This window comes from Microtus pennsylvanicus, chromosome 14 (assembly GCF_037038515.1).
Source record: "Microtus pennsylvanicus isolate mMicPen1 chromosome 14, mMicPen1.hap1, whole genome shotgun sequence".
Lineage (NCBI taxonomy): Eukaryota > Metazoa > Chordata > Mammalia > Rodentia > Cricetidae > Microtus > Microtus pennsylvanicus.
In genome coordinates this window covers 30,730,473-30,836,107 of record NC_134592.1, presented here as the reverse complement: position 1 = coordinate 30,836,107, position 105,635 = coordinate 30,730,473, and the positions used below count along the sequence as shown (strand labels likewise).

Here is a 105,635-nt window from a genome sequence, read left to right as displayed (position 1 = left end):
GGGTCTTCTTTCCAGCCCACCTGCATCTTTTTATGAGTGAGATGCTCCAGGGGGTGTTCACATAATTTGATTTACTTAGTGTCTTAGTAAGTGTTCTGTTGCTGTGAAGAGACACCATGCCTACAGCAGCTTTTATTTTTCTTTCTTTTTTGGGGGGGGGGGGCGTTCAGGACAGGGTTTCTCTGTGTAGCAGCTCTGGCTGTCCTGGATTTGTAGTCCAGATTGGCCTCAAACTCACTGAGATCTGCCTGCCTCTCCCAAGTGCTGGGATTAAAGGTATGCGCCACCATGCCCAGCGACAACTCTTATAAGGGAAAATATTTCATTGCAGCTGGTTTATGGCTTCAGAGGTTTAGTACATTATTACCACGGAAGCATGGCAGGGTGCAGGCAGATGCGGTACTGAAGAAGTAGCTGAGAGTTCTACATCCAGATCAGCAGGCAGCAGGAAGAGAATGAGACTCACTGGGCCTGCCTTGAGTATCTGAAGCCTCAGATCCCACCCCCAGTGGCATACTTCCTCTGACAAGGCCCCACCTCATAATACTGCTACTGCCTGTGGACCTAAGAGGGACATTTTATTCAAACTTAGCAAACCTTTAAATACAGTTTTAGAGAAAATATTGTTAGAGTAACAATATTAAGCAAGTTGAAGACAAGTTTTGTTTTAAAAACGAAAAAAGAAGCCTGCTGTGGTGAGTGTTACGGTTTAAGTAAAATGCTGCAGATCCCCAAGGGGCGCAGTGGCAGAAATGCTGCAGGTCCCTGAGTGGTGGCAGTGGGCAACGGGCCATGAGACCACGCCGCAGGTCCCCAAGCAGCAGCAGGCCATGGGTACTGTGACCACAGCAGTCCCAGGCAGGGAGCCTCCCAGTGGCAGGTGGATCTCTTTGAGATCGACGACAAATCGAGTTCCAGGACAGCTAGGACTGTTACACAGAGAAACCCTGTCTCAGAAAGAAAGAAAAAAAAAGACCTTGTGTTAGGAATTTTTATAACACAAGCTCTTTGCCGCTGCAAAAATCCCAATCAAGCCAAATTAAAGAATATCCAGGTTTAATGGGATTTCTGCGCTCTTGGGTGGCCCCGAGGGGGAACCGGGAAGCCACAAACGACAGGGGTGGAGGTGAGGGCATGGAGACTTTCCAGGTAGTAATTTAAATAGACTGGGGGAGTGATCAAGGTTGGCAGGCACAGGGGCTGGGCCTCCAAAGATGGAGGCCTGAGACCAGGATTTATACCCTGGTTAAAAGGAACCAGATAACCTCTGTTTTGTTTTGTTTTGTTTTGTTTTGTTTTGTTTTGTTTTGGTTTTGGTTTTTCGAGACAGGGTTTCTCTGTGGCTTTGGAGCCTGTCCTGGAACTAGCTCTGTAGACCAGGCTGGTCTCGAACTCACACAGATCCGCCTGCCTCTGCCTCTGCCTCCCGAGTGCTGGGATTAAAGGCGTGCGCCACCATCGCCCGGCGACAACCTCTGTTTTACTGATCAAGAATTTACATTTGGAACCAGTAGGTCGGTGGTAGCGCACTCCTTTAATCCCAGCACTCAGGAGGCAGAGGCAGGCGGATCTCTGTGAGTTCGAGGCCAGCCTGATCTACAAGAGCTAGTTCCAGGACAGGCGCCAAAGCTACAGAGAAACCCCTGGTGTGGGACAAAAAAAAAAAAAATAAACAAAAACAACAAAAAAAGAATTTACATTTAGCATTGTCTCTTTGAAAGCTTAATTAAGATGTTTGCGGATATGGAAATCAACTTGCTAAGGTGTAAGCTGCAAAAGGCTAAAATCATCCTTGTGCCTCTGTACTTCTTCCATGGGCTTTTGTGAACACCCACACCCTTTATACGTCTGTCTGCCTTGTGGAGTGATTTCTGCCACCAAGTCATTCGGAGTAACATCTTTTTTTTCTTTAATTACTTCTTCAATTGAGCCTTCCACATTCAATTAATTTAATTCTCTAACTGTTTGGGACAATCTTTTCCCTCCAGTTTTTGTTTACTTTTGGTTAATTGCAGCTTCCATCTGCATGCCCTTTGTTCCTCTTGGTAAACACCTTCTGCCTGCCTGCATTTAAACCAAAAGTACCTCAGGCACCTCAGCTTCCAGAAAGCTAGAACCCGCATTCTCACAGTAGGATCTGGCCACCCTGCTTATAATCAGTGTTCAGTTTTGGTTTTCTCCCATTTTTGTCTTCTTCGCAGGATCTCATTACATTACACAGGCTAGGCTGGAGAATGCTTTGTAGGCCACATTCAGATTGGATTCTTCTGCCTCAGCCTACAGAATGCTGTGATTATAGGTGATTATAAGCATATGCTGCGAAGTCCAACTATTCCATTTTCATTACTGTTCTTTCTGAAGCAGGGTCTCATGCAGCTCACGGAACTCTTATGTAGTGAAGAATGACCTTGGATTTCTGATCCTCCAGCTTCCACTTCCAGACTTCTGGGGAGAATTTCCGTTGTGAGCCACGACACCCAGTCTTTTTTTTCCCTTCAAGACAGGGTTTTTCTGTAGCTTTGGAGCCTGTCCTGGAACTCACTCTGTAGACCAGGCAGGCCTCAAACTCATAGAGATCTGCTTTCCTCTGCCTCCCAAGTGCTGGGATTAAAGGCATGCCCCACCACTGCATGGCTAACACCCAGTCTTATGTGATGCTGAGGAACTGAACCCAGAATTTCATGTATGGTAGACAAGGAATCTATCAAGTGAGCTGCATGACAAGCTTTTGGGCAGACATTTCCTCCCAGACCCAAACACTTCATCACTCAGGAAGCTCCTTCAGACAGAAAGTTAACAACACAAAAATAGCCTCAGGAAGTCCCTGAAACTGATCAGATTAATTAGGCTCCTCCTTCCCAAGAGTAAACACTAAAAACTTTTGAGAGTCACTCTCAGACAACATAAGCAGCTTGAAAGAAGCCAATACCAGCTAAGCAGTCTGAAAGAGGTACAGAACCAACTGTTGGAGGCTGATACTCTCCAACTTGTTGAGCGGCTTGTAGGCTGTGCAGTATGCTTCAGCGTTTCCAACTTTGGTGAGCTGCTGCCCCATGTGCCTTGGTGATGCAGCTGTTTCCAAGTCATTTGTGCTCCTGAATCTCCTCTCCCATATTTCTTTAAGTAAACCAACTGAACTCATCGTTTTATTGAACTTTGGTGTTAAACACCCTTCGGTCTGGGTCCGCAGTGGGCTTCCTCTCCTAGCTGAGCAGACCTTGTCATATCTCCCCAGGAATAGTCAAACACACAGCTATTTCTTGAGCTGGGATAAATGTGACTGGGTTGCGAAAATTCATGGTGGTTTATACTCATGCCATGCAACCTTATGTATTCACATATATATATAATATATATTATATATATATATAATGTATACAACATTCTGCCTCCATGTATGCCTGCAGGCCAGAAGAGGGCACCAGACCTCATTACAGATGGTTGTGAGCCACCATGTGGTTGCTGGGAATTGAACTCAGGACCTTTGGAAGAGTAGGCAATGCTCTTAACCGCTGAGCCATCTCTCCAGCCCCAACCTTATGTATTTCTATGCTACTTCAACAAAAAAAAGAAAGAAACTGAATCCCTAGCCCCATACCTACCACACACAACAACCTGAGACAGATAAAAATCTGGTTACTAGAAAGAAAGCAAGGTCACGCATTCAAGGGTACACAATTGACATGCTGATACATTTATTAGTCATAAAATTAGGTGTAGTTTTCTTTTCCTTAGTCAGAATTCACTGTACCACCTCTAATTTTCAGCAATCACCCAAACCAAAGGAATACTTTAATATCTTATTGCTAGTGTTTAGAAGATTAGCTTTTAAGTTACCTTTCCTTGGCTTTGCATTAGGTTTGAGGAATCTCCAACAAGAAATTTTTACCTGTTAAAAGATTCAATATAGCCGGGCGGTGGTGGTGCATGCCTTTAATCCTAGCACTCGGGAGGCAGAGGTAGGTGAATCTCTGTGAGTTCGAGGCCAGCCTGGTCTACAAGAGCTAGTTCCAGGACAACCTCTAAAGCTACAGAGAAACTCTGCCTCGAAAAACAAAAAACAAAAACAAAAAAAGAAAAGATTCAATATAAGGGGAAGGTGAAAGGAATGGGAAGAGGGGAGGGAGTGTGAACTGGAATTGGTATGTAAAATGAAAAAAGATTGTTTTTCTAAAAAAATAAAATAAATGCATAGCAAAAAAATTCAATCTAAGCCATGTGTGGTGTCATAGGCCTTTTATCTCAGCACACAGGAGGCAGAGGCAGGAAGATTGCTGCGAGTTTGAGGCCAGTCTGGTCCACCAGGGCTGTTACACACAAAAATCTTGCCTTGAAACACCAATAATAAAATAATAATTAAAAAAACTAAAAGTTAATTTAAAAATTAAAAAAGAGTCAGTCTAATTTCATTTCTTTCTTCTCACTGTCTCTGTAGATATTACCTGAAGCAAAGAATTAGTGTTGTTTTCACACTTTTTCCTCCCGAAACCATTTATATTCTTCACACCATTGTTCCTGTTAGGTCCAAGTCCGTGGGTCCCCACAAAAGCCAACAAAGGAGACTGAGTCCCATATGTAAAAGCAAAGAGCCTTTATTTTAATCAAGTTTGCAAACTCAGTCTCTCCCCATGTCCAACGTATTGGGCTCAATTCGGATTGGGTTTTTGTAGTAGTAAAGTTGAGGACCCCTGATTGGCTGACATTTGTCTAAGGGTGTCCTGGTGAAGCGCTGGCAGGTGTTTCTATTTACAGTGCTTGGAATGTCAGAAATTTTCTTTGGATGATCTGCTCTTGGGCATTGTCTCAGGGTAAACTATTGAGACTCCAGACTCCATTTAAATTTATTGATGGCCACAGTCCCAGGTGATAATGGTAGGAAGTAAAGAAACTTCCTTTGGATGACCTGCCCAGACTTAGCTTATCGTGGCTGGCCCTCACATTCCCAGTCGGACTTTGGGTTGACTGAGTTAAATCAATTTATTTAACTTAAAAGAAGCGTCACTTTTACAAAAATTCCCTCTTTTCTACTAAGGATTACTGTAAGCCTCTCCATTATTTCAAGTTTAATCTTATACTCAGGTATGATTCTGCAGTTTTCTTCATATAACTTCTACATTTTTCTGACTAGAAGTTATTCCTTCTTGTTATACGTTCCTGCTTCTAAAGCGAATGGTTATCTTCCCCTTTCCCCCTCATTGAAAACTGCACCCGTAGAGCGATGGGATCGCTATCACTTCTTTCGGCTGTGAGACTCTATGGTTTCTCGGTTCCATGACAACGTCTATTCCCGCCTACACTTTCCGAACCTGAAGGAAGGCGGCAACAGCGAGTCGCCGCGTCCAGGTCCCCTCTATCTGGCCTTTGTTCTCCTCTCGGTGCTACTGCGCAGGCGTAGTCGCCTCAGTGCGGTCCCCGCCTTTCCGACCGCGGGCCTAGCACGGTAGCGCCGGCGCACTAGAGCGCCTCGTTCACACGCTCCGCGGCCTGTAGGCGCCGCGAGTTCCGGCTGTCCCCGTCACCGCCGCTGCTCCTGGAGGTCGGTTGCGACGAGTAACGGCGCCGGGACGAGCTCCGCGCCTTCGTTTCCGATATGTACCCGAACTGGGGCCGGTATGGCGGGAGCAACCACTATCCGCCGCCGCCGGTCCCGCTGCCGCCGCCGCCGGTGGCGCTTCCTGAGGCCTCGCCGGGGCCCGGGTACTCCGGTTCGACGGCCCCCGCGGCGGCCCCTTCCTCTTCGGGCTTCATGAGCTTCCGAGAGCAGCACTTGGCGCAGCTCCAGCAGCTGCAGCAGATGCACCAGGAACAAATGCAGTGCGTGCTCCAGCCCCACCACCTTCCTCCGCCCCCGCTGCCACCCCCGCCGGTGATGCCGGGGGGCGGCTATGGAGACTGGCAGCAGCCACCTCCACCGATGCCCCCTCCACCCGGGCCAGCCCTCAGCTATCAGAAGCAGCAGCAGTACAAACACCAGATACTCCACCACCGAGATGGGCCTCCTGGTTTGGTTCCAATGGAGCTGGAGTCCCCTCCTGAATCCCCCTCTGTACCTCCAGGAGCCTACATGCCCCCGTCTCAGTCGTACATGCCTCCACCTCAGCCACCACCATCGTACTTCCCTCCTTCCTCCGCTCAACCCTACCTGCCTCCCGCTCAGCCGTCCCCTTCCCAGTCCCCACCTTCCCAACCCTACCTGGCGCCCACCCCTTCTTACTCTTCCTCCTCTTCCTCCTCGCAATCTTATTTGAGCCATTCGCAGCCCTACTTACCCCCATCTCAGGCATCTCCTTCCCGCTCCTCCCTGGGCCATTCTAAACCCCAACTACTGCCACCACCGTCCGTCCCTTCTGGGAATAAGACCACTGTCCAGCAAGAGCCTTTGGAGAGTGGGGCCAAGAACAAGAATGCTGAACAGAAAGCTGCTTCTGAGCCAGATCCCTCTACAATGACTCCACAGGTAAGAACTCACCTGCTGGAGTTGAATCTTCCACTTAGGAGGCCTTGCTTGAGCAGGCCTTGGGGCTTTGACCAGCTAGCACCTACCCTAATTCCAACACACAACGACTAGCTCATTCATACCCCAAAAGAGCCCTAAGAGTCAGGCCTGAAAGCCAGATTTTTTAATATACTGTGTATTAGTAAAAGAACAGTCAAGGTAAGACTAGACTCTTGAAGAGTGGTGGGTTGGCCTTTAATTTATCTCTCAGATATATGCCTTGGTTTTCTTTGACCAGCATTCTAGATTCCAAAGAGCTTTGCTTTAAAATTGCCTTTTAAACTAAGATTTTCATGAGAGAGGCAGTATAAAAAGGAACATTCTCAAAACTGGTGTTTAAATGCATATAAATTATGACCAGTTAATTTTTTAAAAATGGTTTATTTTTATTTCATTTGCTTTGGTGTTTTGCCTGGATGTATGTCTGTGTGAGGGTGTCAGATCTTGGAGTTATAGACAGTTATTAGCTGCCATGTGGGTTCTGGGAGTTGATCCCCAGCCCTCTGGAAGAGCAGTCAGTGCTCTTAACCACTAAGCCGTCTCTCTAGTCCCAGTTAATTTCCTAGACCAAACAAAACATGTAAGGGTCCAAAGAGAGCTGCCATCAGTTTCCAGAAGTGAGTTCTCAGCACATAAAAGATGCATGAGCGCCCCAGTTGATGGTGCAAGTTCACGTGGACTCCATAGGTCTCTAGATACTTGATCCTTTGAGGATCTGTTGGTACATTTTAGGAGTTGATTCATACATCACCAACTCTTTTTTTTTAAAAAAAAAAAAACTTATTTATTATATCTGCGTGTATGCCTGAAGGCCAAAAGAGGGCACCAGACCTCATTACAGATGGTTGTGAGCCACCATGTGGTTGCTGGGAATTGAACTCAGGACCTTTGGAAGAGCAGGCAACGCTCTTAATCGCTGAGCCATCTCTCCAGCCAGCCACATCACCAACTCTTGTTTTGTTTGTTTGGGTTTGGGTTTTTTGAGACAGGGTTTCTCTGTAGCTTTGGAGCCTGTCCTGAAGCTCACTTTGTAGACCAGGCTGGCCTTGAACTTACAGAGATTGTCCTGTCTCTTCCTCCAGAGTGCTGGGATTAAAGGTGGGAGCCACACTGCCCGATGATAAGTGTACATTATTTTAATTTTACAGTGGTTTGGTATTTAAGAGATACAAGTTCTGCCCAGGAGGCACTGATGGAACAGTAGGACGAGTGGTTTTACTGTCTTACACCAAGTTTGTACCGGCTCATCAGGGTTATTGCCTCCACATTGCCCCTCATACTATAGAATTTCCACTTTGTTGCTAGATGCATTGGCACATATCTGTAATCTTAGTACTTGGGATATTGAGGCAGGAGGATTGCAAGTTTGAGGTCATCTGTGCTATATAATGAATTCTAGGCCAGTCTGAGCTACATGGCTTCTCTTTTTTCATCTATCCTGAGTTTTCCAAGGTTTTGTAGCCAAGCCCAGTTAATGCAAGCCAAACTATGACCTCAGTCTGATTTTTTTTCTGGCTATGTAGAGAAACAAACGAGTTGTATATTCGGCTTGTTGTCATTATTGTGCCTTGGGTATGCTGATCAAGTGCTCTATTCAGCTACACCTCCAGTTGTGGCGTTTTAAAAGAAAGGGTGTGCATATCAGAGTACCCTTAATGTGAGTACTTACTGTGAACACTGCTTTTGGTTCTCTGCCTTAATCTGAAATGAACTTCTTTCAATGATTTGAACATTCAGCACTTCTGATTCTTGCTGAGAGACGAAAGTAATGGAAGGGTGAAGTTTCAGGTCTGACTGTAGACCAGGTAAAGAAGGGTCTTACCTGTGACTGGGATAGAACTCATTTGAGTGCTTGCTTAGCCTTCCTGAAGCCCTGGATTATATTCCTATCATTGTATAAACTGGGCATAGTAATACAAACCTGAAATCCTAGCACTCAGGAAGTAAAGGCAAGAGGATCAGATGTTCAGGGCTTTTCAGGCTACATAGTAAGTTCAAAGCCACCCTGGGAAGTCGTTGGTTTTCTGTGGAATTTATCCCAGTGTCCTTCATTTCTTGCTTTCCTTTAAATGAATACTTTCAAGGCACATTTCAAAATTCAGTCTCTATAAGCCACGTTCTTTGGTTCAGTGTTTCAAATTGTAAGGCCTTTGCTGTGCTCATCTTAGTTCTCTGCGTCAGTGCCGTGCATCCTGTAGACCCACTGTAAAGATTGTTGAGTAAGTGTCAAGAGTTATCATTCTTTATGTAAGATTCTTGGTTCATGCTGGCTGGTGGTGGTGCACACCTTTAATCCCAGCACTCTGGAGGCAGAGGCGGGCAGATCTCTTGGGTTTAAGACCAGCCTGGTTTACACAGTGAGTTCTAGGACAGCCAAGGCTACACAGAAAAACTCTGTCTCAAAAAGCCAAAAAGGGGAGGGGGTGGAGAAAGAGAGTGAGATACTTGGTTTATTGGGTTTATCAGGAGATGAGAGGAGTTTTGGGGAGTTAGTTGGAGTTCAAGGGATTTTTATTTAGGTCATTAGGGTTGCTTGTTGTGTGCTTTTACCTGCTGTCCCTAATTTTTTTTGAGGGGGGGGTTGAGACAAGGTTGCTCTGGTGCCTGTCCTGGAACTAGCTCTTGTAGACCAGGCTGGCCTCACAGAGATGCCCCGGCTTCTGCCTCCCTAGTGCTGGGATTAAAGGCGTGCACCACCGCCATCTGGCTTTAAATTTTTTTTTTATGGTGAAAGATTTAAACATTATGTAGAGAAAATATCACAAATGCCCATCATTTTAAAAGGTGTTACAATTTTGATGTAGTCTTTAAAACATTTTTTTTTTTTGGATTTTTCGAGACAGGGTTTCTCCGTAGCTTTTGGTTCCTGTCCTGGAACTAGCTCTTGTAGACCAGGCTGGCCTCGAACTCACAGAGATCTGCCTGCCTCTGCCTCCCGAGTGCTGGAATTAAAGCTTTAAAACATTTTAAAGCAAATCTTAGATTGCCATTTAATGGTCATTTTTTTCCTTTTTTTCCATACTGTGATCAAGCCCTTAGTGCCTTGAGCATGCTAATTGAGTATTGTACTACAAAGCTACATCCTTATCTCCAGTGTTTCCATATTTTTTGTTTGGTTGTTTTTTTTGTTTGTTTGTTTTTGGTTTGTTTGTGTTTGTTTGAGACAGGGTTTCTCTTTGTAACAGCCCTGACTGTCCTGGGAATCTGCTTTGTAGACCACATTGAACTCATAGAGATCCAACTGCCTCTGCCTCTCAAGTCTGGGATTAAAGGCATGTGCCACCACTACCCTGCAAAAACGTTTTTTTTTCTATTGCATTTTATTTATTGTGTGTGTGGCAGGAGTGGAGGGGTGCAAGTGTGCTGCTGTGTCCATGTGGAGAGCAGAGGACCACCTGTGGGGTCTGGCTCTCTGAAAGGTCCTTCCCTGCCGAACCATCTTTCAGGCCTCAGGTGCCTAGCTTTAAACAGAAAGAAAAAAGGGGGTGGAGGCAACCTTTCATTTCTTAAAAAATAAAACAGAGCCTCACTGTGTAGCCTTGACAGGCCTAGAACTAACTATGTAGAGTAGACTAGGCTGATCTCTGACTTAAAGAAATCTGTCTGCCTCTGTTTACCTTAAAGACATGCACCATCAGGCTGAACCAAGATCTTTTTTAGGTTAAGCACATTATAAAAGTGTAAGTCTTTTTTATATCGTCTAACACTTAATCCCTTTAGATTTCCCTCTTGTCTCATTCTAGCAGAATTCAAAGGAATTCCTTATTAAAATTTTCCTGTTTCAGTTATATTTTGTTGATTTGTTTAAATTAAGATCCAAGGATAAATAGAAGATTCTTACTGTGTAGATTAGGGTTTCTCAGACTCAAAACTATAAACATTTGGGACCTTTTTGTTAAGGGATGTTTGTCCTGTTCATTGCAGACTGGTTACTAATATCTCTAACAATGGCCCACTTGCTAGATACATCACAATCATTTCTGGAGGGAAGAGCCACCCTTCTTTGAGGACCCTTGATCCAGATCAAAGTTTCCTATTTTATTTATTTTTTTACTGTATACCCCTGAATTTGATGAGAAATCTGTTGTCCTCTAGATCATCCTACATTCTGAGTCTTCTATTTTCTTTTTATAAATTAGATGTTAGCTCCAAAACACTACGCTGAAGTTCAAGTTGTTATTTGCCAAGTATAGTGCGTAAGTGTCGCGTGGTCTGTATTTGTGCCCGACATGAGAGTGCTTAGTTGTCCCACTCTTCTGATGATGAGCTTGGTCAGTGGATTTGCGCGGGGGCAGTCTGGTCCAGCACTGTTGAACTTCTGTCAGTCTTGCATTTGGTGACTCACACATTGATGGTCTCTGCATAAGTAAATTATTTCATTGGCATTTTCAGCAATGTGATTTTAAATTCCTTCTGCAATTTCTTCCTAACTTAGTATATGAAATTATGTGAAGAAAACTTGTATTTGTGAGCTAGAGCTATTTATTAGAAATACAGTTAGTATAGGGACCAATACTTGGCTGTTTTCCCATGTGTTTTATAGATACTGGAGTAAAGCATTGATGTTTTCATGATCTGTTCGTTTTGAAGAATTAGCTTTTCTGTTTTTAATGGGTTGACTAATTAAAGTGTATGGTAGTCTTTTTCATGAGTTGTGGCTTTATTTCTTTTGTTCTCCAAATAACTCGTGTGAAGTGCTGACATTGAGTGTAGTTTATAGAGGTGGCATCTAGTGTGAAATCCTGTCTTGGTGCTAGAGATAAAATGGTGACGTGGAGTACCAAGTAGAGGTACTTGGTATCGGTGTGTTTTGTTTTAATAATTAAGGATGCCATGGGATTAGAACGTGTAAAATAATTAGCCTTTCTATAAGAAACTAGAAAAGGTGAGGTTGGTGGACCGCCTTTAATCCTAGCATTTGGGAGGCAGAGGTGGGTATATTTCTAAATTCAAGTCTTATCTGGTCTAAAAAGTGAGTTCTAGGACAGCTAGGGCTACTTAGAGACACTGTGTCTTAAACCGCCCCCCCCCCAAAGTTTTTAATTATTGTTATTTTGATTTTTTGAGGCAGTATCTCCTTTTTTTTAAGATTTATTTATTTATTATGTATACAACATTCCTTCCATGTATGCTTGCATGCCAGAAGGGGGCACCAGGTCTCATTATAGATGGCTGTGAGCCACCATGTGGTTGCTGGGAATTGAACTCAGGACCTCTGGAAGAGCAGTCAGTGCTCTTAACCTCTGAGCCATCCTCTCCAGCCCTGAGGCAGTATCTCTTGTAGCCCAAGTTGGTCTTGGTACATGGCCAAGAATGATCCTGAACTCTAGTGATCCTGAACTCTAGATCCTTCTGTCTTCTTGAGAGTTGGGATTACAGACTTGTACTAACACTCATACATGCTGCTGTATCCACAGTGATTTGTATACATTGAACGTGAAGAATGGGTATCTTTTAAATGAGTGGCCGTAGCTGTGGCTGGAAGCTCTAGCCTAGTTAAAGTGGCTACCTTTATAAAGTGATAATTACTTGGGCCTAATGGCATACCCCATTCTCCTAGTAATCAGGATCATCAGAGTTTAAGGCTAGTTTTTACAACAAGACAGCATGAGACCCTGTCTCAAAAAAAAAAAAAAAAAATATATATATATATATATATATATATGAATGAATGAAACCTAAAAGGTAGGTAGGAATTATCCAAAAAAAATGTTCAGTAAGGGTCTCTGACGGCACAGGTTAAAGATAATAGGCATGTAATAGGGGGAAGCTCTTTGAAGATTTTATTTCTTTCTTTTCTTTTTTTTTTTTTTTTTTTGTATTTTCGAGACAGGATTTCTCTGTGGTTTTGGAGTCTGTCCTGGAACTAGCTCTTGTAGACCAGGCTGATCTTGAACTCACAGAGATCCGCCTGCCTCTGCTTCCCCCACGCCACACCGCCCAGCTGAAGATTTTTTTTTAATATTTATTTATTATGTATACAATATTCTGTCTGTATGTCTGAAGGCCAGAAGAGGGCGCCAGACCTCTTTACAGATGGTTGTGAGCCACCATGTGGTTGCTGGGAATTGAACTCAGGACCTTTGGAAGAGCAGGCAATGCTCTTAACCTCTGAGCCATCTCTCCAGCCCCCCCAGCTGAAGATTTTTAAAAAATATTTATTTATTTATTATGTATACAATATTCTGTCTGTATGTCTGAAGGCCAGAAGAGGGCGCCAGACCTCTTTACAGATGGTTGTGAGCCACCATGTGGTTGCTGGGAATTGAACTCAGGACCTTTGGAAGAGCAGGCAATGCTCTTAACCACTGAGCCATCTCTCCAGCCCCCTGAAGATTTTATTTCAAAGGCGGTATTTAACCACTGAGGGATTTTATATAGGCAAGACTGATACAATGATTATGATTATTTTATTTTAGTGGTGCACAAACACACTAGACAATCACTGTGCCACTGAACTGTACCTCCCATCCTCGTTTGGCATTTAGAACTTTTTAAAATTATTTTTATTTTATGTGTGTGGGTGTTTTGCGTGTGTATGTATATCTGTGCATCACCTGTATGCCTGGCATCTGTGGAGCTAGAAGAGGGGATTAGATCTCCTATAGCTGGAGTTACAGATGGTTGTGATCCACCATGTGGGTGATGGGAGCCGAACCTGGTTTTACTGCAAGAGCAGCCAGTGCTCTTAACCACAGAGTATCACTCTAGTCCTGAAATTTTAAAAACAGATTTATTTATTTTTGTTTTATGTGTATAAACGTTTTTGCCCGCATTCCTACATACATGCCTTGCCTGCAAAGGACCAGAAATGGATGTTGAATTCTTTGAAACTGGAGTTACCCACAGTTGTTACCATCATGTGGGTGCTGAAAAACCAAATCCACGTCCTCTGAAGGTGCAACAAGTGCTTTTAACTTCTGAGCCGTCATTCCAAGCCGTGGCTTGGTGATTTTGAAAGTGTGCTCTGTTTTCAGTGTGGAGAGGAAAACTGAAAAGCAAAAGAATGATTTAGGGTAAATAGTTGTTATGTAATCTAGGAATTATTATTATTAGTAGTAGTTTGGATATGAATGGTTTTAGTGGAAATGAAAAGAACAGAAAGATTAAGACATGTTTAGCTGCTAGAATCCATCCAGTTGGAAATTACTCGAGTAGTCATAGCAAGGAGGAGACATCAAGGATTTGTGGGTTTAGGGGTGGACCGCTGAGTGGTTAATAGTACCTCTAGGAAAGCCTAGAGGAGAATGGAGGAAAGGCTTAGGGATGATGAAGAAAATATGAGTTAAGTTTTATGCATATTTAGTTTGAGGTCCTTGAGCATAAATTCCAAATGGAGATATTCATGTGAAAGTTAAATTCAGACATAGAGTTCAGAAGCAAATCTGGTGAATTAATCGTATAAAAATGGTATTCTAAGATATATTATAGATAAGCTCCTCAGGGGGAGTGTGTGTGCAGAGTAAGAATGGGGACTAGAGAACGTTGTGGCTAGCCTCAGAATCACAATCCAAATAACCAGTGGAGAAAGGTCAAATTGACCTTTAGTGCTTTAGATTGTGAAGGAAACACACTTTCTGGAGCAGAGAGTGGCCAGATGTGTCCAGTACTGCCAAGAGGTCAAGCAAGATGAAGATTTCTGGTTATCTTTACCCTACTGACATGTAGATTATTATTATTGACCTTGGCAGGAGCAGTTTCATAGTGACTGAAGCCATATTGCATTGATTTGAGGAGTGATGGAAAGTGAGGATGGGATGGTGAGTAGACACTCTTTCAAGACACTTGTAACCGGAGGGGAGCAAGAGAGAGTGAGGGCAGGACCTAGAGAAAGTCATGAAGTAAAGGCACATTCTTTTCTAAACTTTACCTGGTGACCTTAGTTCCTAAGGGAGAATATGAATGTCATGATTTTAAAAATAGTTATTTTCAATCAATTTCAAAAGTAGATGTCTGATTGAATATGCAAGTTTTTTCCCCATCATCTTAAGATCTGCACAGAGAATAGTCATTACTTCGGGTGTTGGTAATAACCTAGACAGGGATAGTAACTTTACAATATTATTCTGCATGCACACACAGACACAGACCCTCCTTGCAAAACCATTTTCCTTGGTTTTATTGTTCTGCCAGTAGCAGGTAGTCAGTAAGTGCTACCTGAATAAATCAATGTCTTTATTAGTAACAATATTTGTGGCAAATAGTTCATTATGTCTCAGATCCCTTCCTTCAGTCTCTGTTTTGGATGGTGGTGATGGTAGTGTGTGTCTGCTTGTATTCATGTGCTGTGGAAGCTAGCAGTTGATGTTGTGTGTCTTCTTCAGGTTTCTACCACATATATAGAGGCAGAATCTCTTATTGAACCCAGAACTCTCTGGTTTGGCTAGTCTAGCTAGCTAGCTTGTTTGTTTTTCAAGTGCTGGGATTATAAGTGAGTTATGCTCATCTGCATTTACATGGGTGCTGTAAATCCAAATGCAGGCCCTTGTATTTCCACAATAAATGCTTAACTTGCTGAATTTTCTCCAATTCCCATTCAGTCTGTAAAAGTAATCATATATGCTGTGATGTTCCTCCATCTGTAAACCAAGACATGAAATTATCTTATATTCTGGACATTCAGAAGAAGTGGCTCCTCGTCTATTATTAGCAAGGCCAGACATGACATTTTCCTTTTCTTTTTCTTTTTTTCTTTCTTTTTGGTTTTTTTGAGACAGGGTTTCTCTGTAGCTTTGGAGACTATCCTGGAACTAGCTCTTGTATACCAGGCTAGCCTTACAAAGATCCGCCTGACTCTGCCTCCCAAGTGCTAGAATTAAAGGCGTGCTCCACCACAGCCCAGCACTTCCTTTCTAAAAGAGAGATAATCACTCTTCTCCTGAGGTCACTGAGGACATTTCTGAGTGTTGTCATTCTCATTCATTGTAGAACTTGAGAAACATGCTGAAACCTAATGGTAAGACTGATTAGTTTTGTTTCTTGCTTATAGATTTTATAATAAATAGAAAATGACCAACAAAGCATACCATCAGTGAATCAACAAATACTTAAACCCTAACAGGGCTTACATACTGGATTGGATCTAAGATGACGATGGGAGGCATAAGCAAAGGTTGGGTTCTTTATTAAAGAATCTGTACCTGTTTCATGGGCAGACCTTCTTCCAGTACTCATGTAAAAGCCAGTGTGGTAGATACCAGTCATCCCAGCAGATACGGAGGAGGCAAAAATAGGAAGATCCTAGGTTTGCTAGCCAGCCAGCCAGCCAGAGCTTAGAATTGGCTTGCTCCAGGTTCAATGAGAGACCCTGTTTCAAAAAATAAAGTGGAGAAAGTCAGGTATTTGACATTAACTTCTGGCTAACACTCACTCACCCACGGGGCAGGGAGTACAGGGATTATATCTATAGATCTTCCTGTTTGTAGCTACAACTTTTAACTTGTGAAAGAGTTGGCATCTTTGTATCCTTTAAGCACCTGAAACAGCCAGCACATATGGTAGCCCAGGCTCCATTGCTAGTATCAGAAGACAGGCAAGAGTTTGAGGCCAATTTCTCTCAAATAAAAATGAAGAGTGTTCTTAGTTTCAGTTGCTTTGCTTTTTCATATCTTTGTCCTTTTTAAAAAATATTATTTTGCTGGGCAGTGGTGGCACACATCTTTAATCCCAGCATTTGGGAGGCAGGGGCAGGTGGATCTCAGTGAGTTTGAGGCCAACCTGGTCTACAGAGTGAGTTCTAGTACAGCCATAACTGTTACACAGAGAAACCCTGTTTCAAAAAAAAAAAGAAAGAAAGAAAGAAAAAAAAAGTATTTTATGTATATGGGTGTTTTGGGTACATAAATATCTGTGAACCATGTGGATGCCAGGTGTTCATAGAAGCCAGAAGATAGTATCAGAACCTTTGGAACTGGAGTTATAGATGAATATGGTCCACCACATGTGTACTGAAAATCCAGGGTTTTTTTTGAAAAGTAACTAGTACTCTTAACTAGTTACACTGTCTCTAACTAGTTAACTAGTACACTGTCTCTAGCTCTGCATTCCCTATTTGAGACTGATTCTCCATGTAGACCTGTCTAATCTTACTGTAGCTCGAATTCTAATTGGTCTTAATAATAAAAACTCAGAGTCAAATATAGGGGTTAATGCTGAAGATCAGAAAAGTGGAGCAGTCAGCTACCAGAGAATTCTTGCCTCTACCAATGCTCAGACTGAAGAGGCGATCCTGTCTCCAGGAATCCTCAGACTGCGTCTGAGCTCCTGTCTCCTCCCACCTTATATTCTTCTCTCTACCCAGCCATTTGACTCCTGTCTCTACCTCCCTAGTGCTGGGATTAAAGGTGTGAGCTCTTTGAGACTGGATCAATCTAGTGTAGCCCAGGTAGCTTTAAACTCAACATAGATCCAGCTGCCTGGCCTCTATGGCTAACTAGTAGCTTAGCTCTGCACTCTGATCTTTATGCAAACTTCGTTAGATAACAAACAAAATATTAATATATTGAGCTGCTATTAAGCTTGAACATAATGACCTTGAACTTCTAACCTTTTAAGAAATCCAGTGCAGGTGCACGCGTGCGTGCGTGCGTGCGTGCGTGCGTGTGTGTGTGTGTGTGTGTGTGTGTGTGTAGGAGGGAGGCCGCTTAGCCCCGAAATAATCACACAGAAATCATATTAATTAAATCACTGCTTGGCCCATTAGCTCTAGCTTCTTATTGGCTAACTCTTTTTTTTTTTTTTTTTTTTTTGGTTTTTCGAGACAGGGTTTCTCTGTGGCTTTGGAGCCTGTCCTGGAACTAGCTCTGTAGACCAGGCTGGTCTCGAACTCACAGAGATCCGCCTGCCTCTGCCTCCCGAGTGCTGGGATTAAAGGCGTGCGCCACCATCGCCCGGCTTATTGGCTAACTCTTATATATTAATTTAACCAATCTCCATTAATCTGTGTATTGCCATGTGGCTGTGGCTTACCGGGTAAAGTTCCTGGTAAAGTTTCCAGCGTCTGTCTCTAGTGGCTCCATGATTTCTCTCTGACTCCGCCTTCCTCCTCCCATGCTATAGGCCAAGCCAGTTTCTTTATTCATTAACCAATAACAGCAACACATAGACAGAAGTACCTCCTACACACCATGTGTCTGTCTGGATATGGGCACATGTACTGTGGTGCATGTGAAAGTTGAAAGACAATTTAGTAGAGCCAGTTCTCTTCTGTTACATGCAGATTCCTGGGATCAAACTTAAGTAACTAGGCTTTTATCCTATTTGCTGTTTCATAACCTTCTTATCCTTCTGCCTCCACTTCCTGAGTGCCAAGATAATAGACATATGCTACCCTCTTGGTTTTATTCCGTGCTGGGAATAGAACTCAGGATTTAAGTGCATGCTTGGCAGGCAAATACTCTGTCAACTGATAACTGCATTATCAGACCCTGAGTCTGTTTTTTAAGGTGAATGATGAACCTGTTGTGTTTTTTTTTTTTTTTAATGGTATCTGGAAAGACAGCCATGGGTGCTGAGAACCGAACTCTTATATTTTTGGTTGTGAGCCCAGCCCTTAATGGCTGAGCCATGTCTCCACCCCGTTTTTGCGTTTTTTTGTTTTGTTTTGTTTTTTCCAGACAAGGTTTCTCTGTAGCTTTGGAGCCTGTCCTGGAACTCGCTCTGTAGACCAGACTGCCCTCAGACTCACAGAGATCCTCCTGCTTCTGCTTCCCAAGTACTAGGATTAAAGGCACGTACCACCACCACCCAGCTCTTCCCTTCTTTTCAAGATAGGGTCTTAACTATGTAGTTCTGGCTAGCCCCAAACTTGCACACATGAACCTGACAAAACCCTTCAGTTCCTGGAATTTAAGGTGTATGTCAGTACACCCAGCCTCAGAAGAATTAGTTTTTTATTTTTGGCTTTTTGTTTAGTTTAGTTTTTTGCTTTGTTTTGTTTTAGGTTTATTTATTTTATTTGATATTTATCAGTGATTTGCCTGGGTGTACCGTGTGTGTTTGGTGCCAAGGGAGGTCAGACTAGGGCATCACATCCCCTGGAACTGGAGTCGTATGGTTCTGAGAACTGAACCTAGTCCTTGTAATTGCTCAAGCCTCCAGAAGCATGTTTTTCTTGTTGTTGTTAAGTGTGTGCTAGCTGGGTGCAGTAGCAGGCCTGTAATCCCAGCTTCTCAGGAGTCTGTGGCTGGGGTAGGCTGAGATGGGAATATGCTGCAGAGCTCCTTCTGCTCTTTCAGCCAATAGTCTTTAAGATACCAGCCCACTTGGGCATGCGTGGTCTCTTTTGCTTTAAAAAGCTGTGGTAGTCCTATGCGCGCATGTACGCGCGTGGGTGCACGCTTTCTCTGTCTTGCTTCTGCCTCTGCTTCCAGCTACTAGACTCTATTCCTGGATGCGCAGAGGGCTGTTGTCTAGGACAGTGATTTGTAAGTTTTTCCCTTAAATAAATAATCCTCTTATTAATCATAATTCCAAACTGGTGTGGGATTGTTTTGTGACTTACGTCTACAGGAATATCATGAGTTCTAGACCTGTTGGGGCTACAGACCAAGTACAGAACCAATCTGGACAATTTACTGGGAGTCTGTCTAAAAGAGTAAGAGATCTGGTTCTGTAGCTTAGTGGTAGAACACTTGCCTGCCCTATATGAAACCCTAGGCTCAGTACCTTCCATTCGAGGGAAAAAGACCAGAAGCATGTTCAACTATGATGTATGGTTTAATTGATAAATTAAATTTATAAATTTTGGGGAAGAACTTAAAGTTTTCTCCATCTATTTAACTTTCCTTTTTCAGTCCAGCTTTGTTTTCCTATTAGATATATGAACACATATAAATGTAGCTCTGTCAACACCACATGCAGAGATCTGTGATTATTAATTACCATTCTTTAAAATGAGCCAGAGAGGGATGACTCAACAGGGAAGGTGCTTGTTGCCAAGCTTGATGACCTCAGTTAGATCCCCTAGGACCCACATGGCAGGAGAGAACCATCTCCTGAAAGTTGTCCTCTGATTTCCACACACTGTGGCAAGCTTGTGCCCACACACAAATACACAAACATGGAATAAATAAAATAAAATTCTTACATATGGCTTGTATTGTAGGAACAGCAGCAATATTGGTATCGACAGCATCTACTTAGTTTGCAACAGAGGACAAAAGTGCATTTTCCAGGACACAAAAAGGGTCCTGTCACAGCAAAGGATGTACCAGAAACCATAAAAGAAGATGTTCCAGTGCCTGCTACCAGTCAAATGTCAGAGCCTCTTTCAGCTGAAGAGCCCCCATTACCACCTCCAAATGAAGAAGCACCACCTCCGCTCCCACCTGAGGAAACCCAGGTGATTATGTAGTGTTTATTCAGTCATCTAAGTTTTGTTTGATTTGTTTATGAACACTTTTGTCATAAGTGGACATATATGTTATGTGTTTAGGTACCTATAAAATTCCTCTTCTAAAGTAATCAGATGTCAGCTAGCTAATAAGGTTTAGCAGAAGGATTTTGGGGAGTTGACTGAAAGTGAAGAATTAGATACTCTTTTGAATGGAGTGTCTCAACACAAAAGAAAGATGCCCAGATGTATTTATAATTATAGTATAGGGCAGTAGTTTAGATCTGTAGCTTTTGGGGTAAACTCCCCAACACTGCCACTTACAGTGGTGACCCTGACAGGTAAACTAATCACTGCCGTTTAATGGTGGTGACTCTGGACAGGTTAGCTAATCATTCTGTACTAATTTACTCATTTCCAGAATGCATATATTCAGGTAGTAGTAACTGTCTTAAAGTCATTAACAGTGACCATCTTGGACTGGAGAGATGGCTCAGTGGTTAAGAGCATTGCCTGCTCTTCCAAAGGTCCTGAGTTCAATTCCCAGCAACCACATGGTGGCTCACAACCATCTGAAATGAGATCTGGTGCCCTCTTCTGGCCTGCAGGCAGATACACAACAGAATATTGTTTTTTGTTTTTTTTTTTTTAAATTTTTTTTAGGTTTATTTAGCTTTATTTTATGTGCATTGGTGTGAAGGTGTCAGATCCCCTGGAACTGGATTTTCAGACAGTTGTGAGCTGCCATGTGGGCACTGGGATTTGAACCCGGTTCCTCGGGAAGAGCAGTCCGTGCTCTTAACCGCTGAGCCATCTCTCCAGCCCACAACAGAATATTGTATACATAATAAATAAATAAATATTTTAAAAAAAACAGTGACCATCTTTATCACATAAAGCATAGTGACTGTGGTGTGGAGAGTTCCCATGTTAAGTCAAATACTGTTCTCCCAACTTATTGAGCTACATTTAACTTTCACTTTTCTGGTGAAATGTGATAGGAATAAAGAAAGGGAGAAAGGGAAGGAAGAAGGGTTTTCTCATAGGTTGAAAGATGCTATATAATTGTAGATTCACTCCCTGTTGGGGAAATGGTTGTCCTGTTTATAAAGAATAAAATTATTATTTTAGTAAAGATTGTGGCATAGGGCTTTGTATTTTGTCTAAATATATTTTTGCAGTCAGCCTGAGTTGTAGAGATTCTAGACTTGATTTGGTTGCTATTTTATGACTTAGAAAAATTTGTGTTTTCTCTTACCTTTAGTCTGAAGATCCAGAAGAGGATGCTAGGTTAAAGCAGTTGCAGGCTGCAGCAGCACACTGGCAACAGCACCAGCAGCATCGAGTTGGCTTTCAGTATCAGGGAATAATGCAGAAACATACTCAGTTACAGCAGATCCTACAGCAGTACCAGCAAGTCATCCAGCATTCACCACATATACAGGTAAGTGTTTCTAAAATGAGCAGGCAGGAAACATCCCAAGAATGAGGAAAGGATTTGTTACGCCCAAAAGAGATTTGAGTATGAAAAACTGAAGATAAATTAGTATTGACAAATAGATGCTTCATATTGTTGAGGGTGTGGGAAAGGGTGGTTGTGATGCAATCTCTTGAGGAGGAAGGGTTTGATAGAATGTATCTCTTAGAGTACTGTTGCTAAGACATTTAAGACTTGTTTTTATATAACTGCGAGCTAATTTGATATGTCTAAAAAATGGAGAAGCATATAACTCACCAAAAGGCCCTAGGCAGTCATCTCCCTCCCTCCCTCTCTCCCTCCCTCCTCCCTCCTTCTTTCTCTCTCTCCTACACGCATGCACGCACACACGCACCCTAAGCAGTATACCATAAGTGATAAAGTGACTTAGGTATTTGTCTTGCACATTTGAGGTATAATCTTGTGTCTATGTTATAGTAATGGATTTTTGGCTTCTTTTTTTTCTTTCAAATTCTTAAAACGATCCTTAGTAACAGTAAAATCTTGAAAAATACTCATTGCTGAGATAGTGATTTGCCTTAGGGTTCAGTTGGGTTTTCTAGTTGTGAGATATTGTTTAAATAGCTCAAGGGAAGAAGAATGGTCATTACTGAAGGAGCTAGCAATTTTTATCTTCCCCTGGGAAATATTTTTATTTTAATTTCCTAAAGTTTTGTGTACTCTTGATTCATTAATGTTGTAAGCTAGGACTGATTCTTACATGGCTATCTTGAAAGAATTTTTGTCCTTTATTGTAGACCATGTCTCTAGATGTGCAGTTGCGACATTATGAGATGCAGCAGCAACAGTTTCAACATCTCTACCAAGAGTGGGAGCGAGAGTTTCAGCTGTGGGAGGAACAGCTCCATTCCTATCCTCATAAAGATCAGCTTCAGGAGTATGAGAAGCAGTGGAAAACATGGCAAGGACATATGAAAGCCACTCAGACTTACCTCCAGGAGAAAGTCAATTCATTCCAGAATATGAAGAACCAGTATCTGGGGAACATGTCAATGCCACCTCCGTTTGTCCCATATTCTCAGATGCCTCCACCTCTACCAACAATGCCCCCTCCAGTATTACCTCCATCCTTGCCACCACCAGTGATGCCCCCTGCTCTACCTACTACCTTACCACCACCTGGCATGCCCCCACCTGTAATGCCACCTTCTCTACCAACCTCTGTGCCCCCACCTGGGATGCCTCCACCTCTTTCTTCAACGGGGCCACCACCAGTCCTCCCCCCACCTTCCCTCTCTTCTGCAGGGCCACCACCAGTCCTCCCCCCACCTTCCCTCTCTTCTGGGGCACCTCCACCTGTTCTGCCCCTCCCACCGTTATCTTCAGCGACACCTCCTCCAGGAATGCCTCCCCCTGGAGTTCCTCAAGGGATGCCTCCTCAGTTAACAGCAGCCCCAGTTCCACCAGCCTCCGCTTCCCAAAGCTCGCAGGTCTCAGAGAATCCTCAACAAGCACTGCTTTCCACACCTATGTCTTTTGGTTCAAAGCCACCTTCAACTTATCACCCTCCATCTCAGTCAGAACAAGTGAATTCCAAACCTCTGAACAAGGCATTCGGTTCCTTTTCATCAGAGCAAGGACTTGGCGAACCTCCAGCTGCTCCATCTCAATCTGTTTCTACTGCTAAGGACATGCCCGTGAGGTCAGGCGGACCACTTCCAGATTCTCCTAGAAGCGGTTTCTTGGAAGGTCCAAAAGGTCCCAGGTAAGTCAGCTTTCTTATTTTACCTAATGTTATATAAACTGTAATGGAATCAAAAGACTAATCTGTACAATTTTTGTGTTTCCTTTATACTTTTATATACACAGCATATTTACAGTAAAAATGTTAGTATTTGCTAATTCAGCGTGATATAATTTAGAAAAGATTTTATGTCCCTGATTCTTTGATGTGTAACTACTTTTATCTTAGCTGTGGCTAGAACAGTCAAGAATGACTATATTTTGAGCATAATGCTGATCACTTCTTACTGACTTTCAGCCTTGGAAATATATTGTAAGCTAGGTATAGTGGTGTACTCTAATCCCACCAGCACTTGGGAAGTAGGGGCAGGAGAATTAGGAGTTCAGGGCTATCCTGAACTATATAATAAGTCAAGCCCAGGCCCAGGCCCTCTATGACACACTGCCTCATAAAACAGAAAGAAAAAGACAGAGAGATAAAGAATGAGTTTTGCTTTTTGTCTACTTGACAAATAATTGAATTAGTAGATACCATTTGCTAGATTAGTGTAAGGGTAAATAGGACTTCTTAGAAAACCATTTGTTCTGCAAATGCCAAGTTCCTGATTTTTTATTTTTAAAATTTAAACTTATTTATTTTCGACATAGAGTTTCTCTGTGTAGTCCTGGCTGTCCTAGAGTTTACTCTGTAGAGCAGGCTGGCTTTGAACTCAAGAGCTCACCTGCCTCTGCGTCCTCAGTGCTGGGATAAGGGCTTGTGTTGCCTGTCTACTTCCTGCTTTGTACTCACAGCAATTAACAGAACAAAAGTTACAAAATCCCTGCTACCCCTCTCTTGTTCCCCAAATATAGAACCTTACATCCTTTATATTTTCTTAATTTGGGAGATGTCTGTCTTTTCTTTAGACCACATACATAGTTAGACAAGAAAAAAAAATGGTTGCTGTTTTGTTTTTCTTAAAAAGCATTAACCTCAGCAGGGCATGGTCTTCAAGAGCTAAGCTGTGAGCTTGTTAAAGGTTCCTCCTGCTGCTAGGTCTGATGACCTGAGTTCTAGCCCTAAGGTCCACATAGTGGACAGAGAGAACTGACTGCTGCAGAATTGTTCTCTGACCTCCATATGGACAGAGGTATTTGAACACCACATATATACAGAGCGTAACTTTAAAAAAAAGAGGTAGCTGGGGTAGGGTCATATGCCTGGGCCACATAGTGAGGCAAGCTTGGTCTACATTTCAAGTCTCTCTCAAAACAGACATGTTAAATCTATGCTTCCAAACTTAGGAGAATCTAGTTTTTTTCCAAGGTAACATGTATGACAAGATTTCTATGGAAATTTTTTTTGAGGCAAGGTCTTGCTTCGTAATCCTGACTGGCCTGAAACTTCTTATATTGAACAGTCTGACTTTGAACTCAAGAGATCCACTTGCCTCTCTTTCCCAAGTTCTGGGATTAAAGGTGTGTTCCACCACATCCATCTGGAAAAATATTTTAATCTGTTTTTTTTTCCCCAGACAGAAGTTATAGTAGAAATGCATACCATACTCGTTATACCAAATTTATAATATAGAAAAATGTGTATAATTTAATTCAATTACTGAGAGATTTTAAAATATCATAAATATAAGATTATACTGAATATTTTATAATTTGCCCTTTTTTTTCTTTTTTCTTTTTTTTTTTTAATATTTATTTATTATGTATACAGTATTCTGTCTATGTGTATCCCTGCAGGCCAGAAGAGGGCACCAGAGCCCATTACAGATGGTTGTGAGCCACCATGTGGTTGCTGGGAATTGAACTCAGGACCTTTGGAAGAGCAGGCAGTGCTCTTAACCTCTGAGCCATCTCTCCAGCCCTTTTTTTTTTTCTTTTTGGTTTTTCTCTGTAGCTTTGGAGCCTGTCCTGGAACTCACTCTGTTGACTAGGTTGGCCTCCAACTTACAGAGTTATGCTTATCTTCGCCCATCTCTGCCTCCCAAGTGCTGGGATTAAAGGCGTTTGCAGCTATAATTTGCTTTTTGCTACTTACATGTATATTACTTAGTTTTTGGTTTTGGTGTCAATAGATTAAGGCCATCTTAAATTAAAGCCTTACTTTAATATTTAAAAAAAAAAACAAGTGTGGTCTGGGTATGTAGCTCAGTTGGCGGAATGCTTACCTCGCCTTTTTAAAGCCCTAGCTTTGTTTCCCCAGCAGCATATTGACTCTGAGTATGGTGGTACATACTTGCTGTCCCAGCCTTTGAGAGGTGGAGGTGGGAGGATTAAGACAGTAGAGCTAGTCCTTGGCTATAGAGTAAGTTTGAAGACAGCCTGGGCTACATGAGACCTTGTCTCAAAAGAAAACAAAACATGAGTTTTTTTAGTTTGTTCCTCAATTTAAAATTCTGAAACTAACATGAACAAAATTTCATCCAAAATTGAAACTAAGAAAAAGTAACATATAATTAACATGAATTCCTCTATGTGCTATGAAGCCATGTTAGAAACTTTATATCCATTTTTATCTTAGGGACTCTTCTAAATAACCTGTGAAGCTAGGGGAGTTATTTCACATCATCCTTTACAGCCTGGAGCTGCGAAGGTTGTGAGAAGCTAAGTGAGAATTGCATGACTGGAAGAATGGAGCCAAGCACTATTGAGTGTTGCCATTCAGACTCATACTGTTCATGACTGTTTATTTGCAGTATAACTCATCTTGTTGATTTGAACTCATGTCTGTCTCCTGGGTTGAGCGTTCCTTTTAGCAGACAGAAAAGTGTACTCTAGCACCTCATGTGTTTCAAGCTCCCATGATTCCTCTCATGTTTTCTTTCTTGCCTACCAAATAGGACCTATTTTAATTTTTCATACTTCAGAGATATAATCAATAATCTTAGTGTTAGAAATTTAGGAATTATCTATTGTAGTTCTGGCTGGCAAATTATGTTCATGTTGTAAGTTAGCTTGTTGTGATAGGTCTTGTACACATCACCTCTATCATATAAATCATCTCTCAGTGATTTCATGACTTTAAGTAAGTGGAAAATGCTGAGATTTGGGGTCATTATAAGTGAATTACCAGGATCAGTGAGAAGATGTTCAGTGGTAAATGTGCAGTGTGGTTACCACCAAATGTTGATGACAGAGTTTAATCCCCAGAACCTACATAGTATAAGAAAGAGCTGATTCCGCAGGTTGGTCTTGACCTCCACATGCATGCTGTGACTGCATGTGACTGCACAGGTATACACAGCACAAATAAATGATAAGATCTATGAAAATATTTAAAGAGTAAATAAATTGTCCCAGAGCATTACTCTATTGAGATGAGATTAGAATCCACAGCCTTCTGATCCACTTTTAAGTCCAGTGTATTTTCTTTATGGCAAGAAGTTGATGGACTGTAAATGAATATTGGCATGCTAATAACGGGACATTGATATATAAAACTTTGAGAGTGTTTTAGAAAGGTTTTTAGCCATTTAATTTAAATATGTTTCCATAATGTCTACCTGCTGGTTCTAGATCTGCCTCTGTGGAGCAACACAGAATGGAATATCTTACTCCTTTTCTATAGTGTATTTCTGCAGATACTGAAGACTTTCTTATCGTAACTGTTCTGCACTTGCAGACATATAAATTATTTGCACAATTATTGGTTTTGGTTTTAGCCTTTTCCTGATATTTTTTTAAGGGCCAGTGATAAGTTAGGCTCCTTCAGAATAAACACTTAGGGACTGAAGGATCGTGTGCCTATTTACAACCTAATTCTATATATTGTGTACATACATTTAAAAAATATTTATTTGTACTTAATGTATTTTATTTGTATTTATATGACTGTTACATGCATACAAGTACCCAAGGATGCCAGAAGAAGGCATTAGATCCCCTGAGGCTGGAGTTCTAAGTGGCTGTTAGCCCCCTGACAGGAGTGCTGAGAATCAGATTCTGTTCCTCTTACCAGAGCAGCAAGTGTACTTAACTATGAAGTTATCTCTTTAGCCCCTACTTACGTATTTTAATTGTTTTTTTGTGTTCGTTTGACTTGTTTTTGGTTACTCAGTTGTATTGACTTGCTTTGAACTAAACATCAGTTTTTCTTATCAGGTATTTACATTTGTATTAAGTCTGGTGTCTCATCGTGAATATGTGTAGTTTTGTTTTCCAAAGACTTTACACTTAACTCTTAGCATTTGATCTGTTTGGGTTTGAGCAACCATTTTAGTCTGCTGAAGTCTTGGTCAGTGCTGCTTGTGTTGCTCTACATATGTATAGTTTTATCAACTGCAACTTGATTTCTTTTTTTTTTAAATTATTTATTTATTATGTATACAATATTCTGCCTACACGTATGCCTGCGGGCCAGAGGAGGGCACCACACCTCATTACAGATGGTTGTGAGCCACCATGTGGTTGCTGGGAATTGAACTCAGGACCTTTGGAAGAACAGGCAATGCTCTTAACCACTGAGCCATCTCTCCAGCCCCAACTTGATTTCTTTTTTTGATTAGTTTAGTTTGATGTGGTTTCATCTCTTGAGACAGATTAGCTCAGGTTGATGTGGAATTCATTATGTAGCCCAGAGTAGTTACAAACTCTTGATTCTCCTGCATCAGTCTCCTGAGGGCTAAGGTCATAGGCATGTATCAACATGCTGAAACTCCCTTCTTCCTGTTTTCTTTTGGTTTTTCAAGACAGGGTTTCCATGTGGCTTTGGAGCCTGTCCTGAAACTAGCTCTTACAGACCAGGCTGGTCTCGAACTCACAAAGATCCTCCCGCCTCTGCCTCCTGGGCGCTGGGATTAAAGGTGTGTGTCACCACCGCCCGGCCAGTTTTTTCAATAATGACGCTTTCTATTGAAAGTGAATGTAGAAAAGTACCAGGTTATTATACACAGCTCTGTGAACGTTCACAAAGACATGTTCATGTCATTACTACTCAGATCAAGAAGTAAAAATGGCTAGTGTTTAAGTCGTCCTCCTCAGTGGTCTAAAGAGATAGTTCAGTAGTCAAGAGCCTTTGTTGTTCTTGAGGAGGACCTGGCTTTGAACTCATGGTGGTTCACAAACCTCTTAACTCTAATTCTAGGGGATCCACTTCTGACTTCTGTGGTCACAAAGCATGCACATAGCACACAACATACATACAGACAAAACACACATGAAAGGAATAAATCTAATTTTTAAAAAATCCTCCTCATCCCCCTTCTCAGTCATTTTCCCCTCAGCCCAAAGATGACCACTGTACTGTCTTTTAAACCACAGGCTGCCTATTTGAGCTTTATTGTTAATGGGATCATACTTTATGTACTCCTTTGACTATGGTGTCTTTCATTTGATATTCTGTTGTAAGATTGTGTCATGTGTAACATTCTCCTTTCTGGGGAATAGCCCATTAATATGATTTTACCATAATCTGTTTATTCTAATACAGTTATGATTAAAAATGCTGAAACCTGTCTTATTGCATTTATTAGTCTGTTTTTATTTGTGTATGAATGTGTACTTGCTGCAGCCAACTGTGAAAGTCAGAGGACAACCTGCGGGAGTTGGTTCTCCTTCCACTATAGGGGCCCCAGGGGTGGCACTCAGGTCTTGAGGTTTGGCAGCAGGTACCTTTACCCACTGAGCCATCTCACTGGCCTGCAATGTGTCTTTTGGCGTTGTATAAAATCTTGACATGTGCCTGAATGCATGCGTATGATTTTGTTTAGCTCTTTTTTATGTGTAGGTTGTAATCATGCTGTATGTACTTTTTGAGTTTGTCATTTTTACTTGACATGTTACTGTCAGACTCATCCACGTTGTTTGTGTTGAGGTAGTTTGTTTATTCTTGTTCCTACACAATTTTCCATTGTGTGGATATACTATAATTTACTTAAAGGATTGGAGTTGTTTGATCATAGGGTCTTCTGGTCTGAATATGCTCTACAGTGGTAGATAAGAGGTGGTTTCAGTTTCTTTTCACTAGTATTATTTCAGAGTTTGTTGTTTTGTTATTATTTTTTAACCTCCTTGTCAACTCTTAGTATTGTTAAACTTTCAAAATGTAAGTTGCATTGGTGGATGTTAATATTATTGTGGTAATAGTTGGAATTTTGCACTTCTTGATACCTGGTAGAGTTATACTGTTTTCCATTTGATTATTAGTGGGCTACATTTCCTCTTGTATGAGATGCTGATTCGAGGCTTTTTTCATTAGAATATGTACTTTATTTCTTACTGATTTATAGAAGTTTGTAATATATTCTAGAACCAGTTCATGTTCCACTATTGTAGGTTTCTCAGTCTACACTTTAACTACCCGTTATAGCAGAAAATGTGTCATTGTTGACCATCTAGGTTTAGTGAACCCTTTTTAGTTTAAATTTTAAGGTGATTTACAGAAAAATTGAAAAGGATGGTAAAAAACAGCTTTTACATTTTAATAAGCATTTTAAAAGAGTAAATTTACTCTGTATAAAATAGTTTGACACATAAAATCATAAAAGATAAATGTCATGTAACCTTTTAGCAAATCAAGATGGTCCAAATTCTTGCCACAGAGTATGTGTTAAAGGTCTTTCCTATTTAATGACTAACTGGTGGTGTACTGTATATCTTCTGTCCTTAAGAAGGTATTGTTGGGTCATGCGGTGGTGGTGCAGGCCTTTAATCCCAGCACTCAGGAGGCAGGGACAGGCAGATCTCTGTGAGTTTGAGGTCAGCCTGGGCTACACAACAAGTTCCAGGACAGGCTCCATACATAGCTACAGAGGTCCTGAGTTTAATTCCCTGCTCACTACCATCTGTAATGAGATCTGGTGCCCTCTTCTGGCCTGCAGGCAGAACAATGTATATATAATAAATGAATAAAATCTTTTTTTTTTTTTTTTTTTTTTTGGTTTTTCGAGACAGGGTTTCTCTGTGGTTTTGGAGCCTGTCCTGGAACTAGTTCTTTTTTGGTTTTTCGAGACAGGGTTTCTCTGTGGTTTTGGAGCCTGTCCTGGAACTAGCTCTGTAGACCAGGCTGGTCTCGAACTCACAGAGATCCGCCTACCTCTGCCTCCCGAGTGCTGGGATTAAAGGCGTGCGCCACCATCGCCCGGCTGGAACTAGTTCTTGTAGACTAGGCTGATCTCGAACTCACTGAGATTCGCCTGCCTCTGCCTCCCGAGTGCTGGGATTAAAGGCATGTGCCACCATTGCCCGGCAATAAAATCTTTTTTAAAATGTATTGTTGTTAAAGGGGGCTGGAGTTGGAGAGATGTTAGGTAGTTTAGAGCACTGACTGCTCTCCCAGAGGCTCTGGGTTTGATTCTCAGTACCCTCATGGCAGCTCACAGCTGTCTGTAACTCCAGTTCCAAGATCAGACACTCTCTTAGACATGCATGTAGGCAAAACACCCATACACAAAGATAGATAGATAGATAGATAGATAGATAGATAGATAGATAGATAGATAGATAGATAGAATTGTTTGCTTATCAGTTCTTGAGCTTAAGAAAATTCATCTACAATAGTGTCATCTGAAGACTTACAAATTCACTTACATAAGAAATTGAATACGTTTTAGAGCCTGGAATGCTGTTCTCTCTGTGCATATCTTTTGATTCTAATAATTAAAAAAATTATTCCAGTAATTTAAAAAACCATTTTATGTGTCTGAGTGTTTTATCTATAGTGTGTCTCTGTGAACCATGTACACACTTGGTGTTGGTAGAGTCCAGAAGAGGGTGTTAGATCCGCTGGAACTGCAGTTACAGGTGCTTGTGAGCCACGTGGGTGCTGTGAATTTAACACAAGTTCTCTAGAAGAGTAGCCAGTGCTCTTAACCACTGAACTGTCTCTTTAGCTCCCCAGTTGTAATAATTTTGAAACAACGTTATGTGCTAGTTTTCTTCTCTTCATTACTATAATTGGAAAATGAAAATCTAAATTTTTATTTGGCTTAATGAAGCCCAAAAGCAGAGTATAATATTTTGGGCAGTTCTAAGGTGATAACATTTTGTTTTACCTTTGTTTCATTGTCTTAGACCATTCCTTTTGTTGTGGTTGTCTTCTTATTATGGTCTTTTTAAGCATAATTAAGAAATATTGACATTATGATGAGAATTCAAGTCAGTGATAAATTATGGAGTAGTTCAGGATATAGGGGAAAATCATCAAGATCTCAATTTTTATAAATTTAAGAAAGAATTCAATGAACCCAAATGATAGTTACAAGACAATATACACTTTTTTTAAACATTTATTTGTGGCTATGTGAGGGAGCGGAGATTAGAGGACTTGCTGAAATTAGGTCTTTCCTCCTATCAGTGAGTCCCAAAGATAGCACTCAGGCTTAGTGGCCAGCACATTGACCTGCTGAGCTTTCCCGCTGACCCTATTCTATATTTTAAAACTTAAAATTTCTGTTTGTTCATATGTAGAACTAGGAGGAAAGCTGTTATGAAATATGTTTTTATCTTTAGCTATGGCTATTTTTAAATTTTTTTAGCTAGTACAGAGTATACAAGCAGAGCATTAACGTTAATGATATCTTTGACTTTTGGGGGGGTGTTTCTTTTTTTTGTCTTGTATGTATGTATGTATGCTTTTCTGCATATATGTTTGCTGCATGGTGTCTGTTGCTTTTGAGGAGTGAGGTGAGGGGATGTTGAGACAAGGTCTGCCTGTGTAGCTTGGCAGTCCTGGAACTCTAATAGACCAGGCTGGCCTTGAACTCAGAGATCAACACGCTTCTGTCTCCTGAATACTGGGATTAAAGGCTTGTGTCACCAGACTCTATGCCTGGTGATCTTGGAGTTTAGAAGATGGTATCAGATCTGGAATTGGAATTATAGGTGGTCATGAGCCACCATATGGGTCTTGGGTACTGATCCTGGCTCCTTTTCAAGAGCAAGTCTTTTAACCACCAAGTCTAATCTCTAGCCAGTGGTTCTCAACCTTCGTAATTCCTCAACCCTTTACTACTGTTCTCATGTTGTGGTGACCTTTAGCTATAAAATTATTTGTTGCTTCTTTGTAACTGTAATTTTGCTACTGTTGTAAATCATAATGTAAATATCTGATTTGTGGGATATCTGATATGCAACCCCTGTAAAAGGGTCATTTGAACCATAGGTTTGAAAGACATCCCCCCACCCCCCAGGAACTCATGAGAGACCATCCTTGCTGCAATCACACGAGGTTTATTGACAGGGATCAGCGCTGGGGCCGAGATTCATATCTCACATGGGGAGGCATTGAACCCCGAGTAGCTGGGAGAAGGGGCATTTAAGGGAAGAAACCACAACCCAGTAATCCAAAGCGGGTAGGGATGGCATCATTGGAAAATTCTGAAAATACCAGTGATCATTGAAAATTCCGAAAATATCAGTGATCATCACAAGGGGGTAACTCCCTGTTTCTCAAGATTATTCTCAAGATTTTTTTTTTATTTTATTTTTTTATTCTCAAGATTATAATCTAACTTTATCTTCAGCTAGTTACTGAAACAGAGTCACTGAACCGGCTAACCTAGATTTTTGGCTCTATTTTTTCCTGCTAGAGGAGTCTGATTTATCCGGGTCTTTCATCTCCCTGCTTCGTCTAGTACCTAGTTCTAATCATAGAACTAGATTTCAGTCTCTTCTTGACCTCGTAAAGTGCTATATTGGTAGCATAACATCAAAATCTGAACAGCACTTATTCCTTCTCTAATGAAGGTAATTAGTTTATTTAATATACATGGACCTATAATCAGTAGCAGAAGCAAATTTAGGAGTGGTCCATAAGGGAAGATATCAGAGTAGTCATCCAAGGAGATCTATTAAACCAGCTCTCAAACCATCCCTGAAGTGTTTCTCTGTCTTTGTCTTTTGTCTAACCTTTCCCTAAACTTACTCATGGAGTCTTTAATTACTCCTGGATGGTCCACATAGAAACAACATTCTTCTCTGAGAGCAGCGCATAATCCTCTGTCTTTTAAGAATAACAAATCTCATCCCCTTCTATTCTGTAAGATCACTTCTGAAAGGGAAGTCAATGACTCTTCAAGTTTGAAAATAGATTGCTCTAGAGCCCTCAGATCTTCATCCATGGCTATTCTTAATTCATTGAAGTACTGAGGGACCTGTATTAGGGCAGTGGTACCTGTCCCAACACCAGCAGCTACCCCAAGGCCCAGGATTACTGCTAGTGTCAGAGAAATAGGTTCTCGTCGAAAGCAAGTTGGATGCTTGTCAAACTCATCTTCAAGCATGTTAGCTGGATGATAAAAGACCCTAGGTACCAATTGTACAAGCACACGGTAATCTTTGATGTTATTAAAAACCGATGTCAACATGCAAGGTATCAGGCCTGTAATACAAGCCCACCATTTACCTAAACCGGGAACCAAGTACCTGGTGTCAGGAGTCTTAGGGCTCTTAAGAGTCTCATTACATAAACGTTTGTAGGCAGCCAGTGGATTTCCCAGACATGTCCCTACACCTGTAACCTCAGTAAGAGTCAGCCTATGATTAGTCCCCCAAACATAAGCCTCCTGACTGGTGGTGTTGTTAAAAGCCCTGGATACTGCAATTCCTTCCTAATAAGGAGGTCCTGATGCTAAGCAAAGCCAGCAGGATTCTGTCATGTTGGGGTTCGTTTGATTCAGCATAAAGAATGCCCCTCATATGAGGTTAAGCAATCTCTGTCCTGTGGACGGAAGGGTCAGGGAAGTCATGTTTGCCCCAGGCGAGGGGCTGGGAGTTGTGGTCTTATTAGTGGATCCCTCCTGAGTTCTTGGGGGGTTTAGGGCTGGGGGACCCTGTTTAGTCAGTACCTGATTGGGCCCTATGGGCCGTCTTGTTAGACTCTCAATCTTCTGTCTGATCTTGAATATAATACCGTCATCTATCCTTTCTTTATAGAACCTAAGTCCCCAATAATATCCTGATATCCAACCCGTAGCCTTCTTCCCTGATTCAGTAAAATTTATCTGCAGGGGGTGGCACCAGCCTTGGCAGGCTCCCTGGCTCAGCTCCTTCCACTTGGAGAAATCTGAGTACGAATAGTTGGCCCCAACTGAGATGTAATCCCAGGAAGAGGAGGGTTTCCAATAGGATCTCCAGTGGTTTCACATCCCCAGGTTTTACAATAGAAATGATAACTCCCAGAGGCAGGCGGATCTCTGTGAGTTCGAGACCAGCCTGATCTACAAGAGCTAGTTCCAGGACAAGCTCCAAAACCACAGAGAAACCCTGTCTGGAAAAAACCAAAAAAAAAAAAAAAAAAAAAAAGAAATGATAACTCCCCCATAGGTAGGGTTCAGGCTCCGATCTCGATGGAGCCCAGGACAAACATAGAAGGATAGGGAGCTTAACATGGCTCTTCTGTCTGGACTACTACGTCCCCGCCATGGGTCTAGAACCCATCCTCCTGGAGGGGAAGCCTCTGTGGGTGGTCTAGAGGTATCAAAGTATCCTTCAAGGTCCCAGGGTTTGGGGACCCCTATAGTCAATTTACATAAGTCTGGGTAGAGAGTGGGCCACCATGTTCCTGGAGGAGCCTCCCTTGTGAGTTCCCATATGACATCCCCTCCCCGTTAGGACCTGCCAAGTGATTGAGTCGTTAGGACGCATGGGGGTTATTGTTCTTCACCTGAACTAGGTTTAGGTGCACAACGCAGATGCAGCTTAAAGGGTCCCTAGTTTTTTTCCAGTTTCCATTCATCTTTGGCCGGTGCAGGAGCTCGTCTCACATGGGAGGCGTGTATCCCGGCTGAGATGCATGCCTTCCACTTTCACTGCCATGGTAGTTGTCAGGAGCGCTAAGTAGGGTCCCTTCCAGCCAGGTTCTAGGTTCCCGACTCCATGTTGCCAAACTAGTACAGCTTCTTCCACTTGGACACGGTGCGCCACGCGTGGGTCCCCAGGCTCGTATGCCTCTTTCAGTTGTTTCCAGAGCTGGCGCCTTACTACTTCAAGGGCCTTCAGACCGGCAGATAATGGTCTAGGAAGAACAGCATCAGGATTATGTATCCCACCTGCCTCAGTAAGCAGTGGCGGCCCCCCACATAGGATCTCATAAGGGGTGAGTTTAAATTGCCCTGGGGTGTTTCGAACCTGGAACAGGGCAAAGGGAAGGAGGGCTGTCTAGTCATTTCCGCTGGTCTCTAGAGCCAATTTTGTCGGTGTCTCTTTTAGGGTTTTTATTCATCCTTTCTACCTGACCTGAGCTCTGGGGTCGGTAAGCACAATGTAATTTCCAATTGATCCCCAGTTAGGTGGCCAGTCCCTGACTTACCTGGACAACAAAGGCAGGTCCATTATCAGACCTTGGGTATCCCAAACCTTGGGAAGATTTCTTCTATGATCTTCTTAGCCACCACATTGGCCGTCTCAGTCCTGGTAGGAAAAACTTCTACCCAGCCTGAAAAAGTATCTATAAAAACTGATAAGTACTTGTTACCATATCTGGCTGGCTTAATTTCTGTAAAATCTACTTCCCAGTAGGCCCCAGGCTGGTGGCCCCTGAGCCTCTTCCCAGGAGTGTCCTGCATTAGTCATAGCATAGGCCTTGCAGCTTTTGACTACTTCTTTTGCCAAGTCAGAGAGTACCGTAACATATTAGTTGGAGGACCTAACCACATCTTTTAGTTTCTTGGCCCCCAAGTGGGTCAGGTAATGTAAGTTGGTAACATACTTGTGCCCTTCTTTTTGTGAGAGGACTAGTTCTCCTCCTGTCTCTACTGCCCCGTATGGGGTTTTCTTTACCAGTCCTAATTTGCCCATAACTTGATAGTCCTCGGGGGTGTATCTAAAGTTGGTTTCACTGATATCATGATAATCTTTAGGCTCTTTGACTGCCAGGATCATTGCTCCCTGAGCCGCCTGTTTAGCAGTTAGGTCTGCCATCTGATTTCCTTTAGCCACAGCATCTGGAGCTTTTTGGTGTTCTGGACAATGTATGATGGCTACCTTCTTTGGCAAATGTATGGCCTCGAGGAGGCTCAAAATTTCTTCTTCATTTTTTATGTCTTTTTCTGCAGATGTCAACAGTCTTCTTTGTCTGTGTATTGCTCCATGTATATGGGCAATGGCAAAAGCATGTCTGGTTAGTGTTATATCCAAATCCGTGGGGTTTCCACAAAAGCCAACAAAGGAGACCGAGTCCCATATGTAAAAGCAAAGAGCCTTTATTTTAATCAAGTTTGCAAACTCGGTCTCTCCGCATGTCCAATGTATTGGAATATCCGGGAGAGCTCCGAGCTCAATTAGAATTGGGTTTTTATAGTAAAGGTGGGGGTGAGGTGTCTCTGAGGTTCAGGACCCCTGATTGGCTGACATTTGTCTAGGGGTGTCCTGCTGAGGTGCGCTGGCAGGTGGTCCTATCTTCAGTGGTTGGAATGTCAGGCATTTCTTTTGAATGGTCTGCTCTTGTGTGGGGTTGGGTAATCTCAGTTTGTGGTGTTTTCCTGCTACCAGGTATTGCTTCAGGGTAAACTACTGAAACTCAGGCCTCTTATTTAAATTTATCGAAGGCCAGAGTCCCAGATGATAATGGTTGGAAGTAAAGAAGTTCCTTTGGGTGACCTGCCCAGATTTAGATTATCATGGCTGGCCCCCACAGTTAGTACCTTTAAATATATTTCAATACGTATTATTTAACTAAGAAATACTCATAACTCTTAGAGGTTTTTTTTTCTCTTAGAGTTTTTAATAATGTGTTTTATCTTTTGATTATGTGTTTGGCTATGTGCACATGAGATTAAAGGTTATCCTGCAGTTTAGGTTATAGGCATTGGGTAGCTGTGGACATGTGTTCTGCAAACTAAACTCGGGTCCTCTGAAAGAGTAGTACATGCCTTAATTGCTAAGCCATCTCTCCAGCCCCTAGAATTCTTATTTCTACAACTGATCATGTGGTCATAGGTGATTCTTATACCTAGCTCCTCTTGGCTGCCATTCCATATCCACTTTATTCTCTGCAGATACCTCAGGTGATCCTGGCTCTTTGTTGACTCACACAGAGAGGGTCAAGACCTCTGTCCTTTATTATTATTATTTTATATTTTAATATGTATGTGTGTGCCTGTGGAGGCCAGAAAAGGATTCCTTGGAACTAGAATCACGGGTGTCTACGAGTCACCTGATATCGGGATGCTGGGAACTGAACTCTGGTCCTCTGAAATAGCAGCTGTCACTCGTAACTGTAACTGCTCAGCCTGTTTTATCTTGTGGGTGTGCCTTTACATGGTGTGTGACATATTTGTGGATGCACCTGTTTGGATATGTATAGAGAGATTGATGTTGGTGTCTTCCTATCAGTCTGTATTTATGAAACAGAATCTCTTGCTGTACCCAGAGCTGGTAATCTGGCTAAGTTAGCTAGCCAGTTTGTCCCAGAGATTCCTGACTGCCTCCTGTGCACAGACTGCTACATCCACTCTTGTTTGTTTATTTATATTTTATGTGTATTAGTGTTTTCCTACATATATTTGTGGACCATGTGCTTGCTTGTTACCTGCAGAAGTCAGAAGAAAATGTGAGATCCCCTGGAACTGGAGTTACAGGTAATTGTGAGCTACCATGTGGGTGCTGGGACTTGAACCCAGGTTCTCTGCAAGGGCAAGTGTTAAACCACTGAAGCATTGCTCCATCTCCCCCATCCAGTTTTTATGTGGATACTGGAGCTCTAAACTCCAATCCTCACTCTTGCACCATAAGCATTTTATCCATTGAGTTATATCTACAGCTCTTCCATTGACTTTAATCTTGGAGCACAGAAGTATTAAGAGCTGTCCTTGAAGAATCTCTCACGGTTCAGATTATACTGTTTACCTCCTGTGGCCCAGCATCCTCCCAAGAGGTAGGATTAGCTGAATGTAGTGGTACAAGTGGTATACACCTGTAGTCCCAGAATTTACACAAAGCAGGAGGGTCATGGCTTCTAGGCCAGCTTGGGCTACATGGTAAGACTCTTAAACAAACAGGATTGGTTACTTCCAGCCAATACAGTACCCTCCATTTTTGTTGATTCAGCTTCCATTTTATAGATTTAGTGTTGGCTCCCTGCTGTAGAAGTAGTTCCCCCTGTTGAAACTAAGACTTTTACACTAGCAAAGCCCAAAGGGACAGAGATTGGGAGCTAAATATTTGCTGAAATTAGTTTTATTACTCTTCATTGGTTTCCCACATAGTGAATCAAAAACCCTTCATTTAAAAAAGCATGGAAAAAATGTCAACTAAATCAGAAACTTTGTTGTCATCCTAAACGTGTGTGTGTGTGTGTGTGTACACGTACGTACTGGGCTTCACTCACAGTCACCATGGGATGAACCCCTGCTAGGCTGTCTGTTCATTCTGATGATGATTCCTTTTGTGTAATCTCATATAATCCTATTTGTCAATTTGACAATTATATGTTGTTGGAATTATTTTCTTTTCTTAATATTTATGTGCTTATGCATGTGTATATGTTCTATGTGTATGTAGGAACCCTTGGAGGGCAGAAGAGGAGTTGCAGATACCCAACATGAGGGTACTGGGAACTGAACCTGGGCCCTCTGCAAGGGCAGTAAGCACTCCTAACCCCCTAACCATCTCTCTAGCTCCTCTAAATCTCTCTAGCTTCCCTTTTCACACTTACTTAATTCCTGCTGGCTACAAAATGCTGTCAGTTCTAACTTTACATCACTCACTTGATCTCTGTTTTTACAGTTTCTTAGCAGGTTTGTTGGTATCACCTTCCTTATCTGAATTGTTGATTATGAGTTCTAGGCCAACTGAGCCTATATAATGAGGCCCTGTCTCAAACAAAACAAACAAACAAGATCAATTACTCTGTAAACTTTATTCCTCTTCATCTTTTTTTTTAAACGAAATGAATCTTTTATACGTCGGATTGTATTTAGTGACTATAAAGCGGTTGCAAAATTATTTTAAACTCTGTATTAACCAGTTGAAATAATCAGTGTTATAGAAATCCAAAGACAAAAGTCTTTAACAGATTAGAAATTTGTTCTCTTTCAAGATTTATACAGTGGCTTAGAAACTTGGGTTCCTTATTGTTTACTTCACCATCCCTTTGTGTATTGCCCTTATTTACAAACATATTGTTGTTGGGAAGCATCATAAAAAGAGGAAGTGTGAAGAGGAGGATAAGCCTAATACAGACAGGAGCCACCCAGAAGGATGTGTCAGTCACTTTTAGTTCTTTTGCTAGAGCTTGGTGTGAGTTCTAGCTACAAGAGAGGTTAAGAAAGAGTCTACAGTAAGACTGAAATTACAGTAAGGTTGGATTAGAGTTGGAGAAGGGGGAGTGAGTATTGGATCTCATCAGTAGTGCCTGCTGTACAAGACAAACAAAAAGGTCTTCTAGAGACTGATACTCACCTACCTCTTTGCCTTATTCCTTTGCGTGCTGTCTTTCTATTCATCCTTTCCCAACTCCCCAACTCTTCAGCCACACTAAACCATTTGCAAACATGGTATGTGCTTCTCTGCCCCTTTCCTTCTTATATTGCTTTCTTAGCCTGAGGTACCCTTGCCATTCTGTCAAAAGTTGCTTTTCAAGTCTCAAGTGAAACATTTCTGCCCTATAAACCATTTATAGGGTGGTTCCTCTCACCTGGGTAGTGCTGACCATTCTCTAGAAGTCTGTTGTCTTTTTATTTGTTGACACTTTATCTACACTTACTATTTTTTTAAATTTGATTGTAGATCCTGAGAGCCCTGATGACATTATATTATTTCTTTTTTCTTTTAAAGATCTGTTTATTTAATGTACGTTGGGGTTTTGCCTGCAAGCATGTCTGTATGAGGGTGTTAGATACCCTGGAACTGAAGTTACTGTTGTGAACTGCCATGTGGGTGCTCGGAATTGAACCCAGGTCCTTTGAAAGAGCAGCCAGTGCTCTTAACTACTTGAGCCATCTCTCCAGCCTCACATTTTATTATCTCTTATGTTTTGTATACTGCCTGTTGGAAGGAATATTTCTTTAATTATTGAGTGGTCCATAACCATCAAATTTCTGACAAGACTTTCTAAAACTTTAGAGAACACTTTTAAAATATGCCTGGTATGTGTGTGTATGTGAGACATTTGTTAATCAAGATTTTAGTTCTGGTTCCAACAGTATTTATAATTATATTTTTCTACTAATTGTTCCATACTTGGTTTTTAGTTAAAATATTTAACCCTAAAAGTATTCATAGTTATGGAGTTTTTTTTCTGTTAAAAAGGAGTGGACTATTCCATGTAATAAAGCGCAACACTTTTAATTGCTTTTTAACGTTTCAGTAGATCATGACTGGCTGCAGATTGGTTGAAGTGGATTAGATAATGCTGGCATGCTTTCTAAACCTAGACCTAAAATCTTGCAGGCACTGCTGCCTTAACCTTCTGGTTTCTGAGAGGTGACATGGGGTTTGCTAATGACTGAGTCACTGTTATAAACAAAGTCTAAGGCAAGAGTGCCTTCAGTAATCTTACATGGAGAATTTTCTTTTCCTGCTTTACTGTCTTGAGTAATATCTTTTGTTTTACTTGTAGATTTGATGGTCCTCGAAGATTTGAGGATTTAGGGTCAAGGTGTGAAGGACCGAGACCCAAAGGGCCTCGTTTTGAAGGAAATCGCCCCGATGGGCCAAGACCCAGATATGAAAGTCACCCAGCAGAGGGCACTAAAAGCAAATGGGGAACGATCCCCCGGGGTCCAGCGTCTCAATTTTATATAACTCCCAGTACATCCCTAAGCCCTCGACAGAGTGGACCACAGTGGAAAGGCCCCAAAGCAACTGTTGGACAGCAGCATCAGCAGCAACCTAAGTCACAAGCAGAGCCTCTTTCAGGAAACAAAGAACCATTAGCAGACACAAGTAGTAACCTGCAGAAGAATTTTAAAATGCAATCAGCTGCATTTTCCACTGCTGCAGACGTCAAGGACACCAAGGCGGCTCAGTCGAATGAGAATCTAAGCGACTCTCAACAAGAGCCACCTAAAGGCCAAGTCTCGGAAGGGCCCATAGAGCCCTCTAATTGGAACCAGAATTCTCAAACTATGGAGACTGGAATGGACAAAGCCCAAGGTGTTACCCGGCCTGTATTCCTTGCAAGTAAACCTGTACCTACTCCAGCTACCTTTTCCTTCAAATTGGAGAACGTGGTGGGAGGAACAGCAGCATTGACTGTAGATAATGGTTTCAAACCTTTGGGTTTTGGTTTGCCCCACTCAGAAAACAACCAAGGAAAAGGTCTGCCTCAGCCAGATAGCAGAGAAAATATATTAGAAGGCAATAAAGGCAGCAGCTCGTCTTACAGAGATCCTGGGCAAAACAGGGTGGAAGGTACACAGGATAAAGCACTAGTAAACAGAGGCCATTGCGAGACAATTAGTCAAGGCCCAGGACTGGTCAAAGAAGAAGACTTCCACGATAAGATGATGGGGAAAAGAGAAGACAGTCATGAGAAAATGAACAGAGGAGAAGGCAGTCGGGACAGGGTGTTGGTGAGACCGGGAAGCAGTCGGAACAAAGTGCCAGGTGGTCCACAAGACAGCCAGGACAGTAGAGATGGCAGCCGAGAAAGGGGGCCACCTCTCAGGGCTGGCAGTCAGGAGAGAGGACCTCCTCGAAGGGCTGGAAGTAGAGAGAGAGTACCACCCCGAAGAGCTGGGAGCAGAGAGAGGGGACCAAGTCGGGGATCAGGCAGTCGAGAAAGGGGACTAGGAAGGCCAGATTTTGGTCATGATAGAGTTCCATTCAGACCAGAACCGGGAGATGGTGGGGAGAAAATGTATTCTTATCACCGAGATGAGCCTCCAAGGGCTCCGTGGAACCATGGAGAAGAGAGAGGACATGAAGAGTTCCCATTAGATGGTAGAAATGCTCCACTTGAGCGAGAAAGACTCGATGACTGGGATAGAGAGAAATACTGGAGAGAGTGCGAACGTGACTATCAAGATGATACACTAGATCCATACAGCAGAGAGGACAGGTTCTCAGCACCACAGTCTCGGGCTCATGATGGAGACAGGCGAGGTTGGTGGGATGATTGGGAGAGAGATCAGGACATGGATGAGGGTTATGGTAGGGAAATGGACAGGGACTTAGACAGAGATGTGGATCGGATTAGAAGACCCATGGATATGTATGATAGAAATGTGGATAATGAGTGGGACAGAGATTATGGGAGACCGCTGGATGAACAAGAATCACAGTTTCATGAACGGGATATTCCATCTCTTCCACCTTTGCCACCCCTCCCACCTCTTCCACCTTTGGATAGATACCGGGATGATAGATGGAGAGAAGAAAGAAATCGAGACCATGGGTATGACCGAGATTTCCGTGATAGGGGTGAGTTGAGGATTCGAGAATATCCAGAAAGAGGAGATTCATGGCGGGAAAAGAGAGATTATGTTCCTGACAGAATGGACTGGGAAAGAGAACGGTTGTCAGACAGATGGTACCCATCTGATGTGGATAGACATTCCCCCATGGCGGAACATATGCCATCCTCACATCATTCCTCTGAAATGATGGGGTCTGATACAAATTTAGACTCTGACCAAGGCCTTGGAGGGGTAATGGTTCTCAGTCAGAGGCAGCACGAAATCATTTTGAAAGCTGCACAAGAATTGAAAATGCTTCGGTAAGTTCACTCCTTAAGATCGTTTCTTTTAGTTCGAACAGATTTTCATACTGTCTTTATTTTTCTTTTCATTAAGTGTTTTTAATGGTACTCTTTTAAACCTTATTTCTTATCACATACTTTGAATTTGTATTTCTGGTTATTCATTGCTGTTTGGGATTAGGATGGGTATTTGGAAACTGTTAACGATGCAATATGCTCTAGGATGTGCAGATTGATTGCTGTTCTTGGCCTTTGTGGATGTTGCTGGCATATCTTGAGTGTGCATGTTTTAAGTGTTAAATCTCAACTTTTCAGGTCTCTGGGTTTCATGGGGCTCGCATATTGAGCTGTCGTTGTTTTCAGTAGGCAGGTTGTTCTTTGGCATTGGATCTGATAGGCTTCATAGTCTCTAGTCTTTGATGTGATGGTGGAAGGCACTTTAGTTTTCTCTGCTGGTATTAAGAATGCTTTACCTGGGAGTGTCTTCAGATTTGTCTGACTACTGATACTTGTTTTAGCGATGTTCATCTTTCCTTTTACCTGGAAGCAGGTATTTCTTCCTGTATTTTCATTGTGAAGTTGGATTTTTTTAACTTATATTCAGCTCTGTGGGTAATTATATAATGTTTCTCATATAGTTGTAATAGTAAGGTTATTTTTGGTTTTGGTTTTTTCCAAACAGGTTTTCAAGAAAATAAATGGTTAAGTTTTGATAGATTCTAATGTGTTTGTTTCATCTTTCAATTTTGGTCTACATTTGCAGGTTATGCTAATTGAATTTGTAACTGAAGCATTACATTAGTACTAGAAAAATATGACAGCAAAACCTAACTAGTGAGAATGAAAGGCAGTGTCCAGGGGGCAGATGGTTTCTTCTTTATCCGTGGAAGAGTCTGAGGTGGTCTTTTTCTCTAGGCTACTACTCATGAGCATGATGTAAGGCTTGCTCTAGAACATTAGCTACTTGCTTCTGAATTGTGGGCACTTTTAATTTACATGTACTCTGTGCTGGGCATTGCGCTGATCCTCCCATCTTAATAATCTTATCTGTCTAAAGACTTGCAGAGAAAATAATATCATTCTCATTTCACAAATAACACTAAGACTTGCTGAAATTCCCTTGACTATTAAATGCAGACCTAGAATTTGGACCCTGACTCTAAAATCTATGCTTTTATGGTGAACAAAAACTGATTGGTGATTGGTTACTAAACTTCCAATTTCTTTCCTTTCCATACTTAAAATTACTTTTCCATGCATTGTTGTTTTGCATAGAATTGCCGGATGCAAGGTGCTGCTCGTTCATCCTTTTTCCTTTCCGCCTCCTCCTAGGCAACAAAACCTGATCTAAGTATATGGAGTAATGGATAATAGTGGTTGTAGTTGAGAATACATGTTATATTATGCCTTTATAAAAGCAAGGAATACCATAAGCAATATTTACATGAGCCAGTAACAAGCCTTATGCACTTTGTGTCCATTTGAGGGACAATATTGTACATAAAGAGAGATTGTAAAAATTCTGGACAGCTTGTAATAGACATTGTAAATGTAGAAGGTGGGGATTGTAAGGAAAAGTAAAGGAACTTTAGGGATTAAAATAAAGAGTAGAAATTGATCATTAGGAATATGAAGTACTGTTTCTAAGAATGTAGACTGGCAAGTGTTCTCACCATGTAAAGCAGATAGTAAACTAAAATGCTCTTAAAAGTCAGGCAGGTGGGACTGAAGAGATGGCTTAGTAGTTAAGAGTACTGACTTCCCTTCCAGAAGAGCAAGGTTCGGTTCCTGCACCCCTTGTGGCAGCTAACAACTCTGTTGCTCCAGTTCCAAGGGGATCCAGCGCCCTCTTCTGGCCTCCATGGACACTGCATCCACATGTAGGCAAAACATTCAGACACAAAATAAAAATAAATATTGTAAAAAAACAATTTAAGAAATGTGCAACAAAAATGAATGGCAGTAGACCAAGTAGAGTGCTGGAATTTGGTGAGGATTTTGATGAACTGCTTCATCTAACATAGTCAGCCATGGCTCCATATAGCTAGTTGTTGACATGGGAGCATATAGGTCTAATATTAATCAAAACTTTAAAAACTCAACTTGTATGCAACATATTTCCTTTGTAAATGACGATGATGTACATAATGAGAGGCAAGTGTGGTGGTACCTACCTGTAATCCCAGTGCTTGGGACGTGGAGGCAAGAGACTGATGAGTTCAAAGTTATCTGACCAGTTTGAACCCAGCCTGGAGTACATGAGGCTGTTTCACACCCCATCTTCCAAACAAAATAGGCCTCCTCCAAAAGCCTTTCTAGACTGTATTTTACTCACAGTCTGTTTTGTAACTTTTGAAGAATTGGAAAAAAAATAGCAGGAGAAAACTTGGGACTGGTTAAAGGAGAAACACAATGGGTAGGTAATGTACTATGGAGGCAGGTTGTAGAGTCTGTCTTTGAAGATCATTGATAATTTATGATTATAGATCTCAGAGAACTGATGGGTTAGTTGTGTAAGAGCACAAAAATGTTGCTGCCACAGGTGCAATATGGGCTCTGCACAGAGTTTTAGGATACAGTTTTTTGCTGTTTTTCTTTCTTGTATTTTTTTAAAAAATTGGTTTAGTCATAGTTGTTTAGGGATGGTGTAAACATGCTTTAAATACAATGGCAATTTCATTTGTTTACAGAGAACAGAAAGAACAGCTTCAAAAGTTGAAAGACTTTGGGTCTGAGCCACAGATGGCTGACCATCCACCACCCCAGGATTCAAGACTACAGAATACATCAAGACCTGGGATATATCCGGTATGGGAAAATGTGTGCTCAGAAAATGAAATGGCTTTTTACTGCATATGTTTATATAATGTTGGATTTTAAAAATTGCAATAAGCATAAATTTCCATTGTAAAAACATAAATTTTGAAAAAGTGGAAGCATTTGAACATCTTTCAAAGTAGTTAGACATATACAAGAATCACTCCTTTCCCTAGGCTTTGGTAGATAGACCAAGCACCCCTGAGCTATGTAGTTTCATGTTCTCTGGATTCTCCTTGGTGCTGCACTCCTCCCAAACAAACCTCAACAGTTTTCAAGTATAAGGATTTGCTGGCACGATAGTATTTTCTGCCAAGCTGAGTTTGACTGTAGGATTTTCCTAATACGTGTGTGTGTGTGTGTGTGTGTGTGTGTGTGTGTGTGTGTGTATCTACGCTTGTGAGGCTAATGCTTCTTCTGTATGCGCACATGTGGAGAGCAGAGATCAGTTTGAGTTATCTTCCTCTTTCTTGCCCAATTTTATATTTTTTTTCTAAATTGTCTGGGTAGCTAGTCTTCAGAATCCACCTGCTTTCACTCATACTGCTATGCTTACTTTTTACTTGAATGGTCTAGAATCTGAACTCAGGTCCTACTGCTTGCACAGCAAGTATTTTACCCACCTCTCCCCCATCTAATCTGTTAATTTCAAACAGATCTGTGTCCCATCTTGGGTAGGGTTAGATTGAGGTCATAGTGCTCCTTTTCCATTTAGATGACGAGAGAAGGTTTCTTAACATTATAGCTTGAACAAACAGTAGCAAGAAAGAGTTGAGTGAGCCAGTTATGGTGGTACAGCCTTTAATTCTGATACTTGGGAGGCAGAGACAGGTGGACACCTGTGAATTCCAGGCCAGTCTCTACTATATAGTGTAAAAGCCTGTCTCAAAGAAAAAAGTTGAGTGATTAAGTTCTCCTATTGCTTTTTTTGGATTTATTTCTTACATTGTTTGATTTTACCTTTAACTTGGTGATGAACTACATTTGTGTGTTTTGTGTGTTTTGGGGGTGGGGAGGACATACCATAGTGCCCATGGGAAAATCAGAAGATAGCGTTTAGAGTCAGTTCTTCCCTTCTACCATGTGGATCCCCAGGGATCAAACTCAGGTTATTAGCTTGGCAGCAGGTACCCATCTTGCCAGGTCTTTTATTTAAACATGTGGGGATTTGGGGGAGAGTACGATACTGAGGACTGAATCCAGTGTGTTGCTCCCTGTAGGCAAGTGAGCTATCACTGAGGTACATCCCCAGCCCTGATTACTTTTTAAGTTAAAATTGTTTTTAGATTTGTTTAGTGTTTGTATGAATAGTTTGTCTGTGTGTGCATTTACTTCATGAGCTTGCCTGGTGCTCATGAAGGTCAGAAGAGGGCTTCAGGTACCCTGGGACTGGAGGCAAAGATACAGATGGTTGTGAGCCTCCCTGTGAGTGCTGGGAATCAAACCTTATCCACTGTAAGAGTAACAGGTGCTCATAACCACTGAGCCAACTCTCCAGCCCCACTGTTTAGCAACTGTATTGAAATAATAAATTTCTATCACATCAGAAGAAGTTCTCTCATACTCTTGTATTTTGGGCAGTACTAATTATGTATTTAACCAAACAGACACTTTATTTGAAAGATTTATTTTATGTGTGTGAGTGTATGTCTGTGTGTGTTGAAGTTTATTGCATGCTGTGGGTGCCTTCAGAGCTCTGAAAATGATGTCAGATACTTGGGAACTAGAGTTGAAGGCAGTTGTGAGCCTGTTGGTGGGTGCTGCAGACCAAACTCTAGTCCTGACTGCAGAGCCATCTCTCCAGCCCCACATTCTAAATAATATTTTATTTATTTGTTTGTTTGTTTAGTGTGTGTGTGTGTGTGTGTATGTGTGTGTGTGTGTGTGTGTGTGAGAGAGAGAGAGAGAGAGAGAGAGAGAGAGAGAGAGAGAGAGAGAGAGAGAGAGAGAGAGAGAGAACATGGAGGTCAGAGGACAACTTGTAGGAGTTAGTTTTCTTCATTTATACCATGTGTGTTCTAGAACTAAACTCAGGTCTTCAGGCTTGGAGGCAGGTGTCTCTACCAGATCACCCTCCAAAAGACATTTTTGTTTTGTATTTACAGGTAGGGTTTCTTTGTGTAGTCCTGGCTATAATGGAACTAGCTCTGTAGAGGTAGGCTGACCTCAAACTCAAAGAGATTCACCTGTCTCTGCCTCCCAAGTGCTAGCATTAAAGGTGTGCACCACCACTGCTTGACCTAACATTTTTTTTTTTCCGTTTAAGCAAGCTTTCACTCCATAGCCATGGTAGGTTCAGAACTCACTGTGTAAGACTAGGTTGGCCTCAAACTCACAGAAATCCGCCTGCCTTCTCTCCAGAGTACTGGGATCAAAGGCGTGTGCCACCATGCCTGGTATTCCAAACATTTTTTAAAACATCAGCCTTACCATGCTGCTCCTTAGCTTCTAACTGCTGAGGATGAAGCTCAGTTGGTAGAATGCCTGCCTAATAGGCATGAATCCCAAGGTCAGTATCCAGTGTATCAAGTTTTTATTTTGGATATCTTAAATTCCTAAAGTGTGAAACTTCAGTCAAAAATAAGGCATTCTCAGATGTGTGGTGCCTTTAATTTCAACACTGAAGAGACAGGGGCAGGTGGATCTCTGTGAGTTTTGAGGCCAGCCTGGTCTACAGAGCAAAATTCTAGGACAGCCAATACTACATACAAAGGGAAACCCTGTCTCAAACAAAACAAAACAAAAAGACATTCTCTCTGCTTAGATAATGTTGCTTTTTAAATTTATACCTGCCAGACATAGCCAGAGACAATTGGTCTCATATTTGTTAATAAAATTAAGTCTTGACCTAACAAATAAATAATAAAAGCATTTAAAACTTACTCTTTTTTGTTTGTAGAGACAGAGCTTCTCTGTGTAACAGTTCTGACTGTCCTGGAACAAGATCTGTAGACCAGGCTGGCCTCGAACTCACAGAGATTTGCCTGTATCTGCCTTCCAAGTGCTAGGGTTAAAGGCATGTGCCACTACCACCCAGTTTAAAACTTAGTCTTTTTATTTTATTTTATTTTATTTTTTGTTTTTTTTCGAGACAGGGTTTCTTTTTAGCTTTGGAGCCTATCCTGGAACTAGCTCTGTAGACCAGGCTGGCCTCGAACTCAGAGATTTGCCTGTCTCTGCCTCCCGAGTGCTGAAATTCATGCGCCACCATCGCCCAGCCTAAAACTTAGTCTTAATAAAAACAACTCTATTATATAGTTGTATAACATCTACACCATAACCAGTACATATTTTTTAAAGGTTCTTTTAAGTGTATGTGCATGTCTGTGTGAATATGTGTCATAAGTTATGTGGGTGCTCTAGGACAGAAGATCCCCTGAAACTGGGGTTATAGATAGTTGTGAGCCGCCTAGTGCCTATGCTGAGAACTAAATTCAGTCCTGTGGAAGAGTAGTGAATGCTCTTAACTTCCTAGCCATCTCCACAGCCTCTCTGTACACATTTGGTAACTAATAATGTTGTTTTTTCTATGCTGCTAGGTGGTGGTGGTGCACGCCTTAATCCCAACATTTGGGAAGCAAGAGGCAGGAAGATCTTAGAGTTGAGGCAAGCCAGGGTTACACAGAGAACCTGTCTTGAAAAATCCCCCCCCCAATTTTTTCCCATGTTAATTAGTATTAGTAAAGTCTATTTTTACTCAAAAGTCCGATTTTATTTTTAAAATATGCCTTTTCTTAAGATTTATTTATTTTTAATTTTATGAGTATGAACGTTTGCCTGCATTTATGTAGTGTACCACTTAAGTGGAATGCTCACAGAGGCCAGGGAAGGATGGCAGATCCTCTGGAACTGAAGACAGACAGCTGCTGTGAGCTGCCATGTCTGAGTCCTCTGGAACTTTAAAAAGCAACCAGTGCTTTTTAAACATTGAGTCATCTCTCCGGCCCCAAAACTCTAATTTTTAAAACACAGTGTACAGATGAGTAAATATATAAGTAATATATACGGTTGGTTTCTAAGGTCAAAAATAGCTGTCAGTGAAAAATAAATAGACCACAACCTATAGACTAAGAAAGTGTTTTATTTGAGCACTTTACTGACTGAGCAATCTCCTTAGTGCCTCACTAATTTTTAAACTAAATCCCTAAGTACGTGTCACTGTCATCTAATTTTAAAACATCTTACTCCAGTAAAATATTTGTGCCGTCTTAAGTTCTTCCTTAACCTCAAGCAGTACGTTTTCTGTCTCTTTAGTTTTGCCTCTCTGAGTATTTCATATACATTGAAGCTATGTAACCTATAGTCCAGTATTTCTGGCTGTTTTCACTTAGTATAACATTTTTGAGTTCATGTCATAGCAAGAGTTGATACTGCATTTCCTCTTACTCTAGGTAATATTCACTGTGTATATATATATATACCACATACTGTTTATTCATTCATCAGTTGCCTGACACCTGGATTGTTGGCTTATGCTGTGAATATTTATGTGCTGGTCTGGTTAGAGTAGGCTTGCCCTTTTTATGTTTTGTATTTTGTCTTTCAAGACAGGGTTTCTCTGTGTAACTAACTGTTCTAGAACTCACTTTGTAGACCTGGCTGACCTTGAACTCACAGAGATCTGCCTGCCTCTGTGCGGAGACTAGAGGTGTGCACCACCACCACCTGGCCAGGTAGGCTGGCCTTAAACTCATAGAACTCCACGTACCTCTTCTCCCTGAGTGCTGGGATTATCAGTGGCACAGCATTTGCTGAGGTTTTTCTTTATCTTTGAAGCAAGGTATCATAGTCCAGGCTGGTCTCAAACTTGCTATGTAACTGACTATGGCCTCGAACTCATCCATCTCCATCCACCTCCCTGGAAGGATGAATGGGTATGCCTCCATACCCAGCTAGAGTTATAAAAGTTTTATATATTATGAAGTCAATGACTTTGTTAGGAATGCCATTTCTATAGTTAGGCTTTCCTTTTCTGTGGCCTGTCTTCATTTTCCATCTGATGTTTCTGTGTATGTGTGTGTTCACAGGTAACATATGTATATATATATATATATATATATGGAAACCACTGGTCAACCTCAATTATTGCTCCTTATACAACTGTATACTTGTCTTTTAGATGGTAGATATCTCACAGACTTGGGGCTCACATTTAGGCTAGGTCTCCTTGTCAGGGAAGCCCCAGGGTCTGCCTGTCTCTGCTTCCCCAGCTGGAGGAGTACAAGCATGTACCACCATTTCCAATGTTTTTTTAAAAAAAAAAGTTTACTTATTTTTGTTTTATGTTTGTAAGTATTTTGTTTGTATGTTTGTGCACCAAATGCATACTCTAAAATGTCAGAAGGTATCGGGTTTCCTAGAACTGAGTGAGCCACCGTGTGCGTCCTGGGAACTGAACTCAGGTCCTCTGCAGTTAACAAGTGCTCTTAACCACTGAGCCATCTTTCCAAACCATGCCCCAAGTTTTTTATGTGAGTTCTGTTACTTGAACTCAGGTTCTCATATTTATTGCATATGGTGATACCTCTTTTTTTCTTTTTCGGTTTTTCAGCAGGATTTCTCTGTGTATCTTTTGGAGCCTGTCCTGGAACTCATTCTGTATTCCAGACTGGCCTCGAACTCAGAGATCTGCCTGCCTCTGCCTCCTGAGTGCTGGGATTAAAGATATGCCACCACCACACAGCCTGATGTTTTTTGTTTAAGAAAAGTTTTTTGAAACTGGGCAGTAGTGGCACACACCTTTAATCCCAGCACTCTGGAAGCAGAGGTAGGTGGATCTCTGTGAGTTCCAGGCTAGCCTGGTCTACAGAGTGAGTTCCAGGACAGTCAGGATTGTTAAATAGAGAAACCTTGTCTAGAAAAAAAAAGACAGAGTTTTAGTATGTAGTCTTGGCTGGCCTGGAACCTTCCATGTAAACTAGGTCAGCCTTGAATTCACTCTGTTAAATCCAAGTGCTGGGATTAAAGGTATACACCACCATGCCCCAGGAGTGTGTGTGTGTGTGTGTGTGTGTGTGTGTGTGTGTGTGTGTGCGTGTGCTCATGTGCACACATTTGAATTATGTATATGTGAAGTTGATATGTGCATGTAGGTACCTACAGAGACCAGAGTTCTTGGGTTCTCCTAGAGCTGGAGTTGCAGATGGTCCACTCAGCGTTGGTATGAGGAAGTGAGCTTGTATCCTCTGCAAGAGCAGGGCATGATCTTAACCACCGAGTCTCCTAGTGTCTTTAAAAACATAAAAGCTTTACGTTTTGAATATATCTTGTATGTTAATTTTTTCATTGAGAACTGGATTTTAATTTCCACTCATCTGCGACAGTGTATGTGGTGACTAGCTTACTAAACCATTTACTTTCTTCTCTAGCCTCCAGGATCCTATAGACCACGCCCTCCTATGGGTAAGCCACCAGGGTCAGTTGTAAGACCCTCTGCTCCACCAGCAAGAACATCTGTTCCTCTGACTAGGCCACCTGTGCCAATACCACCTCCACCTCCTCCGCTTCCACCACCACCGCCTCCTCCTCCAGTTATTAAGCGAAAACCTATGAAACAAGAACGCTGGGACGAAGATTCTTTCTATGGGCTCTGGGATACAAATGTTGATCAAGGACTGAATTCAGAATTTAAGTCAGACACTGCAGCAATTCAGTCTGCTCCGGTATTACCACCTCCACCTGTTCATTCTTCCATCCCCCCTCCTGGCCCAGTGCCTATGGGTATGCCACCAATGTCCAAACCACCACCAATGCAACATACAGTTGACTATGGCCATGGCCGAGGTGAGTATTGATGGTGAACGTTTGGTTGGGATTTTACAGAAATTGTTTGCTCATTAGTGATTTTAGTTTTGTGGGACAGGATCTCTTAGCCAAGACTGGTTTTAAACTCAACTGTATAGCAGAGGATTTCTGTCTCTGTGTTACTTGCTGTGATGAAACACCATGACCAAAAAGCAGCTTGGAAAGGAAAGGGTTTATTTGGCTTACACCTCCATATTGTAGTCCATCATTGAAGGAAGCCAGAATAGGAGCTCAGGCAGGGCAGGAACCTAAAGTTAGGAGCTGGTGCAGACGCTATGGAGGGGTACTGCTTACTGGCATGCTCTTTATGACTTGCTCAGCCTGCTTTCTTAAAGAACCTAGGACCACCCACCCAATGATGGCACCATCCACAGTGGGCTGGGCTCTTTCCCATTAATCACTAATTTTTAAAAAAATGCCTTATTGTTGGACCTTTGGAGCCATTTTCTCACTTGAGGATCCCTCCTATCAAATGACTCTAGTTTGTGTCAAGTTGATGTAAACTAGCCAGGACAATGACCTTAAACTCCTGCTCCTAGCCTCCTAGTTCTGGGATTATAGTGTATACCAGTGCACCTGACAGGAATTGGTTTTGTGGTGAAGGGAGACACTATCTTGCTGGTCCTGGAACTTATTTATGTAGTCCAAACTCACCAGAAGCTCTGGCTCCTCTTACCTCAGCCTCCTGAGTGCTAGGATTATAGGTATGTACTACCATGCCAGATTTCTACAGGAAATATTAACCTGAGGTTTGGTTTTCTTAAGCTTCATTCTTACATTTCATTCCTGGTTTTCTTTGCCAGATATGCCTACTAATAAAGTTGAACAGATACCATATGGAGAAAGAATAACTCTGCGCCCAGATCCATTGCCTGAAAGGTCAACTTTTGATGCAGGTAGGGTTTCCAGAGAGAAGAGTAATTGTAAGCTTAACTTTACGGCCTAATTGTTACAAGAGTTTCCTCCCTAGCAAGATTAGGTTTTCCTTTAACATCACTAAAAGATTCTTAAATTTAAGACATTGATTTATACTACTTCTGAAGTTAAATTGTACTTCTTGATTTTAGTTCTGAAAACACTTAGAGTTCTTACATTGTATTGTTTTTATAGAACATGCTGGCCAGCGTGATCGATGTGATAGAGACAGAGACCGTGAACCTTATTTTGACCGTCAAAGTAATATAGCAGATCATCGAGATTTTAAAAGGGACCGAGAGCCACATCGAGATAGAGACAGGGATCGTGTTCTAGACTATGAGCGGGATCGATTTGACAGAGAGCGCAGACCCCGAGATGACAGGTATACTGTGAAAAGTGTCTTTGCTATGTATGTAAAATATCATGTGTAATTTCAGCAAAAGCCAGGTTTTTGGTTTTGATTTCTTGTTGTTGTGTGATTTTTTTTTCGTTCTTTCTTTTTTTCTTTTCTTTCTTTTTCTTTTTTATCTTTTTTTTTTTTTTTTGAGATAGGGTCTATTATATAGCTCTGACTTCCCTGAAACTTGCTATAAAGTCCAGACTGGCTTCCAGATCACAAAGATGCACCTGCCTCTGTCTCTTGAGTGGTGGGCTTAAAGGCATATGCCACCATGCTTGACCAAAAGTCAGCATATCAAAGAGAGATTTAGTGACTCTCATCATGTAGAATTTGGAAAAGAAAGAGCCGTTACTAGGCAAGTGCATACCTGAGTTCTGTTAGCTTGAATTCCAGAGAATTAAATGGGAAATGGGGAGAGACAAAAGGAAACACAGTAAATTGTTTTTATTTTTGTTTTGCTTTTTGAGATAGGATTTCTCTGTGTAGCCCTAGCTGTCCTGGGATTGGTTTATAGACCAGGCTGGCCTTGAATTCACAGAGATTTGCCAGCCTCTGCCTTCCTGAGTTCTGGGATTAAAGGTGTAAACCACCAGTACCAGCATGATATTATTGATAAAATGCAACCAGTACTTAACTTATAGGCAAGCAATTTATTTTTACAATTCTTGAGATTTTTAGGTAGATATAAGGGAAAAAGGCAAGTTTAAAATTAAATATTGACTCTGGAATAACTGCCATAGAGAAGACGATGGGAAGATAATGATATTGTTATAAAGCAGAGACTTACCAAAAACTCTTATAACACCCTGTAGGAATCAGTCATATCGAGACAAAAAAGACCATTCCTCATCCAGAAGAGGAGGATTTGATAGGCCATCCTATGACCGGAAGTCTGATAGACCACCCTATGAAGGCCCATCCATGTTTGGAGGTAGAGTAATGCCTTAACAACTGTGTTGAAATTGGAAACAAATAGAGGGTGTTTTTTCCTTGTAGCTATGGATTTAAATGTTCATCGTAAACCATACTTGATTTCTTATAAGATGGTAACATTATTTAAAAAATAGTAACACAATTAATAAAATAAAATTTAATTTTTATACTATTAAAAGGAGTTTTGAAAACAGAGTCACTTATAATCCCACCACACACCATACTGCAACTTAAATTTTATTTATTTCTCTAATTTTATTTAAAATAATTAAAAAATATTTTATTTTTTATTTCTATGGGTACTTTGCCATATGCATGCCTGGTGCCCAGGGAACCCCTGAAAGTGGAGTTAGAGATTGTTGTGAGCCATCATGTGGGTACTGGAATTGCACCTTGGTCCTCTGACAGTGCAGAGTCATCACTCCAGCAGCATTCTCTCTTCATACTTATTTAGGAAGTTATAATTGTGAATAAAGCCAGGAGTTTTCTTGTGTGTGTGGTGTTTTGTTTTGTTTTTGTTTTTTGCTATGTCAGGCCTCAAATCCAAAGTCTCACACATGCTGGGGAAGTGCTACAATGCTAAGTTGAATCCCCACCGATAAGTAAAGTTGTCTTGTGTTTCTTCTGTTTAATAACTGCATCTTATACATTTACCCATATTCAAACTTCCTAGTGGCTCCATGATGTTGCATGGAATTGATAAAGTACAAGGTGCTTACTGTTAGACATTGAATTTACTTGTCTCTCTTCGTTACCGTGAGTTGCACTTAAACTAGAAACTCCCACCTAGTCACAGGAATAGCCTTTCCTAATCGATGACTCTAGCTCTTAAACTATGAAGTGAAAAAGTAATAAAGCCTGTACAGGATCAGTCATGCTTGGGTTATCTGGCAGAATATTTACTCCTCCATGTCCTCTTGCTGAATAGTTTCCCATATTTAATATGAATAATGATGAATTCAGTGTTTTACAGAACAATATGTTTTCCCCAAATATGCCAGTCTTTTTATTTTCTCAGTTGCAGTAGATTTATGTATTTATTAAATTTAAAAGTGACCCATAACTCATTAGGCCTGATCTGAATTATAAATAGGAAGAAAAGAAAAAGTTATTACCTTTCACAATGATTACTGTGTAAATCGTGTTATTCTACTGCTTGAACCCAGGAGAACGAAGAACTTACCCAGAGGAGCGAATGCCCCTGCCAGCTCCTTCCCTGGGCCACCAGCCACCTCCAGCACCACGGGTTGAGAAGAAGCCTGAGTCCAAGAACGTGGATGACATTCTGAAACCCCCAGGTCGGGAGAGCAGGCCTGAAAGAGTAAGTGCCACGAACCTGACTAGTAATTGTTGTGAATGTAAAAATGGTAAGAGGGAGGCTTATTTCTTTTATCAACTTAGTTTGAAGTATCTTGAGTAGAATTTTTCTACTCAACTTTTCTGCAACTTAAAAATATTGGTTTCAAAGCCTCGTAGCATCTGAAACCAACAATCTCAGACACTGCCTACATTTTAAAATCTTAAAAAATTTTAGAGCCAGATTTCTTTGCAAAAATAACGTTGGAAACTTTTAAAAATAGTTTGTGAAAGCTTAATTAATTGCATTTTGAAGAAAGAAAAAGTAGGCTTGACTTTTTGATATGTGGAACAAAAAGGGAGATTAGGAGACTTGTTTAGGTTTAATTTTCTGATTTATTCTCTCTCTGAGATATATATGTATGTATATATTAATATATGTGCTTTGAAATTTGTCTAATATTGAATAATCTTATAATAAAGATTTTATCCACATATCCGAATTCCACATATATAGATTAATAAGTCATTGTTTTTATGAGTGTTTTTCCCTGTGTGTGTGTAGTGCACTATACGTGTGCCTGGTGCCCACAGTGTCAGAAAAGGGAGTCAGCTTCCCTGGGACTGAAATTACAAATGGTTGCGTGCAGCCTAGTGGGTGCTAAGATCGAATCCAGGTCCTGTGCTGTTGTATTAGGAGCAGCAGGGCTGCATCCCCGGCACCCTGGCTCCCGGCCGCCTGCTAGCTTATGCCCCAAATAATTACATGGACACTATATTCTTTTAAACACTGCTTGGCCCATTAGCTCTAGCCCTTACTGGCTAATTCTGATATCCCCATCAACCCATCTCTAATAAACTGCAGCACTGGTCTTACCGGGAAAGAGTCAGCATGTCTGACCTGGTGACTTGCTTCATCGTGTCTGCCTCTAAGAGGAGCTGCATGGTTTCTGAGCTTACTTCCTCTTCCTCCCAGCATTCTGTTCTGTTTACTCCACCCACCTATGTTTTAACCTATCAGGGCCAAGCAGTTTCTTTATTACTTAACCAATGAAATCAACAGATTGATATATGACACTCCCACATCATTTTCCCTTTTTCTGTTTAATCATAAAAAAGAAGGCTTTAACTTTAACATAGCAAAATTACATATAACAAAAACAGTTATCAAGTAAGAATTACAATATTTATATCTATTTTATCTTTATCATAACTAAGGAAAGCTATAACTATCTATTTTTCAACTCCATCAAAGACCTAAGTAAATGAGAAGTAAGCAACTTACAAAACTCTAGAAATCACAGAGACATCTCACTGCCTGGACAGTCACCCAAAGTTCTCTGTACTGTTGGGGCATCCATCTTCGGCCTACAGGCCCATAGTTTCCAGCAGACATTTCAATGAAGCAGGAAATTTCAAAGGCAGTTCAGTCACTATCTGCTGTGTCCTGCAGAATGTCTTGCAGACTCTTTAATGCATCAGGAACCCCGAAAGATCATCTCACCTTTAGGCAAGTTCAGCAGTCCTCTTTCTGCGGGTTCTTTGTGTCCAGTTTATGCAACAGTCCAGGCAAGAGCAGTTTCTTGCCCAAATGGCTATCAAACTCCTTAAGGTGCCTCTTCGATGCCCATCTTCCTCTTGAAGTAGATTGGTGCTGCCAGGAGCAGACGTGTCTCATTGTCATGAAAAAAAACCCTAAGTTATTAAAACATTAAATAGCATATTCCGTAGTCTTTGAAAGATATGAAGAATGCCGATCTAACTGAAATATATCTCTATATATCTAGAAAATCTAACTAACATGACTACAAACTTGACTATTATTAATGATTATCCATTAACAACCTATATACATTACATTTTTAAATGAACTACACAATCACAATACCTTAATCAAGATCAGAAACACATATGCATATAATAAAATTGACCTTAAATTTAAATCACTAAAGCAAAATCCATATCAATGCAAATTATTCATACCAATATCACTGTGCCACAATACACTTATAAATGTCAGAGTCAGAACAGCTTACAGGAGTTGGTTCTGTCCACCTTGTAAATCCCAGAGATAAAACATAGATACTGCGGTTATGGAAGCCAATGCCTTTACCCACTGAGCCTTCTTGCTTGACTCAACTGTGGGTTTTTATAGATGCACTTCATCAGGTTGAGGAAGTTTCCTTCTGTTCCTATTTTCTCGAATATTATTACTCACAAAGGGTTGTTGGGTTTTGTTGCATGCTTTTTTCTTTTTTTTAACATTAATAGAGATGATTGTATGACTTTTGTTTTAGTACATTGGCATAATTTAATACAGTAATTTATTTTCATGGTAGTTGGTGCTACTAGAACAATTTTTTCTGTTGCTGGATCTGGTTTGAAGATCATTATTACATCTACATTCATAATAGATATGCTAGTTTTCTTGTCGTGTCTTTGACTAGTTTTGATACAAAGTGATGTTGACCTCATAAGTTTGGAATTATTCCTTCTGGTCTTTGGAAGAATTGGTACTCTTTAAATATTTAGTAGAACTCAGTGATGGAGTCTTCTAGGCTTTTCTTTATTAGTACTTTATTATTATTATATTCATGGGTATTTTGCCTGTGTATCTGTGCCTCTTGCATACCTAGTACCTATGAGGCTCAAAGAGAACATCAGATCCCCTGCAACTGAGTTACAGGTGGCTCTACCGTGTGGGTGCTGAGAATCAAACCTGGGGCCTTTGGAAGACTAGCCATTGCCCTTAATAGCTGAGCCATTGTTCCAGCCCTGTTCATCTTTTTCATCTGTTTACCAGTTTACTGTCTTTTTCTGATCCTATTCATATTCACATAATCTATTTTTTCTTTTGTTTTTCTTTCATTGAGATAGGGTCTCAAAGTATAAAAAGCTAGCCTCAAACTTACTTTTTAGTCAAGAATGACCTTATGACTTTGAACTTCGGATCTTTCTGCCTCCCCACTTCTCAAAGGCTGGCATTCAAAGTATATGTCACCTATGTCAGGTTTATTCACTTTTTTGGTTTTTGGTCGGGGTCTTACTATATATCTCTGGTTGCTCTAGAATTCACTATATAGGTCAGGCTAACTTCACAGAGATGCACCTGCCTCTGCCTCCCTTGTGCTGGATTAAGGATGTATATTACCACAGTTGACCTTTTTTTTCTCTTGTTTTACTCTCTCATCACCACCACCACCACTCCCCCTTTTTTTGGCTGTTTCTTAGGCAAGTTTGGGCATACATCATTCTAGATATTTATTTGTTTTATCTAAGGTATATTCTTTGTTAGCATGCAGCTCATATGTATCTTTCTTATAATCTCTTCACCTTTTTGTAATATTGGTAGTGACATCTCTATTTTTTTATTATAGTAATTTAAAATCTTTTTTTTTTAGCCTAGGTAAAAGATTATCAATTTTATTGCTTTTTTCCAAAGGACCAGCTTTTGATTTTATAGATTTGAGCAATGTGTGCGCGTGTGGTTTTTGTTATTTAGATACTGACATTTCTAATGACATAATGACAGGATTCTTTATAAGGAAAAGATGTTTATTTATACCACAGTGTAGGAGATGCAAGAGATGAGGACTTTCTTGTTGCATCAGAACATGGAGGATGTATGATGTTGGGAACATGTGTGAGACAGGAAGCCATAGAGATTCAAGGATCAGACCTACAATTTATACTATTCCACTATCAAGAAAGGTGTCCAGGGTTCCTCAAGAATAACCCCAACTGATCTAATTAACCTCCCACTAATCCCCACCTGATAAAAACTCCATTATCTCCACCCAACAGACCCTGGAGACAAAGTTTCTAGCACCTGTACTGTTGAGGAACACGCTAACCAGATCCAAACCCTGATGTTTTCCTCATTCTTCTCATTTCATTAGTATCTGCTCTAGTCTCTGTTACCTTCCTTCTGTGTCATTAGTTTTAGCTTGCTCTTTTGCTAGTGTTTTAGGTAGAAAAGTAAGTTTTTGATGTTAGATCTTCTTTCTTAATGTTTTAGAAGATTTTATTTGATTTTTGTGTGATGAGTTCTGTGTGTTTGCGTGTATGTATGCACACCACCTGTGTGCCTGGTGCCCACAGAAGTCAGAAGAGGATGTTGGATCCCCTGGAACTGGAATTACAGCCACCACGTGAGTGCTGGGAACCAAAACCAGTGTTCTTCTCAACTGCTGAGCCATTCTCAAATTGCAGAAATGTGTTTTAGAGTTTTTTGTTTTATCTTTTGTTATGCACTAGCTGAGAATACTAGCAGTCCTAAAATTCCAGCTGAGCCATCTCTCCAGGCTCTTGAATCTTCCTTGATATAGACATCTGCACCTAGAACTTCCCTTCAAACATTTGTTTAGTTTTATTCAATGAGCTGAATAATGATGTGTCTTTCTTTTCATTCCTGTCAGAATATCTTCTGATTTCTTTGGGCCATTGGTTTTTAAGTAGTTTGTTCCACATACATATTCATTTCCTTTGTTCTGCTTTTGCTTTGTTTCTTAAGACAAGGTCTCAGGTATAGCAGGTTAGTCAGAGTCTCTGTGTGTTCAAGGATAACCTTGTTCTTCTGACCTTCTTCCTCTACCACCTGAGTGCTGAGATTACAGTCATTTCCCACGTTACTGGGATGGCGCTCAGGACTTTATGAATGCTAGGCAAGCATACAGAAACTGAGCCAAATAAGCTATATCCCACAACCCCACACAAAACAAAATCTCTACCTTCATTGTATTTCAGATTGTTGTCATAATGAGAGGATTGCCTGGCAGTGGAAAGACACATGTTGCAAAACTTATTCGGGTGAGTATGGGAAAACAAAAAAAGAAAAGGAAAAGAATTGCTTGTGTTAGTAGGCAGTAGCTCCCATTTGATCAGTTATAGAGGCCATAGGCCATAGATCCTTAGTAGATGTTTTATCTACTTAGACAAATAACTTTGCCTCTGGTTGATTTTTAAACCATCAGAAATTTTTATTTTATTTAGCCACAAGTGGGAACTTTAGTGTGTTTGTCAATTTGGTTTACTTTAAAAAAAAAAATCTTCTTGACTGTTGTATTCTTAGGATAAGGAAGTAGAATTTGGAGGACCTGCACCCAGAGTTTTAAGTCTAGATGATTATTTCATCACTGAAGTAGAAAAAGAAGAAAAAGATCCGGATTCTGGAAAGAAAGTGAAAAAGAAGGTATGATGTGACCTTTTGGTGGGATTTTAAGAAAAATGCATTCAGGGAGAGATGGGGTTGTTTCTTTTGTTTTTTGAGATAGGGTTTGTTTATTGTTTTGAGGCAGGGTCTTACTAGCCCTGGCTGGTCTGGAACTTCAGGTAGACCAAGTTGGTCTTGAACTCAAAAGGGTCTGTCTGTCTCACCACCTGGGGCTTAAGGTGTGCACCACCACTCCTGGATTGAGATGGGGGGGTGTTGTTGAAGATGACCACTTCCTGTCTTCTGGACACCAGCTTTGGTACTTAGGTGTGAAGGATGCATAGTCATTCTGTCTTGGTGTGAACCAGGCTGAGCCTGCTCCTTCCTTCTGCTAACCCCCGTTTCTGTGGGATTTAGGTAATGGAATATGAATATGAAGCTGAAATGGAGGAGACCTACCGCACCAGCATGTTTAAAACATTCAAAAAGACTCTGGATGATGGGTTTTTCCCTTTCATCATTCTGGATGCTATCAATGACAGAGTTAGACATTTTGACCAGTTTTGGAGTGCAGCAAAAACCAAGGGTTTTGAGGTATGGTCTTAAAGAACTTTTGAAGCACTTTTAGTTTGAGTTTTCTATTTCTTGACCTTCTCATTACTTATTTTTGTTTAGGTGTATTTGGCTGAAATGAGTGCCGATAACCAGACTTGTGGCAAGAGAAATATTCATGGAAGAAAGCTTAAAGAAATAAACAAGGTGACTTTTCAGAAACATAGGGTGCTGGAGTACCCCAAGCGTCATTCTTTGAGTGTCAGCACTGTTGTCTTAAACTCACTTTCCTCATTTCATTTTCTTCTACCTGATTCAATGAATGTTTTCCTTTCTGTATTTTAACTGGAGGGGCTTGCCTAGCTCTTCTTGGAACTAGCCTATTCAAGTTGTAGCATTAATTGCATATCTGGACAGCTTATTTGTCCTTTATTGGAGTAGTTGTCTGTGATAACTTGTCCTGAATATCTCTATAGATGGCTGATCATTGGGAAACCGCACCTCGTCACATGATGCGTCTAGACATTCGTTCCTTGCTACAAGATGCTGCAATTGAAGAAGTAAGTGTGCATCTTTGCTCAAATGCAGTTAAGAATAAGCAACACATACTTCACCTTCTTTACACAGATGTCTTAAACTTCCAGAAAAGTTACATGAACAATGTAAGAGCATGTTTTTACCTTTTAATGATCTTAATGAATCTGATAATATTTTCCCACATTTTTCTTTATTAATGCTTAGTGACATTATTATACCATTACTGTAGAATCATATGAGAGATAAGTTGAATAACATTAGTCCATCACCTCTAAATATATTGATGGCTGTCTTCTAAGAACAAGGATGTTCCCTAATAAAGTTAATTAATTATAAAATTTAAGAAATTTAACTGGGTGGTGGTGACACATGCCTTTAATCCCAGTATTCAGGGAGGCAGAGGCAAGCAGATCTCTGTGAGTTTGAGGCCATCCAGAGCTACAGAAAGAAACCCTATCTCAAAAAAGAAAAAAAAAGTTAACATTAGCTAGGCTGATGACACACATGTTTAATCTCAGTACTTGGAAGGCAGAGGCAGGCAGATCTACAGAGTGAGTTCCAGTACAGTCAGAGCTACATAGAGAGATCCTGCCTCAAAAAAACTTTAACTATATTAAGTAAAATAAATTTCTTAAGTGTTAATTTTTGTTTTTTTTATTTACTTAATCCCATGTTCCCCCTAGGTCATACCCCATAGCCAGTTCCTTAATTTGACATTTGAATTTTCTTGAGTTAGCTTAAAAAATAGTCTATATTTAGCTTTCATCACCTGTCCTGATGGTGTACTTTATAACCCCTTTTTGGATATGATGAAACAGCCACTGTATGGTCCTGACTGGCCTGGAACTCCTTTGGTAGATCAGGCTGGCCTTGAGCTCACAGAGAAGGCATGCACTACTATGCGCAGCTTGGTTTGTTTTTTTTTTTTTTTTTTTTGGAGGGGGGTGCGGTTTCAAGATAGGGTTTCTCTATGTAACAGCCCTGGCTGTCCTGGAACACTCTTTGTAGACCAGGCTGGTCTCAAACTCACAGAGATCCACCTGCCTCTGCCTCCCAAGTGCAGGTTTTAAAAGTGTGTGGCACCTCTGCGGGGCTCTTTATAACTTTTTGTAATTGGAACAGTGGCTCCCTCAGTAAAGTGCTTGCCACGAAAGCATGTGACCTGAATTTTGACTCCCATCACTCATATAAACACTGGACACTTTGGCCCTTGCCTGTAATCCAAGTACTTTGGAGAGGGGCATATAAGAGATTCTTGGGGGCCAGGTGGTGGTGGTGCATGCTTTTAATCCCAGCACTCCAGAGGCAAAGGCGGCAAAGGGATCTCTGTGAGTTTAAGGCCAGCCTGATCCACATAGCAAGTTTCCAGATAGCCAGGGCTACAAAGAGAAACCCTGTCGAGACACACAGAGAGAGGGAGGGAGAGAGAGGAGAGGGGAAAGATTGATTGATCTATCACTGGGGCTCAGTGGCTAACAAGTCTAAATTGGTGAGCTCCAGGTTCACTGAGAAGCCCTGTCTCAGAAAATAAGTTAATATACACCTTTAATTCTAGCACTTTGGAGGCAGAGGTCAGCCTGATCTGTAGATCATGTTCCACAACTGCCAGGATTACACAGAAACCCTATCTGGGAAGAAAAAAAAAAGAGCAATAATTGAGGAAGAAGACGCCTACACCCAAAGTCTCACACATACTGAAGCATACACACGTATGCCTACTGTTTCTATCTATTTATTTATTATTATTTTTCAATATTGTAGGGCCTGGAGAGGTGGCTCAGTGGCTAAGGCACTGGCTGATTTTCTAGAGGACACAAGTTCAATTCTGAATACACATCTGGTGGCTTCCAGCCATCTGTAACTCTAGGGGATCCTATACCCTCTTCTGGTCTTCTCAGTCACTGTACACAGGTGGTACACTGACATCTATGCGGGTAAATCACCCATACACATAAAATAAAGGTTAAAAGAAAATCCCAGACTCAGACTTATAAAAATTAATTTCTCAGACTGACTACCATAAAAAATAGAATTTTTATGCATATAGACCAGTTGTTCTGTTGAGTGCCCATCAGTTTGGGTTGGCTGCTTCCGTTAGTTTAGATTTAAATTAAATAGCAGACAGGGCTCTGGAGATGACTGAGATAATAGCATGGTGGGGAAACTAACTCCTGCAAATGGCTCTCTGAGCCTACTGTGCGCTAGAGCAATGGGCACATGTGTGTGCTCATACACAAGTGAGTGAATGAATGAATGAACTAACAAATAAATGTGTAAAATAAAACTTCGGCAGGAATGCTGCACGAATTATATGTTCTCAGTGCATCACATTTGGTTCACATCATTTGAGATGCCAGTTTACCTCATTGCAAGTTAGGCTTTGGTCTAAACCTTGGCACCCACGTCATATTTATTGGGTTTTTACTTTTTTAATTTGCAATAAGTAATCTATAAGTATCTATTAGTTTCTTTTTCTCCAACACATTTTCACTCATTGCTAACTCTTGATGGTAGTCATTAGTTTGGAAGAAAGCATCATGAAAAGACAGTGAATTTCTGTCTTAGTCACTTGTGTACTTCTGTTTTGTTTGACCTTGTTCTTTGAATGGTGCTGTTTTTAATGTGTGATTCTGTGACTTGGGAGCAGACACTCCTGTAGCTCAAATTTATAGCCACATGTGGTAGAGTTGATCATGCCACCTTTTAAAAACATACTCTTTTTTTCTGGCTTTTATGAGTTCATACACTGCCTTTCCATTTATCTCTGTGTTATCTCAACGCAGTCTCCTTTTCTAACTTAGCCTTTCCAGACCTTAAGAAATCACTTAGGCCGTTGTCCTAAGCTCAGTTGTTTGTTTTGTTTTGTTTGTTTGTGCTTTGTTTTTCAAGACAGGGTTTCTCTGTCTTGTCCTGGCTGTCTTGAAACTCATTCTGTAGACCAGGCTGGCCTCGAACTCATAGAGCTCTACCTGCCTCTGCCTCCCACGTGCTGGAATCAAAGGCGTGTGCTACCACTCCCCAGCCTTGGCTCAGTTTTAAACTTCACACATATAAACAGCCTATTTCTGAGATTGCCAGTTTTATGCCCATATTAGTTTGCTAGATTGCCTCTTACATACCTTATAAAGACTGGCATATCACTACCTTAAAAGTAACAATTTTGATGAGATCTAATGACACAAGCTTTTAATCACAGCGCTTGGGAGGGAGAGGCAGGTGGATCTCTGTGAGTTTGAGGCTGACCTGGTCTTACAGAGCCAAAAAAGTTAACAGTTTTGAATGAAGTCCTTTAAATTCTTTCTGCGATTGTTTTCTAAAGTCTCCCCGAAACATGGCATGTTAGTGTGGCCAGCATTCCTGACGGTGCTCCTCTTCTAGCACCCTCTGTCCCTGTTGGAGGAACCACCAATCTCTCTTCCTTATACCAGCTTTGGTGGTTTCCTACCAGTTTGTGTTACCTTCTAAGTACTTTCACATCTCTGTGCTCTCATATTTGTTATTGTGCCCCTGCCCCCATTTCTCTTATTTTGGAGAAATACTCATTAGAAGTTTTTAAAAGTCTGTATCTTTTGAGCATTAAAAACAGGTGACCCATCTACTTAGAGTAAAATATTTTGCCTAACTTTATAGGGATAAAGATAAAAATTCCAGGAATATCTTTCTATGGTCTTTTAGTCCCAATTCAAAGTTCAAGGTGTTCAGATTTACTTGGTATATGGCAGAGAAGAGTCCATGCCGTCTTGTGCTTATTCTAGATTCTAGTGAGTCAACATTTCCTTAAATACTAATGCAATCCTTTTTTTAAACAATGATTATTGGTATATTGTAGGTAGAGATGGAAGATTTTGATGCAAATATTGAAGAACAGAAGGATGAAAAGAAAGATGCAGAAGAAGAGGAAAGCGAACTGGTAGGAGACAGACCAACCACTTTGAGCAAAGTGTCTCTTTGTTATTCTTAAGGAGTGTTTTTATTCAGATCTGTAGTTAGATTAAATAGTGTTGATACACACTTTTTACAGTAAAAGTTTCCGTAATCATCTTCATGGAGGCTTTGGATTCTTTTTTATTTTTTCCTAGTCCAAAAAAAAACTCTTGTGTTGTTAAAAGAAAAATTTAGCAGAGTACTAAGAAACTCCTCTTTGTACTCATCTAGCTGTGGGTGGTTATAAGAGAGTATACTTTTCAAAAAAGTAAATTACATATGAAAGGGAGTTTTTTCCATTCCAGCGGGTATGTGGTATAGCCTGTCCAGTATGTGCATACGTGTGTCTTCTTTGCTTTAAGATCTCAAAATTGAGTTCTGTCACTTGAGGCAGAACTTATTAAACGAAGAAGCAAAGGGCTGCCACTGGCTGCTGGAGTTGTTCTTATTTTGTCTTGTTAAGTGATGACAAAAATGACTGTGTAGGCAATGGATTTTTACCAAGGCTGATAAAATAATAATGTTAGTGTAAAGTTCTGTGTACCTCCTGTAAATGCTTTTGATTACACCTCTGGAGATGTTTTCCTTATCCTGTCACTCAAGAAATGAAACCTATAAAATTACTGACGTGTTAGTGTTGGCTAATGAGGTACGGAGATTAACAATGCCTTTGAATAGTATTGCTTTTTAAATCCACAGTATTATTTGCTTTGTTTGCTATTTCAGCTCTTGCTAAAGTTGCTTCTCATATTTCTTTTAATGAAAATGTACAAACAGAGATTTCTGATTGCTGTCCCTTAAAACATAGTCTATAAGGAGTGGTCTCTTCAAACCGTGTGTGACATAGAAGACTCTTGATAGAAACTGTGTTTATATAGCATTGGTGTCGACCTCTTCATTCCTAGATTTTTAAAATGTGTATTAAAAAATAAGCTTTAAAGTTAATGATAATTGAGTCTCAGTATGTTTTTTAAGTCTTATTTTTCTTAATCAGGTTGCATTTTGACATACATACTCTAATATGTGAGCAGGAAATTTACTTAAAGGCCACACTGTTGTGGGTAACTATTAGCCTCCCTAACTACTTGTACCCTGTACTAGACAGTGACTATGAGAAATTCACAGTGTTGTTAGCTTTTGGAAGCTTCATCTTTTGTGGCAGTTTTATTTCAGGATATGCTTCATCTCACTTGCTTAAATGTAGTCAACTTGAAGCTTTTAATTAAATGTACAGTTACTTTTTAAAAGAGAAACACATTGTAACACTAGTTTTACATCAGAGAACTGGTACGGAAGCATTAAAATTCTACTCTGTTGAACTCTCTTGTATTTCCATGTGGCCTGCTAAAGGATGAAAGTTTTGAGGATGACCAGGATGGCTCCAGCAGGGGGATGTGAATACACTTTTTTACTTAACTCAACTTCTTGTAGCCCAATCACATAGCAGGATCCAGCTCTTTTGCCCTTGGAATCTATCCCAAGGGTAAAAGATTCCTGGAGAATATTAACCAAGGTGGTGTAAGCAAGTTTTGTGTCATCCAGATTGCTTTAACAGAATCTCAGTAAACTTTGCATTTTCAGTTCTGTACTGAATGAAGTCCAGTCTTTTCTTAGATAAAAGAATCCCTAGGGATTGTTGGTGAGATAGATTCCTGCCTTTAGTGCTTGCACAAACCTAGTACATATGATTACAGTCTATAATTCTACTATTCCAGTGATGCTTGTGCTTCTAGGTGGTTTTTAAGATAACATTTGTGCAAATTTCCTCAGTATTTAACTCAACATCATCACGTCAGCACAGCTTTTTCTTGATTTGATCTAAGTGTTTTTGGAAAAGATGTAATTTATAATCTGAAATACTACCTAGTAATTCCTAGTTCTGCATGAAGACTAGCAGTGTATAAAAGCAAAGGTGTCCTGGAATACGATGTTCAAGTGAACTCTCCTGTAGAGATTGTTCCGATGTCTCCAGTGTGTTTTTAATGCAGCTGTGTGCAGTCTGCTCCATGACCTTGAACATTCTCAACAGTAGAGAGATGACTCGTAAAAGACAATACCTTCAATGAATTTGTCTGGTTCACTAGGTCCTAATATTAACATTTCTGTATAATAGGATCTAATTGAAATCATAGTCCAAATAAAGGAAAAGGAGAATTGGGGTAAATGACATGGAATAAACTGGCTAGGAGACTAAACAGAAGGGATTACTACATAGTTGTAGACACCCAGGGACATTGGAAGATGTTTGGGGTACTTGTTTAAAATGAATTACTCAGTTATCTTATGTAAGCTGTAAATTGCCTGTGGTAATTAGAAGCTATCAGAAATAGTTTCATTTTCATCTGGTGAAAGAGAACTGCTCTGAAGTTGATTCAATAAAATTAGCCTTTGTAAGATCTAACTGGCACATGGATTGAGTCATTTTAAAATAAGTGTGAACTTCATGATGGGGTAGTTGGGTTCAAGTACCAGTTTTTCTTTTCCAAGTACTAAAAAAGACACTGGAATGAATATCTTGAAGAACACTTTTGGATATAATGGCTTCAATTACTTGAGAATAGCAGTTGTTCTTAGAAAGTAACCTAGCTAGTTTATAAATTTCCTGAGTGCTATTGATCCTGGCTCAGTAACTATCTGTACACTCTTGCCATAATTGCTATACATCTGGTGTTGAGGCTGCAGTTGAGTCCTCAGCTGGACCTGCCTCAGAGTGCATTCCTGATCCTGTCCTGACGACTGCTCTAAAAGTGCAGTGAGGTTTGGTGAATTTGGTCACTTAACTTTCTTCAAGGATAATAAAGTTGTGTTTTCCATAAGGATATATTTATAACTAGCGAGAGGAAACTGAATCCATTCCCAGTTTTAATGCTTTTCCAATTCAAACGTGTTATGCATGTATGTGTCTCTTTCTAACCCTTCGAGCTTCTCTCTGTGTACGATTTAGGGTTACATTCCGAAAAGCAAATGGGAGATGGACACTTCTGAGGCAAAGCTAGGTGGGTATTTCCTTTTTCCTGTTTTTATATGTGATACCTGATGATCATGGTGATAGAGCTCTCCACTGCACGAGTGAAGGGCCAGAAGCTTGTGCTCACCCTGCAGTTATTTCACTAGCCTTGCCTTGCCTTCTTGTATCTGTGACAGAGGAAAAAGGATTTTTTTTACAAAAAACTTCATTGGAAATTTTTAGGATAATTAGAAATATTTGATAAGCATAATAACATACTGTTACTTCTAACATTCTTTTTTTAGTATTAATCATAAATGTGCTCCTAACATTTTTTAAAAGAATATTTACCTGTAACCCAAAGTTGAGCTTGTTTGTGAGTACTTTAGTAATTAATTACTTTAGTAATAATTCTAATAAATACTAGGGTTTTAAAATGTAATTAAAAAGAAGGTACCTGAGTACTTGAGTTTCTGTGTTGGGAAGTAAGTGCATAATTGAAATATTCAAGGAGACTCCATTTAAATTTTTCTTCAGACTGGTTTTAGTACCAAGTTACAAGATAAACCGGTTTAAATGATTGCTTACATCAAACTTTAGAGTTCCCTGTATAAAAATTGTATGTACTAAATGTATTCCTTAGATATTTTAGTGTGATTCTGAAAGGGTTTTTTTTTTTTTAATCTTTTTTACTTCACTTAAAATGCCAATTTAATATGTCAATTTAGGTGTCTCAGTAGAAACTTAAAGGACCATGCCAGGACTTACTGATTGATTAGGAAAGGTGACTCTCAGTTTTTCTCTCCGTGTATTGTTACTCTAGAACCAAGCAACCAACTCAGCATCCTAAGTCTTAGACTTAGTTTGTCCATTCAGCACTTTGGCTACTTAGGTCATGTGACTTTTACATGTAAGGGGAGTGCATGGTACACACACTTGCATGGGTCACTTGGGTTAGAGATAGCAGTTGGTTTGAGTGGGTTTTGTCTTAAAAGATAAATACACAAACTAGTAGTAGTGCATTATGGGAATAGGTACTTGCTATAAAAAAATCTTAAAAAGAATTAGCTTGTGTCAAGTAAAAATTGTTTGTGGTTTATTGGAATATTCGTCTACAAATTTTTCCTCAGAGAAATTTAACAATAATGGACTTTCTCCCCATACATACCATAAGTACCTTTTTGCTTAAATGCAGTTAAGTATTTAAGAAAATAGTAACCGGGTCTGGAGAGATGGCTCAGAGGTTAAAAGCACTTGTTGAACCTCTGGAGGTGACAAGTTCAACTCCCAGCAACCACATGGTGGCTCACAACCATCTGTAATGAGATCTGGTGTCCTCTTCTGGCCTGCAGGCATACATGCAGGTGAAACAATGTATACATAATAAATAAATACTTCTTTTAGAAAAAGAAAATAGTAACCACAACTTTTTTTTTTAAGGGCGGTGTCTTAAGTGTTGCTTCTTTTGAATTAGTCAACTCTGTTTGACGTGCTATAGTTTTAAAATACCCTGTAAGATTAGAAGATCATTGGTTTCTGCTGGTGCTTTAGTGATGAGCTTCAATGGCAAAGTGTGATCGTAAAAATAAGGGGATTGTAAAAGTGACGCATATTTTAGCAGATATTCTCCCTAGGTGTTATGCAATATATGATCTGGGATTGTGCTTTTAGAAAATGAACCATCCCATTTTCTGTTTTCCTTTCTAGTTTTAGAGGAGAAAAGAAAATGGAACATAGCCATTATGAGTGTTCAAGACAAATGAAATGTTATTAATGTTTATATTGATTTCTGAGAAATTTGACTTGTCTATTATTTCTCAGAAATGTATCTTATACAGTCTGTTAGTGTTAAAGGTATTACACAGTGAATTTCTGCGTGCAAAAAGTGGATTTCTCATGAATCTTTTTAGTAATGGCTTTAGTAATGAATCTAGAAAGGGAAATTTTTACTTGATTATAAAAGTAGTGACAATGATGTTTGATAAAGGATCTAGCATCTGGCACCACCGGATTATCTTGAGAGTTAATCCAACCTTCAAAGAAGGAAAATTGAGTGTAAGCTTTATCAAAATGTTTACTCCTTTGAGATTGACCCATTGGGTCAATTGAAAATGCTTTCCTAACTCATGAGGATCATCTGAGAATTAGCCTATTTGTGTTGCATGCCTTTCATATATCATCAAATTTAATGTTTGTTTACCAGGTGCACTTTATTTCCCCGAATACTCTACCAGCATTCTTAAATTTATCTTAGCAACATGATTATGCTGAGGTGGAAGCATAAGCTTTATCTGTGTTGCATATTGAGCTGAAGGAGCTGAAACTGGAGCTGAGGGTTTTGGTTCTTAGAAGAGTCTTCCAGTAAGAAAATACTTCTATACTCTTCCAAGCAGCTGACCAGAAATCATTGTAGAATCTTGATTTGTGCTTAATATGTAAGTCGGCCTGTGTCTGTTAAATAAGAAGGAACATCGATTTAAAACAGTTACTGGCCTGAGCTATACCTGGCATGGTATTACATGTGATTGACAGCTGCCTGACCAGTGTTAGTTACACCTGACTGCTCTTTCTTGACTGGGAGATAGATGTGGTAATGCAAGAGCTGGGTTTTACACACATCTGCCGGGATTCAGTACTGAAGCTACTTCAACTGCAGTCATGTGGTTTTTAGTTTCTCACACTTGTACAAACTAGAATATTCTAGACTTACTGTAATTCATCTTAATGTCACTTGTCAGTACTTAAGAGTTGTATTTTAGCCTTCTCCTTATCAGACAGACTAAATCATCTTTTCACAACTGAGGTGTAATTGTTATTTGTGTAGGCACATAACTCTTGTATGTTCACCTTGGACAAATTTTCAAATACCATTTACATTTAGAAAATATATAGATGTATCTATGGAATTTTTCCTTTGTGCTATAGTAACATGCAGTGTTTTAAAGTTGTGGTAAATTCTGTGACCAACCAAGTTGGATCAAAACTTCATCCTCTTTAAAACTTCATCTTGCAACCTAGGTTTCTAATGTGTGAGGGAATTTGGACACCTGTCTTTCTTCTGTAACCAACACCCAGATTCCTCTTCCCTTACTTTATGCCACCGGAGTGTTTGGAATCCCAGTGTTCGTGTGGATGGGTACTTTCTTCAGCACTTAAAAGAAACTTTAATGTGCTTGCACAATAAAATTTCAAATCAAAGATTTCAAATAAGGGTGTTCTGACTAGAAGTGTAGGCTTTGGGACTTCAAGTTGCAAATACAGAACACATGATGCCATTACCTAGTGGACAAGGAAATACCCTTGCAGTTTCCACCTGCCTTTCTGCAGTGCTGCCTGACCATGCTCTGTTGTAAATTGAAATGTGAAACTTTCACTTCAGAGTATGTTCATGCAAATCAGTTGTTCTAAGTTTGGAAATTCTTGGAAGTTTGTTTAGTGAGTGTACTGGAGCTTCTTACTCTTTAGTAAGACACTGCATGTCTAAGGTCTTGAACTAAGGTTGGTCTTACTACTTAAAGGATTGCCATGGGTTTTCTGATACCATGTATTGTGTCCCTATGTAGCCAAGGGTTCTGTACAGTATGACCTGTCTGTAGAGCCATTTGGTACAGCATTTTATCAACAGAAGAGGTAGAAGATTGTTCTGTGCAGCCCATCTCAGGGAAATTTTGTTGAAACAAGATGGAACAATTTTCTTGAGTTTTGTAAACTACTGTCATTCATATTACTAATTTTCAATGATAATTGCTTTTATGAGGGAAGGGTATGGGAACTAAACCTTTTGCCAATTATGTAAAATCTTTTTGGCTTCTTAAAGTTTGTATACAGTTACTTGGGTGTGGAGTTTGTACATTAGAAAGCATAATTTCTCCCTCCTTGCGCCTGCTTCCAGTATACGTTCCATATAAAATTTTTTCCAACTCGGTACCTTAAAGATTTCTAGTGTACAAATTCTGCGTTCTTTCTGGAGTTGAATGTTCGTTATGTGTTTCTGAAGCAGTTAAACTTTAACAATAGTGTGTTTAGATAACTTCAGGGGATGCAAGTGCTTCACCGTAGCTCAAATATACATAACTCATAATATTCTACATCTATATTCAAAATCAATATTAACAACAAATAAAAAAGACACATTTTCATTATGTGTTATTTAAGATACCTAATCTGATATTTCATAATTTCTAAATGTGTTGTTTATTTGATAATAATGAGGTATTGGGAGGCCAACTCTTTTCAAATTTAAGATTAAGAACAAAATACCAGATTTGATCACTTTGACTCACATCAATCCTTAGCATGGTGAGTCAACAGTACTTTACAGTATACTCAAAGTACAAAGTGGTCAGCAGTACTTTACAGTATATTCAAAGAAAGAGGGGGTCTCATATAGTCCCCTTACTCATAAATATTAACTCATGAGTGCTCTTATCCAAAATCATAATCAAAAACACATCCTTACACATGATCTTGTTGTTGTCTGATTTTCTTATGATACGGTATCACACATCTTTGTAGATCAACTGAGCAGTATTAACACTGTGTTAAAGAAAAAAGCAATAATTGTTTTTAAAGAGACCTGGTTTTTGTTGTTTGTTTTGTTTTGCTCTTTTTAGAACATGAGAGCTGAAGTGTGATTTTTCTGAGGGTGGGAGAGTCTTTTCTTGCCTTACCCATATTTATTGCTAAAACCATCAAATTATAAATATTACCCAGTACAAACACCAAGCAGACTGTGGGAATCACATAAAATTTGATATTTTCATAGACAAGAAGATAGTTTAGATCTGAAAATGGTGCTGCATTGAAAAATGTGGATGTGCCCTCTGGAAACAATCTAGCCCTCCTTTTCCTTTCTGTGCTGTATGCAAATCCACACACTGTTAATGCTTTGGCTCTGTGTTTGTTCCTCAGACAAGTTGGACGGCTTGAGGACTGGCACTAAACGGAAACGTGACTGGGAGGCGATTGCCAGCAGAATGGAGGATTACCTGCAGCTCCCTGATGACTATGAAACTCGTGCTTCCGAGCCCGGGAAGAAGAGGGTAAGAGACTTACTGAAACTTGAAGACTCATCTAAATAGCATTTGGATTTTAGAAGAAAGTTGGAGGTGGAAAATGGCTGCCCATAAAGTGTTTGTCATACAAGTCTAAGGACCCAAGTTCAGTGTCGAGCTCCCAGTAAAAACAGAAAATGCTACAATTACAAGCACACTTTGAAAGTTTACTTATTTTTATTTTATTGGTATGATTGTTAACCTGCATGTATGTTACATATATCATATGCATGTCTGGTACCTGCAGAGACTAGGAGGAATATTGGATCTCCTGGAAGTGGAGTTATAGATAACGTATAAGCTGCCTTATACTTGCAACATCAAATCTGAATCCTCTGCAAGAGCAGCAAGGGCTCTGAACTTCTGAGTTTCTCTCTAAGCCCTCTTTGTATTTCTTTTAAATTAATTTTCTTAGTGCTTGAATATTAAGACAATATTTTAGTATGAGAGAATAAAAATGTTAGTAGATTATCATCATGGTGTCTTTCATTTCAAAGAATCCCCATTTCAGGGCTGGAGAGATGGCTCAGAGGTTAAGAGCACTGACTGCTCTTCCAGAGGTCCTGAGTTCAGTTCCCAGCAACCACATGGTGGCTCACAGCCATCTGTAATGAGATCTGGTGTCCTCATCTGGCCAGCAAGCATACAGACAGACAGAACACTGTATACATAATAAATAAATATATCTTTAAAAAAAAAGAATCCCCATTTCAGAACTCATTGATACACTGCAGATAAGCAAGGTAAATGATATACCTTTAATCCCATCACTAAAAAGAAACAGGTGAATTTAAGTGAGCTTGAGGCAACCTGGTCTACATAGTGAGTTCCAGGTTAGCTCTGTCTTGGGAAACTAAAAAAATTCAAATACTGCAGACATACAGTAAACCCACTCTTGTCTATGTAGTTTGAGGGGATGGGAAAGGGAAATCCCATTAATGGCCTTTCACCTATGCCTGGCCACATGCAAAAACTTTAAGAGTGAGGCAACCAAAGTTTAATTGGCTCAAGCTAAGCATGGTGGTGAATCCATGCAGTCTCATCACCTTGGACTGAATAAAGGCTGGGAGATTGTCCATGATTTGAGGCCAGCCTGGGCTGCAGAGACCTAGTCTCAGAAAACACGAAACAGTAGGAGCGGCTTTCCTTGGGAAGGGACTTGTGAGTTACAGTTCTGGTGACAATGAATGAGAACTGGTTTTCCCTGTTTTTGCTCACGTAACTATGACTGTCTTCAAAAGGTGGTCCCCAGTGACTAGGCTTTAAAGTGCCATTTTTGCTGGGGTGTAATGTAACTCAGTGGTTAAGCACTTGCCTTATATATCAGGTTCTGGGTTCCATCCCCAGTATAATAAATAGATGGATAAAATTTCAAAAATTACTATTTATGATTTCTTTTCACTTTCTTAGAAATGTTTGAATGGTAATGGATGAAGCACATGTACCTCAAACCTTTGAGTGTTCGTCAAGATTTTTCTGTATGATTTTCTTTTCTAATTTTTTTGTTTTCAATGCATCCCGACTGCAGTTTCCTCCCCCTCTATCCCTCCCATTCCACCTTTCCTCTTTTTTTAACAGTTAAATGTCCCCTCCTTCCCAGAAAAAGACATGGTGGTGTAAATCTCAAAGGTACCTTTAGGAAAATTAGAAGGAAGTTGGACATTTAAGAAACTATTTCTGGCTGAAGTTGTTTTCTGCCTTATAATTTATTTTTAGTATTTTCATAGTTATTTATTCATTCTGATACTTGAATGTGTAAGGTCTGTGAATGCCTAATAATAGATAACCGACTTTAAGAGATTAAGTTTCATTAGAGAGGGGCGTTAAATACAGTAGTTTAAGTATTAAATTTTCTTTAGAAATTGTAGTCATTGCCAGGCCGTGGTGCTGCACGCCTTTAATCTCAGCACTCAGGAGGCAGAAGCAACCGGATTTCGAGGCCAGCCTGGTCTACAGAGTAAGTTCTAGAACAGCCAGGGCTACCCAGAGAAACCCTAACTCAAAAAACCAAAGCGGGGAAACAAAAAATCATAGCCATTGGCCAGCAGGACAGCTCAGAGATAAAGATGCCTGCTGCCCAGTGGACAAGCCTGATGACCTGGGTTTGATCCCTAGAATCCACCAAAAAAGTGGAATGAGAAAATGTGCAAAGTTGTCTCCTGACCCCCACATACATGCTGTGACATGTGCATGCCAGTGCATGCATGTGTGCTTTCACACAAGCACTAAAATAATGATAAGTATTTTTGGTTTTTCTTTTGTTGGTTTGGTTTGATTTGGGTTTTTTTTTTTTTTTGGTGTGGTTTTTGTTTTTTTTTTTTTTTTAGTTTATCAAAACAGGGTTTCTGTGTTTAACTATCGTGGCTGTCCTGGAACTTGCTTTGTAGACCAGGCTGGCCTCAAACTCACAGATTCACCTGCCTCTGCCTCCTAAAAGCTGGGATTAAAAGCTTGCTCCACCACTGTCCAGTTGGTTTCAACTTTTCAAGACAAGGTTTCTCTGTGTAGCCCTCTCTGTCCTGGGACTCACTTTGTAGACCAAAATGGCCTCAAACCCAGCAATAAAAAGATTTTTTAAAAAATCAGTCATAGCTGGGCGGTGGTGGTGCATGTCTTTAATCCCAGCACTTGGGAGGCAGAGGCAGGCGGATCTCTGGGAGTTCGAGTCCAGTCTGGTCTACAAGAGCTAGTTCCAGGACAGGCTCTAAAACTACAGTGAAACCCTGTCTCTAAAAAACAAACAAAAAATAAAAATAAAAAATCAGTCATTTATGCTAAAACAGTGTTTTATTTTTTTTATTTTATGTCTTTATGTATGTGTATAGATCAGAGAACAAGTTTGTGACTTGGTTCTGTTCTTCCGTGGGCTCCAGGGCCACGTGCAGATGGGTAGATTTGGTGGCAGACTCTTTTATGCACTATCTTAGTATTTCTGCTGCTGTGATGAAACACCATCAACAAATGCAGCTGAGGGAAGAAAGGGCAGGAACTTTCCTCTTAAAACTCTCAGGTCACACTCCATCACTGAGGGAAGTCAGGACAGAAACCCTAGAGATGAGAGCAAAACTGTGGAGGAAGCTGCTTATTGCCTTGATCCGCATGGTTTACTCAGCCTGCTTTCTTTTTTTTCTTTTTATTTATTTATCTTTATTTTATGTGCATTTTTGTGAAGGTGTCAGATCCCCAGGAACTGGATTATCAGAGAGTTGTGAGCTTCCATGTGGGTGCTGGGTGTGGGTGCTGGGAATTGAACCCGGGTCCTCTGGAAGAGCAGTCAGTGCTCTTAACCGCTGAGCCATTTCATTTCTCCAGCCCCTTCCTTTTTCTTTTCTCTTTTCCCCCGATTTCTTTATTATATATACAGTATTCTGCCTGACGACCAGAAGAGGGCACCTGATCTGTTACAGATTTTTGTGAGCCACCATGTGGTTGCTGGGAATTGAACTCAGGACCTCTGGAAGAGCAGCCGGTGCTCTTAACCTCTGAGCCATCTCTCCAGCCCCTCAGCCTGCTTTCTTACACGTCTCAGGATGACCTGCCCAAGGCTACATCACTGTCATATCAATCAGGAGAATGCTTCACAGACTTACTGATAGGCCAGTCTGATGGGGTCATTTTCTCAGTTGAGGTCTCTCTTTCCAAATGATTCTAGTTGTGTCAAAATGACAAACAGCAACAAAAAACTAGCCAGCATAACCATCTCAGTGGCCACTAAAATCAGTGTTTTCTTTAAAAATAATAATAAGTAAATAACTACACCACAACAGCAGTTTTCCCTCCCATCCATCATCCCATCTGCCCTTCCTTAGATATAATTTTTTAATGAGTGAAAATTACATTTTATCTAAGTTTTAAAGTTTTAGAGTCTCAGCAGTTAAGAGCACTTGTTGCTCTTGAAGAGGACCCAGGTTGGGTTCTTAGCACCCACATGATGACTTAGAACTGTCTTAATTCCAGTTCCAGGAAATCTGATGCCCTCTTCTCGCCAGGGATATTGCATGCATAAGGTACACATACATATATATAGGCAAAACACTCATACATAGGATAGAAGATAATTTTTTAAAAAAAATATTTATGGGCTGGAGAGATAGCTCAGTGGTTAAGAGCATTGCCTGCTCTTCCAAAGGTCCTGAGTTCAATTCCCGGCAACCACATGTTGGCTCACAACCATCTGTAATGAAGTCTGGTACCCTCTTCTGGCCTACATACAGACAGAATATTGTACATATAATAAATAATTTTTGTTTTTTTTTTTTTTTTTTTGGCTTTTCGAGACAGGGTTTCTCTGTGGCTTTGGAGCCTGTCCTGGCACTAACTCTTGTAGACCAGGCTGGCCTCGAACTCACAGAGATCCGCCTGCCTCTGCCTCCCGAGTGCTGGGATTAAAGGCGTGCGCCACCACCGCCCGGCTTATAATAAATAATTTTAAAAAAATATTTATTATGTATAGAATTCCTGTCTGCATGGATGTCTGCAGGCCAGAAGAGGGCACCAGATCTCATCACAGATGGCTGTGAGCCTGTGGTTGCTGGGAATTGAACTCAGGACCTCTGAAGAGCAGTCAATGCTCTTAAACTCTGAGCCATCTCTCCAGCCCCCTAGAAAATCTTTAAAAGAATTTTTTTTAAGTAGTTGGATACAATTACTTTATACTTGACTACTGAGAATGCTCTGGGCATTTAAATTTACTATGATCTGAGTTGACCTTTTCTTTATTCAGTGGCTATTGAATGTCTGCTCATCCATCCTTAACACTAGTAACATTATCATAAAATATGTGCACTTGATCCTAAATGGAACTAAGAGTATGTATGAATTACCCATAGTACATATTTTTGGGGCATAAAGCCCAATAGTAAGTACAGGGTCCTGATTTCAATCTCCAGTAACACACACACACAAAAGATAAACATCTTGATGGGTGTTTGAAGTTGCCAGGGAGGTGTAGAAAGCCATGTTTGTTCATTTTCACCAATATATCTGAAAAATTTATTCTTTCCTTTTGTTCTGTGCCTCAGAAAGCCTGATGCAATTGCTCCCACATTGGGGCAGGTTATTTGTTGCAGCCATGATCTGTATTCCCAGGACATGGTCACTCATATTTGACTCAAGAATAAACTGTTTAAGTTTTAAATCAAGTGTGGGACTAGGGAGATGGCTTAGTAGATAAAGTGCTTGCCATACGAGTATGAGGGCCAGAATTTAGATACCCACATCAGAAGTCAGGTGAGTGTGATGGTCTGCCTGTAATCTCAGCATATGGAGACAAGGAATCCCAGAGCAAGCTGGCTAACTGCTAACGGAGGTCTCGGTACAAGTCTGAGATTCTACCACAATATATAAGGTGGAGAGCAAAAGAGCAATAGAGGAAGACACCAGAGATGAGCTGCTAGCCTCCACACTCACAGGTATGTGTACACCAGTGCACATGTATGCACATATACCACGCATGTGTATACATGCACAGAAAAAGTGGAAATAAAGATGAATCAAGTGTTGTGGGGCTGGAGAGATGGTTCAACAGTCAAGAGCACTGACTGTTCTTCCAGAGGACCTGGGTTCAATTCCCAGCACTGAAATGGCAGCTCACAATTGTCTGTTTAACTCCAGCTCCAGGGGATCCAATATCCTTACAGAGATATACATACAGACAAAGCATCAGTGCACTTAAGATAAAAATACATAGATCATTTTTTAAAAATATTTATTTATTATGTATACAATAGTCTCTCTGTGTTTATGCCTGCAGGCCAGAAGAGGGCACCAGACCCCATTACAGATGGTTGTGAGCCATCATGTGGTTGCTGGGGATTGAACTCAGGACCTTTGGAAGAGCAGGCAATGCTCTTAACCTCTGAGCCATCTCTCCAGCCCCCATAGATCATTTTTTTAAAAAGGCTCAAGTGTTAACCACTTTTTCCTGCTATTACTCTTTATCTTCTCTCTGACCAGATGTTAGAAGCCTAGACATCTTAGTCAGTCTTGCAAATGTTAAAAAGGAAAGTCAGTGTATCCTAAAGCAATAATGCATTTCCATGACCAGTGTAAAGAGCACAGAATTTCAGTGTTCTATATTTGGGACATAAGAAATCACAAATTAGGTGGCTGGAGAGATGGCTCAGAGGAATAGAGCACTGACTGCTCTTCCAGAGGTCCTGAGTTCAATTCCCACTAACCACATGGTGGCTCACAACCATCTGTAATAAGATCTGGTGTCCTCTTCTGTACTGCAGGATACATGAAGGAAGAAACCTATATATACATAATAAATAAAAATCTTTAAAAAAAAAGAAATCACAAACTATATTTGAAATATAGCATATCAAACTATAGTATATGCTTTGGTTCTCTGTGTACAGTAAAAGTAGCAGTATCGTAATCTCCTCTTAAATATTTTTGCTCTTAACAGAATATGAGATATGTGCATGTATTTTAAGAACTTATAAATCTATCTTTTTTGAAAAAGTACCAAGAGGGAATATAAATATTCCTGAAGTTGAAATCTTGCCATAATAACATTTGAAGCAGTAGTCTCTGGTAGCTTATGAATGAAAATGACATTACTAGCCTCCTGGTTTTTTCCCTGATTAAATTTCAAGAAATAGTTATTGTACAGAGTTAAAGTTTAAGTTGTTTAAAGTTCATATATAGTATATGTTTCTATAAATAGTCATCTTGCAATATGAAAATTTAAAAGTAGATATGTTAAGCTCCAGACAAGCCTAGAGAAGCAATGGCTAATCAAAGGATAAAGTGGGGACGGATGTCCTAGACCGATGCTAGGTAGACAGGCTCAGCTGTAAAGTGAGAATGAGAAAACTGTGTTGCTCATACAAAATGCCATGGAGCTGACAGGGCAGAGCATGAGGGCTTTAGTGATAGGACTGGTCGTATAGTTGGGGAAAGGTTTGAAATAGGCGAGCAGCACAAGGAGGTATTTTAAGAACATCATTTTGGCAGAGTTTTTTTTTTTTACTTGTAATTTTAATTCTGTTAATCTATCCACTAAATTATCCAAAGAGGGCACCTTTGGGGTTCCTTCACTTCTTTCAAACAACCCAGACTAATGCTTTTTTCTCTTTAGGTGAGATGGGCAGACCTAGAAGAAAAGAAGGATGCAGATAGGAAAAGGGCCATAGGTTTTGTGGTCGGACAGACTGATTGGGAGAAGATCACAGATGAAAGTGGTCACCTGGCTGAAAAAGCCCTCAATCGAACCAAATATATATGAGACTTAGTTTTTGACTGGAGCATTATTCCTCTAAGGTAAGGGTACCCAGCCACATAAATAGCCTGTTGTGTGGTTACCTCAAAAGTATTGAGGACAGCATGCTTTACTAAAAGTCATTTTTCTAGTTCTGAACAAGTAAGTATGTACTAGCACTAACATTTGCAATAAAGAATGTTAGAAAAAAAAGCAGGTTTTTGTAAGCCTTGTAAAATACTTAAGAAAAACTTGGCTCCTCTGTTCTGGGGGAGGGTGAAGTTGTGCTAGAATGGATACTGAAGTTAACTGAATCTTCTGTTTCACCATTCCTGGAGTAACCCTGTTTTCTTTTCTTTCCAGGCGGTTCGCTTTGAGGTGACCTGAAGCCAAGGCCTCATGAAGCTTCTTGTGTTTCCACGTTTCAATTTTGTTTTGTTTCTACCACTTTTCGTTTTTAAAAGTTATCCAGTATCCCCAAGAAATTTTATAATCTTGCTATACCCAAGCAAGATATGAATTTTTCTTAACTAATTTGGGGAGGGAGGGTTAGCTTAACTGTTGAAGTCAGGTGGGGATCCACTAGCGGATCCCAGCAGAGTATTCCTCCACTGTACGCTGTCACAGACTATCATCATTGCTTCGTGGCTGGGTTTGTTTTTTACTGTATGTAACTGGTAGCTGATTGTACTAGGATTAAAAACAATAAACTTTCACGATAAAGCCAATGAGATTCATGGGCTGTACAGCATGGGCCCTTTTCTCTTATTTTCTTAAATTTGTTTTTATTGCTATTTAAGTACAGTGTCCTGATTACCTGCTTGCTGAACACTCCCAACCTCTTTACCATTGAATAATTAGCACAGCTGTTTGTAGTGCATTGTAAAACTCTGAGGTCAGTAATAATCAAAATATTCGGCTTTGCTTTATAGCTGATTTGTTTTTCTTCATGTCTTAGAGACTAGCAGAGATCAAGTCTAAATATCCATCAGTTCCCTGGGGCATGTCTCTTCTGTGACATTTTTGTATAGGAAGAGAAGGGGTGATAAGTTGTTATCTCTTTATTTTTCCTCTTTGTGCTACTTTATATTTGTTTTTTTTGTTTTGTTTTTCTTTAGCTGGTTTTGAATACAGGTGAACAGAACTGCTGTGTGCCACAGAACTTAAGCCGATGCCTTACATTGAATTTGATTTGTTGCTTTTTAAGTCAGGATCGAGGAGGATACATGGAAGTGTACATACAGCTCTCTGGCAAGCAACCTTAGAACCTGCTAGCTTTTCAGGTTCTTGCCAGATTTCTCATTATTAAAAAGCTTGGTCTTCTACATAGACTTTCATCTCTTATGGATATTTCCCACCAGAACCAGAAGCAGAGCTAAAACCCAGATAGCATTCTTCTTTAAATATAGAAAGGGGGCTTTTTTCCTTTCTTTAGTCTGAAAATTAAAAAGTCATTTCTCTCATGAAGGAAGATAGAGATGAACTTTCTTCTTCAAAAAACACTTCTAGTTTGTAAGTCAGTTCAACAACTTGTGAACATGTTCACTGAAGACCTCAGCATTGTGTCATGTTCGGAAATCTCATTTTTTGACCAACATTAAATACTATGCCTAGAGGTAATATTTCATTACGGTTTAGAAGTAACACTTTGGATTCAGTAATGGTTTTATGAGACTAAAGGCACCAATGGAAACCGCAACAACTTCGTGTACTTTAATACCTTACCTTTCTTGAAATTCTGAATGTTTAAGTGTTAAAGAACCGGGTTCATTAACAAGTTAATATTGAATGTATAATTTGCTTCATTAAATGATTTCCACTGTTTTTAGTGTTTAATAAGCTATCTTGATGGTTAAGGCCTGTAACATTTCTACATACTGATCTGTATCAGCTACCTTTATTATACTGGAAAAAAGATAGTGGGCAAGATAATCAAATAGAATTGTTGTTTGTACAGACTTACTTACCACTTTTTAGAGCAGACCGCTTTCCCACCTCCCCCCACACCTGGTCTTTTCTCACCAAAGCAAGACTTGTAAAGTATGTTCCCTGCTTGAGAAGAAAGCAAGCCTCTTTATTCTTCAGTTACTCTTAACCTTTCTGTAACCTTTGAAACACCCGTGAAATGAATGAGTCCATGAATCATGGACCTTGTAAGCAGTGCATTCTGTCTTGTCCTAGCAGGAGCTGGAGGGAGAATTAGCGCAGCCATCGGGGAACATGGAGCCGCCTGGTTCAGGAACCAGGTATAACAAATGACTTCTATGTAAAGAGAATCATGAAAAGATAAAGAGCCAGAAGGCAGTAACAGAGATACCTCTTAATATTTGATTCTGCTAGGCCAATCGGAAACTATTAAGAAATCCTTACACTTTTGTTACCACCAGAAGCAACCAAATAGAAACTCCACCAGTGGTATTTTGGGAAAATTTGGGATGGGTAAACATTTTTATTTTTAGTAAGATAAATCAAATTATAGTACCAAACCTAGCATTCATGCATTTGCTAGTATTTTTCAGCTTTATTAATATGCTGTTTTTCTTATTTCAGAAAGCAATTGGGTATGCTTTTGCATTTTATTAGTTTTATTTTAATGCATTGTGGCTTCTTGTATCTTAATACAAAGTAGTCTCATGTTAGAAAATCTTTCAGGGATTTTAAGCCATCTGTAACATTTTTCATTTCAGGAATTCAGGTCTACTTGAAAACTTCTCTACAAGGAACTTGGTAAATGAGGTATAGAATTTCTCATTTGAGAATCATTTATTTAAGGTTAAATTGGAATATTGTTAATATTATAGTGGATTCTTGAAGCAGTCATAAAATACTAGCAGTAAACAGCAGCTGGTCTCTTTACTTTCCTTCTCTTACCCTGAAATGGTGGGGATCAGTCCCAGAGCCTTATGTGTGATGGATAAGTGGTTAACCAACTGAGCTATATTCTCAGCCCATAAAATTTCATTTAGACCCATACAATTTCTAACATTTGCTTTTGGTTCAGATATTAGTGAATAATCTAGAAAAGGTTATTAAATTTTCTGGTTGGATTTATTTCTCTTGTGGCAGGAATAGCAAGTCAAGCAGACACCATCCCGTCCAGAGTCGAGCTATACATTTCTAATTGCATTGACTTAATTTTCCACTTCGGTGTCCTTGGTTTGTGTTGTTTCACCCTGGTAACTGCAACTTACAGATACCTGTTAGTGGGCATCTGGAGCCTGGCTTAATTGCCAGGACTGTAAAAGCAACAAAATCTCAGATACAAACAGACCACATAGCTGTTGCAGGTGGATTTTAGAATTTTAACTGAAGTGTCTGGCAAGGAGAATGATTCCTTGTTATTATATTGACAGGTTGTAATCCAAAGTACAGTTCCCCTCTGAGAATCTTTGTGATCTCAAATGACTCTTTAACCTGTCTGAGCGCCAATTTCCTCATCTGTAGAAATTAAAATAATAAACACCTGGTAACATAATATGAATCATAGTAAAAGCATGCCTCAGCGTTGTTTAAGGGTTAAATCAGGATAGTACACGCTGCTGCTATCATAGAACCTGCCACATACTAAAAGTTACAAATCAGTAGTCTATTCCTTCTTATTCTCACACGCTTTCGAACCTTAGAGTTTGGAACTGTCCTGAAGGTGGCGCTGCCACCTTATGTGCAGTCACCTGCTGGAGATGGAACTGAGCTGTATGAAGTAGCCCAGGCCATGGGGAGGTGGAAAGTGGTAGCCGCTGTCTTCAGGACCAACATGGAAACTTGAGAGGCTTGAGCAGAAGTTTAGATCCCCAACAAGGGTAGGAGTCATGCCAGAATGGAATTGCCAGACTACAGTCACGAGCAAAGCGTTACATATTCAAACAAAACCATGGTGTTTTTGTGAATATGTTATTACATTCACATGGTATAAAATTGAAAAAGGTCAAAAATGTCTATATTAAAGTTACTGCCATCTGTCCTCCTCAGATTACCACTGCTCCACCTGTAACTGGCATTAAAAGTTTGTTTGTTCGTTTTTTTCTTTTTAAGAATAGTTTGTGGGCTGGAGAGATGACTCAGTTGTAAAGAGCGCTGACTGGTCTTCCAAAGTACCTAGGTTCAATTCTCATGCCCGTACTGGCAGCTTATAACTGTCTGTAACTTCCAAGATCTGACACCCTCACACAGACATATATGCAGGCAAAACACCAATGCATATAAAATAAAAATAATTTTAAAAAAAAAAATAAAATTTTGTGGGTTGGCTGTAAGTATTGATTTTGCTGATGTCCTTTGTGTACTACCTTGTATTCCTTAACAATCTTCCTTAGTGATCATTCAATTCATACATAAATATCTCTATTGTCTCTCTTTAATTTTCCAAAGGTAACATTTTATTATAAAGGGTGTTTTCTGAAAGCTTTTGAAATGGTTTCAACTATATTAGTATTCTTTTCATGGCATTAAGCATATGGTACAGCTGTTATACAGTTTCATCATTTGTAGGTTTGAATAGACCCTTTGTGCATTTCTGATTCTAATTCTAAGCAACTATCACTCTGTTTTCTGTTTGTATAATATTGTCACTGAAAGGATATTATACTTGTGAAATACATTATATAGTCCTTTGGGACTGGTGTTTAACTTTCGTCATTTGGCATAGTTCCTTTGAGACTAATTCAAATTGTCATGTATATTAACTATTTGTTCCTTTTTGTTGCTAACTAGCATTAGATTTCTTTCTCTCTTGTGGCTGTATCGTTAGAAAATTTTACTTACCAAGTCTCTATTACTGGGTACTCCTGCTGTCTTTTGCTGTTAAAAATTATGTATTTCCTATATATTCAATCCCTCTGCCTTCCTGCACCTACCTAATTTCTTGCAATGAAGGAACAGTATCAGTGATATCTGTGCACAGACGTCCTCAAAGGGTGACGCTTACGCAAGCACAGCATAGTGGTGTACTGCTGTCAAGAAGTCATGATTATAATGAGGTGACAGCGGCAAACTTTCTTTCCTAGGAAATCCTTCATGATTGAATTGTGATAAAGCAACAGGGGTATACCCTGGGGGACCAGAATGGCCAGAGACTCCTGATCCATATATGATTTGAGAGTTGAGACCTTGGGCCATGCACCTGTATGTGCACCTACCTCAAGGAGTGAACCTGATCTCAGTTTTGTGGTTCATTGCTTTCACAGCTGACCCACAGTCACAAGCATCTGGGGCCTGCTGCAGTGACGGATGGCCCTCAGCTTGCCAGCAATACTTTGCTTTTGGGATTTCACAGGGAACCTGGCAACGTAATGCCTTTTTGATGTAGGTAAAGCTTACCCTTGAGTCTTCCACTTAAGAAATTGGAATGTCCTGCCAAATATCCATCCATACTCTTGTTTTTGATGGTAAATCATAGATAGTAATAAAAAAATCTTAATATTGAGGAATAGAAACAGTCCCTCCCATTGTCATTTAAAGTCCCTCTCAGGTATTGGTGAGATTCTACTTTCTGACTAGGAATGATACTTGTGAAATATTCTCCCTGCCCCCTCCTTTCCTCCCTCTTCCTTGCCTTTCCCTCTCCCTCTTTCCCTCTTTCCCTTTTCTTAGGACCCTATGGCTTCATGAGAAAGACAAGGAACCTCAGAAGGATGAGTGCCGCCTCTCACTTCGTCAAGAGGCGTAAGAGTCAGCAGAGTATGTTGGTTCCCTCTAAGTGCTTGCCAGAATTGTTGCCAGATTGCCACACATGAAAGATTTATAAGTGTTTTTTAGTTGATGTGCTAGAGTTGGGCAACATTTTATTCCTTAAAATAGGTTGGGTGTTCTCTCATATTTTTTCTTTGACAGCATTTAGCTCAGTCTGTAGCAGAGCAGAGCAGGGGATGCTTCTTGTGTACATGCGGGATCACAAACTCAGTAAGATTGACAGGCGACACCGGAGTGCACTGGACATCATGGTAGGTGTGGACAGAAGGGGACAGCACTTTCCAACCAGTGAAAATTGTGACTGGAGGAAAGTGAATCATGCCAGTAACCTTAGCACTTAGGAGATGGAGTCAGGAAGACAGGAGCCCAGAGCTCCAGCCCTCGCTACCTAGACACCCTTAATTTTCTGTAATTCCCTATGTGTATATAGTGTACCTTAATCATCCGTATTCCCAGCCCCCTCAGCCGCTCCACCCTACTTTCATGTCCTCTCTGTTGCTGCTGTTTTTGTTGTTGTGTGATCCACCGACTCCAGTCCATGCTGCTTGCTGCAGTGTTGGACAGTCTTGTGGTTTGATCTTGTGCAGTTAACTGTAGCCACTGCAAGTTCAAAAGTCTGTATTTAGTTTATTCTTTCAACAAAAACCTGTTTTCAATTGGCCATATGGGAATGTTCTCATGGGAAAATGCACTCTCATTTTTCTCCTTGAAACAGCAGAGACTGCTTTAGTTTTCTCACTTAGGGAGAGACATAAATACAAGTATTGTCTCTTAGTTCTGCTGTGAAGAAAAGCCTCACCTGAGGCAGTTTATCCTCAGCCTATTGGGATCAGAGAGGTGGGGACTGGGCTCTTACAGAGTGTGTGTTGAACCAGCATTACCAGGTAAAAATAAATGGAAATCTGTGTGCGTGTATATGTTTCAAAATAAGGTTTCTCTGTGTAACAGCCCTGGCTGTCCTGGAACTCGATTTGAAGGCCAGGCTGACCTTGAACTCACAGAGATCTGTCTGCCTCTGCTTCCTTGAATGCTGGGATTAAAGGTGTGTGCCACCATTACCTGGCAGAAATCTAGATTTTTATGTGAAGTAGTTTTTTTTCTCAGAACAATATGGAAACTGCTAGAAGCAAGAGAGATTACTCATATGGAGGTAATATACTACCTTGATAATCATGGGATTTCTGGTATCCTAAAGAATGGTGACAATTCTGAAAGTCAAGCACACTATTAGGAAAGGTTATGTCATAGACTTACATAGGTAAATATATAATCTCTTTTTTCTGATATTTTGGAAAAGCAGTTTTTCTAGAACCAGTCAATATAGTACACTGATAGTGAATTTGCAACAGGCTAACCTTTGCCCAGGGCCCAGTTTCTGAAGATAGAGGGGAGCACTCAGCATGTTCTCTAGTATACCACAGAGAAGGGAGCCAGCGAGATGCTCTTGGGCTCAGTGGAGAGTCTGAATGGCTGTAATGAGCTGGTGAATTTGATCAGGATATCTGCTCTAAACACTGCTTTCTGTTTCCACTGGGGAAGAGTGAATGTTATCAAGTTGCTTGTTAGCACCTGTCACCATGAAGGTGGGTATAATTTGATGGTTTGTCCCTTAAAGTGTTTGGTCATTATTTTGGGGGGTGGGGTAAGGGATGTATTTATTTCATTATTAAAGTTAATTATTACAGCCAAAATTTATCAATACTCACACTCCTCCTTAAGCTCAAATTAAATCTTAGAAGTATTAGTGATACCATTTGAAGGTTGATTTATTTTCCAAATGTTTTAAGGTACAAATGTATATGTACCTTAAGTATACAGTGTTTTCAAAAAATGTGTGATAGCCCTTAACACATTCTGTACATCTACCATCTTGGATACACTTGGATTCCTGTGTATGTTTTCATTTTTTGTTTGTTTGGCTTTTTTGTTGTTTTTTTGTTTTGCTTGTTTTTTGTTTGTTTGTTTGTTTCTTTGTTTTGAGAGAGAGAGAGACTGACTGACTCACTGTAGCCCTGGCTGTCTTAGAACTCACTGTATAGACCAGACTCTCAGGATTAAAGGTAAAGGGGTGTGACATCATACCCAGCCTTTGTGCTTGTATATTTTCATGTGTGCAGGCATGTGTGCATTCTCTCCACACAATGCAGTGTTTACCTTTTGGTGAGTCATATCTTTGCAGATGCTTACCATGTGCTGCATGTGTTCTGTTGACTCTAAGTCCTGTGTCACAGGGAATTAATTTCTCTTTTACTTCTTGGAATTATTGTGTTTTAGAAAGAGTCCTAACAATGTTTGAGAATTCCCCCCCCACACACACCCACACACAGTGGTGGCACCTATTTCTAGTCTCATTTGCTTAGAACATCTTTTTCTGTCCTTTTAACAATTTTTAAATTTTATTGTGAGTGTGAGGTGGCGGGGGGGGGGTGTCTGAAGACAACCTGCGGGAATCTATTCTCCATCTTAGGATGATTCTTGGGAATCAATCTGAAGTTATCAAGCTTGGCAACAGCACCTTTATCCGCTGAGATATCTCACCATTTCAGTTGTCTTGATACTTTAAAATACCAGCTTTGGGCTGAAGCTGTGACGTAGCATATACAAGTGTGCAGTGCACTTGCAGGGGAGCTGAGTTGAGTTCCCAGCATCCACATCAGGCAGTTCTTATCTGCCTGTAACTCCAGCTCCAGGGAGCTTAAGAATTCTTCACACTCATACATAAGCCCACACTCTCAAATACACACATAACTGGGCATGGTGATGCACTCCTTTATTCCCAGCACTTGGGAAGCAGAGGCAGGTGAATCTCTGAGTTAAAGGTGTATCTAATGTACCTGAGTTCCAGACCAGCCAAGACTACGCAATAAGACCTTGTCTCAAAATAATTTTATTTGGCCGGGCGGTGGTGGCGCACACCTTTAATCCTAGCACTCGGGAGGCAGAGACAGGCGGATCTCTGTGAGTTCGAGGCCAGCCTGGTCTACAAGAGCTAGTTCCAGGACAGGAACCAAAAAAGCTACGGAGAAACCCTGTCTCGAAAAATCCAAAAAGAAAAAAATAATTTTATTTGATGCCCTTATTTAATTCATATATATGATATTTAAATATTAAATATATTGATATAGGTAGATAAAATTGGTTCAGAATAGTAGCCATAATTCAAAATTAGTAGGCTTTTAAATAGGTGTTATGCCCCAATTATGGAAAAAACAAGATGCCAGTTGAGAAAGTAATCTCATAATCAAAAGCTTTTCCCGATTATTCTTTCCTTCAGTCACAGATGAACTGTAGGTGCTATCAAAATGTAACATCATACCTCTTCAGTGTTAGTCTGATGCCGGAAACCATAGTTTTTATATGACTTTTAAATAGTGCTGATGATAATGAAGTCCACTGGTAGAGCATATTCTTTGCAAGTGTCAGGCTCTGGGTCCACCTCATGTAGTGAATTCTGTAACTCTCTTAATGGGGACTGTTCGTTTATTAGACATTAGACTTTCTATTAAAGCATGCGCTGCGCGGTGGTGCCATATGCCTTTAATCCCAGCAGTCGGAAGGCAGGTGGATCTCTGTGAGTTTAAGGGCAGCCTGGTCTACAAAGTGAATTCCAGGGTAGCCAGGGCTACACACAGAATACACAAGAGAAGCCCTGTCTCAAAAAAAAAAAATATATGATGTGCTGAGAATTTTCTCTTTACTAGTCTTGTGTGTTGGTTGGAAAGTCTCTGATAAATGAAGACCCAGGGTTGTATATCCATTAGGTTATTGTGGAAAACTTTTTTAGAGTCAGTAAACTAAATACAAAATTACCCCTTTCTCTGTATGTGCATATTTGGAAGGATGGTAAAATATAAAGAGTTATGTCATGTGAAAGAAATTGATTCTGGGGAATATTTAAAGCTCCCAAGATTGGAAATACCTCATAATTACATATCAGAATTTAGGGTGTGACCCACATATTTGTAATTTTCATTTACTTGTTTGTTTTTTGAGACAGAGTCTCTGTGTAGACCGGACTAGCCTCAAACGCAAGATTCTTCTACTTCAGCCTGCTAAGGGCTTGGATTATGGCTTTGTGTTGCACATGTGGCCTCTGCTTTGGTAATTTTTAAAAGTAATTTGGTATTTATTGTGGATGTGTATATATGTAGGTACACGGATGCCACAGTGAGTGTGTAAGGTCAGGGAACAAACTTATAGCAGTTGGTGCTCTATGGTGTCAGTTCCAAGGATCAAACTCAACAGGTCATCAAGCTAAGTGGCAAACATCTTTGACCTTAATCCATTCACCAGCCTCAATTTTTTTGGATGTGGGTTTTTGTTGTTCATTTACTTTTGGTTTGGTTAAGAATTACACTTTGGCCAGGCGGTGGTGGCGCATGCCTTTAATCCCAGTACTCGGGAGGCAGAGGCAGGCGGATCTCTGTGAATTCGAGGCCAGCCTGGTCTACAAGAGCTAGTTCCAGGACAGGCTCCAAAACCACAGAGAAACCCTGTCTCAAAAAAAAAAAAAAGAATTACACTTTGTAGTTCAGGCTGGCCTCAAATTCACAATCATTCCATGTTAGTCCCCCAAGTACTAGGAATATAGGCTTAAACCACCATGCCTAGCATATTAACAATTTTTAAATATCAAAGTAGTTTCTAAACTGTGGCCGAATTTGACCCTTGCAAAGGAGGGTTTTTTTTTTTTAATTTTGTTTTGTTTAATCTCTGTGAGTTAAAATGTGTTCATTAAAAACAATTGCCAAAGGGCTGGAGAGATGGCTCAGTGGTTAAGAGCATTGCCTGCTCTTCCAAAGGTCATGAGTTCAATTCCCAGCAGCCACATGGTGGCTCACAACCATCTGTAAAGAGGTCTGGCGCCCTCTTCTGGCCTTCAGGCATACAGACAGAATATTGTATACATAATAAATAAATAAATAAATATTTAAAAAAAAAAAACAATTGCCAAAGTTCCAGATCTGTTGGAAGAATACCACTGACAAATTCCAAATGTGTAAGATGAACCGTATGTGTGTGTGGTGGTGCACACCTATAATCTTAGTACTTGAGGACCACTGTAGGAGGATGGGAGTTCAAGGCCCACCCCAGCTACACTGTAAATTTGAGGGCTATATGAAATTTTGTTTCAACCAAAATAATAAATTTAGAAATGTTTAAAGTTCACCTAGCCTCGAAGAGTCAGTTTCCAGAGATACTCCATGCCACAGAAGAGTTTGCACACAGGGAGAATCAGGCTTAGATTTAAAATACCGTCCATTAGCCAAGTGTGATGACATGCCCTTAATGCCAGTATTTGGGAGGCAGAGACAGGTGGATCACTTGAGTTTGGAGACAGCCTACTATAATTAACAAGTTCCAGACCAGTTGGGACTACATAGGCTGTCTCAAAAAAAAAAAAAAAACTGTAACCTTTCCAGTCAGCCAGGCCTCATGGTGAGACCCTGTCTCAAAGAAAGAAAAGAAATTTTTAAAAGAGATAGCTTTTTACAAGTGAAATGACTGTATACTTGTTTTGGATAACTACAGAAGTTAATCAGGAAAATATTCAAGTTAGAAACAGTTTACTCAGACCATGGAGGCACACGCCTTTAATCCAGCAGAGGCAGGCAGATCTCTTTGAGTTTGATACCAGAGTGAGTTCCAGGACAGCCAAGGGGTACACGGAGAAACCCCGTCTTGAAAAAAACCAACAAAGACAAAACAAAAAAAAAGTCTACTTAATGGACATTATTAAAGGTGAAAATTTGTATTTTTTTTTTATTTTATTTATGTGCATTGGTGTATTGTCTGTGTAAGGGTGCCAGGTCCCCTGGAACTATAGTTACAGACAGTTGTAAGCCATCCTGTGGATGCTGAGATTGAACTCAGGACCTCTGAAAGAGCAGTCAGTGCTGTTAACTCCCCAGCCCCTATATATAATCTTAGAAATACACTAAGCCTATAACTAAAAGGATGTCAGCTATGCAATGAATTATACCGTCCTAGAAAAGGTAAGCAAGGTAAGTTTTAGAAATAAACGAACACAACATAGTATTATAATGAGGAAAAGCAGAAACATTCACAAAGTTTACAGTGCATGGCTTTAGCGTTTCTTCACCCTTACAGTGTATTGACATCTCTTCAAAACCAAGTTCTGCACTACATAGTACACATTAGCACATGCTACATCATGGTTACAGTAAAACTGGGATTCAAATAGACTTTGTAGCAGTGATGCCACATGTTTATGCCACTCAATTCTTTGCCACTGGGAAGCAGTACAAATTTATGACTTTGCTCATATCTGACAGCTGAATGGCAGAGCTGCTAACATTTACTGGGAATATACCATGCATTTTACATTTTAGGGGTGCTAAACATTTCACATGCATTGTTCTCCCCTAGCCTAGGGCAGGCAGTACTAGGAGATGAGTGCTTTTTATAAATGGCAAAGCTGATGCCAAGACAGTAGGTAACCTATGCAAGACTGGTTGGTAGGTACCCAAGCACAGTTTCTGGGGATACTGGGTGAGGGAGAAGATGAGAGAAGAGGAACAACATTAAGTCAGACCCTGAAGAGGAAAGTAGATGGCAAAGCGAGAGAAGTGTTCTTGTATAAGACAGAAGTTCCATGGCAGAGGAGAGTGAGCCATACACTCCAGGAAACGAGAAAATACCTATTTCCAAGACAAAGAACATGTATTTAAGAATAACATAGCATTTGGACATGGCAAAGCAGTTGTGGGCATCAAGAAGCTGGATAGTGGGAGAAGGTCTCTGAAATTTGCGGTTTAAGAGAAACCAGACTATAAGAGGTGGCCCTGAAGAGCCTGTGAGGTTTGGGGGACTCTTTCCTTCTGCTGTCCTTGGACACTCCCTTTCCCAGAGGCCAACATCTCTGTGTGGTGGTAGTTGTTTTATGACTGAGCATTCAACCTTCCTAATGCTACAACCCTTTAATATAGTTCCTCATGTTGTAGTGACTCCAACTGTAAAATTATTTTCATTGCTACTTCATAAACTTTGTTTGCTACTGTTGTGAATCATAATGTAAATATCTGATATGCAGGATGGTCTTAGGTGACGCCTGTGAAAGGAAGGGGTCACTATCCACAGTAGAGAATTGCTGTTCTGAGCACTTGTTTATTCAGGTTTGTGCCATCTAACCCTGGAAAATACTTTCCATGAGTCAACTTCTGAAGGTGAGCATTTTATAAATATATGTAAGTTCAGGTGCCCGGATCTACTGCAGGTATTACTCCAGAATCACCCAGGAGAAAGCTCTTTGGGCAGACACATGAGAGATTATCTAGATTAAGGTTAGCCTCTGTGAATGTCTGTGAAGATCCATCTTAATTTGAACGGTACCAGTCCCTGGGCAGGGATCCCAGACAGTTGAATGGAGAGACAGAGCTGAGTACCAGCACTCATGGGTCTATGCTTCCTGTGTGGATGGATGTGACCAGCTGCTTCAAGCCCCTGTCGCCTTGACTTGCCAGCTACAGTGACTATACCATCGAACTGTGAGCCGGAACAAACCCTTTCCCCTTTGCACTGCTTTTGTGAGGCTGTTTTATTACAGCAACAGGAAGAGAAACTAAGGCAGACAATAGCAGGTTTTACTAATGGAGATAACGGGAGCCTGGGGTTTATGGTATATCTGATTGAGAATAATGTTACATTTTCGTGAGAAATACCCTATTTGCCATGCCTATTGAAAGCTTTCCTCCAAGCATTAAATCTGAAAGTAGTTAGGAACTGCAGAGAATATGTATGGGGTTAGCTTAGTGGTGGGGTGTATCCTTAGCATATGTGATGCCCTGGGTTCAGCCCCCCTCAAAATAACAGAGGAAGGGAGCAGGGGGTAAGAACTAGAGAGCATCTTTCAGTGTGGGTGTGCATCATCCAGTCAGCCTGGTAGAGCTCTGCCTTACAGGAAAGTGTTGGTTATCTCTGACCATCACTGCAAGTCTTAGGGTTCTTACCTTCTTAGTGTCAGAAATCGTGCTGCAGTAGGGGAATGTATGCCAAGGCTTCAGTTTGTATGAGAACATCAATAGATTTTTGATTTCTGTTTGTGATTTATATATTGTCAAACTTTACAGAACAAGAAATCATACCTCAAAGGGGATGGGGACTAGAATGGGTATTTATAAAAATTCAAACTATATTAGACTATTCAAGAAATCACTGAAATTACAGTTAGTTGGACTTTATTTATTTTGGAGACAAGATCTTTTTGGGGTTTTTGTTTGTTTTTTTGGTTTTGTTTTGTTTTTTTGGTTTTGTTTTTTTGAGATAGGGTTTCGCTGTAACTTTAGAGCCTGTCCTGAAATTTGTTCTATAGACCAGGCTAACCTCAAATTCACAGAGATTCACCTGCCTTTGCTTCTTGAGTGCTGGGAATAAAGGTGCATGACACTGCTGCCCGGCTGGAGGCATAGCTCAGCTGATCTGGAACAAGCTGGCCTCCAACTTGCTGTGCAGCCGAGAGTGGCCTTGAATTTATGATCCTCCTGGCTCCCAAGTGCTGGGATTTTCAGGTATGTGCAGCCACACATAGGTTTATGCAGTGCTGAAACCCAGGGCCTTGTGCATGCTGGACAATCACTCCTCAACTGAACTATATCTTTATCCCTGGGACTGTTTAGAAAATGAACCTCCAATGTACACTTTTAATCCCAGCACTTGGGAGGCATCCTAATCTAAATAGTGAGTTCCAGGCCAGCCAGGGCTACACAATAAGACCCTTACTTGAAAAAGCATGGCCATATTAAAGCCAGGGTATACAACTTCATTAAAGAATATGTTTTATCTCTGCCATTTATGTTTTGGCCTTGCTTTGGTGAACAATAAATATGATTCAGGCACTTATATGCCCAGGAGGTGTTTTTGGCTTCCTACTGTTTGAGTCTGGTCCGGAGTTTTTATATGAAAATGTTTGTGGGTGACAGTTGGTGTGGCTTGGGCAGTTTGTGGGGCCACTGGCCATGGAACTAGTATTTATCCCTAGTGCATGAACTTGCTTAGCCTAGATATGGAGAAGTGATGTGACAGACTTCATTGACTCCCCATGGGAGGCCTCACCCTCTCTAAGAAACGGGGGAGGAGGGTGTGGGGAAGGTGGTGTGAGCGGGAGGAGGGGAGGGAGAGGGAACAGGGATTGGTATGTAAAATAAAGAAAAAAGATTGTTTTTAAATGTTTGAAATAAAGGCTCTTATGTCAGGCAGGGTGGTGCATGCCTATAAGCCCCAGAGAGGCAGGAGAACACTTGCTCATTTAAAGCCAGCTTGTTCTATATGACTTATTCTAGGCCAACCAAGGCTACATAGACTTGGCTCAGCATAAACTAAGTTCCTAATGTAACTGTTACCCTGTAGAACGTCACTGAACTACCTGCTTTTGATAGATGATTGAGCACACCCCACAGCCCATGCCTGTTGTCTGCCATCGAAGGGTTCTGGCATTATGCAGTACTTGACCAGATCCTGAGTATGTCTGGTTGGGGAGAGATAAGCACCCACATACACCTTAGTGGAAAAGATGACCACACCTTTGGCAGTGTTCTGACTGATGAAAGAACGTAATAACTGGCTCAGCTCACACTCACCCTCAGCTCCCAACACTGACATAAACATACTTGATAGGAACAGAAAACTGGAGTAAGAGTTTCTCGGCTGGCAGAGCACACATATTTATACATTCTTCTGTGTCGAACTCAGTGGTTAGAGTGCTTTCTGGCATGACTGCAGTACACAAACGTTTTCAATTTGAGCTGGTGTGTTTTCATCTAATTAGTATTCAGGATAAAGTTCACTGCCCTGGAGATGGCTTGACTCAAGCTTTAAAAACAGACTAATGAAGTTCAGGTTTGGGACAAGGGACAAATATATAGACTTGGATTGTTTCCTATTAATGTTTGAATAGATGTAATATCATTCTAGAGAGAGAGAGAGAGAGTCATTCTGTTTCCAAACAACTGGTGCCCTTGCACAGACTACTCAGTGCTTGCTGATGTTGAAAACAGCTTTGGAAAATTCCCTAATTTTGATCAAAGGGAGCCTTGCAAAAGCAGCAATAAACTAGAGCAGTGGTTGTGTATAGTTAGGTGTATTGAGGGGCATTTAAAATGAGACTTGCCTCCTGTGGAGGTGCACACCGTTAATCCCAGCACTTTGGAGGCAGAGGCAGGCAGATCTCTGGGAGGTCAAGGACAGTTAGGACTACATAGACCCTGTCTCAAAAGAGGGAAGTTCAATGATAGACCATATGCTTAGCAAGAGGGAAGGAGGCCCTAGGTTCAATATCCAGTAAAACACCCAAAACACCAGTAGTCTATAAGGATTAATTTTGGTTAAGTGTGTTTTGTTTATTCTCTCCACTATTTGAACAGGAAATTCAGGGGAAAGCCATTGTTGATGCTGGTGCGTTCTAACATGTCTAGCGATAGCCAGCACGACACCTGTAAAGTCATGAAGGCAGAGCAGCTACATGAGTGTGTTCTGTGTTGATGGCGGGGAAGGGAGCCCCTGTGGGCACAGGTGCCCCTTATTCAGCACTATGAAAGCTGAAGCATGCCCACCTGCCCACTCCAGCAGTGCGTACGAGCTTGATTCTGACTAAATGACACAGTCGTTCAGCTTTACAGGTGCCTAAGGGAAAAAATGGACGTCATTTGTTCATGTGTGCGAGTTCTGTCATGGACTGTAACCATTTTGGAGTAGGAAAATCTCCATTTCTGCATTTGTCCAAACCATGCCATTTATGGCCTGTGAGGCCCTGTGCAGCCTGTGTTAGCCTCAGTTTCCTCCACGAGTTAAACAGGTGTACCAGATGATCTCTGGCTTTCTCATCATGAAGTTCCGGCTTTTTTCTCTGCATAGGCAGCCCAGGATCTTGTTGCATAGGTCAAGTAGGACTGTTAGGATTTTCTGAGGACCTACTTTCCCAGCAGACAGATGCAAAAAGCAGCAATGCCACGGTCCCTTAGGAAGCCTGTGCTGGGTTTGCTGACATCATCAGGGAAAGTCTTGGATGATGAAGCAAGCACTCCTGAGTGCCAAAGTTGTCAGATGAAAATGCCACTCTGCATGTGCCCTGTTGGTATGACTTCTTCCTGAGAGACAGCATGAATTGCCCAGCGCAAGTCCAGTTTACATAGCATTGATTCCTCCACACTCCTGAGCAATCAGTTTCCTGGCATAAGGATCAATGAGTTATCCACAGTTCAAAATTTCTTGTTTTGTTTTTGTTTGTATGTTTTTTTTTTTTTTTTTTGAACAGGGCTTTTCTGAGTAACCCTGGCTATCCTGGAACTCCCTCTGTAGACCAGGCTTTCCCCAAACTCAGAGATCCACCTGCCTCTGCCTCCTGAGTGTTGAGATTAAAGATGTGTGTCACCACCGCCTGGCTCTGAATCTCTTTGTAGAGCTGCAGAAATACCAGGATGACCTGTGTCCCAGCACTTGATGATAATGGCACTGACCAACACACTGATAGTCTCAGTGGATACACTGTGGTTAAGGTTAAGTCTTGGATGATTCTGGACAAGGAAACACGTATTCAAAATGGCAATTGTACCCATGGGAGGTGTCCTCTTGTGCCCTCTTACATGACTACAGCTTGGCATTTATGACAACCCTTGGGCCATCCTGGGCCAGTCTTCTCATTTTGTTTGATCATCTGTCTGTGTAACTAAGGCTGTCCAATTCCTGATCCTCCTGCCTCCACCTTCCTTACAAGACATTGTACTTGACCTCATTTTTTTAATCTTAACTTCGAAAAAGTTCCTGGGCATAGTTGGAAGACTTGAGTATCTCTGGGATGTCACTGTCCAGTTTTGAAATAATTTTGTAAATGGGTTTCTTCCAGGAAGGATCTGAATCTTTCCCTGTGGAGACAGCCCTGAAGAACTCCTGTAATGTCAAGGTGGCAATTTCCAAGAAGCAGTCTGGGACCTGCATCCCCAAAGACACCCCCAAGAAAAGGAAGAATTGAGGCTGGAAGAGCTGGCACCATGGCGAGCCCTCTGGCAGTGATGCCTGTTGCTGGCTTAGAGTATTCCTGCTCTGCCACCCCAGGTTCTGCAGCCCAGGACTGCCCTGTTCCCTAGTGAAACCCAGAGCTTAGATGACCATCCAGGGAAGCAGTCTAGGAAGCAAGTATCAGAGACTTATAGGAGTTACTGGTCCCACCGATTAGGCATGTTTTCGTAACTAAGTGGGAAATGACATGAAGGGAAATAAGAGGTAGTGACATTCTTTTCCCTAGACCTGTTGTGAGAAGGTGAGCCCTCAAGCTTATGACTGTCATGCCTCACCCTCCTTCCTGTAGGGCTCAGATCCCAAGGACTTAAATCCCTGTTTCCAAAGCCATTGGAAGGGGCTGGTCCAGGACCTTCACCCAAATCAGCACCATAGGTGACAGGATGCCCCACAGGCCTTTCAGATGCAGCTTGGTTAGGAAATTGCTGCCAATGCCTACCACATGACCATCCCCACACGGCAGGGCAGAACCATGCTGCCCACTCTGTCTCTAACCCTTTCCTCTTCTATAGATAGCCTTCAGTTTCCAGCATGTTCTGGCTGTGGAAACCAGCAGACCTTACACTCTTGAAGGGATCAATAAACTCCTGTGATCACAGTGAGAAAAGCAAGAAGAAAGTAATGCAGCCTGTGACCAGACACACTGGGCCCCTGGAGAGGAAGAGAGCAGCCAAACAGCTACCCATGGCACTCGCCACTTAGGCTCTAAGGCATCACTGTGCACCTTCACGGAGGCCCCGAGAGTTTGAGAATTCTTCAGCCTTGTTACATCCAGAAGGAATTTGAATTTGACACACATACAGAACTGAGAAAATACAAGAACCACGTGTTAGAGCAGAAATTGTCAGAAAAGCTAGGCAAGAAGTAGATGCTACAGCAGAGCCCAGCATTTGACCTAGAAGGGACGTTCTTAGAGAGCCACCATTCAGAGAAAACACATCTCAGATCTCAGGGGACCCAGTGCATCGACTTACCTCAAAGTCATTCCCCTTGTTATAGTGTGTATTGAGAACTCGAAAAATCTCTGAATCACGGAGAACCGCCAGCATTTTGGGGTTTGTGACACCGTCTGAGATTGCTTGCCGGGCGTACTTTTCCATTTGGATGTAATAAAACTCACGGAAGTTGCTGAACCACTTGATCATCTGGGAGGTGATGCAGCGGTTGAACTGTGTGAACAAGGGGTTCATCAAGTCAGACATTTGCCATGGGGTGCTCGCAGTCACAACTGTCAGTGTCCAGTTCAACCTGGGATCAATGTGAATGGCTTCAACCACCAACCGTTTTACTTCAGGAAAAGGAGCCACAGGTGTTGGCCAACCCTGTGCAGTTAGTCTCAAAACTCCTACCCTCACTAGAAAATAGAGTTTATGTGCTAGACCTTTAGGCTTTTGTCCATATATCTAAGCAAGACTTTGGGTTGGGCCCCAGAAACAGGAGGAGGAAGGGGCCAAGGGGGATGGTAAGGGTATGGCTCAGGGAGCAGTTTCCTGACTCCTGGAGCTGCAGAACGGATGTGATTCAGTATCTACTGCAGGGCTTTCATGACTGAGATAAGAGCCCTTACCCCACAACTTAGAGTAGTGGATCTCAGAAACCCCCTGTGGGCACAGGCAGGCGTTGGTTCCAACATGCAGTTTGATTTACCTCACCGGCACACTTGATCTGTATGTGCTTCCACTTGGGTTTGAGACACAGCCGTCTGGTTGTAAGTTTGGTGTCTTATATGTATTTTGAGTGGGGGTCAAACCCATGTCTTTATGCATCCTAGGCATGACCTGTACCACTGAGGTATATCCCAAGCTCCTTATATTTTACCCATTTCTTTACTGTGCTTTATTCATTTTTTTAAGATTTATTTATTTATTATGTATATAACATTCCATGTATGCTTGTATGCCAGAAGAGGGCGCTTTATTCATTTTTTACTAATGTACTTTATTAACTGGTTTGTTATACCTAAAAAGTTAATCTACCAAGTTACCATAATTTTGGGATATAAATATTTTCAGCTAATGTTATGTCTGACAGATACAAGACAGCCACCATTAGTTTATACTCATTCACCAGGAGCCTTAAATAGAGCAGCGTTACTCTTAAACTTCTCTGTGATCTCTGATATTTTCCAAGAGATCTTCAGACATGCATTTTTCATATTCTCCATCAACTTAGCAATCCGTTCTTCCAGATGTTTTTCTAAGGACCCTACATGTGTAGCAATCATCTCGAAAAGATGCTGTAAGTTATTTCTTTTCTCCTTTCTTCAGTTGAGGGTAGTACAACTTTTGTTGGTATTCCACCTGGACAGCCCGTAACGCATCCATGGCTTCTCTGAGGCCCTCGTTCACTGGTGTTTCTCCAGGAATTCAAGCTCGCTGGCACACTTCTCATCTTCTTCCTCAGCTCCTGAACTTTTTGCTGGTAAAGGTCGTGCAGCCTTTGCACCTCACACTTGTGCTCTGTCTTCATGGTGTTTGGTTGTTCTAAAGCATCCTCCAGGCCAATCTTTTTAATTAGAGCTCTGTTTACTTCTTCCTCTCTTTCATTCAGGAGCTCTTTGAGAGGTACATACACTGAGCCCTGTATTTGACAAGGCATTTGCCACCAACTTCAGGATTAAGCGTAATTTTGAAGTCATAACCTTTGAAATTGTCAGCACCTATGGGAATAAGCTTTCCTGTTGTAGCCGACTTATGGTACTCTGCTAGCTGTGCTCCAGTCGCCCCTTCACCTCCGTCCACATTTGATGTTCAGCCTCCAGGTCTCTGGTTACGGCAATCCCATGGTCTGCAGCAATTCATTTTTTTTTCATAATTTATTCTCTCAGTGTCTGCAACTGAGTACTTCTGGTTATCAATAATATTCTGTAGGTGAGCTTATTCTGTATCTGTCTTATTGTTTTACATTCTAGTTATTCTCTATCAATTTCTTCATCAAGACCACTCAATTTCTGGTCTAGAATGGATGAATGCAATTCCAAACTGCTCATGTATGCTTTATGCTTTTGAACATATCCTTGCAAAGAAGTTTTCAGTTTCTTCAATGATATCAGATGATTCGGTTCTTTTTCTCTTCGTTGCTCCAGTCTTGTAATCTGCTCATTTAGTGCTTTGTTTTCTGCTGCTAATGACTCCAGCTTGGATGGATCTACCTTAAATGAATTCTTCAGCTTCGACTGCAACTCTGCATTCATCTCTTCAAAGCTGTCATCACTGATCATGAAACCCTCAGAGCATCTTAGGGTGTAGTCCAAAACCAACTCATTATGTAGAATTCCATCTTCAGTTTCTTCTCCCCAAGGCTGCCTGTCATCAAATAAAGGTGTGCTTCCTTTCGTGGCAGTATAAGTCTTGATGTGGTCTGTCAGCCACACCAAGACTGCCACACTGTGAGGCCAGGTATGAGGGGCTCCCACTGTACACATGAAGTTTTTGGACAGTGCAAAGGGATGCCCAAGGTCTTTAAAAATTCTTGGGAGGGACCTCTTCAAATTTTGTATCAGGAAGTTCATATGTTGGACACAAAAGCCATAAAGAAAGGCAAAGATCTTTAGGAGACCTTTCATTGATAAGGCTTGTAGAGACTTCATGGATACGAGATATATATATATCCATTTTCTCTAAGAAACTCAGCTGTCAAATACATTTCTGAATGGTGCTTTACCATTAAGTAGTCTTGGATTCTTAATTTTTTTCCAGAACTGGAAAATATACCAAGTTGACGATCCTGGACCCTTGTCTGCTAGTCCTTTTACCAAATATTGAGACTTTTCTTTCAGTTGTAGGTTTGTTTGTACTCGGCTTTCCAAAGGTTGTTCTCTGTTGGTTTGAGGGGTATGAAGGCCTGGTTTATTGAGGTCCAGGGATCTTAACTTCTATGTAGAGAGGCAGCCAGCACCACTAGTGGAAACTGAACTGCACTTCATGCTTAGAACTGATCGGTGAAAACAGAGCCTGGCAGATTGCACTCCGGGCCTCTCACACCACAGAGCATTTTAGCACAGAGTTGATTCTAATGTCAGCAGTTCCCTTTCTCGGTTTCTTAAACTACATTCTTTTTCTTTAAAAGAAAAAAAAAAGATTTGGGCTTAGGCTATAGCCCAGTGATAGAGCTCTTACCTGCCATGCCCAAGGCCCTGGGTTCAACCCCCATTAAAAAAATATTTGTGTATGAGTGTTTTGACTACATATATGTATATGCACCATATGTTTGTAGTGCCTGCAGAAGCCAGAAGAGGGCATCAGATCTCATGAATTAGAATGGAATTAGAGATGGCAATGAGCTGCCATGTGGGTGTCAGGGACCAAATCTGGATCCACTCTAGGGGCAGCAAGTGGTCTTAACCACTGAACCATACCTTCAGCCCCATTTATTATTTTTGATAAGGTCCCCACCAAAGAGTAATTACTAGACCAAGAGTCCACCCAATACTATCATTTTCCTCCCATACTTAAACTAGCCATGCACTTCTGGGATTATCTACTGCTCAAAGGCCTAAACATCTGAAACCCACCTTTTCGTAGTATAAGGAGATCCATGATTTTCTCCAGACAGTCTCAGAACTGGAAATTGCACCAGTTCCATCAATCACACAAAGTAAGGGCAGTGAAGACCTAGGACCTGCCTCACACTGAGCAAAACACAGCAGCTGGAGAGTTACACAGAGGCTGAAACAGTGTGTGACTTTACCTGGACATCAGGGAAATACGCTTTCAGGAGGCTGGAACTGGGGTACCGTGTGAAGAAAAACATGAGTTTGGCCTTCTTCAAGTGACCAGGGCTCAGGCCTTCCTGGATGTGCTTTGGTGTCAAGAACAAGAACATCTTAAAGCACCAGCTTACATTCTGGGCTGATGGCACTTCCACAAGCATGGGGAACACTTGTAAAACTCACCAGACTTTCTCTAAGTCATGTGGGAAGCACCAGCCCTACAGAGTGACACGGGACTGTGGAAGCAGGGATTCTCCATCTACCCAGGGAAAGCAGCCTTTGTGGCAGAAAGCAGAGTGGTGATGTGGGGGTAGCCTCAGCCCTTCCACTAAAACTACCAGAAGGTTGTCCTGAACCTACCTGCAGAGCCAAGCCAGTGCTGGCCTCTAAGAGATGACAGCATTTTGGATGGAGAGGCAACAAAGTGACCCAGTCTAAGTGGATTTTGTTACTACAAAATCCTGAAGTTATAGGTGTGCGATTGGAATCCCAGAAATTGGGAGGTGGAGGCAGGAGGACCAGAAGTTCAAGGTCACCCAGCCTGACTCCAAATTAAAAATAAATAATAATATTAAACCAGTTTATCAAATAATTGTGTCAGATTTTCTGAGAAATGATTGCCTGTTCTTTGTGGTTTCTGCTTTAGTTTTATTTATTTATTTTGACTGAATGGGGATTTTGCCATATTTTTCTTTTCTGGAAATAGATCAGATAAGCTGGAAGTCGTCTGCATCAAATTGCACAATATTCAAGCATCTTGGTGTGTGAAAGTCACACCTCATGGCTTGTTTGGCACCAGTACAGCATCCAGTATCCTGTGTGCTTTTTCAGAACAGGGTGGGAGAGACACCTCTGCCACAGACAGAGCCCTTGGGAGCCTCGGGTTGGGACTTCCTTTCATTCAACCTCAGTCTCCTATAGAGTAAGAGAGGGGCCGCCTCAGTGGTCTCCTGACTAGCCAGGCAGAGTATCAGATCCCACAAAGCTTGCTCTGTAGAGAAGTCTTGTCCTGAGCTACATCTGTGCCCCTCCTGGCACCTGGCAGAACTTCCCATTGTCTGCTAAACTGCAGCTCAGAAGCTCGGTGTCCTATGGTAGCTTTCCTTACAGAATTAGGCCTTGCTCAGCCAGGACTCACGGGCCCTGCACAAACCTCTATTACGATTTTAGACTCACTGGAACTTTCACTCCAAGTGCTGTCTTCCCCACTGAGGCTGTGAGCTCCCTGTGGGCAAGGGCTTGATATTACCTCGGTTCCACACACCCATCCCAGTAGCTGTTCAGTGAAAGCATGTTAAAGGGGCGAGGGGATGGCCGGCACTAAGTCAGATACACGTATGGGAAATGACACTTCAAGCCACCCCTCCCCGTGAAGACGAATGTGCTTCTCTAACAATCGGAGGAGTTCTGTGGTGCCGCCCTAAGCACACGTGAATGTCTAGAGTTAGCAGGGACAGTCCTGAGGCTACTAAGGAGCATTCCACGAGTAACCTTGGGTGTCACCTCCATTTAATTGTAACTGTATGACAGCAATCCCAGTAAGAAAACTCGAGTTAACCAAAAGAAACCAAATCACTGAATGTAGATGGGCCAGGCAGCTAGTCTGCTGTGTGGGAAACCCCACCCCCTGCCCCATTGGTTCATAAAAGCTGTGAAAATAATTCTGGATTTGGGAACCCAAAACCCTAAGTTGGTTTACTGATTTGGTCACTTATTGTAGCTGTATGATCTGGGGAAGTCACCTGATGTCTCCGGTGGCTTCTTTCTAAAATGTACAGTGGTTAAAACTTGCGTTTGGCCGCTCATTAGATACTGGGTGTGAATCCTGCATCCTCGTTTGCCTATTTTGGGACCTTGGGCAAGTTAGTTTGCTCCTTGCTCCTGCCTCGCCTCTTAGATACCTGATCCTCAGCCATAGCCCTAATGTGAGTCACTGCAGTTATTTTAGAAAAGATTAATGTGGGTCTGGGGAGATGGCTCAGTGCTTAAACAGCCCTGGCTGCTCTTCCAGAGGTCCTGAGTTCAATTCCCACTTCCCATGTGACAGCTCACAACTGTAACTTCAGTTGCAGGGGATTTAGC

The 105,635-nt window shown here is 40.9% G+C and overlaps 2 protein-coding genes and 1 pseudogene across 4 annotated transcripts in view; 1 reads left to right on the top strand and 2 right to left on the bottom strand.

The window, feature by feature from the left end:
* Positions 1-5,441: 5,441 nt before the first annotated feature.
* Ylpm1 (YLP motif containing 1) lies at positions 5,442-81,875 on the top strand. Of its 3 annotated transcripts, XM_075948033.1 has the most exons (21): positions 5,442-6,457; positions 19,602-19,838; positions 21,094-21,273; positions 22,065-23,032; positions 40,502-42,601; positions 45,274-45,391; positions 51,769-52,183; positions 53,008-53,100; positions 53,315-53,504; positions 54,335-54,453; positions 55,622-55,776; positions 60,498-60,560; positions 60,823-60,942; positions 61,321-61,497; positions 61,579-61,662; positions 61,932-62,015; positions 65,822-65,902; positions 68,861-68,912; positions 73,775-73,905; positions 81,005-81,186; positions 81,488-81,875. In XM_075948033.1, the coding sequence occupies exons 1-20, from the start codon at positions 5,591-5,593 to the stop codon at positions 81,149-81,151; spliced, it is 6,381 nt and encodes a 2,126-aa protein (XP_075804148.1). In that variant the 5' UTR covers positions 5,442-5,590; the 3' UTR covers positions 81,152-81,186; positions 81,488-81,875. The 3 variants fall into 3 exon arrangements, 2 of the variants coding, with proteins under 2 accessions (XP_075804148.1, XP_075804149.1); XM_075948034.1 differs by lacking the exon at positions 40,502-42,601; XR_012907703.1 differs by lacking the exons at positions 68,861-68,912; positions 81,488-81,875 and having other exon boundaries at positions 81,005-81,143.
* A 16,512-nt stretch (positions 81,876-98,387) lies between these two features.
* Prox2 (prospero homeobox 2) overlaps positions 98,388-105,635 on the bottom strand; it is an 11,417-nt gene continuing 4,169 nt past the window's right edge. The window contains exons 2-4 of the mRNA XM_075947760.1: positions 103,532-103,642; positions 99,817-100,011; positions 98,388-98,755 (exon numbers count right to left, since the gene is read on the bottom strand). Coding sequence (XP_075803875.1) covers positions 98,570-98,755; positions 99,817-100,011; positions 103,532-103,642 — 492 coding nt within the window. The 3' untranslated portion in view covers positions 98,388-98,569. The remainder of the gene's footprint in view (positions 98,756-99,816; positions 100,012-103,531; positions 103,643-105,635) is intronic.
* Positions 100,902-102,767, bottom strand: LOC142834854 (kinetochore protein NDC80 homolog pseudogene; annotated as a pseudogene).

What these genes read in the sequence shown, in the direction of transcription:
- Ylpm1 (XM_075948033.1), top strand. Translation starts at nt 5,591, where the DNA reads ATGTACCCGAACTGGGGCCGGTATGGCGGGAGCAACCACTATCCGCCG. An exon ending in AGCATTCACCACATATACAG is followed by an intron (nt 21,274 to 22,064) that starts GTAAGTGTTTCT and finishes CCTTTATTGTAG; the next exon opens with ACCATGTCTCTAGATGTGCA. An exon ending in CCGAGCCCGGGAAGAAGAGG is followed by an intron (nt 73,906 to 81,004) that starts GTAAGAGACTTA and finishes TTTTCTCTTTAG; the next exon opens with GTGAGATGGGCAGACCTAGA.